At 37.2% G+C, this 144,179-nt stretch overlaps 8 protein-coding genes, 2 long non-coding RNA genes and 4 pseudogenes across 13 annotated transcripts; 9 read left to right on the forward strand and 5 right to left on the reverse strand.

The window, feature by feature from the left end:
• Positions 1–20,433: 20,433 nt before the first annotated feature.
• On the forward strand, positions 20,434–22,145 carry LOC126709464 (3-oxo-Delta(4,5)-steroid 5-beta-reductase-like). Its single transcript, XM_050409717.1, has 2 exons — positions 20,434–20,658; positions 20,744–22,145. Exons 1-2 carry the CDS (start codon positions 20,620–20,622, stop codon positions 21,878–21,880), a joined length of 1,176 nt encoding a protein of 391 aa, XP_050265674.1. The 5' UTR covers positions 20,434–20,619; the 3' UTR covers positions 21,881–22,145.
• A 1,185-nt stretch (positions 22,146–23,330) lies between these two features.
• LOC126709473 (3-oxo-Delta(4,5)-steroid 5-beta-reductase-like) lies at positions 23,331–50,094 on the reverse strand. Of its 2 annotated transcripts, XM_050409737.1 has the most exons (3): positions 49,948–50,094; positions 25,063–25,153; positions 23,331–24,844 (listed from the first exon to the last, which is right to left on the reverse strand). In XM_050409737.1, the coding sequence occupies exons 2-3, from the start codon at positions 25,099–25,101 to the stop codon at positions 23,708–23,710; spliced, it is 1,176 nt and encodes a 391-aa protein (XP_050265694.1). In that variant the 5' UTR covers positions 25,102–25,153; positions 49,948–50,094; the 3' UTR covers positions 23,331–23,707. The 2 variants fall into 2 exon arrangements, with proteins under 2 accessions (XP_050265694.1, XP_050265686.1); XM_050409729.1 differs by lacking the exon at positions 49,948–50,094 and having other exon boundaries at positions 25,063–25,271.
• LOC126709510 (3-oxo-Delta(4,5)-steroid 5-beta-reductase-like) lies at positions 28,210–29,710 on the forward strand (annotated as a pseudogene).
• LOC126716179 (uncharacterized) lies at positions 30,496–34,605 on the reverse strand. The gene has a single exon (XM_050417210.1). The coding sequence runs from the start codon at positions 34,603–34,605 to the stop codon at positions 30,496–30,498; it is 4,110 nt and encodes a 1,369-aa protein (XP_050273167.1).
• On the reverse strand, positions 48,144–49,941 carry LOC126709513 (3-oxo-Delta(4,5)-steroid 5-beta-reductase-like; annotated as a pseudogene).
• Positions 50,095–53,949: 3,855 nt separating the features above from the next.
• On the forward strand, positions 53,950–58,148 carry LOC126709448 (3-oxo-Delta(4,5)-steroid 5-beta-reductase-like; annotated as a pseudogene).
• A 3,304-nt stretch (positions 58,149–61,452) lies between these two features.
• LOC126709455 (3-oxo-Delta(4,5)-steroid 5-beta-reductase-like) lies at positions 61,453–63,107 on the forward strand. Its single transcript, XM_050409707.1, has 2 exons — positions 61,453–61,620; positions 61,719–63,107. The coding sequence occupies exons 1-2, from the start codon at positions 61,582–61,584 to the stop codon at positions 62,853–62,855; spliced, it is 1,176 nt and encodes a 391-aa protein (XP_050265664.1). The 5' UTR covers positions 61,453–61,581; the 3' UTR covers positions 62,856–63,107.
• A 7,038-nt stretch (positions 63,108–70,145) lies between these two features.
• Positions 70,146–73,431, forward strand: LOC126716180 (3-oxo-Delta(4,5)-steroid 5-beta-reductase-like; annotated as a pseudogene).
• An 8,129-nt stretch (positions 73,432–81,560) lies between these two features.
• On the forward strand, positions 81,561–84,444 carry LOC126709535 (uncharacterized). Its single transcript, XR_007649420.1, has 4 exons — positions 81,561–81,759; positions 82,578–82,715; positions 83,914–84,006; positions 84,138–84,444. It is a non-coding gene; the product is annotated as an uncharacterized LOC126709535 (long non-coding RNA).
• Positions 84,445–85,163: 719 nt separating this feature from the next.
• LOC126709497 (3-oxo-Delta(4,5)-steroid 5-beta-reductase-like) lies at positions 85,164–89,833 on the forward strand. 2 transcript variants are annotated; one of them, XM_050409755.1, is made up of 3 exons: positions 85,164–85,478; positions 88,302–88,350; positions 88,452–89,833. In XM_050409755.1, the coding sequence occupies exons 2-3, from the start codon at positions 88,312–88,314 to the stop codon at positions 89,583–89,585; spliced, it is 1,173 nt and encodes a 390-aa protein (XP_050265712.1). In that variant the 5' UTR covers positions 85,164–85,478; positions 88,302–88,311; the 3' UTR covers positions 89,586–89,833. The 2 variants fall into 2 exon arrangements, with proteins under 2 accessions (XP_050265712.1, XP_050265722.1); XM_050409765.1 differs by lacking the exon at positions 85,164–85,478 and adding an exon at positions 88,025–88,112.
• Positions 89,834–91,354: 1,521 nt separating this feature from the next.
• Positions 91,355–96,674, forward strand: LOC126709520 (uncharacterized). 2 transcript variants are annotated; one of them, XR_007649413.1, is made up of 3 exons: positions 91,355–91,614; positions 91,857–92,439; positions 96,045–96,674. XR_007649413.1 is itself a non-coding variant. In XM_050409799.1 (2 exons), exons 1-2 carry the CDS (start codon positions 92,253–92,255, stop codon positions 96,263–96,265), a joined length of 408 nt encoding a protein of 135 aa, XP_050265756.1. In that variant the 5' UTR covers positions 91,723–92,252; the 3' UTR covers positions 96,266–96,674. The 2 variants fall into 2 exon arrangements, 1 of the variants encoding a protein (XP_050265756.1); XM_050409799.1 differs by lacking the exon at positions 91,355–91,614 and having other exon boundaries at positions 91,723–92,439.
• Positions 96,675–126,125: 29,451 nt separating this feature from the next.
• LOC126709528 (uncharacterized) lies at positions 126,126–128,943 on the forward strand. The gene is made up of 3 exons (XM_050409815.1): positions 126,126–126,489; positions 127,861–127,975; positions 128,677–128,943. The coding sequence occupies exons 1-3, from the start codon at positions 126,370–126,372 to the stop codon at positions 128,799–128,801; spliced, it is 360 nt and encodes a 119-aa protein (XP_050265772.1). The 5' UTR covers positions 126,126–126,369; the 3' UTR covers positions 128,802–128,943.
• A 443-nt stretch (positions 128,944–129,386) lies between these two features.
• LOC126709541 (uncharacterized) lies at positions 129,387–132,210 on the reverse strand. The gene is made up of 2 exons (XR_007649421.1): positions 131,752–132,210; positions 129,387–130,543 (listed from the first exon to the last, which is right to left on the reverse strand). It is a non-coding gene; the product is annotated as an uncharacterized LOC126709541 (long non-coding RNA).
• Positions 132,211–137,330: 5,120 nt separating this feature from the next.
• Positions 137,331–142,005, reverse strand: LOC126716181 (disease resistance protein RPV1-like). Its single transcript, XM_050417211.1, has 5 exons — positions 141,755–142,005; positions 140,227–140,763; positions 138,842–139,935; positions 138,493–138,708; positions 137,331–138,386 (listed from the first exon to the last, which is right to left on the reverse strand). Exons 3-5 carry the CDS (start codon positions 139,082–139,084, stop codon positions 137,331–137,333), a joined length of 1,515 nt encoding a protein of 504 aa, XP_050273168.1. The 5' UTR covers positions 139,085–139,935; positions 140,227–140,763; positions 141,755–142,005.
• Between the last annotated feature and the right edge of the window lie 2,174 nt (positions 142,006–144,179).

Consider the following 144,179-nt stretch of genomic DNA (forward strand, 5'->3'; position numbering starts at 1 on the left):
GAGTCCCTCAAAGAAGTGGACGGAGAACTGTATCAGGAACGAAAAAGAAATAAAATCAGACTTGAGAAAGATCCATTCTGGTGTTTTCTATTCTCTTTTTGCAAACCATATTGTCCAGGCATTAGACCGAACAGGCTCACTGAGGCCAAGCTCTTTGACCCATCCTCTACAAATTATTATTGTGGGTTGCGCTTTGGGCCAGGGCCTAATCAACATAAGTTGGGCCAGGAAAATCGTGCAACCACAATTGGCGCCGTCTGTGGGAAGAGCTAAGGCATCAGCTAGTGCAACGGTCGAGCATGGAAGAACTAGATCCACACCAGGAGGATCCTCACCAAGCTAACTCCCACCGGACACAACCCGCCGAGTCCCAGAGGCAAAATAACCCAACCAACCCAGGCGGCAGGGGGAATCGTGAGGGGAGTGCGCATACCACCCGGACGAGTGAGAGTCACACTCAGACAGGAAGTCATGTGTCTCAGAGGCGAAATAGTCACCAGGCCATGCAGCGAGAAATAGATGACTTAAAAAGGAAGTTACGACGTGTACAGCGAAGACGATCTCCCTCTCACTCAGGCGAGTCTTCTAACGCGGAGGACATGAGTTACAGACGAAGGTCAAGGACCCCCCCCAAGTGAGACCTTTTCTTACGAAAAGGAACCACGCCCAGTGCGGAAGTATGAGAGCCCATCCAGCAAAGGTTCGGGGAGCGACGCCATGAAGAAGGCGTTGGATCAGGTCTCAAGGTCACCCTTCACGAGTAGAATCGAAGGGGCTAAGCTGCCAAGACGCTTCAACCAACCGGTATTCGCCATCTATACCGGCAGAACAGACCCGGTAGAGCACGTGAGTCAGTTCAATCAAAAAATGGCAATCTATTCGCAAAACGAGGCCCTAATGTGCAAGATCTTCCCATCCAGCTTTGGATCGATGGCAATGAGATGGTTCAACAGCCTGAAGTCAAACTCCGTAGGCTCCTACAAGCAGCTCACTCAAGCTTTTTGCTCCCGTTTTATTACAAACACCAGAGTCCCTCGACCTCTCAGTTCGCTACTGTCCTTGTCCATGCATGAAGGAGAAACTCTGAAAGCATACTCGGATAGGTATTGGGAGGTGTATAACGATTTGGACGACAACCATGATAATGTTGCGATCAGCACGTTCAAAAGCGGCCTCCCTACCTGGCATGGCTTGAGGAAATCCCTCACCGGAAAACCAGTTACTGACGTCCAACAGCTAATGGATAGGATCGACAAATACAAAAGAGTGGAGGAGGATCAGCTGCAAGGGAAGGGAAAGGAGAAGGTTGTCCCCCTTAAAGCAAATGATTTCAGGACGGAACGTCACAATCCTGGTCAGCCGAGGAGAGATTTTCCGCGACAGGCTGGGCAGAGCAACCCGCAAACAGTGAATGCCGTATTCAGAGAGCCGGTACAACAAGTACTGGAGAAAGTAAGGGATGAACCCTATTTCAGATGGCCGGGAAAGATGGCTGGAAACCCTGCCAATCGTAATCAGAACTTGTATTGCCAATATCATCAGGACCACGGGCATACAACTGAGGACTGCAGGAATTTGTGGAATCACCTGGATCAATTGGTCCGAGAAGGAAAGCTACGTCACCTGCTGCACCCATCGAGCGGCCATCCCGGCCAAGCGACACAAGAACCTCGAAAGGACGTGTCTTTAAGACCCCCCACCGGGACGATACATGTCATCCTCGCTGCACCAGGAAGAACTGGGCCACCCATCCCCAGGGTATTAGCCGTGAACCACCTTCCCTCCGAGGGCAGGCAAAGGGAGCCCAAAAGGATAAAAAAGGGAAACTCTTTGATACTGGGATTCTCGGATGAGGATAAGAGAGGAACAATTCAACCTCACGATGACGCCTTGGTGGTCACCTTGCGGATTGGGGGTTTCGATGTGAAAAGGGTATTAGTAGACTCTGGAAGTGCGGTGGAGATAATGTACCCCGACCTATACAAGGGGCTGAATTTGAAGCCGGAAGATTTGACAGCTTATGACTCCCCCCTCCTCAGCTTCGAGGGGAAGCTCGTAACACCAAAGGGGCAAATCCGATTGCCCGTACAGACTGGGGCGGAAGTGGTGGAGGTGAATTTCATCGTGGTCGATGCTTATTCACCCTACACCGCGATAGTTGCAAGGCCATGGATCCACAGCCTAGAGGCCGTGACCTCCACACTTCACCAGAAAGTGAAATACCCATCCAGAGGACGAGTGGAAGAGATCCGAGGAGATCAGGCCGTGGCCAGGAAGTGTGTGGTGGCCGCCATTTTACATCGGCCCTTGGTCGAGACCTCGGCCCCAAAGAGATTATAGCAACCAGCCTCCTCGGCAAAGCAAGACGAGGGGCTGGCCGAGGAGATAAGGTGTGAAGGTTTAGATAAGGTTGCTGTCAGCAACGACCCGGAGAAGTTCTTTCAGGTCGGCTCTGAATTGCCCTCTCAGGAAAAGGAGGAACTGGTCAGATTTCTTAGAGAAAATGTCGATGTATTCGCTTGGGACGCCTACGATGCCCCTGGAGTTGATCCCAGCCTCATCTGCCACCACCTGAACGTCAACCCCTCTTCCACTCCGAGGAAGCAACCACCCCGGCGCCCTTCGAAAGAACACGCTAATGCCGTAAGAGACGAGGTGGCCAAGTTGAAAAGAGCAGGGGCTATCAAAGAGGTCTTTTATCCTGAATGGTTGGCGAACACAGTGGTGGTAAGGAAGAAGACGGGGAAGTGGCGGGTCTGCGTGGACTTCGCGGACCTGAACAAGGCGTGCCCCAAGGACCCATTCCCTCTACCCAAAATCGATCGGTTGGTGGATGCAACCGTGGGACACCCTCGAATGAGCTTCCTGGACGCCTTCCAGGGCTATCATCAGATACCCCTTGCGCTAGAGGACCAAGAGAAAACGGCTTTCATGACGCCCATCGGAAATTACCATTATAAGGTGATGCCATTCGGGCTAAAGAACGCGGGCTCAACCTACCAAAGGATGATGACTCGGATGTTCGAGCCACAACTGGGCAAGATCATTGAGGTGTATATAGACGATATGGTTGTGAAGAGTAAAAGGGTGTCCGAGCACGTGCAGGACCTTGGGACAGTCTTCGCTATCTTAAAGGAGCACCGGTTGCGGCTGAATGCCTCCAAATGTTCATTCGGGGTCGGGTCTGGGAAATTCCTAGGGTACATGGTCACCCATAGAGGAATAGAAGTAAGTCCTGACCAAATCAAAGCCATTAACAGTCTACAGACTCCTCGGAACCCGAAGGAGGTGCAGAAGCTCAATGGCATGATTGCGGCATTAAGCCGGTTCATATCACGATCAGCAGATCGATGTCGGCCTTTTTACCTCCTGATAAACAAGTGGAAAGAGTTTAAGTGGTCGGAGGATTGCGTTCAGGCTTTCCAACAGCTTAAAGACTACATATCACGACCACCCATCATGACCACCCATCATGTCCAGTCCGGAGGCAGACGAGGTGCTGTTTGCCTACATCGCCGTAGCTCCCCACGCCGTAAGCTTGGTATTGATACGGGATGATAATGGGGTGCAGCGACCGGTGTACTATGTGAGCAAGTCACTACATGAGGCCGAGGTGCGATACCTACCCTTAGAGAAGGCAATTTTGGCGATAGTGCATGCAACCCGGAAGCTTCCTCATTACTTTCAGGCGCACACGGTCATCGTCCTGACTCAGCTTCCACTTCGAGCCGTGCTTCGAAGCGCTGACTACACAGGAAGGATCGCCATGTGGAGTGCTCTTCTGGGGGCTTTTGATATTAAATATATGCCCAGACCCTCCGTCAAAGGACAGGTCCTCGCGGACTTGGTAGCAGAGTTTGCTGAGCCCTCTATAGAAACGATGACCGAGAAGAAAGACCTGGGCGGAAAACTGGTTGGCACAGTTTCAGCCGGGGAGACCATGCATTGGAAGGTCTACGTGGATGGTGCGGCCAACCAGAGAGGATCAGGAGTTGGGATAGTATTAATATCGCCGGACGGCGCTGTCGTTGAAAAATCATTAAGACTCGGTTTCTCGGCTACGAACAATGAAGCCGAATACGAAGCCTTACTTCAAGGAATGGCAATGGTTCAAAGATTGGGTGGAAGAGTAATAGAAGCCTTCTCGAACTCCAGATTAGTGGTCGGACAAGTGATGGGAGAGCTAGAAGCTCGAGATACTAGGATGCAAGAGTATCTGGGACAAGTCAAACGGCTATAGGCGAGCTTTGAATCCTTCAGTCTGATGCACGTCTCCAGGAGCGTAAACACTCATGCAGACTCGCTGGCCACTCTTGCCATGTCCTCGGCACGTAATTTGCCGCGAACGATCCTAGTCGAAGATCTAGTCAAGGCCAGTCCCATCAGCGGAAACCCGACCCAGGTCCATCAGATTAGACAGAGCCCCAGTTGGATGGACCTCATAAGGAATTTTCTCCAAGACGATATCTTACCGGAAGAAAAACTAGAAGCCGAGAAGATACGTAGAAATGCTCCTCGTTTTTGGCTATCAGAGGATCGCAAACTTTATCGGCGCTCCTACTCTGGACCTTACTTGCTCTGCGTACATCCAGAAGAGTCCGAGTCTCTTCTTGAGGAGTTGCATGAGGGGGTATGTGGAAGTCACACCGGAGGAAGATCGTTGGCGCACAGGGCACTCACCCAAGGATACTGGTGGCCGAACATGCAGAGACAGGCCCAGGAATACGCTAAGAAGTGCGATCAGTGCCAAAGATTCGCCCCAAATATCCACCAACCCGGAGGGGTTCTCAACCCACTCTCCAGTCCATGGCCGTTCGCGCAATGGGGTCTTGATATTGTCGGCCCTTTCCCCAAGGCTGCGGGGAACAAGCGATACATAATAGTCGGAACCGATTACTTCACTAAATGGATGGAGGCTGAACCTTTGGCCAACATCAGGGACGTGGACGCCCAGAAATTCATCTGGAAGAACATTATCACCCGCTTCGGAACTCCGAGAACCCTCATTTCCGACAATGGTCTTCAGTTTGACAGCAAGAATTTTAGGGAGTATTGCCGTGAGTTTGGGATCATTAATCGATATTCCACCCCCGCATACCCCCAAGGAAATGGGCAAGTCGAGACCGTAAACAAGGTCATAGTGAACGGATTGAAGAAAAGACTGGATGAGTCAAAGGGGAGATGGGTAGAAGAACTACCGCACGTCTTATGGACCTATCGGACAACGCCGCGGCGTTCAACCGGTGAAACCCCCTTCTCAATGACTTACGGGGCTGAGGCTGTGCTTCCGATTGAGAACAATTTCCCCACGTTGAGGTCTAGCTCGTTTACCCCAAGCGATAACGATGAGTTGCTAGGAAGAAGTCTGGACCTAGCCGAGGAAAGGAGGGAAAAGGCCACGATTCACATGGCCTATTATCACCAGAAGCTAAGACAAGGGTATGATGCTAACGTCAAATTGCGGCCTCTGGGTCCAGGTGATCTCGTGATGAGGAAGATTCTTGGCAGCGCAAAGAACCCCTCTTGGGGCAAGTTGGGGCCCAATTGGGAGGGTCCATACCGTGTCACATCCGTGGCCGGAATAGGCGCTTACTACCTAGAAGATTTGGATGAAAAAGCTGTACCTCGACCATGGAATGTAAATAACCTCAGGAGGTATTACTATTAATAAGAATGGTTTAGCGTACGTTTTGTTTTATGACTATTTGCCGCTTGCCAGTCTACATTACAATTATTTATAAGTTTTAAACAGAACCTAAGTCCTGTATGGCTCCTCGGACCACAGGCTTGGGGGAAATTAATACTTAAGCCAATTATTTATAAGTTTTAAACAGAACCTAAGTCCTGCATGGATCCTCGGACCACAGACTTTTGGGGAAATTATTACTCATGACAGTTCATAGTTTTAAACAAAACCTAAGTCCTGCATGGCTCCTCGGACCACAGACTTTGGGGAAATTATTACTCATGACAATTCATGGTTTTAAGCAGAACCTAAGTCCTGCCTGGCTCCTCGGACCACAGACTTTTGGGGAAATTATTACTTGTGATAGATTGGGAGATTATTACTTAAAGAAAATCATTTTTATGCGTGCGCAGTTTAGTACCATCGCAATCATCAAACGTGCAGCGCCAAAAACCCATTTCCGTTTTGACTAATAACTTGTGTCTACATTGTTGCAAATGTTTGAATTAAAAAAAAAAAAAAAAAAAAAAGGAGCAATACTAGCGCACATCCGTAGTAAGCAAAGCGAACATTTCATATTAATATTCCGAGTACATTAGAAAGAGAGGTCCTTACAAAAAAGGGAAAAGTAGGATAACTCTCATTTAAAAAAAATATATATACATAAAATATAGTAAAATAAAACAAAAAATAAAAACTATTTACAGAGATTGAAAGCCTAGAAGGCTAAGCTTGAGCAGGAGGATCTTCTTTCTGCTCGGGCTGAGGAGGAGGAACCTCGATGGTAGAGTCTGCGGCAGGATCCTTCGCCATATCAGGCATAAGGACGGCATCAGGCACCGCCAGGTCCTGCCCTGAAGCCACTTGGGCGTCTTCAGGATTCGCACGGATCTCCCGAGGATAGAAAATGCTCTCGGGCAGTCTTAGTGCCGAATCCGCAGGAACTCCTGCAGCGTCGAGAGCATGAGCCCACGAAATGTCGCAGTACTCCCTGCATGCCTCAGGAATCTCCTCAGACAGCCTGGCCTCCGTCTCTTCGGCCCCGAGCTGGCGAGCAGCATTCTTCTCAGCCTCTGTGGCCTCTCTGATCAGCTGGGCCTCCTCCTTTACCAGCCTCAGCTCATCCTCTACCTTTTGCAGGGCAGTCCTGAGATCCCGCACTACCTGCCTCTCGGTGGTGAGGTCAAGCTGCGTCGTGTACAGCTCTTTGCGCTGGTCCTCCGCCTGGGTCTCAGCACTCTTTAAACCAGCCTCTGCACTTTTGCGCCGGTTCTCCGACACCTTGAACTCGTTCGTGAGTTGGAGGTGCTCGTGCTTGAGGGATCCCAAGGCTTTCTCCACCTTCGCCAGAGCCTGGGCCTCAGCCTCAACCCGACTACGGCTATCGCGGCAAAACTCATCAGCCACGAACACCTGCTGAGTAATCTGCGAACGAAACAAGGCTGCTTTGAAAAAGAAATATAACGGGGATAAATAAATTGATAAAACAGTAAAAGGATTACTTACCAACGCAAGATCCCTTTTTAGGGATAGGAAGAGCTCGGGCTGAGAGAATCGCCTATAGGCCTCCATGTCCCGAGGAAGGAGTAGGGGTTGCTCTAAGGCATCCGCCACGTGCCCTGCCCGGCCTCGGTTATATTCTCAGACCGAAGCATTGTAGGAGATGGCAACCCCATCCAGCTCCAGCTTGGGGTTCTATACACGAGGGGAGGCGCGAACGTCAGCAAGGTTCTCCTCATCCCGGCTCTCCGAGGAGTTACCCCTTCTGCTCCTTGGCGCCCGCGTGGTCTTTTGCTGCTTGGTCGGCTGGGCGATCACCTCACCTTCCTCAGTAGTGTCAACCGGTCTCTTCTTCTTCAGGTCCAGATTAACCTTAAGACCAGGGTCCGAGACGCCCTGGGGGACCACAGGGGGAAGGGATTTGACCTTTGATGGACTTGGTCCCTTCGATGGCTGAACCTTTGACGACTGACCTTTCCCTCGGGAGGACATCAGCTCCTTTAGAGTCTTTCCTTTTCCTGCCATGGGCTCTACCTCTTCGTCTGAAGTATCGTCCGAGCAGATAACGATTGAGGGAATACCAACTGCGGAATGTTGGTCCTGCTCTACTTCCGGATTAGAAGACTCCACCAAGGGGTTTTGCTGAATTTCCTCCTCGAAGTAAAACTTATCTATCTCCTCTTCAAGGGAAAGACGAGATGATTCAGCCTTTTCTTCAACCGAAACAGCAGCACCAGGCTCGTTTACCGGAGGTAACTGCTCCGCTAAGTAGGGATTTCTGACACCTGGCAACACAACTGGTGGCAAATCGTGGTCAGCTAGGAATCCATCCTGGGACACGTCAATTCTGGCCAGCCTCGGGCTGCCAGCCCTTATAGCGTGACCGACTGCTTGGAAAGCGCTGCTCAGAGGTTGATAGCCCAAAACCAGATGGGCCGCACGCAGCTGTCCGTCCTCGGTAGCGTAAATCTCCGACCTGAGAAGATAGTTCAGCGCTGGCACGTTCACAAGTCTTATCCGAGGAGCAACGTGATTTTTGTCTGCAAACAAACCAAGAAAAGTGAGGTCAGACCATGAAATTTTCCAATTACAAAGAAAGCAAGAAAAAATAACCCCTCAACACTAAATCCTTTCCCCAAAAAGGATCAATCCTAAAAGCGCCGCACCTGGGTTTCCTGCCCGAGTTGGACAGTGAATACCGTCGAACCACTCCCCAGAAGCAATGAGGAAGTCATTCTTCACGGTCTTATTGGAAACTGGAAGACAAGAGATCAACCTAGCGTCCTCGTTCCGGGATTTAAGATAATACCCATCATCCCCGAGGCGGTGACATTCGTACAGATAAGCCACATCGTGCCAAGTGAGGCCTAGATTCATCCGCTCGTTTAAGACATCTACACAGCCTAGTATCTTGAACATATTCGGGGCACACTGATACGGCGTCAACCTATGGTTGAACAGGTATTCCTTTGTGATCCTACGCATGGGAAGTGTCATCCCTCCCTCTATGAAAGCAATCATGGGGATAACGACTTCTCCCTCAACTCTATCTGTCAATATTCCTTCAAGAGGACAGTGCCGCAGCCCAACCCTCGGGGGAATGTGGTATTTCGCCCTAAAGGCTTCCATAGCGGCAGGAGTTTTTACTAATTTTTCGAATCTACCCATCTGAACTGAACTGGGGAAATGAAAGTAAAGACTGAAAAGAAAAGTAGAGTCCGAGGAGGGAATTGAAACGGAGAGAAAGGCGAAATGTACTGGTACCTTCACAAAACGCACAGGGGGACGCTTGGGAATCTCTCTTGGACAAAGCGCTTCACAAGAACGGCTACGGCGGCGTAACGGACGCAAGTGTTCGTATATCTCTGGGATTCGATGGAGTTCTCTGGAGTCTTTTGAGGTTTGCGAAATGCAGATGAAAGAAGGAACTGAACCCTTCTGACGTCTTATATAGCCGGGAGGAGAGAGAAAAGATCATCCCTGCCTAGAAATACGGGAAGAAACGATGGCCGTTCGATCCACGCCAAGCCGTTGGATGAAGGGAACATAACGCCTCCAGAAGTTAATGGCCACGCCTCGTAAATTGTAGCGCGTCAAAAGTAACGGTCCGCACGCGCGCCCCACGATCTCCTTATTTCCCTCCACTCACAAAACATCAAAACCCCGCTTTTTCCCTCGGAGGGAGGTAAAAACCGGAGTTTTGAGGGGCTATTGTGGGGCCCGGCCCAAAAATGATGGGCTATTCCAAACTCAGGCCCGTCCGAGGAGCGTCCTGCCCAAAGAAAAGCCTCATATGAAGCGCTATTCAACCCCAGTAGCGCCAAGGAAACCTGTCCGAGGAGTAAATCCTCCTCGGACATCACGAAGCCCAGACGAGGAACTTGCCCCAGCCATCTCAGCTCATCTTCCCAACATATAAAATGAATTAAATCCGAAATATCTCACGAAAGGCTACCACCACATTAATTGCGCCCCAACCACCCTCTTGGCCGCATTAATGAGGAAAAGACTCCTGAACAGTACCGTCTTGGCCTCTGCAACTCACAAAGGGCCTGATGAGGGCGTCTGATGGGACAGGTGCTCAAGTGGATGCTTAGATGATTAACAGGTGTAAGGTTGAGATGAAAAGAAGAGAAATATATAATGTAATGGAATCCCTCAAAGAAGTGGACGGAGAACTGTATCAGGAACGAAAAAGAAATAAAATCAGACTTGAGAAAGATCCATTCTGGTGTTTTCTATTCTCTTTTTGCAAACCATATTGTCCAGGCATTAGACCGAACAGGCTCACTGAGGCCAAGCTCTTTGACCCATCCTCTACAAATTATTATTGTGGGTTGCGCTTTGGGCCAGGGCCTAATCAACATAAGTTGGGCCAGGAAAATCGTGCAACTACAATATATATAATTAATGAGAAGCCATTACATATTTTAAAAATATATGGTTTAAAAAAAGTGTAAGCTAATGCTATATATAACTAGCTTATAACCCCATGCATATGCATGGATATACTTAATATATATATATATATATATATATATATATTAAGATGCATAGTATAATTTGTACATATATAATTTAAATATTATTGATACTCATTCTTATATATATTTTTAACTCTTCAAAAAGTCTTGTAAGAATATTATTAGACAGAAAATGTAAATTGTCCATTTTTTTAAATTTTTTTATGTTCATTAATTCTAAACTCTTTGGTGTTTGTACACAATAACTCACTTGGATGGATATTTATGATGTAATTGCACATTTGACTCCAAAATTAAGAAATAAAACTCTTTCTAAAAATAAATAATTTAGGATACATAGCGCAAATTTAGACTTCAATTGTAGAATCTAATTGGATTTTTTCTAAGATTTACCTATTAATATATATATATATATATATATATATATATATATATATTTGAACATTTTCTCAAAAAAATGTATGATTTGAATTGTATAATTGTAATTATTTTTAATTGTATTCATGCATATGCATGAGACTACACACTAATATTAAGATAATTAATAAATTTAGAGACATAAAAATTTTACAATTTTGTTCACAAGTATTATAAAATTAGCACATTATGATTTCTAAAAGAAGAAATTAAATAGTAGATTTCTAAAAAGACAAACTCACCATCATCTTATACCTATATTAAAGCCAAGAACCTAATTCTAAAATAAAATAAAGTAAAAAAAAAAAGCAAAAAACTTATAACTTAATTGGTTGACATATCTCTTGATGTTTTCAAAACATATAAGATTCAAATTCTCTCCCCTCGTTGTACCTATTGAATTATTAAAAAAAAAAAAAAAAACTATAGTGAGCCAAACTCACACTTTTAGTACTTCAAAGCCGTGACTTCAAGTTATAATTTCACCCCTTTTTTTTTTTTGGATAAACATAAACACTTCTAACTCCTCTATTAGATTATATGCAAATGTAAATTGTTATAGAGGCAGAGGAATAGGATAGCACAGACCCCGCAAAAGCCTCTGTTCAAGAGGAGGAAAGGTTTCAAATGAGCTCACCTTTTTCATGGAGAAAAAAATAGGAAATCCCTTCTCCTAACAAATTTTGCAGAATCGTTGAGAGAGGAATAGGATAGCACTAACCCCACAAAAGCCTCTGTTCATGGCCATCAAGGGTCAATCTACAACTTAGCAGTTTTTTTTTTTTTTTTTTAGTTGGATTTTTGGCGTTTTGGGTAGTTTGAATTTCTGGGTTTACAATTTTTGTTTTGGGTAGTTTGAAATTATCTATCTTACTCTAAAAAATTCTATCCATTACAATAGAAAGCTTACATGCCCTTGATAAGAAGCAAAGAAGGTGCCCCTTGAAATAGGTTTAGTTCTTTGATTTTATGAATGTTGGGGAGAAGATCTCCAAGCGAGTTTCTGTTGCCAAAGTCATTCTCAATCCCGTCATTTCCCTCTCTCTCTGTAGCAATTTATAAATAAGTAAATTCCCAGTTGTTGGGTTGAAAAGTTTTACTAATTTTTGGATGTTGTATATTGCAAATGAAGAGTCTGGAGTAATTGTTGATTAATGTACTGTGTAGAAGGAAGAGATGCGAAGCCATCTATAGTAATTGAAAAATGTGTTTTTTTATCACATAGAGGGGATTTTTTTTTTCCTAGAATTTCAATTTTTTTTTAGTTTTGAAGTAGAGTAGTTAATTTTTTGTCTATTGGCTTTATTTTAAACTTTCTAAGTTCATTGTTTACACGCGTATTTTTCATCAGTAAAAGTTGAACCGCATGTATATAAGAGACACGGGGTGCACGTTTGGATGTTGCTGAAATGAAATGAATTGCACATCTGCGTTTTGATATGTGGGTCTCATGCATTGTTCATGGGACTCGTAAGTACTTTTTTCAACAACTTTTTCTTTAAAACTGGGTTTCATGGCATTATTCACACATTTAAAAATTATTTTGCTACTGTGTTTTCAGTTTTCAGTCTTCAACGATAAGCGGTATCCAAATGAAAATTGTGTTTGAGATTGAGAGGTTTGGTATTGAGATTTCAAAAGATATGGTTTTTTTCCCCTGTTTAGAAGCTCCATTTTTCAGATTGAAAAGTTCTGATATTTCTGTTACATTGGTGTTAGTTTGGGTCCCCCATTTAGATTGTGATTTCTATATTCCTGATGGAGAATAATCTTCATTTGTTGAAGCCTGGAAGGAGATTGGGAATTTGGGAGGGCACAGATAAGTTGTAGAATAGGATTTAGAAATTGAGAAACTTGACAAAAGAAATCCCTCCACATGAAACTACTGGAAGATCGAGGCAATCCTATGGCAAAAAAAAAAACAAAAATCAGGGCTCTGACATTACTTATAATGGGTGGAAGGGAAAAACTCCACCAAAAATCACGAGGCATAAAACCTAGTACTACCTTATCAAGCCATCAGATCAGTGAACATCATACAACTGAAAGTATCAATATAATTTAATGACATTGAGGGTCTAATCAATGATCACACTTCGATATTACACCGAAACATATGTTAGTATGTATGGCCTAAGGTAGTTTTACTTTTACATGTGTATGACCGTCGAGTTTTTGGTGTCAGCTTGCCATCAACTCAACTATAAAAAGTGAACATTGTCCTCCTTGAGTTTCCTCTTGCTTCATCAACTCCTCTTCAATGAACAATTGTTTCCTTATTTCTGTGTCTCATAATAAATAACTGAGAACTTCTTGGGAGATCAACGCTTAAATTTTGGGAATTGTGGTTATTTTTTGCTCTTTTTCGGCTGAGGCGGGATTTTGGTTGTTCAAAAGAATCAAAACTGCAAATCCTGTTATTGCTGGTTCGCATGTCTGGTTTGTTTAATTTATCCTTCTCTGTTCTACTTTTATGCAGTAAATGATGAGAAATAAATTAAAATATTTTGGAGCAGTTTTCACTGCCAAAATGCCAAGTACCACTATTTGGCAAAATATGTATGGATCTATCACTATTTGCGAAATAATTAAGAATTTACCACTTTTTTAAAACTTGAGTTTGTGAAACTCGAGTTTGCCGTGTAACTCGAGTTTCGCAAACTCAAGTTCTATGGAAAATAGCTACCATTTTTTTATATAACTCGAGTTCCAAGAACTTGAGTTCCATAGAAAATAGCACGACAAACTTGAAAACTATTTTTTCAAAGTACTCGAGTTTCTAGAACTCGAGTTACATGGTAAACTCAAATTTTAAAAAGGTGGTAAATTGTTAAATATTTGGCAATTAGTGATATGTTGCTAAATATAATGCTAAATAGTGGCATATGGCCATTTTGGCCCAGTTTGCACATTATTTGGTTTTAATGTATTTGGACTCAAATGTAGAAAATTCTGCATATTTCTAGGTATTAGAAAAGGTAGATTGAAAGAATTTAAGGGTTAAAAAAGGATCAAATTCTAGACCCGTTGCCTTATTTTATCGTAATAAAGTTGATAAGCTATCGATTTCTACAAATCTACACGCTACAGCTTGATTCTTTTTTTCTCCTGTGGGGTCTCTTATTTTAATTTAATATGCTTTTTTGCTTTATCTTCTACAATACTTGCCTTTTGGATTCAATAACATTGGAATAAATCTTTTTATTTATTTTTTTATGGTTATGCCTAGGGCTGTCCACGGTTCGGTCCGGGTCGGGTTTGTGCCCAACCCGGAACCGACCCGATCACTTCGAGTCTCCTAAACATGGACCCGCCGCCGACTCGCCGACGGCAACGGTTCGGGTGGTCGGACGTCAAAATTTTCCGGTCGGTTTCCGGTCGGACTCGGATTGTGAGAATCGCGCCGGATTTTTGCCAAAATCTGCTTATTTTTGCTGGATCTGTCCGGATTTCGAAGAGATCTTGGCAGATCTCAACGAGATCAGGCCCGATCTCGAAGAGATCCGGCGAGATCTCGAAGAGATCCGGCAAGATCTCGAAGAGATCAGGCCAGATATCGACGAGATCTCGCCGGATCTCGACAGATCGGACAAAATCATACCGGCAAACGACCTTAATCGACGGAGAAAGCTTTTCCGGTGTGTTTTCCGGTCGGGTCGGTTGAAATCAGTTTTCCATGCTTTAATCCGTCAACCGACCCGTCGGACTCGGATTTTGGGATCGGGGATCCGCCGTCGACGGTCATCGGCGTCGGGTCGGCCGGTTCTCGGGCCGGATCGGGCGGGTTGGGCAGGTGGGTCGGGTACCGGGTCTGGTTGGACACCCCTAGTTATGCCCAAAAAAGAAATACCGCTTGTTAGTTATTTCTCTCTCTCTAGAGATTTTCTTCATTTCTTTTGTAATAATTTGGATGATTTCTTTTTAAAAGCTTTTTTTTTTTCCCCATTTAATTTGATGTGATTTTGGCTAAGAATCAATGAATTGCTTTTATTTTTCAATATTAATAACAAAATTGATTGATATTTATTTTGTTCAACATGTTTTTTCTAACTCTCATGCCCAAACACAAAACATATTGCTTTTGAAAGGTTGGAAGTTGGAAAAAATTAGTGTTGTTGGGTAACAATTTCATCATGTTTGAACTCTAGACGTCTTTGTTAAAAACACCATAAAATGACAAATGAATTACAAGGCTCTTGAGACTATTATCTCTCAAATTCTTATTTTTTTTTAAAAAATTGTCTCAAATAATTAATTTATTTAATTTTAACCAATAAATTTCCAAAACACTTGGATTTACCCACTTTTTTTTTTGGTTGAAACCCCATATATATATATATATATATATATATATGTTAAAAATTAGGAACATAATTAAAACAAATAGATTGAAAAAGAATTCGAAAGATGTATTGCCTAGTTTATTACTTTATTTATGGAAAATGGGGTGCGGGAAAGAAATATGGCAACCTTCGAGCTTATTGTCTTTAAATCTTTAATTTGTACATGGCTGCCCACTGATTTATGCCTAATTTTTGACTTTATAATTCCGGTTTTCTTTTAAGTCCAGGCTAGGGTCCAACTAGTTCTTGGAAGAGTTATGTTTGTGACACATAAAGTTACACAACTTGCCCACATAGCGAGTTGTGAATGGTAGAAAGGTAATGGTGGGTCCATGTGAGGACACCTCTTTGCCATTCACAACTTGTCACGTGGGCGAGTTGTGGCACAAGTTGTGCCACTTTATGTGACACCAGCATAACTCTTCTTGGAATATTTATAATGCATATCGATCATGACCAATTGATCAGGAACACAAAAAAAAAAAAAAAAAAAAAGACCAGAATGAAAAGCTATTCAAAACACTCCTGATTCTAAGGCCCATAAAATTGTAAGATGGCCTTAGGTTTGTAATTTGGAGGGAAACCTCCCCATTGCACACATCTCCTCAACGAATTTCTTCTTTGGTGACCAAAAATTAAAAAGGCCTAAGAAAGTGAATGGGAAACAACATTGCTCACGTCCAACCCAAACTCGTCGGCTCAGACAAGAAAATGGCTAGTTTTGATTGATTCTATTGTTAGGGAGGGGGTGGTCCAAAACTATTTAGGACAAAATTTATCTATGATATGATATGATAAATTCTAGGAAAATGCTTGTGACCAGTGCAGTAATGCACTTGATACATTGGAATTCGGACATATGTCAAGTTTTGGACATAAGATGTGATGTGTAGGTGTGATAGGCCCAGTAGTGTATATCTATATATATGTTGGGCCGGGGGCCCAATATGAGGACGACCAGTAATTCGAGGACGAGTAAACGCTGTCATAGGAGTCCGCGTGAGTGAATGAAGAGGTGGGGTTTGGTCATAAGAGTTCAAGAAGGTGGTCCGAGGAGGAATGCCTCCTCGGCTGAGCAAAGTAGAGGTCCCGAGGTGTGGTTTGCCATCCAGGGTAACGTTCCGGGAGATTCTATTGATAAGGATACATATCATGAAAGCACAGAATAGAGGGAAGCCATGAAATATCTAAGAGAAAGCTACTACCACCGCATTAAATACTCTATAGCTAACTCTTTGGCCACATTAATGAGGAAGTGATATCTAAACAGTAATTTTCAGCCTTACAACTACTCCCAAAAATTTCAGGAAAGTGTTGATAGGACAATGATCAATACTAATGATCTAATTTACACGTGGAGGGTGGAGATGAAAGAAAGAAGATAGTATAAAATAGAAAGAAGACCCTGAGGGAAAGGGATCAGAGAATGAAGAGAAAAACACTGTAGGAACAAAGAACTAGACTTATAACCAAATTCAAAAGAGATATATACAAGAACTAATCTCCTTGGATTGTGCTGAGGATGATTTTCTTTGGATAAAACTAGTTTGTCTTTACTTTCTTGTCATCTGGGCCAACTATAATCGTTGTCCAACTCATTAGAGCCTAGTTTTCTAACCCATTCTCTACAAATTCATTATATTGAGCTCTTTGGGCTTAAATCTTTTAACCCTTTGAGCTCAGGGATCAAAATTGTGCCCTTACATGATGTATCTTATTCCAAAGTCCAAACAAAAAAGGAGGTGAGTGTAATAACTAAAAATCTCAAGGGATGTAAATGCTTTTTTTATTATTATTTAATTTTATTTATTTATTTATACTCATTAACCAACATGATCTATTAAATAGTGCATCTCCTAAATGAATGTTTTGTACTTAATTTTAATAAAAATAGAATGCATTAACAATGGACAAACTGACCACCGCGCACCCTTGGTGCGGTAGTCACTCTATAAGTATAATGCTTGTGGGGTGTGGGGGGCAAGGGCCAGGGTTCAAGTCTTCAAGAAGGAGGTTCGCACACATATACACTTAGATTAGGCTAGAGTAGAAATTCTATCTTATATATATATATATATATATTAAAAAAAAAAAAAACCCTTGACTTGAGAAACTAATTTGGAAAAAAAAAAAAACTTTAAATTCACAATTAAAGTAAAAGTCAAGTGACTAAAAATTTTTAATCCAACATTTAACATACACTTCTTGTTCAATTTCTGCATCCAAGAATTAATGAAATTTAACATGGAACATGAAAAGGTGCGGCTTTTATGTTGAATGAAGATTTTCAGTTAGCTACACAATGGCAACTCTAAGGATTTTTTTCAAGGTGGTCATTAAAACACTTAAATTAATAAAAATAAAACTTGAATATATTGACATTACAAAAAAAAAAATACACACATGCAAATATATAAAGTTTTGAAATTTCCTTCTTAGTGTTTTCATAGCTTCATTATCAATGTTATTAGCTACATCTTTTTTAATATACACAATCAAGCAATCATTAAACTATTGATCTTCCATTCAATTACTAACAGCTTTCCTAAATAAGTAATAATATAAACAAAATGAATCATCCTTTTTTATGATATGTTTCAACTAATTTTTGTATTTTTAAAACTAATTAGGATTAAATCAACGCAATACAAGTGATTTTCTTATAAGAAAAATTTTCATGGTACTTGTTGATACTGTATTTTGTCTAGCTCTAAATTTTGATAGAAATTTTAGCCCTGAATAAAAGGATTGAATGGTTTTAAGGGTTAAACCCCATTTTTTTGTTGATTTTTATCAATTTGATTGAGCTTAAATTAAAATCTAACCATGTGATAAGATTAATTTTGATGTTATATTCAAAACAATGAAATTCCGTATAATTGATTGGTCGTGGGTGAAAAATCAAACTTAATTTGAATGAGATATCACTAATTGAATGAATTACCTATGTTACATTTTAATTGTGGAAAAAGTGTGTAATTTTCTATGAAACACGTGCTAAAATTTTAGTGTGATTTCCATGTAAAATTAGTACTAAATATAACATTTGGGTCTCCTTATTTGAGCATGCCATTAAGATTTGAGCATCAAACTGATTAAATAATTTAATTGATTTTCATAAATTACATGTCCTATTTTTATCCCGGTCCATTTACTTTGTTGTATTTAGTCCCTTTACTTTTATTGGGTAATGCATGTGTTTTATTTAACGAGCATGTCAAGATTTATTGAATTATTAAGAGTTAATTTAAAGTCCACGATCCAATTCCTTAAGTGCACTGTACGTCAGCTTTCATTACACTGCACAAGTATCAAACCAAGAAAAAAAAAATTGCACATAGAGAATTGGAAAAACATAGAGCAGTAGAAAAGAAAAAAAAAAAAAAAGAAGAAAAGTATACCAGTGGGTGAAAAGCCAACGAGACAATGGCGAAACTCCAACATAGGAGAGAGGATGCCATGGTGGTTATGGACTTTTGTTGGATCATCTCTCTCTCTCTCTCTCTAAACTGAGTCCAAACTTTTGAGTTATTATTGGGTCTCTGGGAATATTCTCCCTCTCTCTCACATAGGGGTGAATCCCACCCACCATAGGGCCCACCTCCATGTGAGAGGGAGGGGCTATACTCCCAAACTATCTAATAAATTTCCCAAACTTTCACCTTCTCTCTCAACAGTTCAGCTTTGGTTTTTATTCACAGGTGCCTCTCATGTTGGTTTTAGTGTTAGTTTGTTAATAGAAGAATAACAGAGGTATTGATTTGGTAGATGTTTAAAGTTCAAAGAGTAAATTGGCCAAAATTAAAGTACAAAAGGTGTTATGGCCACTACTTGAAAGTTTAAAGGGTGTCTGAGCATTTTTCCCATAGTTTTTTTAGTAGGGTAATTATTGAATTTTGATTTTGTATGCGTTTTATGCTTGTGGTTTATGTCTGTAAGTGTTATATATGATTTCTTGAGATGGACTTTGATTGTCATGTTAGATTAGTGACTGTCGTCTTGCTTTGGTTTCTGAAGGGTTGTGGGAATGGAAATGGACCAAATAGACTAAAGTCGACCGAAATGGATCAAATAGATTAAAGTAGACCAAAAAGGACTAAAGTGGACGTAAATGGACCAAAATTGACCTAATCGACCAAATTAGACTTGAATTAACCTAAATAGACTAAAGTAGACTGAAATGAACTGAATGGATTGATGTGGATCAAAATGGACCGAATTTCAACTACTAAATTTGCTGATAATTAGCATGTAATTCTTGAAGGTTTGGTTGGGTCATGCCCCAAAGGGCCCAAGCATATATATTCAAGAAAGGGAATGGACATTAAAATAAACATAATCATCATCTAACTTTCACTTGTGAGTTGAGACAATGTTCATAAAAGGGAAATAAAAAAATAAATAAAGAAAATTGGAGTATAGATTATATTTTATTCCATTCTATCCTAATCGTTACTAGAAATGGAAGGAGTCCTTTTTGCTTAATGCTTATAGAGATGAAAGTTTGGTGCTCTTCATGTCTTAAGGAAAGAAAAATAAAAGCTTATCAATATAATAATATGATCGTTTTTGTAAATCCCCCCCCCCCCCCCCCCCCCACAAAAAAAAAGAAAAAGGAAGAGAGAATAAGATCCTCAAGAGTAATTAGTAACTCAAATAATGGGTTCTTTAATTATAAATTGTGAAATAAATGGGTAACTCCATTATTGGTTAAATTAATGTGTTAAGTTTTGCCTACTCATAAATATCTTAAATGGAAACCAAAATAGGACTAGGATTAATTGATGTTTATTTAAATGTTGATTATGTGCAATATAGGACCCAATAATTTTAAATGATTTAGGACTTTAATAATTGTGCTCCATAACACTATTTAGATATCTATTTAAATTAGTGTTCAAGATGTAAAATTCAATTATATCTTTTTCACTTTAGACTTCTTTAAATTATTTTAGAGTGTGATATTAAGAAGACAAATATCCTTAAAGCTCAACTAACACATCCGGATGTTTTCACTATAGATATCTATGCTTTAAATTTCTCTTGTATCGTGGTAACTTTCTAATAATAAAATTAAAAATAATAAGACAATATTCTTACAACATTCTTCATAATTATGATTTATTATGATTAAAGTAAAATTATTTTTACTTCAATTTATTTATTAGTATAATTTTTATTATACATCAATTAAAAAACGCAGCAACAATTATAAAAGAGAAGCGATACGTCCACAACATTTTTACAACAAATTACAGATGATTAGTTATTATTGATTCAAATTTGAACCTAACACTAACATTACTTTTTTGCCTCAACAATAAAAATCAATAATAACATGCCACTTAAGATTTGTTATAAAAATATTGTAGATACGTCATTTTTCATTATAAAAAGAAAAAGAAAAAGAAAAAAGTAAAAACATTATGCCCTCTCGTATCAAGCAAAAGCCCCCCAAAAGGAAATTTACCAAGTTAAAATTCTCAACCCAAATCTGTCCTCCTTGACCACAAACTCAAAACTTGCTCCAACCAATATATCAAACCCCCTATAAATTCAACCATCCAGATTCGAGACTGACAGTTAGCCAGCTCCTATTCATTCACCTACTGATCTCGCTCCCAAATCCCAAATTCCAATCCCTTCAATTATCATCATCATCATCAACCTCTCTTCTTCAACCTAAAAAATGAGCTGGTGGTGGGCTGGAGCTATTGGCGCTGCCAGGGCAAGTACAACCCCAAATACAATTATACTAAATCTCTTTCTAATCTAAAGCTTAATCTAACTCTGTTTTTCATGAATTTTTACAGAAGAAATTTGATGAAGATGAAGGACCAAAAGGGTTTCAGAGCGTGGGATTAGTGATCGGTGTGACAGGCATAGTTGGCAACAGCTTAGCTGAAATATTACCACTTTCAGATACCCCAGGTGGGCCATGGAAAGTCTATGGTGTGGCGCGTCGTCCACGACCAAACTGGAATTCAGACCACCCCATCGAGTATATCCAGTGCGATGTCTCAGATCCTCAAGAAACCGAGTCCAAGCTTTCTCAACTCACCGATGTCACCCACATCTTCTACGCCACTTGGGTCAACAAATCCATCGAGTCTGAGAACTGTGAAATCAACGGTGCCATGTTCAGGAATGTCCTACGCGCGGTGATCCCTAACGCGCCGAACCTCAAACACATCTGCCTCCAGACAGGTACTAAACACTACATCGGAAACTTCGAGGTTTTCGGAAAACCTGGGTTCCCACGGCACGATCCGCCTTTCTCGGAAGATTTGCCGAGGTTAGAGGTGCCCAACTTTTACTACACGCTCGAGGATGTTCTGTTCGAGGAGTCCGAGAAAAAAGAGGGATTGACTTGGTCGGTTCATAGACCTGACACGATTTTTGGGTTTTCGCCTTATAGCTTGATGAATATAATTGGGACACTTTGTGTTTACGCTGCTATATGTAAACATGAAGGGGTTGCTTTGAAATTCCCTGGTGCTAAAGCTGCGTGGGAGTGTTATTCTGTGGCTTCTGATGCTGATCTTATTGCCGAGCAGCAAATTTGGGCTGCGGTGGATCCTTATGCGAGGAATGAAGCTTTTAATTGCAACAATGGGGATGTGTTTAAGTGGAAGCATTTTTGGAAGGTTTTGGCTGAGCAGTTTGGGATTGAGGAGTATGGGTTTGAGGAGGGTGAGAGAGTGAGCTTGGTGGAATTGATGAAAGATAAGGGTCCTGTGTGGGATGAGATTGTGAAGGAGAATCAGTTGCAGCCTACAAAGTTGGATGAAGTTGGGGTTTGGTGGTTTGTGGATTTGATTTTAGGTGGGGAGGCTTTGTTGGATAGCATGAATAAGAGTAAGGAGCATGGGTTTTTGGGGTTCAGGAACTCCAAGAACTCCTTCATTTCTTGGATTGATAAGGTGAAAGGGTACAAGATTGTGCCTTAGTAAAATGCTGCTATTAAGTGATTCAATGTCTCTTTGGGTTCTTTGAATGCTGTTGTTTGTAATGGATGTTGTCGTTAAATAAAGCTTGGATTGGATGGAAATTTAGAGGTATGGTTCATTGGTTTCATTTAGAACAAAATTAATGAAGTGTCTTTATGTTGTTGTGAATTTTCCTGTAATGGCATGGAAAACATGAAACAATGATGCGATTGTACTTTATGGTCAAATTTTAAACATAAAAAGCCTTATTTGGCATTTGGGATTATACATTCTGTAGACAAATTTTTCTAGCTCTTTGATTTCTCTCTGTTTGATCAAATGTTCCAAACAAATTCGGAAGATACTATATCAGAATGCACTTATCTGATATGGTTTTTGCAATGCACTATAAGCCCAAGTCCGATCCCTTTAGTTGCCTAAAAAAAAAATTCCAAGCCTATATACTGTAGCTAATGTCATTACGAGTTTTATTTTATTTTTTGCTGAATAATGTCATTACGAGTTTTAAATGCTGGTTTATGTAAACGGGATATACTTGTATTCTTTCTTTTATCTAGCTATATCGTAAGCTGGTCGAGCCCCAAAAAGAGCGCGCTAACTGAATCCTCAAGTGAAATTGGGCTCCTGACACTGGCAAGAAATAAAAGGACTCACATTCAATCAAAGCCCTTGGCCCCAAACCTTTTGCAGCCCAGCTAGATCTATATCTTTTAATGGGTCTTAACCCAAGTTTTATATTTATTCCCTTGGACTTAAAAAAGAAAAAAAAAAAGAAAAAAAAAAAACGCAATCCTATGTCGAACCAATGTTACCCATATGCCGTATTTCCCCCAAATATATGCACAAAAACTTTCTTGGGTACCACGCACTTCTTAGGCAAGTTGGTACCTTCATAGGTACTAAGTATTTGGGGGTCTTGAGGGCAAGAACTCAAGCTGTGGGCAGAACTCTACGCTTGATAGTAATTTTAATCACTAAAAAAACATCATTAACGTGCATTACAATCATAAATAAGGAGTCTATGGTGATAACAAGAATTCAAGAACGCTCACAAACAACAATAAAATAACACACGCAACTAATATTTGAACCAAAATTATAGGCGGAAAAATATTGAACATTACTTTTTGTTGCAAAACTTGAGGTGGGAATCTCAGACATTCCAACAGTGCCCACATTTTCTGTGTGTGACAGCTTCTCTGCAAAATCCAGAGACATGTTTGAGTGTGTTCTTTCTCAACAGTGCCCACTGCCCACATTCTTCAAATTATATATCCTACAGGCTGTGGTCTGTACCCAAAGAAAAATTGCGCTACAACACAAAGCAGGTCTATGTAAACAGGAGTATCATTTGTTATTTAAACTATGACAAATTTTCTTGCAGTTTTTTCTTTTTGGGGGTTGGGGGTGTTACGTATTCTTTCTTTAATGTATATATTTTTCCGAGAAATTACTAACAAATTTTTATTCAATTACCAAATAACACAGAAAAGCTAAAACCCAAAATCCAATAGATATGAGATAACAGAGTAACCCTTACATTGCACAGCACAAGACAAAAGCAACTTCAACTACTACATATAGCACACGGATCTGAAACCTCGCCTCAACATCCACCTGAGATTTGGATACGGCCCTATGCAATTACCATCTCTATATCGAAGGTAAAATTTAATAAGATAATTTTTTTTTTAACTTTTTCATTTTTAAAACTTTTTTAGTATGTTAATTTTTACTTTTTCACAAAGAATATGGTAATTGCTATTGCACCTCATCTCAATCCCAACGCTTATTCACAAGACATAGCAACTTTCACAGAAAAATCCTTTATTGAGGTACAATCTTGTAGCCTTTCACCTTATCTATCCAGGAAATGAATGAGTTCTTGGAGTTCCTGAACCCCAAAAACCCATGCTCCTTACACTTATTCATACTATCCATCGAACCTTCATTTCCCAAAGTAAAATCTGCAAACCACCAAATCCCAACCTCCTCCAACTTTGTGGGTTGCAACTGATTCTCCTTTACAATCTCATCCCACACTGGACCCTTGTCCTTCATCAACTCCACCAAGCTCACTCTCTCACCCTCCTCAAATCCATACTCCTCAATCCCAAATTGCTCGGCCAACACCTTCCAAAGATGCTTCCACTTAAACAAATCTCCATTGTTACAATTAAAGGCTTCATTCTTCGCATTAGGATCCACCACAGCCCAAATATGTTGCTCAGCAATAAGATCAGCATCAGCAGCCACAGAATAACACTCCCAAGCAGCTTTCACACCAGGGAATTTCAAAGCAACCCCCTCGTGCTTACATATAGCAGCGTAAACACAAAGTGTCCCAATTATATTCATCAAACTATAAGGTGAAAACCCAAAAATCACGTTGGGTCTATGAACTGACCAAGTGAGTCCCTCTTTTTTCTCGGATTCCTCGAACATAACATCCTCAAGAGTGTAATAGAAGTTAGGTACTTCCACTCTCGACAAGTCCTCTGTAAAAGGCTGATCGTTTGCGAACCTCATTTTTCCAGCAGTCCCGAAGTCTCCAAGGTAGTGTTTAGTACCTGTCTGGAGAGTGACGTGATTGAGATTTGGCGCATGGGGGATCACCGCACGTAGGACATTTCGGAACATGGCACCGTTGGTTTCACAATTCTCAGCCTCGGTGGATTTGTTGGCCCATGTGACATAGAAAATATGTGTGACATCGGTGAGTTGGGAAAGTTTGGTTTGAGTTTCTTGAGGATCGGAGATATCACACTGAATATACTCGACAGGATGGTCCGAATTCCAGTTTGGTCGTGGACGACGTGCCACACCATAGGCTTTCCATGGCCCACCTGGGGTGTCTAAGAGTGGTAATATTTCAGCCAAGCTGTTACCAACTATGCCTGTAACATCGATCACTAATCCCACGTTTTGAAAGCTTCGCGGGGCTTCATCTTCATCGAATTTCTTCTGTGAAATCAATAAAAATTAAAATGGTTAGATATGCCTTATTAGATAGAGAGTAATTATTAGGTATTTTTCAAGTACTGTAGCATGATATTCCCTCATTTCGTATTCACAGTCTGATCTATTATGAATATAAGAAGAAGGAATGTCAAGTCACTGTACTCTGAGAATTATCCGATAGATAGCATTAGAAAAAGATTAGTAAAATAGATTGTGCTTGCCCTGGCAGCACCGATTGCTCCAGCCCACCACCAGCTCATTTTTGAGGGAGAATTGAAGAGATTGGGATGTGGGAGTGAGAGGATCCAGTAGGTGAATAGGAGCTGGCTTGACTGTGAGTCTCTGTTCCGAATTCTTAATTTTATAGGGGTTTGATTATGATAATGGAGCCAGTTGTTAACTGTAAGTTCGTGTTCAAGGCAGATTTGATGAGGTGCTTTTTAAATCTTTTTAGTGATTTTCTCCAACATTTTGAATAGTTTAATGATGATAACGTGGTTCAGTAGTTTTTTAATTTTTATTTTTTCGTGATCAAGGGCAGATTTGAGTTGATCATTTGATGAGGTAATTTACCCAACATTTGAATAGCCAAATGATGTTGACATGGTTTAATATTTTAACCATTACATCATTGATTCAAATAATTAGATTTTTTTTTAAGTAGAAACGAAAATAAACTTTATTTAGATAGAATTAACTATATAATGAAGACAAGAAAAGAGAGGCATTCTTTTGAACAAATAATGATTTTTTTTTTCTTTTCTTTTTTACAACATTAACCAAACCTAATGCAGCACGATTACATCATAAAGGTACGTGAACATAAAAGAAAAGAAAAGAAAAGAATCAAAACTATCTCCAATCAAAGTATTCAAATTCTTCTCCACCCGAACGCATGATGGAGCTAACACTTCACCAATGTTGTTTTGTAGAAGAAATCTAGAACCGACTGATGTAGTCTTCTTTGACGGTGAAATAGACGGACTCAATTTCATGTTGGAGAAGTACCAAAAAAGGATTGTGAAAGACTCATACTATCCCTACCAATAATTTGTTTTTTGTGAGCAGGAATATCCAAAGGAATGGAGGCTTTGGATGGACGCTTGGCTGGACGATAAGTCGAGAAGAATGCTTCAAGACATCAAATAATTGGATTAATAGTTTATTTATTGTAATATATATAAAACAAATACAAACTTAAAGTCTTAAACAAAGATGATGTTATTCATTTTAAACATAAATATGCACTTACACCAAAGATTGAATAAGATGCCTCATTATCGAAGTGGACGCCTCATCCTTGTAATTATTCTTAAAAATACTCTTTAAATAACTCCTTGATACCTCTTCTCCTTAACTATAGGATCCTATTGGATGAGTTTCCTAACAAAAGAATTGGACACATCTACTGGGAAGAAAACCATAGTTTTGCTGGTCTTGCCAACCATGGAATCTTTTTATCTTGTAATTTTATTTATTTTGATATCCCACTGCTTATGGTGGAGATTGACGAATGCTTTAGCCATGGACCTGGATGGCTTTATTTGTAACTTACCTATTTCTTTAGTCTAGGCATGATCCATTATTACAAAAAAAAAAAAAAGAAAAAAAAAAAGAAAGAAAGAAAGAAAAAGAAGCTAATTAAAAATAGCTATTCAAAAAATTTTTAAATATAAAAATTTAATAATTTTTCTCAATAGAAATGACTAAATAGAGGACTCTTGAATTTATCCTTTTGATTACTTATTTTAAGTTCAAAGGCAATTAATATACTTAAAAGCAACCATCTGCTGCCATTAATTTGTTCATTAGTTCTCTGTTTTCATCCATATTTTCATTAGGGCTAGACTTGGGTCTAATGTCCAGTGGCATTGGATCTATTAAGATGGTGATACATGTCCACTTTTGAATACGTATCACTATCTGACTGGGCCTAGTGCACTGGATGCATTGAATTCAAACCAAGTCCTTTTCATTATCATACCTCATGTGCACATGAATGGTGGGTTTATCATCCATTTTTTCAATTCATTCATTCTCAATAATTGCCATTATCAGAGAGTTAAATATATCAATTGCAAGCTCACCCAATTACATAAAAAAATTGAAAGTGGGTGTGTTAATGACACAAGCCATGACATTTAAGATGGTGATACATGTCAATTTTTGAATACGTATTACTATCTAACTGAGCCCAGTGCACTGGATGTATTGAACCCAAACCAAGTTCTTTTCATTATCATACCTCATGTGCACATGAATGTTGGGTTTATCATCCATTTTTTCAATTCATTCATCCTCAATAATTGCCACTATCAGAGAGTTAAATATGTCAATTACAAGCTCACTCAATTACATAAAAAAGTTGAAAGTGCAATCTCACCCAATTACATAAAAAAGTTGAAAGTGGGTGTGTTAATGACACAAGCCATGACATGTATTTTTCTTGGACAGAAGCGTCAAGCGTGGACTCTTGGGAGGCTTCGTTCTTATTTGGAAGCTTGAGGGTTGCAGTGTCTTTTTAAGATGAAAAGAAAAAAGTCTTGTTCCTTTGTAACATTTCCGTAATCGTGTAACGTTAACTTTTGAATTTTTTAGTCTAAAATTTTTTTGCTAGTGAGCACCGAGCAGCCCAATAGCTTAAAAGCAGGTTTATATTTTAAACAAATTATTATCTGTGAATATCTATATGTCATGCGCTGGGCCGGTTGAATGGTGAAGCAAAAAATGCAGCCGTCTAAGGTCTTAAGTAAAAAAAACGCCTCCAAATCTTAACTAATGGGGTTATTTATGATCAATAAATAAAATAAATTTTTTTACCAGATAAAAAACAAATAAAAAATAAAGAAAAATGTAATGTCCACAATATTTTTAACAACACTTTTATAACTAATGTTAAGTAACAGGTTGTTATAGCCTGTTGTTGATGGCAAAAAAAAAAAAAAAAAAAAAATTATAGTGATATTTTCAAATAAGAAACAAAAAGCAACTTAAAACCTAGGATTCGTTGTAAAAAATATTGTGAATGTTGCACTTCTAAAAAAAATAAGAATAATAATAAGAGTTTAGTTGACAAACTTTTACTAGTTTTCATCTAAGTTTACCATTAACACCACTGTTTTACTTACCACTATCAATCTACCACATCAACAAGTATGAAAAATTTTGTCAAATTTTTTGTCTATAAAATTTCTAAAAAAAGAAAAAAATTCTACATCATCTAAAATAAGATGATCAATTTTCACCTTAGACCCCAAATACATCAAGCCGCCCCAGTCATGGCTTATGTCACCTAGTACTATGTCATGGCTCATGTCATTTATGTTGACTGTCTTCTTTCTGATTCTGGAATTTTCTTTTATGTTCTATATAAGTTGAAGCCGATAGCCAGTACACAAATCAGATTAGAATATTTATTTTTCTTTGGCTAAATAAATAGTTAAGCTTACATCTACAACCCTCTTACTTACAGTAATTTCAGAATGAGCTGGTGGTGGGCTAGATCTGTTGGCGCTGCAAAGGTATAAACTCCCTCACTCTTTCTATATACACCAAGACTTTGCTAGTATGAATCTTGTACACCAACACATATGCTAACTCTTTCTCTATGAATTTTACAGAAGAAATATGAGGAAGATTATGAAGCACCACGAGGCTACCAAAGTGTAGGCTTAGTGATTGGTGTGACTGGCATTGTGGGCAACAGCTTAGCTGAAATCTTGCCACTCTCTGATACCCCAGGTGGGCCTTGGAAAGTCTATGGTGTGGCACGTCGTCCACGCCCAAATTGGAACAAAGACCACCCAGTTGAGTACATCCAATGCGATGTCTCTGACCCAAAAGAAACCCAAACCAAACTTTCCCAACTCACTGATGTCACACACATCTTCTATGTCACATGGGCAAGTCGGCCCACTGAGGCCCAAAATTGTGAAACCAACGGTACCATGTTCCGTAACGTGCTACGTGCGGTGATCCCTCATACGCCAAATCTCAAACACATATGTCTACAAACAGGTGTCAAACACTATGTAGGACCCTTCGAAACCTTTGGCAAAATTGAATATCATAGCCCACCTTTTATGGAGGACATGCCACGTTTGAATGTGCCCAATTTTTATTACACTCAGGAAGATATTTTGTTTGAGGAAGTTAAGAATAAAGAAGGTTTGACTTGGTCAGTCCATAGGCCGACTACCATATTTGGGTTTTCACCATATAGTTTGATGAATATAATTGGCACACTTTGTGTATATGCGGCTATATGTAAGCACGAGGGGCTTACTTTGAAATTCCCTGGAAGCAAAGAGGCTTGGGAGTATTAGTATGTGGCTTCGGATGCTGATCTTATTGCTGAGCAACAAATTTGGGCTGTGGTAGATCCTAATGCTAGGAATGAAGCATTTAATTGTAACAATGGGGATGTGTTTAAGTGGAAGCATCTTTGGAAGGTGTTGGCTGAGCAATTTGGGATTGAGAATTATGGGTTTGTGGAGGGTGAGAAAGTTAGCTTGGTAGAGTCGATGAAAGATAAAGGTCCAATGTGGGACAAGATTGTGAGAGAGAATCAATTGCAACCTACAAAGTTGGAGGAAGTTGGAGTTTGGTGGTTTGTGGATGCAATGCTGAAGGCAGGGGATTATGTGGATAGTATGAATAAGAGTAAGAAGCACGGATTCTTGGGGTTTAGGAACTCCAAGGATTCGATGATTACTTGGATAGATAAGATGAAAGCTTATAAGATTGTGCCTTAAAAGAAGAAAATGTGAATATCCTTGTTGGATAAAATTACTTGTAGTAATGGAATTTTTTGTTGTTGTTTGATAAAATAACCATGCGATAGAAGCACTATTTAAATCCAATTTTTTATTTGTGTTTTTGTTGTGGACTTTTGTGGGGGTGTGCAAATTTGTCTATAACCCTTTCGTCACAAATTTGCTTGTAACGTGTATGATATGTACAATGAAATGTATTTGCCTGATAAAAAAAGAAAAGTGTACTGCATATATGTATTGCTTTTTTAAGTTCTGTTGAGATGATAATTTGTGATTAATCTTACATCAATTTTATAGGAGCTCGCCACTGACACAATCTTGTGCGTGGATAAGCATGTGCTCCTAGACAATATGAAAAGAACATTATTTCTGTGGTCACATAGAATGAAAAGGTTTTGTGGCTAAAAGGAGGATAGGTTTTCTAGCTCAGATAGATAGACTAGACAAACAAAAGAACGGAAATAATTGGAAATATAAATTAAAAATGATAGAAAGGTCCTATTTTATCATACTCCAAACCAACCTCCATGAATGAACTTTGCTACGATTAGGCTAAGGTTTTGATTTGTATATGTGATGGCACAAGATTAAAACCCAAGTCTTGAATGGGGCGTATATCATGCTTTTGTAGTTCATATGATATTAAATTCTAGTACCTATTTTGAGAAACTGAGACCGGTGTTGATTTGTTATGTTAACTTGTTTCCTGACTGACCCTATAAATATTGGAATAAGAAATGGAATACATTAATCCTCAAAATGGCTGATCTTTAAACTTTGTCCATTGAGTTGTTGGCTCATTGTTGGATTCAGATATGCTTTATAGTACTTTTTTTTTTTTTTTTTGAGAAAGAAGAATCCTTTCATTCAACCAAAAGATCAACAGGACAGACTGTCCAACATTACAAGATTGTGGGCATCACAATGGATGTCACCAAACCAGATTTGGGGGGATTGGGACTGTCTGGCTATCTTTGCCAATTTATCAGCTACCCCGTTCCCTTTTCGTTTAACATGAGCGAAAGAAACAGCATGAAAACCAGAGGCCAGGTGCCGAGCATCTTCAATCAGGTGGCCAAAGGGAGCAAAGCACGCGTCGCATGAGTTGAGAGAGTTGGTTATGATTTCGGAATCCCCTTCAAAAATCACTGACAGAATATTAAGCTCCAAAGCCAACAAAATCGCCCTCCTACAGGCAAGAGCCTCCACGTCTTCGACAGATGGGGGTAAGGCAACACGTTCGGAGAGAGCTCCAATAACTTTACCTTCATGGTCCCTGATCACCACACCCAACCCCGCAGCTGGTTGCTCCTGGAAGATGGCTCCATCGTAGTTTGCTTTACACCAAGAATTGGGAGGAGGGGACCAACAAACCGGATTTGGAGGATGGGGAGGAGCCAGGGGCGTATCTTGGGCATGTTGGAATTCCTGAAGCCGTTCAATGGCATCCGAGTGGATCTGGGAAAAAGGCAGAGAAGGCGAACCAGTCCGGGACGAATTTCTCTTAAACCAAATGCACCAGGCAATCATAGCTATTCTTTCAACCAGCTGGGAGTCCATCCTCTTAAGGATGCCCAAGAAAAGGTCCTGGAAATTGACAAATCTCTCCGAAATGTAAGGCCTACATGAATCTTCCATCCACCAAATTTCTTTGACCAAATAACACTCCCAAAGAGCATGGATGCCATCTTCAGGACAGTCCCGGCATAGATCACAGATGTCATTTGTAATTATTTTCCTTCGGCAAAGATTCTTTTTTGTTGGAAGAGACTCGGAGGAAGCTCTCCAAAGAAAGTGCTTAGCTTTATTTGGAATATTCAGTTTCCAAATGTTAGACCAGAGCTCTTTGTTGGCAGAAGAACATGAAGGACCAGGAAAGTTATTGCTTGCAGTCATGGCCAAGAGACGATAGGCCGACTTGGTGGAGTAAACGCCATTCTTTGTTTCATTCCAGAATCTGACATCAGGGGATTGCCGAGAGCTTAGAGGGATGCTCAGGATTTCCCTAGCCTCAAAAGGGAGGAAATCACCCCTGACCCGATCTTCATCCCAGCCAGCACCATTCTCGGACAACAGAGCACAAACTTTGGTGTTCATTGGGAGAGATTTTTGGGGAGAAAGGATTTTTCTGGGCTGTCTACCAGGCAGCCACTTATCTCCTCTGATCCGGACAGTGTGACCATCACCAATGCGCCAGGCCGAACCCAATTCAAGAACATGGCGCGCCTTGAGAATGCTCTGCCAAGCATAGGATCCAGAGGTTTTTACACCTTCATCCATGATTGAGCACGAGGGAAAGAATCTCGCTTTAAAGACCTTAAAGAATAAGGAATCCCTATTATGTAAAAGCCTCCACACCTGCTTCCCAAGAAGAGCAAGATTGAAATTTTCAATATCACGAAACCCCAAACCCCCAAGGCTTTTAGGGAGACAAAGCTTATTCCACGCCACCCAATGGGTTTTTCGTTGCTCACCGCTGTAACCCCACCAGAACTTGCGAATTAGCGATTCTATGTCTTTGCATAAGCTTTTTGGTAACTTGAAACAATTCATCGTGAAGGTAGGCAAGGCTTGAAGGATAGACTTGATCAGCACCTCTCTGCCTGCCTGGGAGAGGAGTTTCTCCTTCCACCCCTGAATTTTATTCCAAACCCTTTCACGGATGTAGCTGAAGCTATGTTTTTTACTTCTTCCCACAAAAGAAGGGAGCCCAAGATATTTTTCGATATGATGAGAGTCTGAGACCCCCAATCTGGTTTTAATGGAGTTTCGGACCTGCTGCCTTGTGTTTGTACTAAAGAAGAGTTGGGTTTTGGCGCGGTTGATCCTCTGCCCCGAAGCCCTTTCAAACTTATCCAACAAATCCAAAATAGCGGAGCATTCATGATTGTTTGCCCGACAGAATAGCAGGCTGTCATCCGCGAAGAAAAGATGAGTCACCTTGGGACCTTCACGGCACAAGGATGCACCAGTGATTGCACCAATGTCCGCCGCTTGCTGGATAAGCGAATGCAAACCTTCTGCACACAAGATGAACAGATCTGGAGACAACGGGTCCCCTTGTCGGAGACCACGTTGGGGATGGATAAGACCATGAGGGACACCATTAATAAGAATTGAAAAAGAAGCAGAACTTATACAAGATATAATCAGATTGATCCAATTCCTATCAAATCCTAACTTCTCCATCAATTTGTCCATGAATTTCCACTCAACCCGGTCATAAGCCTTACTCATGTCGAGTTTTAAGGCCATGGAACCAGATTTCCCTAATCTCTTTTGTTTGAGGTGGTGTAAGGTTTCAATGGCAATTAGCAAGTTGTCTGTGATGAGGCGGTTGGATAGGAAAGCGCTTTGGGAATCAGAGACAATTTTTGGGAGACATTTTTTAAGACGGTTGGCTATGGTTTTTGAAATGAGTTTGTAAATGACGTTGCAGAGGCTTATGGGCCTGAAGTCTTTTGCTGTTTCAGGGGATTTAATTTTTGGTATCAGGCAGATAAAGGTATGGTTTATATCAGATGGCACGGTTCCGGAGTTTAGGACAGAAAGAGTAGCAGATAAAACATCATGACCAACAATATTCCAGTAATGTTTAAAGAAGATAGGAGGCATACCGTCAGGGCCGGGGGCTGATACGGATTTCATTTGTTTCAAGGCTACCTCAACCTCCTCTGCTGTGTACTGCTTTGTCAACTCCATGTTCATCAGAGGCGTCACTTTTCTCTCGATTCCCTGGAGGATGGGATCGAAATTGGATGGAGCTTCCGAAGTAAACAGCTCCCTAAAATACGTAACCAACTCTTGACCAATTTCTTGTTCTTCCTCAATGACACGGCCATCCTCACGGGTCAGCTTGGAAATAAAATTTCTTCGGTTTCGCTGGCTTGCACGGCTGTGAAAATAGCTTGTATTGAGGTCCCCCGCCTTAAGCCAATCCACCCTAGAGCGTTGATGCCACATACAATCTTCCTTAACCATTAACTCATAAACTTCCCCCTTTAAGGACCTTACTAGCTCATGATTCTGACCAGCCATTGACAATGCTTCTGCCTGAGCTAACAATTTCTTTTTCTTCACCAAAAGATTCCGAATGTGCCCAAAAGTACATTTGTTCCAAGTTTTTAACTTAGAGCCGCAAGCCTCAACCTTGGAAACGACCTTATTCATGGGGTTGCCTGGGAAAGGATCATCCCACACGTTTTTTATCACCCCTTCACATCCAGAGTCCCTCATCCACATCACTTCGAAGCGAAACGGTCTGCCACTTTTATAGAAACGAACATTTTCGTCATCAGAGCAAATCCACAGAGGGCAGTGGTCAGATAGCGAACCCGAGATGTGATGAATTCGAACCGTAGGAAATCGCTGCAGCCAGGAAGCCGTTGCCACTCCCCTATCCAATCTGATCCAAGTAACAACTCCGTCGAATTGATTGTTGCACCATGTAAACGGTGCACCCACAAATCCGATATCCCTAAAGCCGCAAAAGTCAAGAGCCCCTCTAAAATCAATCATTTGGCGCTCAGGCCGAGGAGCACCGCCCCTTTTTTCCCCCGCCTTCACAATCTCGTTAAAATCACCTACACAGAGCCACGGCAGATTAAATTGAAGACCGAGATGCTTGAGTAGCGCCCAAGAGTGTTCCCGGTTGGCGGTTACCGGATTTCCGTAGAAACCGGTGAGTCGCCAAGCGTCATCCACTCCTGGGGCGACTACTGCATCGATGTGCGACGGAGAAGAGCTCTGAACCTTTAAGTTCAGGTCCTCTTTCCAGTACAGAGCTAAACCCCCACCAGTATTGAGTCTAGGAACAATAAACAAATTCTGTAACTTGAATTTACGGCAAAGGCTTTTGAGAAACTTATCTTTTGATCTGGTTTCCATCAGGAAAACGAAGCTTGGGGAATGCTGTTTCACCATCTCGGTGAGTTCCAGGACTGCGCGTGGCCTCCCCATGCCACGGCAGTTCCAGCTGATGCCGTTCATGGCTTTCGGCGTGGCTGGACAACAGCCACCGCCGCTGGGGTTGAGCAGAGGACATCATCTTCTGAGGTCTTTTGGATTTTGCTCAGTCGTGGATCAGCCTTCTGTATTGCTTCTCTTCTGGTTTCAGCGACCCCAACCTCTGTTTCTTTAATTGGGATTTTTGTTGCGCGAAGGATTCTCGTCCATGTTCCCTGACTTTTTGGTATTTGGTTATTGGGTTTTTCTTTCTTTTCTGCTAATGGGCTCCCCATTGAATCAGGTATTAAGATGGGTCCGTTGGGCTGGGCCTTGAGTGCTTGAATTTACATTGTGCAATTCAAAACTTTAATTGAATAATCTCATTGCTAAGCTGACAGTTTCTTAGGTTACGTTAGTACTATCATTTATTTGCCAATAGCTAGTATTACTCTTAAAAGGTTGTTGAAACATTTTTATATGAAATGCAATATTTTAAATATTAATTAATAGCCGACTTAAGTGATTTAAAATTTATACCTTTTAATTTTTTTTTTTAGACAAGATCAAATTTCTACTCTAACATAATCTAAGTGTATATGTGTATGAAGTTCTCTCTTGGAGACTTGAACCTCGGTCCTTGCCCCCCTACACCCCACAAGTACTTATACTTATGAAGTGACCACCGCACCAAGGGTGTAAGATGGTTTTTTAAATTCTTTTTATTAGCAAAATCTGTCATTTGACAGTTTTTATCTTTTGTGCTCAATTTAATGAGCATAAAATGCTCAAACGGTTTATCACTTTTATGGCTATCAATCCTTTAGTGATATTCAAACGTTTTGTATACAGAAACATCATAAAGTCTAATTTGATTTAAACATGATTTAATGACCAATTGGTACATATCTTTTCTATTTGAGAGCTTTCTATCCCACAAGCGGTGTAGCCTTGAAGTATAATTAGTGAAGATGGTTGAGTTGTTGTATCCCGGGGGCAGCACACACAATGTTTTGTCTACTACATTGAAAACCCTGTAGACAAGTGTATTGTTTCAAGACAGTGACATGGTCCATGCCTCAACCTCGCCATCTAAAAATGTATATGAATTGACGGTAATTAAATTACTTCTTGTTATAAGATTACTTTAAAGTATCATTAAGGTAACATCTCTCCACTATTCTCTAATTTCATGGCAAATCTAATTTATGTGAATTTTAGTTATTTATATGATATGTTGAATGTAATGAAAATCAATTTATTCATCAATTATTATTCTCAGGAACAACAAAGGTTTCCAAGGTACCAATGAAGTTTGAATTCACCCAACGCTTAAAAAAACTCTTCTTCTTCTTCAAACTCTGATTCCATGCCATTGGTGATTTTTTTAATAAAAAATTTGTTACCTTCCTTTGCAATTACCTAGAACACTTTTTTTTTTCCTTAATTTTATGAATTTCTCTTTTTAAAATTTTGACTGCTGAAAAGTTATTGTAATGTATTGATATTGTAAATTATAGCGTTTGAGATACTTGTATGCCTATTAGTATGTTAAATTGAAGATTTCTATATGAAATATATGTTCATTGTTATGGAATAGTAATTTATATCTATATAATGTATATAATACTAAAAGTTGAAGTGTAGCATTTAATGTTGTTACGTTTATGTTAAGTCACGTTAGCAGCCATATCATTTTCATCATATTTTTTTGTATTTGTCCAACAATTTAAAAATAATTTCTATCAATTTTAAAATACTAAAAAATATAAAATAAATCTCACCCCTATCTCCACCATAAAGCCTACTTCTTATCTCTATTTCTCTCTCAACTCATCATCTTCCTCTTCTCAAAAAAAAAAAAAAAAAAAAAAAACACTTCATCTTCCCACCAAACAAATTGCTAATGTTTCTCTTATTAATGACTTTACCATTAAGACTACGTTTGGATTTGGCTGAAATGTTTGCGTGTGCGTTTTTCCAAATTTTTTTTTTCACGCGTTTTTGAGACTTGTGGCTACTGTTCATGCACTGTTCAATGAACAGTAGCCGCAAAGTTGGACTTTTCAAACTTTTTTCAGCCAATCAGTGCACATCGTGTACTATTCACGGACCCACAAATTTCACTTTACAACAACTTTTTCATTAAAAATGGGTCCCATGGTACTATTTACACATTTAAAAATTATTTTGCTACAGTGTTTTTCAGTTTTCAGTTTTCAGCTGTATCCAAACGGACCATAAATCTCAATTGCCTTAAATTCAACTATCAATTCTCTCTCTTTCTCTCTCTCTTTTTGACTTATCATCTCCTTATCTTCACCATAAAGCCCACATCTTATCTATATCTCTCTTTCAACTCATCATATTCCTCTTCTCAAAAAAAAAAAAAAAAAAAAACATCATCTTCCCACCAAACAAATTGCTAATTTTTCTTCTATTAATGACTTCACCATTAAATCTCAATTGCCTTAAATTCAACAATCAATCCTCTCTCTCTCTCTCTCTCTCTCTTTGACTTATCATCTCCTTATTTTATGGTTTGTGCTAGATTTTTATTTATTTTTTATTTTTTATGATGTTGTAATACATTGTTTTTTTTTTTTTTTAGTCTTTTTCTTTATATTCAATGTTTACAATTTTTCTATACATAATTGCATTTTAACCATTTAAATTGTTTGTGCCTAAAAAATTGGAATGCATTTTATTGATTTAGTACATGTGAAACAATTAAACTCTTTTTTTCTTTTTTCCTTTTTTGGTTTGGTAATGTTTTGTTTTGTATTGTCTGGATTCCATAGATAGAAAATAAAGAGTATAGTTTTAATGGTTTAGTTTATTTTATTTTTAAATCTATGGCAAACTAACCTTTCTCCTAGCCTCCTCCTCCACAATAAAAATCGTTTAATGCATTGATGTTAATGTTATGGTATTTGTTCACCAATATTAGCCCAATTGAATGAACTTTCTCAACAAACCAGCTAATAAAGAGTTTTTTTTTTTTAATTTAATTTAATTTTATTTTATTTAAAGAAGAGTCAAATAAAGAAGTTAATAATTGATTAAGGTAAGGGAGTCATTAATTAACACATGGCAACCATTTTAAAACGGCTTCTCTCCCCATCAACACATTTATTTGCCTCCTTTTGTATTTAAAACCCACTGATTTAATTTTTTTTTATATAAATTTTGAATTGCTCTCTTTCCACCCCATAAGTCACCAAATTACAAATAGAATTGGAAACTTCCTTTGAGTTTAGTTTTTTTCTTTTCTTCCCCCTCAACTTCTTTGCTTTTCAGCTACAAATTTTATGGTTTGTGCTATATATATATATATATATATATATATATATATATATATAATTTTTTTATGATGTCCTAATACATTGTTTCTTTTTTTTCTTTTTTTCCAATTGTGAATTGTTAGTCTATTTCTTTATATTCATGTTTAAAATTTTCCTATACATAATTGCATTTTAACCATTAAAATAGTCTAAAAAATTGGAATGCGTTTTATTAATTTAGTACATGATCATTTCCCTCCCATTTATTTATTTTATTTTCTAAATGACTTTGTTATTTGTTCTATTTATGTTTACTATATAAATTCTTGCTAATTTTCTTTAGTCTCATCTAAATCTATGCTAACTTCTAACTTCTTAAGATACTTTGGAAGAAGAAACAAAATCTTCTACATATTATGATTGGTAGGTATGGAGCATATGGTGTTCCTCTTTTTCTTTGCATTTGAGATTATAACTTAGCTTTGTATGGTTTTCTCATTAATTTTACGATGTAAATAACTTTACGGTAAGTCATACATGCTAATGTATTTTTTTTTTTTTTAAAGATCTAATCTCTAATCCTTACCATTTATCATCTCAGAAAAACAAATTCTTAGCAATTATAATTGTGGGGCCCAATAGTCTATGGGCCCGGCTCGCTCGCTTATGGGGAGTCCACTGGTCACCAAACTAAAGGAGGCCAGGGCCCAAGCCCAAAATTAGTGAGCTCGATGTGGTTCGAAGATACGTCCGAGGACCGCTCAGTCCTCGGAAAGCCCAGAACCCCATTGACAAGAATGGGATACAGGCAAACTTGAAAGATCAGAAAATATCTCACGGAAATAGTCCTTAATACCCTTCATTGACATGACATCGCCCCAAATAGAGCCGGATTTTTAGGCTTTATGGACCATCTCCCACAATTCAGGGATTAGACTGATGGGACAGATATCTGCCCTGGAAAGATCGACCCTACACGTGGACGAAGGACGACGAACGTAGGCTAGTATAAAAGAGAATGTTATGTGACCAAAGAGTGGGGGCTCCCACGAAGCTTCGGGAGAAAGACTTGATGAAAGAGAAGGTCTGGATAATACACGCCGGACGCCACATAAAAACCCTCCGACGGGTAACCGGGGACGGCACCATCGCTCCTCGGACATGATCCGAGGAGCCAAATCCTCCTAGACACGAGATTGATGGGCCTGAATATCCATCCCAAAGCTTTATCTCATATCGGTTCACCTATAGTCCGGCCCGAAACGTCGCCCTGTGACCCAACGCTGGCCTTTCAAGCCCACTCTCTACAAATACTATTGTGAGGGACTTTCCGCGTGCGCGCCCAACATAGCCTTTGAGCCGTTGAAGATTTTGTGCCCCTACAATTGGCGCCGTCTGTGGGAAAGGCTTGCGCGTTGGCACGGGTGGCACATGAGTCAGCCCTCTCGCAAACAGAGATTCACGAGTTTTTCTCATCTCCGGCGACGTGCAGTTGTCGCTCCGCCGTAGGCTTCGTCTAGGGGCTACGCCTTGCACTGTCAGCGGAGCGGACAGTTCTAGGGGCTTGCGGCCTCGAGCCAACTCCTCCCTCCCTGGCCTAGGGGCTGACCTTCGAAAAATAAATCAGTATAGAGAAACAAGTACAAAAAAGAGATCTTAAAAGTAATGGACAGAACCAAGGCCTTGCATGGTCCTCGGACCCAAGCCTATGGGGAAACCAAGTACAGAGAAGACATCTCAAAAGTAATGGACAGAACCAAGGCCTTGCATGGTCCTCGGACCCAAGCCTATGGGGAAACCAAGTACAAAAAAAGAAGACATCTCAAAAGTAATGGACAGAACCAAGGCCTTGCATGGTCCTCGGACCCAAGCCTATGGGGAAACCAAGTACAAAGAAGACATCTCAAAAGTAATGGACAGAACCAAGGCCTTGCATGGTCCTCGGACCCAAGCCTATGGGGAAACCAAGTACAAAGAAGACATCTCAAAAGTAATGGACAGAACCAAGGCCTTGCATGGTCCTCGGACCCGAGCCTATGGGGAAACCAAGTACAGAGAAGACATCTCAAAAGTAATGGACAGAACCAAGGCCTTGCATGGTCCTCGGACCCAAGCCTATGGGGAAACCAAGTACAGAGAAGACATCTCAAAAGTAATGGACAGAACCAAGGCCTTGCATGGTCCTCGGACCCAAGTCTATGGGGAAACCAAGTACAGAGAAGACATCTCAAAAGTAATGGACAGAACCAAGGCCTTGCATGGTCCTCGGACTCGAGCCTATGGGGAAACCAAGTACAAAAAAAGAGATCTTAAAAGTAATGGACAGAACCAAGGCCTTGCATGGTCCTCGGACCCGAGCCTATGGGGAAACCAAGTACAGAGAAGACATCTCAAAAGTAATGGACAGAACCAAGGCCTTGCATGGTCCTCAGACCCAAGCCTATGGGGAAACCAAGTACAAAGAAGACATCTTAAAAGTAATGGACAGAACCAAGGCCTTGCATGGTCCTCGGACCCAAGCCTATGGGGAAACCCAATACAAAAAAAAAGCGTCACTGGAATCCCCTATATCCCGGTCGCTTGCTCAGACGGATCACTTAGAAATCATCAGCCTTGGACGATATTCACGCGCTTATCACAGAATATCCAACTGATATCTCGGTTAGTTTTCTTAAGTTTGACTTATTATGAATTATCGATATAATGCCTGGTAGTGTTGGTAAATTGGAGTTAGTTGAATTATGCTTCAAGCCATTCGGCTCTAAACATTCTTGAAGAAACGCACACATAGGGCACACCCATTCAAGAAACAGTGTTGTCAAAGAAACAGTGCTCAAAACAAATAAAGAAATTTCCATTCTTATTACAAAGAAAAGATAATACAGCGTACAATGAAAAGCAGGAATCAGTGTACGTCGAAGCTAACTACATAAGCAAGAAAAAGAAAAATACAAGAAAGCTGGAGAAAGCCGAGGAGGTACGTCGGAGGAAAGGTTGACTACAGCTCCGACACCTTATTCTTCCCCCGCACCCTTACCTGCCCATACCTCAGGCAGCCAAAGAGACCCAACTTGAACCTGACACCGTTGAAGAAAAGGTGTAGGGAGTTGGAGGTGGGGGGGCTTTCTCTAAATATACGCCTACCGCAAAGCAGAGGCGCTGATGGGGGAAAATCCTTCTTCTGCCGCACCAAAACTCTGGCATGGACAGAACCTGCTTCGGATTTTGACTAAAAGAGGGGAAGATTCCTTTCCCTCTCGGTGGAGATGGAGCACTCTCCTGAACTTGTGCTTCCTGTGCCCGTACCTTACTGTTATAAGCCTCATGAAGACGCGGCGCTTCTGCGGCGGAGGAAGTTCTTTCTTCCCAACCCTCGCTCTCAACATGTTATGCCAAGAAAGGGGAACTCCGGATATGGGAAGCTTGATGTGAGAGAAAACTAAAAGGAGGGGTGTATATATAAAGCGACCCTCTCTCCCTCCTATTTATTTGAAAAGACAAGATGATGGTAGTCAACTCATGCGGCGTCCCAAGGAGCACTACAGACAAAGTGGTCTTGGCTCAACTTCCAACGTCAACTGCAGCCGAGAGACTCAAAGAGCCTCGTAAAGGCGCGCCTCGATCCTTGGGACGTCAGTGAAGTACCGCATGGCCAGAGGCTGCAGAAATATCTCTTAATCTGCGGGTCCCTTGGATTCGCGGCCCAGGCCCGCTTTGCGTGGAGGCCCAGGGACACCCTGTTCGGCACCTCATGAAATGCCTAATGAAAGGGAAAACCAAGTGCTAATGCAGACGTTGGTCTTGGACAGAACCTAAGGCTTGCATGATCCTCGGACTCAGGCTAAAAGGGAAAACCAAGTGCTAATGCAGACGTTGGTCTTGGACAGAACCTAAGGCTTGCATGGTCCTCGGACTCAGGCTAAAAGGGAAAACCAAGTGCTAATGCAGACTTTGGTCTTGGACAGAACCTAAGGCTTGCATGGTCTTCGGACTCAGGCTAAAAGGGAAAACCAAGTACTGATGCAGACATTGGTCTCGGACAGAACCTAAGGCTTGCATGGTCCTCGGACTCAGGCTAAAAGGGAAAACCAAGTACTGATGCAGACATTGGTCTCGGACAGAACCTAAGGCTTGCATGGTCCTCGGATTCAAGCTAAAAGGGAAAACCAAGTACTGACAAAGACACAAGTCTCGAACTCAAGCCTAAGGGAAGAATCAAGTACATAAGATAAAACGTATAAGTCCTGAACAAAGCCCAGGTTTTGCAAAGTCCTCGGACTCAGGCTTCTTGGGAAATCAACTGCCCTATTGAAGAAATTTTTCGGCTTAAATAATGGAAAAGGTTAAGGCTCGTGCATCATGGAGATGGTAGAGCAACCTAATGACCGTCAACCTAAGGAGGCCATTCATCCGATGGGTAACATGTCCTCGGATAAATACTTCTCACACCTTATCGAGCATTTGACACCCATCACTGCTAATTTGAAGATAAGTCTCATTCCTCACTGGTCGGATTGTTATGTTGAATAATAATTTTGTTAAAGTCATCGTGACATCTTTTTATCAACGATTTACTTTGGCCTTATTTATTATTGATTGAAATGCTATACTATTATGCCGAGCAGCGCTTTCACATTTGTTAAAATATATAAACAAGACATACGAAATAGAGTAACAGTAACTTTTATTAATATGAAAAATTGTTACAACGTACAAGGAAGGGCTAAAACAAGCCTATACAAAAAATGAACTGTTAAAACAGTAACAACATCCGTAACACAAGTATGTAAACCATCAGGTGTCTTCTGAATTCGTCTTCAAAGTTTTTCTGAACTCTATGCCTCAGTACCGCTCGTATCAGGTGAAGATCCTTATACAAAAATAATGAAGGAGAAGGGAGAAGAATTGGAAGACATGGAAGCACTTCAGCAAGCTCTTGTCACTGAAGAATGCAAGGGAAAAAGAAGATGGAGGACATGAGCGGGAAGGAGGAGAAGAAGAGGGAAGCAATGAAAAGAAAATAAAAGGAGCAAAAGAGGGAGAAGGGGAGCCTTATTAGGTATGCTCATGAGAGAGCAGACGGAGATGACAAGGGAGGTTTTCGACTCAGTCACACCAGGAATGGGGTGTGATGAGTCCCTGCTTCGGATTTTGGCTAAAAGAATGGGGAGGCAAACCTTAAGCCTCCGCCATCCTTGCCCCGACCGAGCCATCTCGAGTTTTGTTGGGACATGGCGTTTCTGGGAAAAGAAGGGTTTGTTCATGGTGGATTACTATGAGATAAGTATTATTAAATAGGGAGTAACCGGATGGAGGAAGTGGATTCTGGGAAGAACGTGGGGGATTCGGATATGAAAGGGTCACCCTCTGTCTTCTCTCTTTATATAGGGGACGAAGAAGAAGGTATGTGACACATTCAAATCCCCAGGGAAATCCAGAGTATGACGCGCCGTTTCGTTCTCCCACACCATCAGTAACCGTTGCATCTGGAAGATCTCGTAAATGGTAAGAGATTAAAGGCACGTTGCAGATAACCACGCGGCATAACGGCAACGAACGTAAATCCAGGAAGAACGGCTCGTAGACCGGCGCATTCCTCGTGGAGGTGAAGAGTCACTAACGTTGATCAAGGGCCGAATTAAATGAGCCGCAGTTAAGGCTCGGTATTACCAAAACCCACATTTCCAACCAAGACGTTGGACAGCAGGGTTTTGAGGGGCTATTGTGGGGCCCAATAGTCTATGGGCCCGGCTCGCTCGCTTATGGGGAGTCCACTGGTCACCAAACTAAAGGAGGCCAGGGCCCAAGCCCAAAATTAGTGAGCCCGATGTGGTTCGAAGATACGTCCGAGGACCGCTCAGTCCTCGGAAAGCCCAGAACCCCATTGACAAGAATGGGATACAGGCAAACTTGAAAGATCAGAAAATATCTCACGGAAATAGTCCTTAATACCCTTCATTGACATGACATCGCCCCAAACAGAGCTGGATTTTTAGGCTTTATGGACCATCTCCCACAATTCAGGGATTAGACTGATGGGACAGATATCTGCCCTGGAAAGATCGACCCTACACGTGGACGAAGGACGACGAACGTAGGCTAGTATAAAAGAGAATGTTATGTGACCAAAGAGTGGGGGCTCCCACGAAGCTTCGGGAGAAAGACTTGATGAAAGAGAAGGTCTGGATAATACACGCCGGACGCCACATAAAAACCCTCCGACGGGTAACCGGGGACGGCACCATCGCTCCTCGGACATGATCCGAGGAGCCAAATCCTCCTAGACACGAGATTGATGGGCCTGAATATCCATCCCAAAGCTCTATCTCATATCGGTTCACCTATAGTCCGGCCCGAAACGTCGCCCTGTGACCCAACGCTGGCCTTTCAAGCCCACTCTCTACAAATACTATTGTGAGGGACTTTCCGCGTGCGCGCCCAACATAGCCTTTGGGCCGTTGAAGATTTTGTGCCCCTACAATAATTTTTAAGAAAACAACTCTGGGACGCTTACAATGTTTAACTATTGCTTTATATTTTCCATGATAATACTAATATCAATTACTCTTACTTGAAAAATATACCTCGATGTGATCTCATTCTCACATAAAAAATTTTGGGAAAAAAATAATGAATATGGAAAGTCTCTAATTTTCCATAAACCAATATGGTAGGCCAAAAGTTCTCTATTTAGACTTGCTATTATGTTACCACATTTAATTCGATGAGTTTATATATATATATATATATATATATATATATATATAGATGTATAGACACACACACACACACAAACACCCATATGTGCAACTTAGCAGTTACAAATACAATTTTTAATTACCAAAATATACAAGGTCTCTTCCTCTTCTCTAACCTTTAACCTCCCATGACACTTATGTATCATTTATACCTTTTCTCCTTCCCCTACAAATTTTGAATATATATATACATATATATATATATATATATATATATATTCTCTTTTTATCTCTTTTGAAATCAATAAGCTTAGTATTTGTGATGGAAAAATTTCAATTATCAATACATGTTTGTTTTTTATATCTACTACATATCAAAGGTACCTCTCTCTCTCTCTCATTTAGATTTCTCTATAATCTTGACATTCTATTTGTTTTAATGCTTTATGATAGGCATTTTACAAGTTCTAGAACTTCTTGGATTAATTAGAATGGAGAAAGTTAATGTATGAAAATTGATAAGTATTGTCAGGATAATAACAATAGTTTTTTATGTCAGTAAAGCAATTTGAATAACATAGCTTAAATGATAAATGGTTGTTAGGTTGTCTATATGCTGGTATTACTAATCAAATTCTCTTACATTATTTCACTTTTTGTATTACTATAATTTTTTTTACTTTCACATAGGTCACACTTTTTAGCAAGTTTTCCTGACCATATATATATATATATATATATATAGTCATCTACTTGGATGATTTCCTTAGCAATTCTACAATCATCAATGCATTACTCTTGCAGTATAATTATAGATTATTGCATTGTTCGTTGACACATGATAATTTATAATTCAAGATCTTTTCCTACTATTTTCTTGGCTAATTTGTTAAAATTTAGAAATTGTGTTTGGCTTCATTTTGCTAGGTTCTTTTTTCATAATTATTGATTTATATGCTGTGAATTGGGCTAAAGTTAAAGACCTGGGAGAGATCAAACAAGATACAGTTGTACAACTACTACATGAATCTTTTAGAGAACATGGGTATTAAATGTATAAATTTCTTAGTAGCTTAACATAATGAGGTGATTCCATGGTATAAAAAAACAAATATGGACATGTATAAACAATTATATCATGAATACGTTTGCTTTTATCTATCCCTTTTATATTTTTTATTGATTGACTAAAATCAACTACACATTTAGTTTCTTCTCAAAAGAAAAAAAAAAATACTACACATTTAGCTTCCTTAGTTTTTCAAAATTTTTAAATTGTGTGTAAAGGAAAAATATAAATCAATATATGTTTTGGGGAGAAATTTTTTTGTAATAGTTGATTCTCATATATGAGTTTAGTGATTATCGAAATATAAATTGTTATAACTTTGTTAGGGGTGCCCAACTTTTATTACACGCTCGAGGATGTTCTGTTCGAGGAGTCCGAGAAAAAAGAGGAATTGACTTGGTCGGTTCATAGACCTGATATGTTTTTTGCAATGCACTAGAAGCCTAAGTCCGATCCCTTTAGTTGCCTAAAAAAAAAATTCCAAGCCTATATACTGTAGCTAATGTCATTACGAGTTTTATTTTATTTTTTGCTGAATAATGTCATTACGAGTTTTAAATGCTGGTTTATGTAAACGGGATATACTTGTATTCTTTCTTTTATCTAGCTATATCGTAAACTGGTCGAGCCCCAAAAAGAGTGCGCTAACTGAATCCTCAAGTGAAATTGGGCTCCTGACACTGGCAAGAAATAAAAGGACTCCACATTCAATCAAAGCCCTTGGCCCCAAACCTTTTGCAGCCCAGCTAGATCTATATCTTTTAATGGGTCTTAACCCAAGTTTTATATTTATTCCCTTGGACTTAAAAAAAAAAAAGAAAAAAAAGAAAAAAAAAAAAAACGCAATCCTATGTCGAACCAATGTTACCCATATGCCGTATTACCCCAAAATATATGCACAAAAACTTTCTTGGGTACCACGCATTTCTTAGGCAAGTTGGTACCTTCATAGGTACTAAGTATTTGGGGGTCTTGAGGGCAAGAACTCAAACTGTGGGCAGAACTCTACGCTTGTTAGTAATTCTAATCACTAAAAAAACATCATTAACGTGCATTTTACAATCATAAATAAGGAGTCTATGGTGATAACAAGAATACATGAACGCTCACAAACAACAACAAAATAACACACGCAACTAATATTTGAACCAAAATTATAGGCGGAAAAATATTGAACATTACTTTTTGTTGCAAAACTTGAGGTGGGAATCTCAGACATTCCAACAGTGCCCACATTTTCTGTGTGTGAGAGCTTCTCTGCAGAATCCAGAGACATGTTTTGAGTGTGCTCTTTCTCAACAGTGCCCACTGCCCACATTCTTCAAATTATATCCTACAGGCTGTGGTCTGTACCCAAAGAAAAAATTGCGCTATAACACAAAGCAGGTCTATGATTTAAACAGGAGTATCATTTGTTATTTAAACTATGACATATTTTCTTGCAGTTTTTTAATTTTGGGGGTTCGGGGTGTTATGTATTCTTTCTTTAGAGCATCCACAATAGTGAAACTAAAAATTTAGCAATTTAACTCCACCAAAAGTTACTTTATCTATTTTATCTACACACATACTGCAACAGTGGATCTATTTTAGTTTTTAACATAATAAAATAATATAAACATCACAATAAAATAATATAACCACTACAATAAAATAATATATTCCACTACCCAAAAAACATCCACAGCACTAACCACAACCACCTCTATCATCAGTCACAACCACAATCACAATCACAACCACAACCACCACCAACACCACCAGCACCAGCAGTCCACAGCAGAAAAAAAAATTAAAAAAAAAAACAAATAAAATAAAAAACCCAAATCTCCAATTTTCCCCCTCAACCCAGACTAAACAAAATCACCAATCATAAACAAAATAAAAAATCACCAATCACAAACAAGCACAACGTCGACGAGCTGGGTTGGCAGAAGGGGTGGGTCGACAACATGGGTCTGAGGTGATCAGCGGCATGGGTTTGAGGCGATTGGTGGATTGGGACGGTTGGGTTGGGCCGGCGACGGTGAATGAGGGAGCTTGAGAGAGTGACGGTGAGAGAGGAGAGTGACGGTGAGGCGATTGGTGGCTTGGGACGGATGAGTCGGGCCGGTGGCGGTGAATGAGGGAGATTGAGAGAGTGACGGTGAGAGAGGAGAGTGACTGAGAGAGGATGAGAGCTTGAGAGTTTCTTGGGAGAGAATGAGAGCTGAGTTACTAAGAAAGAGAGAGAGATACAGAGTGAGAGAGAGAATGAAATAATATATTTAATCTCCGGGGCAGAATAAAATAATATATAATTTTTTAACTCTCATGAAAAGTGCACATTTATCTATAGATGTGCACTGTAGCAGTGGAGCTTAAAAAAAAAAGATTTAGCTCCACTGCTGGAGCAAGATTTTGATGTTTGAGGAGCTATAATTTAGCAATATAGCAATAGAGATATACTGCTGTGAGTGCTCTAAGATGTATATATTTTTCCGAGAAATTAGTAACAAATTTTTATTCAATTACCAAATAACACAGAAAAGCTAAAACCCAAAATCCAACAGATATGAGATAACAAAGTAACCCTTACATTGCACAGCACAAGACAAAAGCAACTTCAACTACTACATAGCACACAGATCTAAAACCTCGCCTCAACATCCACCTAAGATTTGGATACGGCCCTATGCAATTACCATCTCTATATCAAAGGTAAAATTTAATTAGATAATTTTTTTTTTTTACTTTGTCATTTTTAAAACTTTTTTAGTATGTTAATTTTTACTTTTTCACAAAGAATATGGTAATTGCTGTTGCACCTCATCTCAATCCCAACACTTATTCACAAGACATAGCAACTTTCACTAAATAAAACTTTATTGAAGCACAATCTTGTAGCCTTTCATCTTATCTATCCAGGAAATGAATGAGTTCTTGGAGTTCCTGAACCCCAAAAACCCATGCTCCTTACACTTATTCATACTATCCATCAAACCTTCATTTCCCAAAGTAAAATCTGCAAACCACCAAATCCCAACCTCCTCCAACTTTGTGGGTTGCAACTGATTCTCCTTTACAATCTCATCCCACACTAGACCCTTGTCCTTCATCAACTCCACCAAGCTCACTCTCTCACCCTCCTCAAATCCATACTCCTCAATTCCAAATTGCTCGGCCAACACCTTCCAAAGATGCCACTTAAACAAATCTCCATTGTTACAATTAAAGGCTTCATTCTTCGCATTAGGATCCACCGCAGCCCAAATATGTTGCTCAACAATAAGATTAGCATCAGCAGCCACAGAATAACACTCCCAAGCAGCTTTCACACCAAGGAATTTCAAAGCAACCCCCTTGTGCTTACATATAGCAGTGTAAACACAAAGTGACCCAATTATATTCATCAAACTATAAGGCGAAAACCCAAAAATCACGTTGGGTCTATGAACTGACCAAGTGAGTCCCTCTTTTTTCTCGGATTCCTCGAACATAACATCCTCAAGAGTGTAATAGAAGTTAGGTACTTCCACTCTCGACAAGTCCTCTGTAAAAGGCTGATCGTTTGTGAACCTCATTTTTCCAGCAGTCTCGAAGTCTCTGATGTAGTGTTTAGTACCTTTCTGGAGAGTGATGTGTTTGAGATTTGGCGCATGGGGGATCACCGCACGTAGGACATTTCAGAACATGGCACTGTTGGTTTCACAATTCTCAGCCTCAGTGGATTTGTTGGCCTATGTGACATAGAAAATGTGTGTGACATCGGTGAGTTGGGAAAGCTTGGTTTGAGTTTCTTGAGGATCGGAGATATCACACTGAATATACTTGACAGGATGGTCCGAATTCCAGTTTGGTCGTGGATGACGTGCCACACCATAGACTTTCCATGGCCCACCTGGGGTGTCTAAGAGTGGTAATATTTCAGCCAAGCTGTTACCAACTATGCCTATAACACCGATCACTAATCCCATATTTTGAAAGCTTCGCGGGGCTTCATCTTCATCGAATTTCTTCTGTGAAATCAATAAAAATAAAAATTGTTAGATATGCCTTATTAGATAGTGAGTAATTATTAGGTATTCTTCAAGTACAGTAACATGATATTCCCTCATTTCATATTCATATATAGTGAATGACATTAATTAAATTAACAATAGAATCTATTATGAATATAAGAAGAAAGAATGCCACGTCATTGTATTCTGAGAATTATTCGATAGATAGCATTAGAAAGAGATTAGTAAAATAGGTTGTGCTTGCCCTGGCGGCACCGATTGCTCCAGCCCACCACCAGGTCATTTTTAAGGGAGAATTGAAGAGATTGGGATGTGGGAGTGAGAGGATCCAGTAGGTGAATAGGAGCTGGCTTGACCGTGAGTCTCTGTTCCGAATTCTTAATTTTATAGGGGTTTGATTATGATAATGGAGCCAGTTGTGAACTGTAAGTTCGTGTTCAAGGCAGATTTGATGAGGTGCTTTTTAAATCTTTTTAGTGATTTTCTCTCCGGGGAGAAAATTTATCCAACATTTTGAATAGTTTAATGATGATAACGTGGTTCAGTAGTTTTTTATTTTTTATTTTTTCGTGATCAAGGGCAGATTTGAGTTGATCATTTGATGAGTAATTTACCCAACATTTGAATAGTCAAATGATGTTGACATGGTTTAATAGTTTAACCACTACATCATTGATTCAAATAATTAGATTTTTTTTAGGAGAAAATTTATCCAACATTTTGAATAGTTTAATGATGATAACGTGGTTCAGTAGTTTCTTATTTATTTATTTATTTATTTCGTGATCTAGGGCAGATTTGAGTTGATCATTTGATGAGGTAATTTATCCAACATTTGAATAGTCAAATGATGTTGACATGGTTTAATAGTTTAACCATTACCTCATTGATTCAAATAATTAGATTTTTTTTTTAGTAGAAACCATAGTAGACTTTATTTAGATAGAATTAATTATACAATGAAGACAAGAAAAAAGAGGCATTCTTTTAAATAAAGGGATATGCTAACGAGTGCCCATAGGGCACTGGTTAATAATCTATTTAAAGAAAGTTCTTATAGGAAATGAAAAAAAGTAATTAATATTTCGATAGCTTTTATCATTTCCCATAGAAGTGGTATTAAAACTTTCCTAATGACTTTTTTTTTTCTTTTCTTTTTTACAAGATTAACCAAACCTAATGCAGCACGATTACATCGTAAAGGTATGTGAACATAAAAGAAAAGAGAAGAAAAAAATCAAAACTATCTCTAATCAAAGTATTCAAATTCTTCTCCACCCGAACGCATGATGGAGCTAACACTTCACCAATGTTGTTTTGTAGAAGAAATCTAGAACCGACTGATGTAGTCTTCTTTGACGGTGAAATAGACGGACTCAATTTCATGTTGGAGAAGTACCAAAACAGGATTGTGAAAGACTCATACTATCCCTACCAATAATTTGTTTTTTGTGAGCAGGAATATCCAAAAGAATGAAAGCTGTGGATGGAAGCTTGGCTAGACGATAAGTCGAGAAGAATGCTTCAAGACATCAAATAATTGGATTAATAGTTTATTTATTGTATTATATATATAAAACAAATACAAACTTAAAGTTTTAAACAAATAAGATGTTATTCATTTTAAACATAAATATGCACTTACACCAAAGATTGAATAAGATGCCTCATTATCGAAGTGGACCCCTCATCCTTGTAATTATTCTTAAAAATACTCTTTAAATAACTCCTTGAAACCTCTTCTCCTTAACTATAGGATCCTAGTGGATGAGTTTCCTAACAAAAGAATTGGACACATCTACTGGGAAGAAAACCGTAGTTTTGATGGTCTTGCCAACCATGGAATCTTTTTATCTTGTAATTTTATTTATTTTGATATCCCACTGCTTGTGGTGGAGATTGACGAATGCTTTAGCCATGGACCTGGATGGCTTTATTTGTAACTTGCCTATTTCTTTAGTCTAGGCATTATTCATTGTTACCAAAAAAAAAAAAAAAGAAAAAAAAAAGGAAATAGAGAAAGAAAAAGAAGCTAATTAAAAATAGCTATTCAAAAAAAAAATTTAAATATAAAAATTTAATAATTTTTATCTATAAAAATGACTAAATAGAGGACTCTTGAATTTATCCTTTTGACTGCTTATTTTAAGTTCAAAGGCAATTAATATACTTAAAAGCAACCATCTGCTGCCATTAATTTGTTTATTAGTTCTCTGTTTTCATCCATATTTTCATTAGGGCTAGGCTTGGGTCTAATGTCTAGTGATACTAAACCTGTTAGGATGGTCATACATGTTCATTTTTGAATACGTATCACTATCTGACTGGGCCCAGTGCACTGGATGCATTGAATCCAAACCAAGTCATTTTCATTATCATATCTCATGTGCACATGAATGGTGGGTCTATCATCCATTTTTTCAATTCATTCATCCTCAATAATTGCCAGTATTAGAGAGTTAAATGTATCAATTGCAAGCTCACCAAATTACATAAAAAAGTTGAAATTGGGTGCATTAATGACATAAGCCATGATATCTAAGATGGTGATACATGTCCACTTTTGAATACGTATCACCATCTGACTGAATCCAGTACATTGGATGTATTGAACCTAAACCAAGTCATTTTCATTATCATACCTCATGTGCACATGAATGGTGGGTTTATCATCCATTTTTTAAATTTATTCATCCTTAATAATTGCCACTATCATAGAGTTAAATATATCAATTGCAAGCTCACCCAATTACATAAAAAAGTTGAAAGTGGCTGTGTAAATGACACAAGCCATGACATGTATTTTTCTTGGACAGAAGCGCCAAGCGTGGACTCTTGGGAGGCTTCGTACTTATTTGGATGCTTGAGGGTTGCAGTGTCTTTTTAAGATGAAAAGAAAAAAGTCTTGTTTCTTTGTAACATTTCCGTAATCGTGTAACGTTAACTTTAGAATTTTTTCGTCTAAAATTATTTTGCTAGTGAGCACTGGGCAGCCCAATAGCTTAAAAGCAGGTTTATATTTTAAACAAATCATTATCTGTGAAGATCTTTATTTTTTGATAAATTTGTGTGAAGATCATCGGATCCATTTTTAAAAATATGAAGTTTTTCATTCTTTTTCGTTCTATTCCAATTTTTCATCTCAAATAAGAGCTTAAAGATTGATAATTATTCTTTTAAACATATTAAAAAAACTAGACATCCATGTGATTTATGGTTAATTTATTGTACTAATCTTTTTCTTTGTTAATAGGAAAAATAAAAAGTGTGTTGTAGTTCATCTTACATCTTTTAGTATTTTCAATAAACATTTAGGTTTAAATCCTTATTTTTCCCACTTATTGAGTTATTAAAAGGACTAAAAAAAAGATGATAAAAAGTGAAAATTTTCTTTTTACCTCAAAATCCAGTATGGAGTGCATTTGGCTTTTGCATTTTTTTTTCTTTTGCTTTTTCTCACACATTTTAAGTTATTAACATAAAAGTTGTCAAAAAACAAAAACAATAAATTTTGATAAGTATTATGCAAATAAGTTACCACAAATAAACTGTTCCTAAACACATTAATATCACTTGGCAACAAATTTGGGTTGAATGAAGCGCTTAATTGTAATAACGGGGATGTGTTTAATTTTTGGAAGGTGATGGCTAAGGGTGTGCAGCCAACCCACCAACCCACCAAAACCGACTTGACCCAACCCAACCCGTCAGGTTGGGTAGGTTTTTATGGCTTGGTGGGTTAGGTTGGGTTACAAATTTTTTTTGATAGTAGGTCGGGTTGGGTTCGGGTTATAAAATTCCAAACCTGCCAAACTTGACCCGTCCCACCCATATATTTAATACTATATATTTAAAATATATTATATAATTAATAATTTTTTTTAAATAACCAACTCTTTCTATCCTATATAAAAGACAATTAGTTTACACAAACTCTAGAACATTTTCTCTTAATATGCCACCTCCTACTCCCCTCTCCCACTCCCCTTTCCCTCTTTACTCCCTTTTGAACCCTCTCTCCCTCTGCTGAGCCACTTCCGTCCATCAGCTATTATCATTGCCTCAGCGGTGGTTTTATCTTTCCGTTGGTAGCTCTCTTTTTCGGTGTTAGGTAAAGTTTCTCAATGTTTTCTCTCTCTTGCTTCTCTCTCTCTCTCTGTCTATCTGTTTATCTCTCTTACCGTGGTGGATCAACATTTATTTTTTGCTTTGTTGATTTCTTAGTTTTCTTTTTATTGATTTTTAAATGATTTTGTGTTGTCTCAACCATCGGCTTCTTTCTTACTCTGGTGGTTCTCTCTTCCAGTGTTAGGTGCAGGTACTTGGGTTTCTTTCTCTTGCTCTATTTCTCTTTTTTTGGCCTCTCTCTCCTCTCTTTCGCTCTATCTGCTTATCTCTATTGCCGTGGTGGATCAATGTTTAGCTTTTGCTTTGTTAATTTCTTAGTTTTCTTTTGGCTGATTTTTTAATGTTTTTGCTTTGTCTCAACTTACAAGTCTATTTCTTACTCTACAATATTTTTTCTTGTTGACTTGCTGTGTCCTTTTCTCTCTATCTTGTTTTGTAAGTTTGTCTCTATCTGGCCCTCTCCTTATTGTTTTTATTATTGTTGTTTAGTCATTAGTGTTGTTTGCCTTTAAAGAGTTACATTGATACTAATCTTTGGATTTTTTTTAAAAATATATTTATATTTATATTTTTTCTACTCAATTTAATAATAATAGTAATAAAAAAATTGTCCAACCCATGGGTTCGACCTGACCCAGCCCAATCCATGTGGGTTTGATTGGGTTGGGTTGGACTTATGTGATGGGTTGGATTGGGTTGAATTTTTTTAACCCACCATGGTGGATTGGGTAAAAAAAAATCGTTTTCTCCTGACCCATGCACACCTAGTGATGGCTGAATAATTTGGGATTGAGGAGTATGAGTTTATAGAGGAGGGTAAGATTGTGAGCTTGGTGGAGTTGATGAATAGGGTCCGATGTGGGATGAGATTGTGTGGGAGAATCATTTGCAAGTTGCAGCCCACAAAGTTGGAGGAAGTTAATGTGTGCCGGTTTGTGGAATTAAAATTGGGTGGGGAGGCTATATTGGATAGTATGAAAAAGAATAAAGGAGCATGGGTTTTTGGGCTTTAGGAACTCGAAGAGCTGCTTGTATATTCAATTTTCTGGATTGATAAGATAAAATTCTACAAGATTGTGTCTTTTAGTAAAGTGCTTATGATATGTGAATGTGTCTTTGGCTTTTGGGATCTTTGGGAGGTGTTAGCAATGCAATGTTTTGACTTTTGAGTCTTTTGACGTTGCTCTTAAATAAAGCTTGGATGAAAGAGGTTTCGTTGATTGGTTTCACTTTCATCGAACAAAATTAGTGAACTTTTATGTTTTGTGAATTTTCCTGTAATGGCAAACAATGATGCTGCTGTACTTACAGATAACATTAGGCTTTTATTTCTCTTTTGAAATTGTGTTATCTAGAGAAAATATTTATGAAAATTTATGATTTCTTTCTGAATTTCCAAATATTCTGAATTCAGAAAAAAAGTTCACGTCTTTGACAATCTTTTTGCATTCACCATAATTTTGCTCCAATCCCTATAGATAAGATTTGGAGAATATCTATGATTCTAATATCTATAAGAGCATCTTCAGTAGATTAGGCAAATTTTTGTATTGTTTGGAGAATAAACAGTGACTTTTACCTTTTAGTTACCTACTTTTTCAAATAGACTTTCCAACAGATTCTTTATCTCATTTAAATATTATTTTTTCATTCATTATTTATTCTTTTTTTAATAACTACACATTTTCCAACATTTTTTATACAATACCTTATTATTATAATAAAAAAAAATATATTTGAAGAATGCAAAGTTGCTCATCAGACTTGATGAGCTACTGTTCATGAGCCAAAAAAAAATTCAGATATAGAGAGTCTGTTGGAGTGTCATTTTGTGGGTTTACTCTCTATAATAGAGAGTATTTTGTGTGTAGAGAGCCTATTGGAGATGCTCTAATTATGATTTTTTTTTTTCAATATATAAAAAAAAAATCTATAATCAACAAGGAGATGAATATCTATAATTCAAATTGATAACTTGATGTAACCTAGCTAGGAAAGGTTTTCAACCAGACTGTGCACGTGTTATGGCTCGTACCATCAATGTCTATACTGTCTTTTTTTGGATTTTGGAATTTTCTTTCATGTTCTATATAAAGTTGAACCAGAAAGCCAGTACACACAACAAATTAAAATATCTACAGTGTTTTTCTTTGGCTAAAAATTAAGCTTCTATCTACAAGCCTCTTATTATGGTTCCCAATACCATTTCTTCATCCATTTATTTCTTTACTCACAGTAGTTTCAGAATGAGCTGGTGGTTGGCTAGGTCTATTGGAGCTGCAAAGGTATAAATTCGCTTACTCTTTCTATACATGCGAACACATATGCTATTATGAATTTCATACAAGGATTAAGAAATCGGAAAAGGACCAACACTAGTTCCATTGTTATATATATATTTTTTGAAAAATTATACTTTACATCTGATAATTTAGAAATTTCAAGAAGTAGCAAATTAAGTCTCAACCCACGTGTTTAATTAAGCTTTTTTTTTTTTTTTTTTTTTTTTTTTTTTTTTGAGAATGTGCTTTTAGCAGTTTATTATACGATTGAGTTTTTTTTCCCCCCCTCAAAACTATAGGGTTTAACTTTAATTTTTATTACGTTACTTTTATAATTACAGGGTTTAATTTGATCCACCTCTAAAGTTTAAACTTATTTAGAGTTTTAAATAAAAATTTACCTAACTATTTTTGTTTTACTCATCAACTGATTTGAAGAAGAAAATTAGACGATATATATTTTGTCTCATATTTAGCAAATAAACTACAAAAAAAAACATACGAATACCAAGCCCATACCCAATTCCTTATATATAGCCACTCACTTCTCCTTCGTTAATCCAACTAAAAAAATACGTGCTAATTATCAGATTATGGCAACAACAACAACAATATCATTCTAATCCTTATTTAACTCTTTCTTTATGAATTTAACAGAAGAGATCTAATGAAGATTATGAAGCACCAGGAAGCTACCGAAGTGTAGGCTTAGTGATTGGTGTGACTGGCATCGTGGGCAATAGCCTAGCTGAAATCCTAACACTCTCAGATACCCCAGGCGGGCCTTGGAAAGTCTATGGTGTGGCACGACGCCCACGCCCAATTTGGAACAAAGATTACCCTATTGAGTACATCCAATGCGATGTCTCTAACCCTAATGAAACCCAAACCAAGCTTTCCAAACTCACCGATGTGACCCACATCTTCTATGTCACATGGGCTAGTCGGCTCACTGAAGCCCAAAACTGTGAAACTAACGGTACCATGTTCTGCAATGTTCTACGTACAGTGATTCCTCACGCACCGAACCTCAAACACATCTGTCTCCAAACAGGTGGCAAACACTACGTAGGACCATTTGAATCTTTTGGCCAAATCAAAACCCATACCCCACCTTTTACTGAGGACATGCCACGTTTGAACGTGTTCAATTTTACACTCAAGAAGATATTTTGTTAGAGGAAATTAAGAATAAAGAAGGGTTGACTTGGTCAGTCCATAGACCTAATGTGATATTTGGTTTTTCACCATATAGTTTGATGAATATTGTTGGTACACTTTGTGTGTACGCAGTTATATGTAAGCACGAGGGAATTCCTTTGAAGTTCCCTGGAAGCAAAGTGGCTTGGGAGAATTACTACGTGGCTTCAGATGCTGATCTTATTGCTGAGCAACAAATTTGGGCTGGGGTGGAACCTAGTGCTAGAAATGAAGCTTTTAATTGTAACAATGGGGATGTGTTCAAGTGGAGGCATCTTTGGAAGGTGTTGGCTGAAAAATTTGGGATTGAGAATTATGGATTTGAGGAGGGTGAGAAAGTTAGCTTGGTGGAGTTGATGAAGGATAAAGGTCCGGTGTGGGATGAGATTGTGAGAGAGAATCAACTACAACCCACTAAGTTGGAGGAGGTTGGTGTGTGGTGGTTTGGGGATTTGTTGCATATGGTAGGGGATTTTGTGGATAGTATGAATAAGAGTAAGGAGTATGGATTCTTGGGGTTTAGGAATTCTGAGAAATCGTTGATTGCTTGGATAGATAAGATGAAAGCTTATAAGATTGTGCCTTGAAACAGGGCTGGCTTAGCTCAATACAACTTGAGGCATAAGGTAGTATACCAAAAACTTTAAATAAGTCTTTTTATTTAAATATTCCTTAAATAATATTTAGTTTGTAAATAATATATGTCAAAATATTTTCAATTAAAAAAAAAAACACTTATTGACCCACTCTCCCCACAACATTTGGTAGTCTTTCTCTTGAAGGGGCCCTAGGCCTGGCTTAAGCCTAGGCTGGCCTTGCCCTAAGGAAGAAAATGTAAATAAATGTTAGATGAAGCATCTTGTTGGTAAAGGAATGTTCGATACAATAACCATGCGAGATCTACATGCTTTTAATCCTTTTTGTCATTGTGTTTTTGTTGTGGACTTTTGTGGGTGTGTACAATAGCTGACCCTTCCAATATGAATTTTCAACGAAATGTATGATATGTTCGGTAAAATGTATTTGCCTAGATAATAAGAAAAGAAAAGAAAAGAGCTGTTCATACATACATTACCTTTTTTCACCCCAAAAAAAAAAAAAAAAAAATACATACATTACCTTTTTTTTGGACAAAATGGGCTTCTGCCCTTTTTGGGCAAATTAATTAGTCTTTTGCCCTTCTTCCCAAACTAAATAGGAAAATGCCCCTCTTTTGAAAATCGAGTTTTTCAAAATCAAGTTAAAAAAAAAAAAATTCTGGAGCCCTATAGTGACGTTTTTAAGGACCTATAGTGACATTTTAAGAACCTATAGTGACGTTTTATAACTTGATATCCATAAAATCGAGTTATAGGCAATAAAATTTCCTATAATTCAATTTCATGGATATCAAGTTACAAAACGCCACTATAGGTCTTTATAAACGTCACTATAGGTCCTTGAAAACGTCACTATAGGGCTTAAATTGATTTTGAAAAACTTGATTTTCAAAAGAGGGGTATTTCCCTATTTAGTTTGGGAAGAAGGGTAAAAGGCTAATTAATTTGCCTGAAAAGGGCAGAAGCCCATTTTGTCCCCTTTTTCTTTACATACTATCAAACTAATAAGTTGTGATTAATGTAAACATCAATTTTAAAGAAGCCCACCACCAATGCAAATTTTCACACCAATCAAACACTTCCCACGATAAGCTGAGAAATTGTGTGCTCCGGACTAGCTAAATAAAAAATGGTTTCTATGGTCATATTGAAGGCAAAGGTTTTGTGGCCCAAGGAGGATAAGTTTTCTAGGTTAGGCAGCTAGACTTGACAAACAAAAGACCATGTTAAATGCATATAACACTTCGATGCCATTGTTGCCACTAACTTCACCTATCTTTGCTTCTCACAACAAGTAGAGCCCGTTTATCTAAATCCATTCTCCACTCCATAGGCATCCAAACCAAACTAGCAAAGATCTTATCGAGATCTCATTGTACAAACTGACTAAGTGCCCGTTTGTTTCAACTTTTTCAGCCCAAAAGTCACGTTTTGAAAAAAGCCAGCCCTTTAAATGCATTTGGTTAGTATAAAACGCGCATGGACTTTTGGCAAAAATGGACCTCTGAGGCTCCAAAATGGAATCGCGCGTTCTCTTCACAAGTATAAAACGCAACTTTTTGGAAAAAGTTGCGTTTTATACTTGTGAAGAGAACGCACAATTCAAAAAGTTGCGTTTTATACTTGTGAAGAGAACGCGCGATTCCATTTTGGAGCCTCAGAGGTCCATTTCTGCCAAAAGTCCATGCGCGTTTTGATATATCCGTTAGGTGAGTTGGGCAATTACCAAATTAACCCAAAGAATAAAGGATGCTCATGTCTTCGTCTCACGCACAGTTCCTCATTCCTCTTAATAACAAATTTCCAAATCCAAACACAAAAAAATCTATAACAAATTCCCAAATCAGCTAAGGGAAAAAAAAAAAAAAATCAATCCCTTGCAAATTAGGATTCCTCAAAATGCAAAACAAAAAAACATCAGAATATAGCAAAATCTTTCAAATGAAGTTTGTACCCATCTGCGTTTGCTTTGCTCTGATCCAAAAACAACACATCTGAATCATTTCGTTTGTAAGTGGTTGAATTTAGAGAAAAAGAAAAGAATCAAGAAGATTAGGGTGAAGAATTGCATGGGTGTTGCAAACAAAGTGCTTAAAAAAATTTAAAAAATAAAAAATAAAAATAAAAAAAATAAAAAGAGGAAGAAGGAGAGCTGGAACGTTTTGGAGTTTGGTGGAAGTGGTAGGGATAAAAAGAGGAAAGAAGTAAAAAAAAAAAAGTGTAAGGGTACTAGTGTGGAGGAGAAAAAAAGAGGAAAAAAAAAAGGAAAAAGAAGAAGAAAGAGTATCATAATATTTTCACAATAAATTTTAAGTGGTAAGTTAATATTAGCTAATATTGGTGAGAAAAAAATAATTTTTTTAGAAAGAGAAAAAAATAATTTTAATAGTACGTTCAAATTAAAATCAGTATCAATTTTATTACAATATTTTCACAATAAATCTTAAGTGACAGGTTATTATTAGCTAATATTGGTGAGAAAAAAATAATTTTTTTAGAAAGAGAAAAAAATAATTTTTATAGTACGTTTAAATTAAAATCAGTATAAACTATCACAATAGTTTTACAATAAATCTTAAGTGGTAGGTAATTATTAGCTAATATTGGTGAGAAAAAAATAATTTCACAATATTAATTTAAGTATGAAATAAACTTCCTTATATATACATTGTTATTTTTGGTAATATACCCCTCAAACGGCCACTTTTATAAATATTAGCCAAATACTCAGTTTTTTCAAAAAGCACTTTTTAACAGTTTTTATTAAACACTCAGCTTTTTGAAAAAACACTTTTTCATTATGCATTTTTTGAAAACTCAACTTTTTCAAAAAGCTGAACCAAACTCACCCTAATATGAAGAATATCAATTGTTGCAAATTAGTCAATATGAAAGAGTACCGATGGAATATCGCTCTTGTTGATCCATTCCAACGTGGTATATTCCAAACTTGATAGTTGATAAATTGACGCAAAATCGGAAAGGTTTTCATTTTTCAACAAGGTTGTGCAAACAAAAAGCAATACCGACACTCGCATATATGACCAAAATATGTCGACATTTTAATCCCAATCCCCATTGTATTTAACGAAATCTTGTCCAAATTGGACTTTAAACATGTTTCAACTTTCAAGTTCATCCATTCACTTCTTATAATCTTCTATGCAGTGAGGTCAGGCCTAGTACAGTATGTCATGGCTTATGTCATTTATGTACAGTATGTCATGGCTTGTGTCATTTAGTCAATATGAAAGAGTACCGATGGAATATCGCTCTTGTTGATCCATTCCAACGTGGTATATTCCAAACTTGATAGTTGATAAATTGACGCAAAATCGGAAAGGTTTTCATTTTTCAACAAGGTTGTGCAAACAAAAAGCAATACCGACACTCGCATATATGACCAAAATATGTCGACATTTTAATCCCAATCCCCATTGTATTTAACGAAATCTTGTCCAAATTGGACTTTAAACATGTTTCAACTTTCAAGTTCATCCATTCACTTCTTATAATCTTCTATGCAGTGAGGTCAGGCCTAGTACAGTATGTCATGGCTTATGTCATTTATGTACAGTATGTCATGGCTTGTGTCATTTATGTGGACTGTCTTCTTTCTGATTCTGGAATTTTCTTTTATGTTCTGTATAAGTTGAAGCAGATAGCCAGTACACAAATCAGATTAAAATATTTATTTTTCTTTGGCTAAATAAATAGTTAAGCTTACATCTACAAGCCTCTTACTTACAGTAATTTCAGAATGAGCTGGTGGTGGGCTAGATCTGTTGGCGCTCCAAAGGTATAAACTCCCCCACTCTTTCTATATACACCAAGACTTGCTATTATGAATTTTGTACACCAACACATATGCTAACTCTTTCTCTATGAATTTTACAGAAGAAATATGAGGAAGATCATGAAGCACCACGAAGCTACCAAAGCGTAGGCTTAGTGATTGGTGTGACTGGCATTGTGGGCAACAGTTTAGCCGAAATCTTGCCACTCTTAGATACCCCAGGTGGGCCTTGGAAAGTCTATGGTGTGGCACGTCGTCCACGCCCAAATTGGAACAAAGACTATCCTGTTGAGTACATCCAATGTGATGTCTCTGACACAAAAGAAACCCAAGCCAAACTTTCCCAACTCACCGATGTGACACACATTTTCTATGTAACATGGGCTAGTCGGCCCACCGAAGCCCAAAATTGTGAAACCAATGGTACTATGTTCCGCAATGTTCTACGAGCAGTAATTCCCCACACACCAAACCTCAAACACATTTGTCTTCAAACAGGTACCAAACACTACTTAGGACCCTTCGAAACCTTTGGCAAAGTCAAACCCCATATCCCACCTTTTACTGAGGACATGCCACGTTTAAATGTGCCCAGTTTTTATTACACTCAAGAAGATATTTTGTTCGATGAAGTTAAGAATAAAGAGGGGTTGACTTGGTCAATCCATAGGCCTACTACCATATTTGGGTTTTCACCTTATAGTTTGATGAATATAATTGGCACGTTTTGTGTGTATGCGGCTATATGTAAGCACGAGGGGCTTACTTTGAAATTTCCTGGAAACAAAGATGCTTGGGAATGTTACTATGTGACTTCTTCAGATGCTGATCTTATTGCTGAGCAACAAATTTGGGCTGTGGTGGATCCTAATGCAAGGAATGAAGCATTTAATTGCAACAATGGGGATGTGTTTAAGTGGAAGGATCTTTGGAAGGTGTTGGCCGAACAATTTGGGATTGAGAATTATGGGTTTATGGAGGGTGAGAGAGTTACCTTGGTAGACTTGATGAAGGATAAAAGTCTAGTGTGGGATGAGATTGTGAGAGAGAATCAGTTGCAGCCTACAAAGTTAGAGGAAGTTGGGGTTTGGTGGTTTGCGGATATGATGTTGAAGGGAGGGGATTGGGTGGATAGTATGAATAAGAGCAAGGAGCATGGATTCTTGGGGTTTAGGAACTCTAAGGATTCGATGATTACTTGGATAGATAAGATGAAAACTTACAAGATTGTGCCTTAAAAAGAAGGAAATGTGAATCCTTGTTAGATACAATTACTTGTAATAATGGATTTTTTTGCTGTTGTTTGATAAAATAACCATGCGATAGAAGCATGATTTAAATCCAATTTTTTATTTGTGTTTTTATTGTGGAATTTTGTGGGGGTGTGAAAATTTGCCTATAACCCTTTTGTCGTAAATTTTCCTGTACTAACGTGTATGATATGTACAGTAAAATGTATTTGCCTAATAAAAAAAGAAAAGATTAGTTTATATATGTATTACTTTTTAAAGTTCCATTGCGATGGTAATTTGGGGTTAATCTAACATCAATTTTATAGGAGCTCAGCCCTGACACAATATTCTATTCGCAAGGGATAGAGACAAGTCTAATGATATTTATTTTTATGTGTATTTATGTGGTATTCTATGTTTTCTTGTGTGTCCTAACTCCTATATGAATGAATCTCTCTCTCTCTCTCTCTCTCTCTCTCTATATATATATATATATATAACCAAAATAGAGAGAAAATTCAATTAAATTCTAAATTGGAGTCTAAATTTGTGCCACTTGTCTCATCTATTTTTAAATTTTTGTGTCAAGTAAATTATTAGGTGTAGAAATCAAAGAGTCTAAATTCAATTAGATTTTAAATTGAATTTTAATTGGAGCTCTTTTGCGTCATGTGTCCTATCTAATTTTTAATTTTTGTGATAAGTGAATTATTTGGTGTAAAAATCAAGGAGTTTAGATTCAATTAAATTCTAAATCATATATATATATATATATATATATATATATATATATATATATATATATATACCCCTTTGTTTTTAGGTCTCTATTGCTCTTATTATGTTGCCTGATATAAGATTATGTACTACTATTATTTTACTAACAAAGTTGTCCGTATTCATATGCGTATGGCCTAGCTAAAATATTTTTCTTCACCTAATGCTTTAGAGATTGGAGACAATATGTCTTTGAGTAATTCACTTTCAATGTTTATGCAAACTCAAACCTCAGTCATTAAGTTTATCAGCATCGTGCTCCAGAAGCATTTGATTTCCTTCGCTTCCCTCATAAATTTAAGTTTGGTCTTAGCTGTTAAGTTGGCAACATTTCTTTATTATTTTATTTTTATAAAAATGCGGGGGACATCCAAATGATTAATTTAGTCTTAAACATGGTTGTAAACAAGTCAAACCAGTATTAAAACTTCAAGTTCGATCATTCAATTTTATTTCGAACACTAGCTGAACTCGAACTTATTATCAAACAATATTATATGTTTAAGCTTAGTTCATTTTCTTTTAGAGCAACTTGAGCTCGTTCATGAGCTGCTTGATTCACTTATTCTTTTCTTATGTATAACAAAACCATAATTAAAATTTGTATCCCTTCATAATTCTATAAATTTTTTATTACAAATAAACTATTTAAATTATCAATAAACCCCAAATAATAATTTGATATCATGTGATTCTATTTACAAATTTTTACAATTAAATTTTAAGCCTATATCCTATAAAAAAAAAAATTCAAGTCTATAAAAAAATATTTTTAGACAAATATACACAATATTACCTAAGCATTTCATTTGTCACATAAGACCGAAATCAACGAAAATGGAAAAAAAAAAGTATAATGTTTTATAATTTAAGTATGTAGAAAACGTTCTCATTAAAAAAAAAACTATTGAAAACATTATATGATTTTATTATTTTTTGTTTAATTTTCATTAATTATTTCTTAATATTTAAACTATTAATGAGAATGTTTTCAAATGTTTTAATATGATGTACAACATTATATCATTTTATTTTATTTTTTAGAAGGACTATATCTCATGGTTTTACCTAAAAAATAAAAAATAAAATTGAAGTCATGTTTGCTTTAATTACAAGTTTGCCACAGGTAAAACTACAAAGTACTTTATTATATATCATGGAAGCATATCCTGTAAAATTTTTAAAAAGCTTTAATTACAAGTTTGCCACTGCTTTAATTACCGTGTAAACACTGTTTTTTTTTTTTTCTCTCTCTCTCTCTCTAAGAATCAGAATGAGTTGTTACTTGAAATCTGGGAGGGATCACTACAAATCTCGAAGCTAAAGCAATCTTGATCAAGAGCTCTGTTTAATTTTTACTATGTTTTGGGCTTCTAGTTTCATGAACTATAGAATGGTTTTGTTTGTTTGCTATCAATGTCTTTGGATTGAAGAAGCATTTTGTATGAAACTGAAATTTAATTACTAGTCGTCCAGTATTGCTTTTGGTTGATTTAGACAATACCCTGAAGCCCAACTTGGAGTTGTTTGAGTCATTGAGGTTTTCTAGTACTAGCCTTGGCAGAATGCCTAAGGAAGACCCATGTTTGCTTGAAAGTGATGCATACAATGTGGATGAGTTCTTTAGAACTCATGGTTTCAGAGATCAGCAAATATCAGATTTGACCATGAAGCATCCAACATTTTATTTATTCAATGCACATAAGATTATTAAGCCAAAGCTTGAGTTTTTCAAATATTTGGGCTTATCAGATCAGAACTTGAAATTGCAAAGGTTTTTTAAAATAGATTATTGTCTGTGAAGATCTTTATTTTTGGATGAATCTGTGTGAAGATCATCTGATCCATCGTAAACATTTTTCTTGAAGTGAAAATTTTCTTTTTTTGTCCTGTAATCCGGAATAATATGCTTAGAGTGCATCTGGCTTTTTCTTATTTGATTTTTGCTTTTTGCCTTTTACTTTTTGTCATACATACTAAAAACTATATATTTTTTAAAATGAACACTATACAAATAGGTTATCACAAATAAACTGTTTTCAAACACAATCTTATTATTGAGCAACAATTTTGGGCAAAATGAAGAGTTTAATTGTAAGAATAGGGATGCGTTTAAGTGGAAGCATTTTTAAATTGGGATTGAGGAGTATTGTATGGGTTTGAAGAGGAGGGTGAGAGAGTGAGCTTGCAATGGTACAGCCCTAGAAGGTCTTTTTCTTATAATAAGTCTAGCCTCCATGTTGTTATTTCTGATTAAAAGTTCAAATAGTGTATAAAATACCCTTAAACGTTTAGCCCCCAATTACAAAATAACTAATTCAAGCTTTATGACAAACAACAAGTGTGCGGAAAATGAACACAAACTATAAATAGAATTGGTAAACAATCTAAAGCCAATTAAAATCACATCCACAGCAGAAAATAAAAGGCAAAGATTAAGGGAAGAGAGATGAAAACACAAGGACAGCACAACGATGTGTTATCGAAGAGGAAACCGAAACCCTCGGCGTAAAACCTCTCTGCCGCCCTCCAAGCGGTAAGTAATCCACTAAAAAATGTAGTTGGGATACATGAACAGTAATAGACCCTCCAAGCCTAATCTACCCAGTGTACCTAAGCCCTCTAAGGTTCTTGCTCCAACGAGGTTGCGTCGAACCTATTTCTTTTCTAACTTCCCGGATTCTGTTACTTGACCATAGCATCAACCAATGTAAAATTGGTTCCTTCTTAACTGCTTCCCAGAACACCACAAGCCCTCTCACAGTAATGGATATGATGAGAAAAGGTTTTGGTAAAAGGCCTCTCAAGGATTTAACAATGGAGAGGAAGAGAGTAGAGGAATTTGAAAAGTCTCTTATGTGAAGATTGTGGATGAATCAATCTTGTTTTACTCTAGGGTTTCTCTCTCAAAATTCTCTCTGGAAGCTCTCTTTCTTTTATGGGTATGAGGGGTATTTATACTTGGTTGAGAATGGAATGTGAAGAGTTAGGTTTTTCAAAACAGGGCTGGCTCGCGGCTTGACTGAGTCGCGAGATAACTGAACAACCAGTTGTCCTATTTTGTCCTGTAGTGCTCCAGCTAGCATGACGCTTCAACTTCTGGCATGCCTGGCACGTGTGCAGCTTCTAGCGGCTTGCAACCGCGAGTCAAACGCGAGTTTCTGTTTTTCTTGCACACTCTTGAGCATTTCTTCACACTATCTCACTCACTACCCTTACAAGAATCCTACCTAAATACAAGGTTACTAAATGCTAAAATACAAGCAAATTTGGCACGAAATAAAGCCAACAAGATGGTTGATTAAATTCAACCTTACACTGATATTCTTATGTTGTTCCTTAGTTTTTTCCGTTAATGAAAGTCCAAATTATTAACAACAAAAAAAACTATAATTCATCAGGTCCAATCCATAAAAAGACTAAGATTTGGATCGGTTCATGTACATAATTTTTTTTGTGTTTAGAATGAGATATTTTGACCGATTTGTGATTTTTTTTTTCAATATATAAAAAAATATCTATAATCAACATGAAGAACATCAGTTAAATATCGCTCTTGATGATCCACACCAATATCGCAGATATTTCTGCACTTCAAATAACTTGATGTAACCTAGCTAGGAAAGGTTTTCTACCAGACTGTGCACCTGTGTAATGGCTCGTGCCATCAATGTCTAGACTGTCTTCTTTTGGATATGGAATTTTCGTTTATGCTCTATATAAAGTTGAACCAGGCTGTGAATACGTGTTATGGCTCGTGCCATCTATAACTAGACCGTCTTCTTTTGGATTTTGGAATTTTCTTTCATGTTCTATATAAATAAAGTTGAACCAGATTATCAAAAAAGAAAAGTTGAACCAGAAAGCCAGTAAACAAAACAAACTCAAATATCTTTAGTGTTTTTCTTTTGCTAAAAATTAAGCTTTATGATTCTATCTACAAGCCTCTTATTATAGTTCCTAGTACCCCATTTCTTCATCTATTTTTTTCTTTATCTACAGTAGTTTCAGAATGAACTGTTAATTGGTTAAGTTTATTAGTGCTGCAAAAGTATAAATTCCCTTACTCTTTCTATACATGTGAACACGTATGCTATTATAAATTTTGTACAAGGATTAAGAAAACAAAAAAGGACCAACAATAGTTCCATTAATCCATTAGCAATTTTTTTTTTTTTTAAGAAACTATAGGTGTGGAGGGTAAAAGACCATTAGGCCCATGTCGATGTCTATATTGGGCCAAAGGCCTAGCCCAAGGGAAAAATCCCTCTTCGGTCGCGGGGAGGAAAAGCCCTTCCTCGGCTACGGGGAGAGCCCTCCTCGCCACAGTGTAGCCGAGGATGGAGGAGGTAACCTGCCACCGGTAGTGACGCTCCCTATCATCCCACGGAACGGGAAAAGTACTAAAGCAGAAAAGGACAACGAGAGTGTTTAAAGGAAAGGCTGCCATTATTGCATTCAGTGCCTTGTGCCTGACACGGCCATATTTCTCTATCCTTACAAGTACTCCCAACAACTGGAGGGAAGGGCTGGTGGGACAAGTACCTACCCTAGGGACCTCATTCAGGAGAAAGAAAACTACTATAAAAGGGGAGTAAAGAGAAGCAGAGGAGGCGGGGCGAAGACCCCCCAACACACGAGAGGGACCAGGAAGGGCTCCCGAAACTGTACCAAGGACCAATTCTCCCAGATGAACTCAGTTCATCTCATCCTATCGAGTAAAACACCATGACAACTGTTGTCCATACACCAAAGCCTAGCTCCTTGGCCCACTTTCTACAAATTCATTGTATCGGGCCCACTGGTCTAAAGTCCCATGCATCCTAGGCCAGATCAGAAAAATCGGACCCTACAATTGGCGCCGTCTGTGGGAAGAGCTTGTGCGTTGGCAAATATGACAGTTAGTCACGGTCAAGCTCCTATCAACAAGAATCCCTCAAGAGGATCATTTTAGCAGTGGTGCGAGCTACGCAAAAGCCCCCCGTCATTTCTAGGAACACATCGCCATTATCATGGCTCAGCCTCCGTTTTAGGTCACGCTTTGAAGTGTTCACTACGAGGGGAGGACCGCTAGACAGCGCAGTTCAAAGGGCTTCAGACGTCAGATATGCGTCCCCATGCACTTGCCAAGGGGCTTACTCTTGAGACCCCTAATATTCTGGTTCACTAAATTCCCTACAACAGAGAAGCAGAGGGCTAAACCGGAATCTTTCCAAGTGCTAGACAGAACCAAGGTCTTGCATGGTCCTCGAACTCAAACCTATGGGGAAACTAGACACTCTAACGGCCAAGTGCTAGACAGAACCAAGGTCTTGCATGGTCCTCGGACTCAAACCTATGGGGAAACTAGACACTTTAACGGCCAAGTTCTAGACAGAACCAAGATCTTGCATGGTCCTCGGACTCAAACCTATGGGGAAACTAGACACTCCAAGAGCCCAAGTGCTAGACAGAACCAAGGTCTTGCATGGTCCTCGGACTCAAACCTATGAGGAAACTAAACACTCCAAGAGCCCAAATGCTAGACAAAACCAAGGTCTTGCATAGTCTTCGGACTCAAACCTATGGGGAAACTAGACACTCTAACAGCCAAGTGCTAGACAAAACCAAGATCTTGCATTGTCCTCGGACTCAAATCTATGGGAAAACTAGACACTCCAAGAGCTCAAGTGCTAGACAGAACCGAGGTCTTGCATGGTCCTATGACTCAAACTTGTGGGGAAACTAGACACTCTAACAGCCAATTGCTAGACAGAACTAAGGTCTTGCATGGTTCTCGGACTCAAACCTATGGGGAAACTAGACACTCTAATGGCCAAGTGCTAAACAGAACCAATGTCTTGCATGGTCCTCGGACTCAAACCTACGGGAAACTAGCAACTTCAAGAAAGACCTAAGTCCTAGGCGGAATGGAGGTCTCGTATGGTCCTCGGCCCCCCGGCCTTATGGGAACTAACACACAATGGTGCCTTTTTGAGTGTTTAGACCAGGTATAGTCAGGCCTCGGTCCTCGGACCAGACACCTAAAACAAGTTAAAACTACAAATATCATCTAAAATGCGGAAAAGAACCCTAGTACCCAGCAGCCCCCTCGGACAGCCTATTTTAGATTACACGTCCTCAGGCAGTCACCCCGTTCGCAATACAGAACGTGCGGCTGTTATCCCGGTTAGTCCTATATAGTTAACCTATTTAAAGTCGGCATTGTTGTGCCCATGGGTTTCGATAAGCTTAAAGTAATAACTCTTTACCGACAAGAGCATCGGTTCTAAGTACGGTTCGAAAGAAAAGACACTAGCACATTCATTCACAAAATAATTATTGCAGAAAAGAAAGGATACATAAAATGCGATAAAATCATCTTTTATTAGATAAAGAGATAGTACAATATACATAAAAGGGCTTAGACAAGCCTATGTCATAAGCTAACTATAAAAAAAAAAAAGGGGAATACACGGGAACGATAGATCCTTCAATTTTGCTCTAGCAGCAACTAAGCAAGCCTAGGTGGCACCAGTGATGGAAGAGAAAAAGAAGCAGAGGCACCTGGTCCACAACCTTGCTTTAGCAGCAACTAGGCAAGTCTGGATGGCACTAGTGATGGAAGAGAGGAAGAAGTGGGGATGCCAAATCCCTATACCTGCTCTAGCAGTAATCGAGCAAGCATCGTTCTAACAGCAATCGAGCAAGCATGGATGGTACCGGCGATGGGAAGTCCAAACCCTCACGTGCATAACACACGGCACCGAATGGAAGTCCCAGTGCTGTCGCACCAAAAATCTGATCTGACCTCCACCTGCTTCAGATTTTGGCTAAAGGAAGAAGAGGCTCATTTCTTGCCTTATTGAGGAGAAGAAATGTCTTGAGCCTTTGTCTCCCTTCCCCTGACCAGGCCATTCTGAATCTCGAAGATACCCAAGGCTTCTGAAGAGGGTGTGGTTCCTTCACCCTCACCTTAGCCTTGACCATTCCACCTCCTAAAGCTCAGTCACACTGGTAATGAGGACTTTGGGAACAATTAGAGAGTTAGGAATCTGAAAAACTCAAAGGGTCTACAAATAAAGGGAATGACCTCCCACCGTGCTTCTTATATAAAAGGCAAACTTGGTGGCAATCAATTCACCCAAATCTCCAAAAAGGAATTACAAGCGAAATAAATCTCGCTCAATTTCCAAAGTGATCTTCAACCGTTGAATTTATGTCACCTTGTGAAGGGACCCTCATTAAAGCACGCCTCGTATGCCGAAGCGACAGGGACGCGGCTTGGATAGATTAAAAAAATGTCTCACAGCTGGAAACGCGCCTTAGGCAAATGAAGAGGCTCTGGCCTTTAGTGGAGGGCATGACATGGCAAGCCAAGACGGAGGCCTGATGTCACCAAAACCCTCCTTTCCGCCCGAGGAGCCGGACAGCAGGATTTTGAGGGGCTATTGTGGGGGGTAAAAGACCATTAGGCCCATGTCAATGTCTATATTGGGTCAAAGGCCCAGCCCAAAGGAAAAATCCCTTATCGGTCGTGGGGAGGAAAAGCCCTTCCTCGACCACGGGGAGAGCCCTCCTTGGCACAGTGTAGCCAAGGATGGAGGAGGTAACCTGCCACCGGTAGTGACACTCCCTATCATCCCACAGAGCGGGAAAAGTACTAAAGCAGAAAAGGACAATGAGAGTGTTTAGAGGAAAGGCTGCCATTATTGCATTCATTGCCTTGTGCCTGACACGGCCATACTTCTCTATCCTTACAACCACTCCCAACAACTGGAGGGAAGGGCTGATGGGACAAGTACCTACCCTAGGGACCCCATTTAGGAGGAAGAAAACTACTATAAAAGGGGAGTAAAGAGAAGCAGAGGAGGGCGGGCGAAGACCCCCCAACACACGAGAGGGACCAGGAAGAGCTCCTGGAATTGTACCGAGGACCAATTCTTCCAGATGAACTCAGTCAATCTCATCCTATCGAGTAAAACACCATGACAACTGTTGTCCATACACCAAAACCTAACTCTTTGGCCCACTCTCTACAAATTCATTGTACCGGGCTCGTTGGTCTAAAGTCCCACGCATCCTGGGCCAGATCAGAAAAATCGGACCCTACAATAGGGTTTAACTTTAGTTTTTATAATTACAGGGTTTAATTTGATCACCTCGAAAGTTTAAACTTATTTAGAGTTTTGAATAAATATCTACCTAATTATTTTTGTTTTACTCATCAATTGATTTGAAGAAGAAAATTAAATGATATATCTCGTACTCAGCAAATAAACTACCAAAAAAAAAAAAAATGAAAAACAAGCCGACACCCAATTCCTTATATATAGCCATGTACTTCTCCTACGTTAATCCAACTAAAAATAATGAACCGATTATCAGATTATGGTAACAACTTTACAACAGCAAAATATCATTCTAATTCTTATCTAATTCTTTCATTATGAATTTTACAGGAGAAATATGATGAAGATTATAAACCACCATGAAGCTACCAAAGTGTAGGCTTGGTGATTGGTGTGACTGGCATTGCGGGCAACAGCCTAGCTGAAATCTTACAACTCTCAGATAACCCAAGTAGGCCTTGGAAAGTCTATGGTGTGGCACATCGACCATGCCCAAATTGGAACAAAGACTACCCAATTTAGTACATCCAATGCGATGTCTCTGACCCTAATGAAACTCAAACCAAGCTTTCCAAACTCACCGATGTGACCCACATCTTCTATGTCACATGGGCTAATCAGCCCACTGACGCCCAAAACTGTGAAACCAACGGTACCATGTTCCGCAATATTCTACAGGTAGTGATTCTCCACGCACCGAACCTCAAACACATCTGTCTCCTAATAGGTGCCAAATGCTACTTAGGACCATTTGAATCCTTTGGCAAAATCAAACCCTATATCCCACCTTTTACTGAGGATATATCACATTTGAACGTGCCCAATTTTTATTACTCTCAAGAAAATATTTTATTAGAGGAAGTTAAGAATAAAAAGGGGTTACCTTGGTCGATCCATTGGGCTAATACTACATTTGGGTTTTCACCTTATAGTTTGATGAATTTAGTTGGTACACTTTGTGTGTATGCAACTATATGTAAGCACGAGGGGATTCCTTTGAAGTTCCTGGGAAGCAAAGAGGCTTGGAGAATTACTCTATGGCTTTAGATGCTAATCTTATTGCTAAGCAACAAATTTGGGTTGTGGTCGATCCTAAAGCAAGAAATGAAGCTTTTAATTGTAATAACAGGGGTGTATTCAAGTGGAGGCATCTTTAGAAAGTGTTGACTAACAAATTTGGGATTGAGAATTATGGATTTGAGGAGGGTGAGAAAGTTAGCTTCGTGGAGTTGATGAAGGATAAAGGTCCAGTGTGAGATGAGATTGTGAGAGAGAACCAGCTACAACCCACTAAATTGGAGGACGTTGGTGTGTGGAGGTTTGTGGATTTGATGCATGTGATAGGAGATTTTGTTGATAGTATGAATAAGAGTAAGGAGTTTGGGGCCCGTTTGGTACATATGTTTAACACATGTTTTCAGTTTTTAAACAATATTACATGTCTTTCCACACACTTTTTTACCTACACATATTTCCAAAAAATATAAACAACTTTATTAGAACTACATTACCAAACGGACCCTGGATTCTTGGAGTTTAGGAACTCTAAGATATCATTGATTGCTTGGATAGATAAGACGAAGATTTACAAGATTGTGCCTTGAAACAGGGCCGGCTTAGCTCAATACAATTTGAAGCTTAAGGCAATATGCCAAGAACTTTAAATATGTCTTTTTATTTAAATATTCCTTAAATAATATTTAGTTTGAAAATGATTTATCCCCAAAACACTTGGGATCTTTCTCTGGTAGGGGGCCCTAGGCTAGGCCTAAGCAAAATGTGAACAAATGTTAGATACGCTCATCTTGTTGGCAATGGAATGTTCTTTTAATCCTTTTTGTCATTGTGTTTTTGTTGTGTACTTTTGTGGATGTGTACAATAGTTGACCCTTACAATATGAATTTTCTATGAAATGTATGATATGTTCAGTAAAATGTATTTGCCTAATTAATAAGAAAAGAAAAGAAAAGAGCTGTTCAAACATATATAGTGTTTATTACATTACAGTATTTATTACAGTCTACCAAACATGTTCTAATAAGTTTTGATATTTCTACATTTCAAACTTGATATTGAGGATGAGTTTGGGATAAGCTTATTTCCTTCAACTTATTTAGTTTTTAGTTTCTTTTTGGTACTATTCATGAGTTTAATTTCACTTTTTAGTACTATTTATGAGTCTTATTATACTATTCAACTAACTTTTTAACTTTTTTTTTTCTATACTTTTAGCAATTCTAATTCCAGCTAAATAAATTGTTCCTAACGTACTCTAAATAACTTGACGCAATATCGGAAAGGTTTTCATTTTTCAATAAGGTTGTGCAAACCAAAAGCAATACGGACACTTGCTTGGCTGCCTTTGTGTCGTATCGCATGTCCAGAATATATCCACATTTTGATCCCAATCCCCATTGTATTTAAGGTCCAGTTAATGTGTGCCCTTAGGGCACACATTAACCGTACAAATAAATGAATAGTTTATTAATTTTGTTTTGCTTTTTCACAAGACAACAATGACTTCTACAGAAAGAAGAGAAAAGCATCTGACAAATTATATTTTTCTGAGAAGACTAAACTACCCTTCACTCATTTCTCCTCCTCCTCCTCCTCGAAAGTTGAAACACAAGTTACATAACTCAAAAAAGTTAACTGAAAACAACACTCTACCACCAAACAAACTCTAACAAAAATTCTCATTAAAAAAAAAATCCTCTTACAAAAATTACAACTCATACAAATTTCAGATGTTACTAGAACAAACCCAGAACATATAATCAATAAAAAAAAAATTATGACTTAAATATTTTTAAAAAAGAAATCGATATGGGTTTAAATAGTTGTGAATCTCGGCGTTAGAACCGTTCAAAGCTAAACAACTATTTGTTGCCGACGACAAGAGGGGCCTTGAAATGGGTGCGTCGGCCAGGCGTGGTTCATGATCGGGTGTTCCTTGAAGCCATCCCCATTTCGTGCTTGAGTTCTCTTTGATTTTAGTGGTCTCTATCTGTTGAGGGAATGAAAGAAAGAAAGAAAAAATATAGAGGAAGAGATGGGATCTGAGAGAAAATGAAGGAAAGAAAGAAAAAAAAATGTAGTGAATTGAAAGAGAAGAAACAGTACAATTGAAGACCATAAGAAAAAAAAATGTAGTGAATTGAAAGAGAAGAAACAGTACAATTGAAGACCAAGACTTTATCGCAGTGTAGCAGTTGAAAGGAAGACAAGAGCCACATGTTGTCCTCATATGGATATGTGGTAAACAAAGAGCCGCACAACATTTTTTTTTTTTTTTCTTCTCCTTAAAGGCCTACACTACACAATGAATAACTTTTTGACCATGGAGCCTTGGCTCCTTGCTACAAACAATTATCTAAGTTTAATGATTAAATAATGCTAACTATAATGAAATTTATTGTGAAATTTATTATAAGTATTTGTGAAAAACTAAATTTATTGTGAAATTTATTATAAGTATCTTCTTTTTTTTTGAAGCAAAATTTATTATAAGTATCAATTGTGACTATTATTCACATCATTTTTATTCTGTCACGTGACATTATTTTATTGGACAAGCTAAACACGTGTAACATTATTTTGTGACACTCAGTGGAAAAGTATAAATGAAGAGGCTACTGATGTAAACAATATACATCTTCAAGAGGTAAAATCAAAATTTTAAAACTCTAGGAAAAATAAAGATCACATCAATAAAATCTTTAAATTTCAAGTTTTCATTGAGTGTGAATTTTGACAAATACACATTCGCACTACATTTTCTTCTTATAACCTCTATACTTGTAACATTTCAAGATGATATGAGGTCAATAAGTATCATGACAATAAAATCTTGTTTCTTGCAACAATGACCAATTCCTTTTGAGTCAGCAATTTCTATTTGTATATGTGATGGCAAGAGCTTGAGTCATTGAATTTTTTTTTTCCTGGTCCTGTAGCACTAGTCTTATCAAAGTAAGTATGTAAGAGGCCCCACTCTCAGTCCACCAACTTTTTGTTGGGACAAACCCGCATGAATTGGTGGGGTTGTGTTGGTGCCCCGCTATATTTCCCCATAGATTTAGGGTTTTACATGGAGTTGACATTTATTTTATTTAAATAGTAAAAATAATAAAATCCAAAATGAAAGAAATAAAAATATTTATTGATTAGTAGTGGTTTAGAGGTGTTAGAGATTTAGTGTCCTAAGACAATAAAACATAAATAGTAATTTTTAAAATTATTTTAAGTTTAAAAATAGTACCTCGCTATTTTGTGTTTCAAATGTCGTTGCTCCTTAGATGAATCCACTATTTTTAATTGTTGTCTACCTTCTCGATGACAAAAGAAATCACGTCTTACATTTTCTCCATTTTTTGTGACAAAACAACCTTTTCGAATTGTAAAACCATATCGATTTGCATAATTTTTATAGAAAATGAAAGCCTCTTCTTCACTAAGAAAACATTGACCAACAAAAGGTTCAAACTCATTTTCTATTGAATTAATATCTTCATTTTCTTCAATAACTCCTATTTCTTCTATTGGATATTCATTCTAAACCACTATTTCCTCCCCACAAATGTCATTACTTTCTCCATCATTTGGAAGCTCATTTAAGTCAACACAATTCCTTGAAACACTTTGATAAATCTCACTTGCAATTACAATATCATTCATTTGTTCTATGTTGTAACAAGGATAAAAAATAAATAAAAAAATAAAAAAAATCAACATCATATTCAATTATAAATGAAATATAAACTATAAATAAAATAAAATAAAAATAAAATAGTATACCTTCTTGAGGTAATTCATTTAAGTCAAAACAACTCATTGGAACTAATTGATGAATCTCACTTGCAACAAAATTCTCATCCATTGATTCTACAATAATTTTTAAAAAATGATAAATAAATATTAACATCATATTTCAATATATTTGAAAAATAAATTAAGAACAAAAGAAATATATGTACCTTATTTATAATTTCTTGAACACTATATTCTTGTAAACATTCTTTAATCATTCATTGAACTCATATTTCTTTTTTGTCTTTTTGCTGAATATTGAACTCATCTTTTAGTTTTTTCTATGATATTGGTAAAGTGGGGGAGAAGAAAAAGTAAATATTGGTAAAGTAAGTATTGGTAAAATAAATATAACATCATATTTCAATATATTTGAAAAATAAATTAAGAACAAAAGAAATAAATATACTTTATTTATAATTTCTTGAATACTGTATTCTTATAAATATTTTTTAATCATTGATTGAACTCATCTTTTTTTCTTGTCTTTTTGTTGAATATTGAACTCATCTTTTAGGTTTTTTTATGATATTGGTAAAGTGGAGGAGAAGAAAAAGTAAATATTGGTAAAGTAAGTATTGGTTGGAGTAGATGAAATAAGAAAGGGTGGGAAATTGCAAAAAGTAAATTTTTGTCTTGTTAAAAAATTGTGAGGACATCATAGTAATTTTAGCTTGCTAGATCCGGCCACAACAAAGGATTGTTGGCAAGATCAAAAAAAATCCCTACTCAGCTAATTTCAAGTTTCCACGCAAGGGGGGCCACCACCATCATTGGCATAACCGTGTGTCCTTGCCTTGTATTTAAGGGAAATCTTGGCCAGATTTGACTTTGACATGTTCCAAGTTCATCCATTCACTTCTACGTACTAGTCTTCAATGCAGTCAGGTTAGGCCTAGTTAGGTACGAAGGTAAGACTTGGAGTTAGGGTTTGAAAGTATAAACAAAAAATTAAAAAATTTAGGTGTAAATACTCTTTTCGTTCTTATATTTTAGGGTTATTTCTATTTTGGTCTCTATATTTTTATTTTACCATTTTTAGTCATTAATCCAATTAACGCTTGTTATTTTAGTACTTTTCGTCACTCAACTAACAGAAAAAGCTGACGTAGCAAACGAAGTGCACTGTTCAGTAAATGCTGACGTGACAAATAAAATAATAATAAACAAATTATTTATTATTTAATAAATGCCACGTCAGCATAAAATAATAATAAATGCCATCCATGTCAGTTTAGAATTTTAAATTTTAATTGATCAATTTAAAAAAAAACAAAATTAAAAAAAAAAAACACATGAATTTGGATCTAACATCCTCTTCATCAAGAACACAGATGAGCACAACCCAGAAAAAATCATACAAACCCAGAATATCAAACACAAAGAACACAAGAAAATCAAACTAGAAAAATCATAAATGAATATTGTACAAAACAAAATCAATCCACATTTTTTTAGGATTGGATTAGGCAAGAAAAACCAACACACCCTTCTTTTCTTCCCAACTTCAATGGATTATTATCACACACCCACCAACTCAACTCGCTTGATTCACCTCCCTTGACTCACTCCCAACTCACCTACTATCACCACCATGCTCAAAGGCAAGCTCAAGCTTCCGCTTCCTGTTCTCGACAAAGCCCGTCGAGCCTTCCCGGACCGCCTTGGCAGCTTGGTCGCTGGATTCGACGAAAAAGAAGAAGAGTACTGTGGAGGCTCCGATTTGGTAGTATTTGAACCTGGTGAAGAGCTCGAGACCTTTCAGCCTAATGGGTTCGTGTCCGACAAAGAGAGCGATGGAGTTGAAAATTTTGTTGAGGACCGACCCAGACTAGAAAAAGACGAGGTGAGTCTGGTATCGACAATGCAAGTCATTACGGTGGACGAGAAAAGATCCGATCTTGAATACGAGGTTTGGAATTTGAGCCTTACTGGGTTTTTTTTTGGCGTAAATGCACTTTTAGTCCTTATATTTTGACGTTTTTTCATTTTAGTCCCTACATTTTATTTTTTCCACTTTTAGTCCCTAAAACCAATTTACGCTTTCCGTTTTAGTCCTTGAAGCACTATTCCGTCACCAAACTAACGGGAAAACTGGACGTGGCTGACGTGAGTATTAAAATATTATTAAAAAAATTATTTGACATTTTTTAAATGCCAAAATTTTAAAAAAAAATTTAATTACTCAATTTTCTTTTCATTATTTGTGTTCTTCCCGTGTTCTTCCCTATAATCAATCTCCAGCAAAATACAAACCCCAAACCCATATCCCAGTAAAGCAAACCTTAGCCTTCAAACCCATAAATTTTCTTTGCAAACAAACACAAAAAAAACCCGCTGGAAAAAAAAAACCCCAAATCACCACCATCGAATCAAAGAACATGAAGATCATACCCAAGCAAAAGAATAGAAACCCAGCAACCAGCAAAGCACCACCACCGAATCAAAATCATCCACTACCTCATCAACAAAACCACTCCCAGACCAAACCATCCAAAGAATAGAAACCCAGCAAAGCACCCAACTCATCCACTCCCAAACCAAACCATAATCAAAGAGGCTGAGATCGGGTGCGATGGGTTTGAGATAGAAAGAGGCTGAGATCGGCTTGATCTGGGTTAGAGAGATGCTGTGATCGGTTGGTACCTGGTGAGAGCGAGCGCCGAAAACGGGAAGTGGAGAGGCCATGACCTGAGCGAGGCGTTGAGCGGCGGCTTTGGCGGTGAAGTTCTGAGTGCGCTTGACGGTGGAGAAGGCGGTGAGCAAAATCTGGGTTTGGATTTTTTTTTTTTGTGAGCCTCATCGTGATCCGTTGATTGTCTTTGTGTCGTGTATCAGAGCCATCAATTATCTTCTTTTTCTTGTTCTGTTTTGTTGATGAAACTTGTACAGAGAAATGAAACACTTGTGGAGTAGCAATAATTTATAATTTGTTCAAACAAGTTAGTACAGACTACAGAGGAGCTTGACTAATATGTGGTCTCACACTCTCCACAAAATAAAATAGCAATATCTCACTGGTGTGTCTCTCCATCTCTCACTCACACTCGCTCACAGAGTTTCTCAGTCTCTCTCTGTGCGTTTGAGATATTTTTAAAAATTTTGAAATTTTCAGATCGATAAAAAAATATCTTGGATGGTGTAAAAATGTCGTCCACCAAACTTATTATTATTTTTTGCCATTTGGTTGCTGGGTTTCTATTCTTTTGCTTGGGTTTGATCTTCATGTTCTTTGATTTGATGGTGGTGATTTGGGTTTTTTTTTTTTTTTTTTTTTTTTTTTTTTTTTTTTTTTTTTTTTTTTTTTTTCCAGTGGGTTTTTTTTTTTGTGTTTGTTTGCCAAGAAAATTTATGGGTTTGAAGGCTAAGGTTTGCTTTACTGGGATATGGGTTTGGGGTTTGGTTAGGATCTGGGTTTAGGGTTTGTTTTTGTTGGAGATTGATTATAGGGAAGAACGGGAAGAACACAAATAATGAAAAGAAAATTGAGTAATTAAATTTTTTTTTTTAATTTTGGCATTTAAAAAATGTCAAATAATTTTTTTAATAATATCTTAATACTCACGTCAGCCACGTCCAGTTTCCCCGTTAGTTTGGTGACGGAATAGTGCTTCAAGGACTAAAACGAAAAGCGTAAATTGGTTTTAGGGACTAAAAGTGGAAAAAAATAAAATGTAGGGACTAAAATGGAAAAACGTCAAAATATAGGGACTAAAAGTGCATTTATGCCTTTTTTTTTTTTTCAAAATTTTGAAATTTTTTTACAATAATCCTAAACTTTGTATATTCTGTTTGTAGTTTGAGTTTTTGTGTGTGTGTGTTTTAATGTAATTTCAAATGGTTAAGGATTGCTGGGTTTTTTCATTTTTTGTGAAGTTTCTTAATTTGGGTAGTCAGTTAATTTTGTACATTTGGTCTTACAGTCAGTTTGGTTTTTTTTTTTTTTTTGTACAATATTCATTTATGATTTTTCTGAGTTTGATTTTCTTGTGTTCTTTGTGTTTGATATTCTGGGTTTGTATGATTTTTTCTAGGTTGTGCTCTTCTGTGTTCTTGATGAAGAAGATGTTAGATCCAAATTCATGTGATTTTTATTTTTAATTTTGTTTTTTTTTTTAAATTGATCACTTAAAATTTAAAATTCTAAACTGACATGGATGACATTTATTATTATTTTATGCTGACGTGACATTTATTAAATAATAAATAATTTTTTTATTATTATTTTATTTGCCACGTCAGCATTTACTGTGTCAACAGTGCACTCCGTTTGCCACGTCAGCTTTTTCTGTTAGTTGAGTGACGGAAAGGACTAAAATAACAAGTGTTAATTGGATTAAGGACTAAAAGTGGTAAAATAGAAATGTAGGGACCAAAATAGAAATGACCCCAAAATGTAGGGACGAAAAGAGCATTTACGCCAAAAATTTATAAAACTCCAAATAAGTGTTTTTTTTTTTTATACAAGTGAAAACACAGTAATAAAATAATTTTTAAATGTGTGAATAATATCGTAAGACCCATTAAAAGTAAAGTTGCTAAAAAGATGCTGAAAAGTTATTGAAAAAGTTGTTGAATAGTACACTAATGTGCATTGTACACGGACAGAAAGTCAAAAAAACATGGCCAAAAAAAAAAAAAAAAAAGAGCAAAACACAAAATGCTATTTCATCCGGATCCAAACGTAGGATTAAGCCAGAGTAAAAATAAATACACAAAATTATTATTTTTTAAGATATTATAATGCAATTATTGATGAAAATGAAACTCTTTTTTTTAAAAAATCTCTGAAATCATTATATAGTTAATAATCTATAAATCATCTATATATATATAAAACCGAAGCTTTTGAAACTCCCACAATTTTCCACGTCAACACAATATTTAAAAAAAAACATAAATAAAAAAAAAAATCTTTTATGGAACCAAAAAAAAAAAAAAAAAACACAAAAAAATCTTTTCCAAAACCCGATAAATACAAAACCAGCCTTCTTCTTCCTCAAAACACAGACCCCTGCCGTTCCTATCTCTTCTCTATTTCTCTACCCTCTTCTTCCCCAAAACCCAACACTGAAAATCAATCTTGCCAAGAAGCCATACCCACACTGTCAAGTCCGAAATAGAAAGAAGGCATCACTGATCTCCACCTTTGAGCACTGACGACATCTTGAGACTTTACCATCAGACCAGATTCTCTCTGCAAACATTACCGGTAAGTTTTTTATTTTGTTCTATAATTTAGGGTTTCATTTTTGGTTCTTTGTCTCTTCCATTCTCTCTACCTCTCTCAATTCTCAAACCCCTAAACTATAGTCCACGGGCGCTAGCCTCACACTCCTTTAATGGCAGAAAGTTTTTGATTTTGAGACTTATTTATTTATTTATTTATTATTTTGTTCTATAATTTGGGTTGTTAAATATGATTTAGGGTTTCGTTTGGGAGTGTTTCTTTTGAATGATTAGCTTAGATTGATGGGTTTGGAGCCCATAGTGGGTTTTATTAATTTCAGTTATATGTTCAGGGGTTACTTAGTGGAAAAGTGATTATTTTTAAAGTATGAAAGTAACCACTGTGTTGGATTTGATTGTCTGAATGGCTTATATGGGTTTGATTCATTGGATTGATAACATACTAGGGTCAATTTTAGTTTTATGTTTTATGATAAGATTTATTTGATTCTAATACAAAACATTCACTACCAATACTAAAAGCCTTATTAAGATCCCTTTTTAAAACACAAATTTGATCATGAAATAGCTTAGGCCCTATCTGCTTCCTAATATTAACTCTTGTGCTTTATCATAAATTTCCCTTCTGGCCTCAATGCAATAATATGGTTGGGTTTTAGATATTCAGGCTCCAACACACTGTGTCTGGATTCAGTTCTCTCCTATCATATAGTTTTAAAGAATCATATTTGGTCAGTGTAAAACATCCATGATTATTAGTTTTATGGAGGGACAGTGCTCTGTCATTATTCAGTGAGGCCCTTCATTAATTGGTTTTATTTGATTTTTTTCCCCTAACAGGACACAGTCTTTGATCCATATTCCCTCACTTGTGGCCATATATTTTGCTACATGTGTGCTTGCTCATCTGCATCAGTGTCAATTGTTGATAAGTTAAAGTCAGCAGAGCCTAAAGGAAAATGCCCTCTGTGCCGAGAGGTAAGTTAATATCTTTATAGCCTTTGCTTCTTGGTTCATTCAAGTGACAAAACGGTGGGGTTGGATTGGGGTAGGTCCTAAATTCAAGCTTTGCAAACCAAAGTATCTTTCTATTGTTGGACTCAGATAGGTCTTTCTTTTATTGGACTCAAATAATACCATATTCTCTCTGATTCATCAATTTAGAACCAAAAAAGAAAAAAAAAATAGAGAAAAAAATAATGGATTTGTCGTAATTTGAGCTATTTTATGTTTTAGAGACTATATATGTCTTTACTTCGAACATAGTGAAATAATGGATTTGATAAACAATTCAAGGCTTGCTTCCAACAATTTTATTTTTTTGATTGTAAATCATTAGAAAGCAAAATAAATGTGTTTCATTTATTTTCTCTGTGTATTTTATTCACATATTTCAATTAGGTAGTCAAAAGTAATTTGGCTGGTAAAAAGTATTGTTCTTTATTGCCAAATGTTTGTTTGAATTGGAAGCCTTACAGAACAATTTTCATGAACAAGGAAGCCTCATTTGTTTCGTATATTTTATGTTTAGTTGGCCTTTGGTGTTACTATCAGTTACATATGGCTTGGTCTTAATGAAAGATTATTTTAAGGCAAAGTAAGTGGGGTTTCTGTATTGCTATTTATCTCTGAGTTGAGGACTTCTTTCATTGTAATTTTGGATGGTTCTTGCTTTATGTTGAACGAAATTTCTTCAATTTGCTGCAAACCTTGATGGGTATTGCTTAATAAAAATTTATTTGTCTCATATATGTGGTCAACTGCAACTATCATGGCCATTGCTCTTGCACATGGAGGGGTAAGTCCATATGACTTCAATTTTAATTTTTCTTTAAGCTTGAACATTTTTTTATTGACATTGCTTCTTTTTTTGCTATTGTAACATTGTCATTTTGTAGAACTTTTAGAAGTCAACATGAATGATAATCGTTAGGTTTTGAATCAATAGTTCTGAATTTGTTGATGAAATTTCACACCATGAAATTTCTATCAAAAAAACTGTATGTTTTAGTTTTACCTAAGAATGTTATGATATTCTTTTTCATTTCCATCAAATTTGATAATAGTTTTCCCTCTCATCGTATCTTGAATCTCTAGGAGAACATATCTCTTTCCAATTTACAATAGATTATAATATACAGGATTTAGAGAATGTATAACAACTCCTTTATTGCAGCTTATGAATTTTAAGGAGAAAGATGGCTTTTCATTTTGATTGGTGATGAACTGGACTAATTATACTACTCATCAACGGCATGGAATCTTTCAGGTTAATTTTTACTTTGGAATATTTATTCTGTTTATTCTCCTTTTAACAAAAAGGAATATCACATCGATGTTTCCCCTTTTTTGATTGAGAGAGTTTAGCTTAAGGTTGTCTAACTTTTATTCTTTTGATAGTTAAGGTGAAAAGGGTTGCATTGGTGAGTTTCTTTTGTATTTCTCTTACCTTTCAAAGGGCACAAGACTGAGGATGTATACTTTTATAATGCCTGATCTACATGAGATGGAGTTTCTACTAATGAACAATTAGATGCTTGTAGTGCACACAAGACTGAGACAGGGCTAATGAATAACATTATGTAATAACATTATAACCTTAGTTCACCAAGTTCAAGGTCCTTAATGATTTTCTTTTAATATGTTATTTATTTATTTATTTAAATGGATGTAGTTTATATAAAGATATGTTAAGCATTCTTGTGTTTGCATGTTGTGCTTCCTTTCTACTGTTTACTAATTGCACCATATATGACTTTACAAATGATACTCCTAAATGTGATTTTTTAAGCAACATTGATGATAACAAGAACAAGGAATAAACAACTAGGATTACCAGGATTTTGCAAACAGACTGAATAATAGAAGGGATTATGTTAAAAAAAATGATAGAGACCTTAAAGTTCATGAAAGAAAGGCTGCAATTGATAATAGATGTAGGATGCCTACCAGTAGTTTGAGGTTGTTAACTAAAGGTACAAATAAGTTATACAAAGTTAGATGTTGTTTTTAACTTTGTACTTGGTTAGAACAAAGCAATTGAATTTCCCATATTGGTATAGTGTTTTAAGAGATTTGAACTTTTATAAATACTCATGTATTATTTAACATTATTAAAAATAAATAAATAACACTATTTTAGAACTTAGTTATTAATTTTCCCGTGCATCGCACGGATTAGCGACTAGTTATATACAATAGACAAGCACTATACACACATGCACTTAACAATTAACCAATAATTTTTAAAGTTATGAATAATCTCTTTCATTATTAAAAAAAAAAAAAAAAAATCTCTTTAACTCGTTAAAAGACACAATCAGATGCACAGCACGTGGCCATGGTCCATGGGTGAGGTGTTACACTGTTAGTCAGACAGGACTCTTAACTCACCACTATTATTTAAGAGAGAGAGAGATATTAGTCACCAGACTCTCTCTTTCTCTTTTCTATTTTCGGATGTGGAGTGCGAAGCTCTTTCATCTCTGCCTCTCTTTAAATTGTCGTCGCAACACGTATGATCAAATCTAAGTTAATCAACAATCACTAGAAATTCATCAAATATTCTCATCCAAAAAAATAAAGAGAGATTAGATATAATTACAAAGTTTGGGCGGTGCTGCTGTGGACTGGTGGTGGCATCAGGTGTGGTGGTGGTGGTCTGCTTTTGCTACACTGCTGTCTGCTGTTCTGCCGCAGCCCAACTATTCCTAAGTTTGAGGTCTTCTGTTGCCGTAGCCCGTAAGTTAGGTTTTTATTTTATTTTATTTTATTTTAGTGTCTTGCTTGCTTAGAAATCTCCTCTTTCTTTTCTTTTTTTTTTTTTTTTTTTTTTTTTTTTTTTTAATGTATGTCTTGCTGTAACTTGGGTGTTCTCATATGCTAGTTAGATCTATTTGCTAGTTAGAATTGGCTTTGATTTTTTTTTTTTGTTTTTTTTGGGGTCTTGCGTGTGTTTGTCTTGGGGTTAGCGTTTGGGCTTAAGTTTTGATGTTGTCTGAGAGCATCTCGTATATGCAAAAAGCAAAATATTCTCTATTAGATAAAAAAAAAAAAAAGCGACTCCAATTAATTTTTTATACCAAAAATATTTTTTCTCATGAACAGGAGCTCGTCAAGTGATGGGTTACTGTTTATTTTTCATTTTTTTTTAATTATAATAATTAAGTGTTGAATAAAAAAATTATTAAAGATGTGAAGTTATTAAAAAAAATAAATAATAAATAAAAAAATAATATTTAAATAAGATAAAGAATATGTTAGAAAGTATATTTAAAAAATGGATAAATATAGATAAAAATTACCATTCATTTCTCCAGACAGTATAAAAATTGATAAATTTGCCAGAGATGCCCTAATTTCTTTTATAACATTTAAAAATATTTTATTGAAACAAATTACTAAAAGTAATATGTTATATATATACTAAGTATTTTTTATAAAAAATCTACTCCCTGAGAGTTGCATTGTCCTTTTAAGAAAAGTAAACAGTTGTTCTTGACTTCTTGTTCCTTTGTGAGATTTCCGTAATTGTGCAACGTTAACTTCTTAATTTTTTTACACCATTTGATAAAAAATTATCACATTAACGTTTTATTTAAAACTTAATATATCTTACTACGTCTAATATCTTCTCAATAAATTCTCAATTGGTTAGTTTTTTTAGATGAATATTAGAATAATAATTTTTTTTATGGAAATATTAGAATTAATTGGTTGTAGTTGTGTCTGTTTTTTAATATGTTATATGATGATATGGTATATTGAGGTTGAAATGTGTAAGGCGTAGGGCAGAAAAACCGGAGACACTGACCGAAACAGGCCTGAACCATATCCAAAATTTCAGTTTGGGTTTCGGTGTCCCACACAGACACTAACCCGACTGAAACCGAACCGCAAAAAATTAAATATTATTATGTACAAGTTGTTTTGAGAAAGTTCCTGGTATTGTAGTGGCAAGCCACGCGTGTTCCCACCAGTAAACTCAAGAAAAAACGTAAACAAAGGGAAATAGATTTTTTTTTCTTCTTATTTTGTATGTTCTCTGAATATATACATGATTTTGATTTTTTTTTTTTTTTTTTTTTTTTTTTTTTTTTTTTTTTTTTTGTGTGTGTGTGTGTTTGCTTAGTGTTTGAGTGCTGAGAAAATGTGGGAAAGCAAAGGGAAATAGTTTTTTTTTTCTTTGATCTGTTTGGTTTCTAAGAAATTGGAAGCAACCAAAAGCTGACTGAACCAAACCGATTGAAATCCAGTCACCCCCCCCCCCCCAAAAAAAAAAAAACATTTGGGAGCTTTCTCTGGTAGGGGCCCTAGGCCAGGCCTAAGTTACCTAAGCTAAGCTGGCCTTGCCCTAAAAGGAAGGAAATGTGAACAAATGTTAGATACGCTCATCTTGTTGGTAATGGAATGTTCTTTTAATCCTTTTTGTCATTGTGTTTTTGTTGTGTACTTTTGTGGGTGTGTACAATAGCTGACCCTTACAATATGAATTTTTAATGAAATGTATGATATGTTCGGTAAAATGTATTTGCCTAATTAATTAGAAAAGAAAAGAGCTGTTTATACATATATTACCTTTTTTACATACTACTAAACTAATAAGTTCTTATATTTCTACATTTCAAACTTGATACTAAGGTGTGGTTTGGATACAGATGAAATGGTGTATGCGTTTTCTACGTTTTTTTTTTTTCTCTTGGACGCACATCTGTCACTGTTCATTATTCATGAACAGTGATTTTAAGCTTATGAACGGTGCCAAACGCATGAATAGTAATTTTTCACACATTAAAAAATTTATTTTGCTACTATATTTTTAGTTTCAGCAAAAATAAGTTGTATTCAAACGGACTCTAAATCACTTGAAGCAACATCGCAAAGGTTTTCATTTTTCAACAAGGTTGTGCAAACCAAAAGCAATATGGACACTTGCCTGGCTGCTTCCGTGTCGCATATTGTCCAGAATATGTCCACATTTTGATCCCAATCCCCATTTTGCATGGGTTTGGATTCAGCGTTTGCTGTATCCTGTGTCCACGTTTTTCCTTTTTTTTTTTTTTTTTTTTTTTTTCGCTTTCACGCGTTAAGGAGAGACAGATTTTACTGTTCAGAGACAATATTTATTGTTTATGCACTGTTTTGTCACTGTTTATTACTGTAGCAGTACTGTTCATATATTAAAAAATATTAAAAATAGGTCCACGATACTATTTATACATTTAAAAATTATTTGCTACAGTGTTTTCAGTTTTTAGTTTCAGTAATAATAAGTTCAATCCAAATGGACATGAAAGGAAATCTTGTCCAAATTTGACTTTAACATGTTCCAAGTTCATCCATTCACTTCTACGTACTAGTCTTCTATGCAGTCAGGTTAGGCCCAGTACAGTATGTCATGGCTCATGTCATTTATGTTGACTGTCTTTTTTCTGATTCTGGAATTTTCTTTTATGTTCTATATAAGTTGAAGCAGATAGCCAGTACACAAATCAGATTAGAATATTTATTTTTCTTTGGCTAAATAAATAGTTAAGCTTACATCTACAACCCTCTTACTTACAGTAATTTCAGAATGAGCTGGTGGTGGGCTAGATCTGTTGGCGCTGCAAAGGTATAAACTCCCTCACTCTTTCTATATACACCAAGACTTTGCGCTATTATGAATCTTTTACACCAACACATATGCTAACTCTTTCTCTATGAATTTTACAGAAGAAATATGAGGAAGATTATGAAGCACCACGAAGCTACCGAAGTGTAGGGTTAGTGATTGGTGTGACTGGCATTGTGGGCAACAGCTTAGCTGAAATCTTGCCACTCTCTGATACCCCAGGTGGGCCTTGGAAAGTCTATGGTGTGGCACGTCGTCCACGCCCAAATTGGAACAAAGACCGCCCAGTTGAGTACATCCAATGCGATGTCTCTGACCCAAAAGAAACCCAAACCAAACTTTCCCAACTCACTGATGTCACACACATCTTCTATGTCACATGGGCTAATCAGCCCACTGAGTCCCAAAACTGTGAAACCAACGGTACCATGTTCCGTAACGTGCTAAGTGCGGTGATACCTCATGCGCCAAATCTCAAACACATATGTCTACAAACAGGTACCAAACACTATGTAGGACCCTTTGAAACCTTTGGCAAAATTGAAAATCAGAGCCCACCTTTTATGGAGGACATGCCACGTTTGAATGTGTCCAATTTTTATTACACTCAGGAAGATATTTTGTTTGAGGAAGTTAAGAATAAAGAAGGTTTGACTTGGTCAGTTCATAGGCCTAATACTATATTTGGGTTTTCACCCTATAGTTTGATGAATATAATTGGCACACTTTGTGTGTATGCGGCTATATGTAAGCACGAGGGGCTTACTTTGAAATTCCCTGGAAGCAAAGAGGCTTGGGAGTATTATTATGTGGTTTCGGATGCTAATCTTATTGCTGAGCAACAAATTTGGGCTGTGGTAGATCCTAATGCGAGGAATGAAGCATTTAATTGTAACAATGGGGATGTGTTTAAGTGGAAGCATCTTTGGAAGGTGTTGGCTGAGCAATTTGGGATTGAGAATGATGGGTTTGTGGAGGGTGAGAAAGTTAGCTTGGTAGAGTTGATGAAGGATAAAGGTCCAGTGTGGGACAAGATTGTGAGAGAGAATCAGTTGCAACCTACAAAGTTAGAGGAAGTTGGAGTTTGGTGGTTTGCGGATGTAATACTGAAGGGAGGGGATTATGTGGATAGTATGAATAAGAGCAAGAAGCATGGATTCTTGGGGTTTAGAAACTCCAAGGAGTCGATGATTACTTGGATAGATAAGATGAAAGCTTACAAGATTGTGCCTTAAAAATTATTATGCTACAATGTTTTCAGTTTTCAGTAATAAGCGGTATTCAAATAGATCCTAGAAATATTTGTGGGAGTACAAAATATTTATCAGATGTTGTAGCTCTAATATTGGCAAGGGATAGAGGCAAGTCTAGTGGTATTTATTTTTGTGCTTATTTATGTGGTACTCTTTGTTTTCTTGTGTGTCCTACATGAATGAATTAATGTAATAACGTTTGCTAACATGCACGCCTTTGCTTTTAGGTCTCTGTTGCTCTTATTATAGTGCTTGATATAATATTATGGACTTCTAATATTTTACAAACAAAGTTGTCCCTTTTTATATGTGTATTGCCTACGAATTTGTTCTTCACCTAATGCTATAGAGATTGGAGACAATATGTCATTTAGTAATTCAATTTCAACGTTTATGCAAACTCAAACCTCAGTCATTAAGTTTATCAACCTCATGCTCCAGAAGCATTTGATTTCCTTCGCTTGCCTCATAGCTAGCTTTAAGTTTGGTCTTCAGCTGTTAAGTCGGCAACATTTCTTTATTTTAAAAACAAAAATGCTGGGGACATCCAAATGATTAATTTGGTCTTAAACATGGTTGTAAACAAGCCAATATTAAAACTTCAAGTTCGTTCATTTAATTTTATTTTGAACACTAGCTGAACTCGAATTTATTACTAAACAATATTATATGTTCAAGCTTAGTTTATTTTCTTCTAAAGCAACTCAAGCTTGTTCACAAGCTACTTAATTCACTTATTCTCTTCTTATGTATAACAAAACCATGACTAAAATTTTTATCCCTTCATAATTCTATAAATTTTTATTACAAATAAACTATTTATATTATAAATAAACCCCAAATAATAATTTGATATCATATGATTCTACTTACAAATTTTTATGATCACATTTCAAGTCTATAAAAAAAAATATTTTTAGACAAAAATACACAATATTACCTAAGCATTTCATTTGTCACTTAAGACCAAAATCAATGAAAATGAAAAAAAAAAAAAAAAAGTATAAATGTTTTATAGTTTTAAGTATGTAGAAAACATGACTCTCTAAAGAAACTTGAGCGTAGACAATAGCCTTTTCTCTCCCAAGTGATGTTAAGTGGACCTAGATTGAAGGGTCTGGTCCTTTTATCACAAATGGTCAAAGCTGTCATTCACAGTTTGAAGCCTCTGATACTGAAAGTGATACCATTGTTGTAATGTTTAATTTAGATAAATTGAATGAAGACAGACCAGAAGTTAGACAGGATCAAGGATGGGCCAAAGGTTGCATTCCAGAGTCTCTTGACTCCTTCATAGAATCCTTGGTTCAAAGGGTCAACCGCAGGAGATTTAGATTTGGACTAGGGAGCTCAAGTCATGGGCCAAGTTTGATTGATCCACTTGCTAGGGAGGCCCATATCAGTGTTGAATAGAGTCAAGATATAACACCCCCTCAGCATCACTTGCATGCAAGCCCAACCCATAAAAGTCAACCCAATTCTTTTGAGGCCACAGTGGGTGAATTAGGCCCATTTGAACTTCTTAACTTAGGACCAGGACCCCTATCCATCACTAATTCTCTACCTTCTTCTTCTCAGAACACTGGATTTTTTAAAAAACTAACTACAAAACCCAAACAATATCATTAGTTAGCAAACATTTCAAACTAATTTCGTTTATAACAATTCGAGTTCAGTAGACTCGATTTAGGAAAAACTGATGTGGAGGAAACATGGAAATCGAGTTCAACGAACTCGGTTTCCATGTACAGAAATCGAGTTCATTGAACTCATTTTCATTGGACTCGGGAGATCGGAAGATGGAAAACTAGTGCCATGGTTTGGCTGCGTCTGTAGAAGATGGACTGGGTTTGCTGCGTCTGCAGAAGATGGACTGGGTTTGCTTGATCAGATAACGAAGTCTAGTGCCATCTAATGTTTGGCTGCGTCTGCAGAAGATGGACCTTATCAGATTGTCTTCTTATCAGATCGTGCTCAGAGAGCTTGTTGTTGGCAAATCAATTTCTTGTGGGTACATGATCGTTTTCCATGATCGTTTTTCATGGAAATCGAGTTCATTGAACTCGGTTTCTATACATGGAAACCGAGTTCGTTGAACTCGATTTCTGTACATGGAAACCGAGTTCGTTGAACTCGATTTCCATGTTTTCTCCATCTCAGTTTTTCCTAAATCGAGTCCACTGAGCTCGAATTGTTATAAACGAAATTAGTTTGAAACGTTTGCTAACTAATGATATTGTTTGGGTTTTGTAGTTAGTTTTTTAAAAAATCCCAGAACACTTTCCTAAGTTGCAGTGAAGCATGGGATTCAACAACTGAAATTGATACCATCAGAATCAGCTCTAGGAAGAGAATCAGAAAAGAGATTGGGAAGTTTGGTAGAAATATAAAACAGAGACTTTGTTGTGCTTTGTTTGATGAAGAGGTTCTTCGGGTGCAAGCTGTAGCAACTCCAGAAATATCCTTAGAAAATTGCACCCCGGGCTTTCATGCTGAATCAGTTTCAGGGCTCTAGGAAGCTGGCCTTCAATAGCTTCCCAAGCAGCCATGAGGATCCTCAACTGGAATTATAGGGGGCTGGGCAACCCCCCTATAGTTCTACAATGCCAAAAAAAGACCTAGGAGCACAAGTCAGACATAATATTTCTAATGGAGACAAAGTTGGTTCAGAAAAAAGGCAGAGATATTTTGGAAAAATGTGGGTTTAGTAATGGTTGGGAATTTCCAAGGGAAGGTCTGAGTGGTGGTATACTTCTTGGCTGGTACCAAAATGTGAAGCTCAACATCCAATATGGCTCCAAGCACTTAATCCATGTTGATCTCTTTGACCACAAAGGTACCCCTCTTTCTATATCTTTTATTTATGTTCAACCTAATCAAACAAAAAGAGAAAACTTTTGGCTTGAACTAAAACAATTGAAGTCCCTAGCAAAACCAATTTGGCTTTGTATAGGGGACTTTAACCAAGTCCTGTGCCATGAAGATAAGTTTTCCTTTAATACTAGAAGTATTGTAGGTGCAGATTCCTTTTTAAATACTATAAATGATTTGGAGTTATGTGAACTGAAGGCTAAAGGCCAAAGGTTCACATGGATGAATGAAAGGGAGGATGAGGCTTTTGTAATGGAAAAATTGGACAGAGCCTTTGCTTCTGTGGAGTGGGTTAACAAATACCCTTATTATGCTTTGTATAACCATCCTATCTTAAGGTCGGATCATGGGTCTATTTTGTTAGATTTTGAAATACATCAGCCCTATAGAAGAAGGCCATTTAGATTTGAGAGGATGTGGTTAACACACAATGCTTGTAAGGACATGATTCAAAAGGCTTGGGAAGCTCAGACACAAGGATCTAGGGCCTTTAAGCTTCAACGTAAGCTAGACAGTGTTAGAAAAAGGGCCATTGAATGGAATAGAACTGTTTTTGGAAAAATTGAGAAAGAGCTGAAAGAAAAACAACAAACCCTTCAGGACATGCAAAATAACATTCAAACCATATCTGATGTTAGAAAGGAGAGAATTCTTAGAGAAGAAATTGAGGTGCTAATGAATAGGGAAGAGATTATGTGGGCCCAAATAGCTAGAAATGAGTGGATTCTTAAAGATGATAGAAATACAAATTTTTTTCAAACAATAGTAAAGCAAAGGAGGGCAAGAAGCAAAATTATACACCTTAAGATTGAGGATGGGACCTTTACTGAGGATTTTGAGGTAATTGAGAACACCTTGGTTAATCACTTTCAAACTCAATTCACAGAAATAGAGTCAAGGTCCCTTCATGACATTACTAAGGAACTTCAATCCCTTCCCATTCCACAAATTGATCAGCACCAATAACATATGCTTGACATGCCTATTATAGATGATGAGATTGAAAAGGTTGTTTTTCATATGGGATCCCTTAAAGCCCCTGGACCAGATGGAATTCCTGCTTTTTTCTTCCAGGAATACTGAGACATTGTAAAGCAGGACATCTTTCTGTCTGTCAAGGCTTTTTTCCACTCTAGCTCCCTTCTTAAATCTCTAAACCATACTTTTCTCATCCTTATACCCAAAGTGAGCAATCTTGAGGAAGTCTCTCATTTTCGGCCAATTAGCCTTTACAATGTCTCCTATAAGATCATATCTAAAATCTTAGTGGAAAGGCTGAAACCTCTCATGGATAAGCTGATCTCTCCTTTCCAGAATGCCTTTATTCAGGGTAGAAGTATCACTGATAACATTCTTCTTGCTCATGAGATATTTGATACCTTGAAAAAGAAAAAAGGAAGGAAAAAAGGTTTTGGGGCTTTGAAAATCGATATGTGCAAAGCATATGATAGAGTAAATTGGACTTTCCTCCAAGCTGTCTTGTTAGCCATGAAGTTCAACCCCACTTGGGTCAATTGGATCATGGAATGTGCACCACAGTAAAATACACCTTACTTGTTAGTGGCAGCCCAACTCATTCATTTCACCCAACTAGGGGCATAAGACAAGGTGATCCCATTTCTCTCTACCTCTTTCTTCTTTGTGCCAATATACTCTCCATTGCTTTAATCCAAGCTAAAAATAGGAAACAAATTAAGGGCATTGCAATTGGAAGGCAGGGGGTTTCTTTCACTCACCTTCTTTTTGTAGATGACTCTTTTTTCTTCTTCCAAAATGATAGGTCATCCCTTACTAATCTAAAAAGGATTATTATGTGGTATTGTTCTATCTCGGGTTAATGCATCAATTTTGCTAAGTCTGACTTTTACTGTTCTCCTAACATTCCTCAAAATGAGCAAATTACCATTGCTAATTCTCTTTAGGTTAATCTTGTCTAGCAACCTAGTAGGTATCTTGGCATTGATTTTAAACTTAAAGGTAGGAGAGTTTGTGACTTTCAGGACTTAGTTGACAAAGTCCAAAATAAGCTTAAGGGGTGGAAGGCTAGACTCTTGTCTTAAGCCGGGAGAGCAACCTTAATTTCTTCTGTTCTACAGTCTCTATCCCTTTATACTTTTTCATACTTCAAAGTTCCTGATTCTGTGTGCAAGAAATTGGATACCATTGTTAGATATTTTTGGTGGGGACATGAACCTGGTACTAGGAAGCTTCATTTAGTTAATTGGGGTAAGCTGTGCAAACCTAAGAGATTGGGTGGTCTAGGGTTCAAAAACTTTAGTTTTTTCAACCAAGCAATGATAGCTAAGCAATATTGGAGACTACATGATAACCCCAATTCACTTCTGGCTAGGACCTTTAAGAAAAAAATACTTCCCTACTTGCTCCTTAAGAGAATACCAACCTAAAGCCCACCACTCTTGGGTATGGAGGAATATCACTGAGACTAAGTGTTCTTCCCTTCATCATGGACGCTGGCTGATTGGAAATGGAAGCCAAATTCCACTCTCCCACCCAGATTGGATTCAATGCTTAAACCATGTCCTTAGGGAGTATGGTCTGCATAATTGCACGGTAGCAGACTTAGGTTATGTTTGGATTGGGCATTTATTGAAAACTTTTGTGTTTGCGTTTTTGAAGGGCGTGGGACCCAGCTACAGTGGCAGCAAGAAAACGCTGAAAACCTCCACGCTGAAATGAACAGTACCACAAATTTAATGTTACGGCTACTATTCAATGAACAGTAGCCGCAAAGTTTGACTGGTCAAACCATTTTTAGCCAATCAGTGCACACCGTGCACTATTCACGGACCCACAAATTTCACTTTTCAGTAACTTTTTCATTAAAAATGGGTCCCACGATACTATTCACACATTTAAAAATTATTTTGCTACAATATTTTTCAGTTTTCAGTTTCAGTTTTCAGTTTTTAGCTGTATCCAAACGGACCCTTAATTGATGCTCATTCCAGGTCATGGAGATGTGATCTAATTAGGAAAATTTACCCACCCCCCAAAGCTAAGGAGATACTCCAGATTCCTATTCCTAAATCCCAAGGCAATAGTGACAAATTGATTTGGAAATACTCTACATCTGGAGCATACAAAGTTAGTCAAGCATACAAAGTTATTCACCATGATCAAAACACTTTAATCGAAAATGCTTCAATCCTAAGACCATCTATGTGGAGTTTTTTCTGGAAAGTGAAATTACCATTGAAGATTCTAATGTTCATTTGGAAATTGCTGCATAATTGCTTGCCTACTTTGGATAAGCTGAGGGAAAGAGGTATCTCAGTGGCAGGAACATGTGTACTGTGTAATGATTTAGAAGAGTCTGCTTCTCATCTTTTTTTTGGAATGTAACTGTGCAAGAGCAATAGCCTCAGTGGATCAGTGGCTCAGTCAGTGTATTGTGTCAAGTACAAATCTGAAACAGGGCAGAATGTGTTTCTTGCAGACTATCTTCACCATTCTTTGGTCAATTTGGAACCATAGGAATATGGTTCTGCATTAGGGTCTATCTCCTAATCCCATTGAAGTTATTCTAATCTCTCAATCTCTCATGTGCAGGTATCAAACAGCTTTCAGTCAAAGGCAAAACACCAGACCAAGTGAGAAGCAGACCTTGCAAAGAATTCCTCACCAAAACTGGCAGATTCTCATCAAAGTGGCAGCTAGCAGAAATAGGAAAACTAAGAGATTTGGCTTTGCTTTTGAAGCTACTTCTATGGCAGGGGTCACTATCTTCAGAGGTGCAGCAAACAATGGTAAACAATCAATATATATGGTGACTCAGGAGGCAATGGTGGAAGCAATTTTCAAAGCCAAAAGATCATGGTTTTAGCAAAATACTTTTTGTGCAACCATAAAAAGCTAGTCCAAATCTGCAACCTGTACAGCAAACCCTCATGGCAAGATCAAGCTCTCCTTGCTGACCTTTGGCAATTGAAGCAACAAAGCTTGTGTATATTGGTCCTTTTTGTTCCTAAACTAGTCATGACGAATGTACTTCACATAGCCTCTGTAGCTGCTAATTGTCTTGGTCTTTTTGTATCCTAAACTAGTCTGCTAAAGCTTAAAACTTTGTTTTCTCCTTAGTTTATTTAATGTTATGCAGCTGGTATAAAAAAAAAAAGTATGTAGAAAACATTCTCATAAAAAAAAAAAAATTGAAAACATTATATGATTTTATTATTTTTTGTTTAATTCTCATTAATAATTTCTTCTTATTTAAACTATTAATGAGAATGTTTTCAAATGTTTTAATATGATGTACAACACTATATCATTTTATTTTATTTTTTAGAAGGACTATATATTATGGTTTTATCTAAAAAAATAAAAAATAAAATTGAAGTCATGTTTGCTTTAATTACAAGTTTGCCATAGCTTGAATTACACAGTACTTTATATCATGAAAACTAGATATCGTGTAAATTTTTTAAAAAGCTTTAATTACAAGTTTGCCACCGCCCTAATTACCATGTAAACAGTCTTTTCTCTCTCTCTCTCTCTCTCTCTCTCTCTCTCAGCATCAGAATGAGTTGTTACTTGAAATCTGTGAGGGATCACTACAAATCTCGAAGCTAAAGAAATCTTGATCAAGAGCCCTGTTTAATTTTTACTATGTTTTGGGCATCTAGTTTCATGAACAATAAGAATGGTTTTGTTTGTTTGCTATCAATGTCTTTGAATTGACGAAGCATTTTGTATGAAACTGAAATTTAATTACTAGTCGTCCAGTCTTGCTTTTGGTTGATTTAGACAATACCCTGAAGCCCAACTTGGAGTTGTTTGAGTCATTGGCGTTTTCCAGTACTAGCCTTGGCAAAATGCCTAACAAAGACCCACGTTTGCCTGAAAGTGATGCATACAATGCGGTTGAGTTCTTTAGAACTCATGGTTTCAGAGGTCAGCAAGTATCAGATTTGACCATGAAGCGTCCAACATTGTATTTATTCAATGCACATGAGGATTTTAAGCCAAAGTTTGAGTTTTTCAAATCTTTGCGCTTGTCAGAACTTGAAATTGCAAAGATTTTATCGACCGAGCCTTATATTCTCTAGAAAGGAGTCTCGAAAACCAAGTCGCTCCTTGTGTTCATGAAGCAGATTATTGGCAATGATGAGAATGTCTTCAAGGCTATAAAGGCATGCTACTGGGTGCTTGAATGTAATGTGGAAATAGTGCTACAGCCCAATATATCAATGTTGGCAAGCCATGGTGTACCCATGTCCTTAATTTTGAAAATGTTCTTGGTCCAACCCAAATCGATGCTTATGAAGAATTATCGGTTTAAGTGAGATTGTTGAAGAAGTTATGAAATTGGGTTTTAATCCCAATAATCTACTTTTTGTTCTAGCCAAAAATTCTATGGCGGTTATGAGTAAATCTTTGTGGGAGCAAAAAGTGCAGGCTCTTAGAAGTTTTGGATTGTCAAAGGATGAGATTTATTCAGCATTCAAAAAACAACCCATGTGTATGATTGCTTCAGAGAATAAAATCAGGAAATTGATGAGTTTCTTTGTGAACAAACTGAATATGACACTGTAGGGTTATAAATTATCCATATTGGGCCGTTTGTCCAGAGGCCCAATGGGTAATAAAGAACAACCAATAGAGGGAAAAGGCCTACTTGAGCCCAAGTTGTCAAACCATTAGTCATATTAGAGAACTTCATTTGGCCCAATTGCACTCGCTGAGGAGAATCACACCTAAATCGGCCTGTCGAGGTATATGGCCAGGAATTGCAACATACCTAGAAATGTGCCCCCAACCAAGCACATTCCTTAAGGTATAATACTAATCAGAAGTAAATACAGTGGCGACATTAGAAGGGGACTACAAGAGCTCACACATTGATTACTGAAATGAGTAGGTATGAACGATGAACCGCATACTATTCCCACTATGATACTAAAAAGACGGGAGGATACCTAACAGAGCAGAGTACCATCATTACTAGCCCACTATTTACACTAATATAGATAGAGGAAGACCCTATGGTGAAGGGGGTTTAGAAAAATCAGAGAGGGAGAGAGAAACTTTGTTCTAGAAAGAATCCTAGAATGAACTTTAATTTCCCCCATTATTCCTACTCTACGATCTTGTTTCGAGGTCATATCTCTTTGGATCTCCCATTGTGAGTTATCTTTTTCTGTTCCCACATATACAAATAAATTGTGACTTGCTCTAAGCCCTTTTCCCATTTGGCCTGACCCCACAGACACCTTCAATGATCCCCAAGAATCCCAAGTCTTCTACGGCTTAGCTTAATGAAAAGGATTATTCCAACATGATCAGTTTAGCATCTTTTGATACCAAGGGGGTGTAGGGAATTTAACCTAAAATCCCAACCTGTGAGAAACAAAACAAATAGAGAAAAACACACGTCAAAGAAAAATAATCACACGCACAAGACAATATTTACGTGATTCGGCAATTTGCCTACGTCCACGGAGTTGCAGGGATTTCACTATTATCAGGGAAAATACAATAGTGCACAAGAAACACTCTCAAGAAACCCAAATCCCAATTGCACCCTAGCACTCTCTCACAGAAAAATTAAGAATAGAAGCTGACTGTCTCTCTTTTCTCTATTTTCTCTCATGCGGCTGCTCACTAGGTTAATTGGAATTTTTCTTTCTTTAATCTCACCGCACATGGCTGCACTTAATACAATATATATATGTATATGTTAAAGTCGGCAGAGACAAAAAAAAAAGGTTTCCTATTACAAATAGGATTTGGTCAACTAAGGAGAATTTAGACTTGACTTGGGCTTGTGGCAATTCAAGCCACACACGGGCCCAATTCAACAAATCTCCACCTTGGCTTGAATTGATCAAGCTACACTAGCAAACTCCTCCATCAGCTCCACCTTAGCCCTTAAGGGCTCATAAGCTGCAAACATCAACCACAATCCTCCATAACACAATCCCTCATCCCTGCAACTCGTCCTCCTGTCCTCAAGCTAGAAGACCAATTGAAGCTGCGCACAGCTTCAACTTCTCAATAGTGACACCCTTAGTCAACATGTCTGCCGGGTTCTTAGATCCACAAATCTTCTCAAGCATTACCAGCTTATCTTCAACAAGGTAACGGATAAAGTGGTATTTTGTCTGTATGTGCTTCGACTTTGAATGAAAAGCCGAATTCTTGGCAAGAAAGATTGCACTCTGACTGTCATAGTGTAGAATGCCCATCTCCTGCTTCTTACCCAATTCATTTAAGAAACCATGTAGCCAAATCATCTCCTTTCCAACTTCAGTTGCTGCAACATACTCAGCTTCTGTACTAGACAAAGTAACAATCTTCTGTAGATTTGAAGCCCATGATATAGCTGTACCACCCAGAGTAAAAACAAACCCAGTAGTACTTTTTCTACTATCAATATCACCAGCAAAATCAGCATCTACATAACCCTGCAGTTTCAAACTTGCACCTGTGAAGCAAGGACATGTATCTGATGAACCCTTCAGATATCTCAGAATCCACTTGACTGCCTCCCAATGCTGCTTTCTAGGCCTACTCATGAATCTGCTCACAACTCCCACTGCATGTGCAATGTCTGGCCTTGTACACACCATAGCATACATCAAGCTGCCAATAGCTGAGGCATAGGGCACCTTGCTCATGTGGTCCCTTTCTTCTTCTGTCTTTGGTGATTGTTCTTTGCTTAGTTTGAAATGACTACCCAAGGGTGTGCTCACTGGTTTAGCTTCATTCATGTTGAACCTGCTGAGAACTTTCTTCACATACTCTGATTGTGAAAGTTTCAATGTACCATTAGTCTTGTCTCTAATGATTCTCATACCAAGGATTTGCTTTGCAGCTCCCAAATCCTTCATTGCAAACTGTTTGGACAATTGTTTCTTCAGATTATTAATCTCCTCAATGCTAGACCCTGCAATAAGCATATCATCCACATACAACAGTAATATGATGCAAGAATTGTCAAAAAACTTAACATAGCAACAGTGATCAGCTTCACATCTCTTGAACCCAATTTTGTGCATAAAACTGTCAAATTTCTTGTACCATTGTCTAGGAGCTTGTTTTAGGCCATACAAGCTCTTTCTCAGTTTGCATACTAAATTCTCTTGTCCTTGAGCAATGAACCCTTCTGGCTGAATCATGTAAAGATCTTCCTCCAAGTCACCATGAAGGAATGTTGTCTTCACATCTAACTGCTCAAGATGTAAGTTTTCTGCAGCCACCATTCCCAGTACTAGTCTGATTGTTGACATCTTCACAACTGGAGAAAATATCTCTGTGTAGTCAATGCCTTCCTTCTGCTAGAACCCTTTAACAACTAATCTGGCCTTGTAACGTTTACTACCATCATGCTCATTCTTTATTCTGTATACCCACTTGTTGTGCAAAGCCTTCTTTCCTGCTGGCAATTCAGTCAGTTCCCATGTTTGATTCCCCAACAAGGAATCCATCTCATCCTTCATGGCTATCTCCCACTTGCTTGAATTCTCATCTTGCAAGGCTTCATCATAACACTCTGGCTCACCACCATCAGTCAACATGAGATAATTTAAAGTGGGTGAATAACGCTGTGGAGGTCTAATGTTTCTGGAAGATCTGCGGACTTCAGCTACAGGTGTACTCAGATCTACCTGTGAATTTACATTCTCCTTATCTTCTTCACCCCTTTTCTGGACAGTACCTTCAGTCAATTCATCTAAGTTGACAAACTCAGATTTCTTTTGATCTATCTCTGTAACATCTGACACTACAGTTGACCTGTCCTTGTACATAACCTGTTCATTAAATATCACATTTCTACTTCTGATGATTTTCCTGTTTTGTTCATCCCAAAACCTATAGCCAAATTTCTCATCACCATAGCCAATGAAAAAACATATTTTAGACTTTGCATCAAGTTTACTACGAGCATCAGAATCAATATGAACATAGGAAACACAACCAAAAACTTTTAAGTGTGAAAACTTTACCTCTTTACCGCTCCAAACCTCCTCAGGAAGTCTGAACTCCATGGGAACTGAAGGTCCTCGGTTTATCAGGTAAGTTGCAGTGCTAACAGCATCAGCCCAAAAAGTTTTTGGTAGTCCAGCATGCAACCTCATACTCCTAGCACGCTCATTGAGAGTTCTATTCATGCGCTCAGCCACACCATTCTGCTGTGGTGTCCCAGGAATGGTCTTCTCCATCCTAATTCCCTGTGTAGCACAATACTCACTGAACCCTCCATCTATGTACTCTCCTCCATTATCTGACCTCAAACATTTTACTTTCAAACCTGTTTTTGTCTCAACCATGGCCTTCCACTTCTTAAAGATTTCAAATACATCTGATTTATTTTTCAGAAAATAAACTCATACCTTTCTACTTGAGTCATCAATGAAAGTGATGTAGTACCTTGAACCTCCAAGGGATGCAACCGGAGAAGGCCCCCACAAATCAGTGTGTACTAACTTCAATTTTTCAGCCTTCGGTGTTCTGCCAGTTTTCAAGAAGCTCACCTTTTTCTGCTTTCCTAAGATGCAACTTTCACACATGTCAAAATCAATGGACTTCAATTCTAGTAATTTTCCTTTTGACAGCAGCATCTTCATCCCTTTCTCACTCATGTGACCAAGTCTTCGGTGCCATAGGCTTGTATCAGTACTTGCATCAGCAACTGCAATTGTGTCTCTTGGACTTGAGGTCATGTACAGAGTACCAGTTTTCTTTCCACGAGCCAATACCCTAGCTTCCTTTGTAACCTTCCAAGTACCACCAACAAATAGTATTGCATGTCCTTCATCATCAAGTTGTCCAACAGAAATCAGATTCCTCCTCAGGTCAGGAATATGTCGAATCTTCTCCAGTAACCAAACAGACCCATTGAGCAACAATATTCGAACATCTCCCATACCCACAACATCCAAGGCTGAACCATCAGCCAAATACACCTTACCAAAATCACCTGCAACATAATTCTGTATGATTTCTCGGTGTGGAGTGGTATGAAACGAAGCTCCTGAATCCAAAACCCAATCATCAAGTGGACTGTCTACTGCAAGAAGTAATGCATCCTGTACCTCTTCTGCTACAACATTAGCAGAATCATCTTCATTCTTCTTCTTAGGACTTTTGCATTGATTCCTAAAGTGACATGTTTTCCCACAATTCCAGCATTGTACTTGTTGGCCTGATCTAGATTTACTTCTGTTCCGATTAGAATTTCTGGATTTTGATTTGCCCCGATTTGAATTTCTGTTATTACCTCTGCCTCTTGTCTCAAGGTTTAGGGCAGAACCAGATCCTGAGGATTCACCTGCATCTCTTCTGCGAATCTCCTCAGCCAGAATTAAATCTCGTATATCATTGTACTTGAGTTTTTCCTTTCCTGTAGAATTGCTTACTGCCATCCTCATTGCCTCTCAACTGTTTGGCAAAGAAGCCAAGACGATCAGAGCACGAATCTCATCATCAAAATCAATTTCTACAGACGACAATTGATTTGTGATAGTATTAAATTCATTCAGATGTTGTGCTACTGATGCATTCTCTGCCATCTTCAGATTGAACAGTTTCTTCATCAAGTGCACCTTATTGTTTGCTAACGGCTTTTCATACATACCAGACAAAGCCTTCATCAGATCTGCTGTGGTCTTCTCTTTTACAACATTGTGTGCAACAGACCTAGACAGAGTTAACCTGATAACTCCTAGTACCTGTCTGTCAAGAAGAGCCCATTCCTCAGCCTTCATAGCCTTAGGTTTTGTTCCCAAAAGAGGCAGATGCAATTTTCTCCCATAGAGATAATCTTCAATCTGCATCCTCCAATACGCGAAGTCTGTGCCATCAAACTTTTCTATTCCAGACGCCTTTCCTGCTTCCTCTGCCATTGCTCCCACTCAAACCTAACCCTAGGCTCTGATACCAGTTGTAGGGAATTTAACCTAAAATCCCAACTTGTGAGAAACAAAACAAATAGAGAAAAACACACGTCAAAGAAAAATAATCACACGCACAAGACAATATTAACGTGGTTCGGCAATTTGCCTACGTCCACGGAGTTGCAGGGATTTCACTATTATCAGGGAAAATACAATAGTGCACAAGAAACACTCTCAAGAAACCCAAATCCCAATTGCACCCTAGCACTCTCTCACAGAAAAATTAAGAATAGAAGCTGACTGCCTCTCTTTTCTCTATTTTCTCTCATGCGGCTGCTCACTAGGTTAATTGGAATTTTTCTTTCTTTAATCTCACCGCACATGGCTGCACTTAATACAATATATATATGTATATGTTAAAGTCGGCAGAGACAAAAAAAAAAAAGGTTTCCTATTACAAATAGGATTTGGTCAACTAAGGAGAATTTAGACTTGACTTAGGCTTGTGGCAATTCAAGCCACACACGGGCCCAATTCAACAGGGGGTTTATACCAAAGTGGTCAGTTCTGCATCTTTTGATTCCAGAGGGGTTGGTTAAGGAAGATAGTACTACTGGTGGCATTGTTCACCTGTTCAGAATGACTGAGAAGACCGAAGAGGTTTGTGAACAAGTGAGCAAAAAGTACTATTAGGAACTCAACTTTTGCCATAACTTTTGTCGTAATTTGGTCATATGGCAAATTGTAATTAGTAGAGTTATGGACTCACTATTTTGTTATATTATTCACAATTTGTCATGTAAGTAAGTTGTAGCAAAAGTTGTTAGTGTACTCTAAGGGTCTGTTTGAGAACAATTTATCTAGATTTTTGCTGAAAGTGTGCTAAATTATACTTATACTTTGAAATTTTTTTTGAAAAAAAAAAAGAAAAAAAAAAGAGAAAAATTGAGATTTTAAATAACTTTACATAAAAGCTAAAGTTGTAAGCTAATGCGAAACTCACCCTCCAAAAGTTGAAAATGGGTGTGTTAATGACATACGCTATGACATCTATTTTTATTGGACAGAACTGTCAAGCGTGGACTTCTGGGAGGCTTCGATCTTATTTGGAAGCTTGAGGGTTGCATTGTCCTTTTAGGATGAAAAGTAAATAGTTGTTCTTGTTCCTCTGTGACATTTCCGTAATTATTTAACGTTAACTTTTTAATTTTTTTACTCTCAAATTATTTGAGTCGTAATTAAATAAGGATAAGTGTAATGCTCATGTTTTACACCATTCAATAATAAACTACCGTATTAGCTTTTTATTTAAAACCTAATACATCTATTACGTCTCAATTAATTCTTAATTGGATTGGATTTTCAGATGAGTATTAGAATTGATTAGTTGTAGTTGCGCTTATTCTTTAATATGTCATATGATTATGTGATATGTAGGGATTTGAAAGACTAAAACTTGGGTTTTACATCACTTCCTTATAAATTTAAGGAGAAAACACTATTTTAGTCTTTACATTTTAGGGTCATAGTCAATTTGGTCTTTATATTTTGGTAATGGTTAATTTGGTCCTTGTTATTTTCAGCTTGCAATCAATTTGGTATTTACCGTTAACTTACTAATGGAAAATGCCTACATGGTAAATGGTGGGCACGTATGGCAAATCTAAAATTGATGTGGCTATTAAAATAATAATAATTAATTGACAATACCCCGTCGAAAATATAAATTAGAAAAATTAACAAAAAAAGCTTTTTTAGCATTTTAGCGACCAAAGATTCCAAAACATAAACACATACAAAATAACCGGATCAAACCCAGACTCTATGAATTACATATGCAAAACACAAATAAGCGAAATTCCCACAAGTCATGCCCAAGTAAATAGCACTAAGCCACATCAAATTTAAGAAATTACATCTATGAATGACACCATCTTCGTTCTTATGTAAACATGATAATCAAGCCCGATTAACAAAATGAAGCAAACAAATTTAAGGACTTTTCTTTTTCTTTTCCTTTCTGTTCTTTGATTTTGTTTATTTTTACTTGGTTTTCTCTGGAAACAAACACAAATGAAACATTGCCCCATATCAAAACCAAACTTCAATTGTGAGATGAGATCAGTTTAGAGGATTTTCAAGCTCAAGAACACCCATCTATATCCCCAAACGCATATTTCAGTTCATCTATATCTCTCTCTCCTAGGTTCACTTCGATTGGCATTCATGGAGATTCAACAACGATGGTGGACAATCGGTGGGTGACGGCCACTTTGCACGCTTGGAGGATTGTCATGCCCTTTGGGATTTCCAATGAACATTTCGATCGTATCGTCTGGGTGCGGGAAATGGATTCGCACCTCTCTCACTGGGGGTCGTAGTGGAGGGGGAGGGGATCTAGAATCGGGTTGGGCCCATTTATTCTTCTTCTTCTTCTTCTCCAGCTGATGGTTTCAAGTTTTAGAAGAAAATGGGATGCATGCAGGGACGGACCCAGGAAGGGGCCTAAGGGGGCCCAGGCCCCCCCTGGGTCCAAAAAATTTTTTTTTTAGTAGGTAAAGTTTTTCAAAAAAAAAAAAAAAAAAGGACTTGGCCCCCCTATCCCAGCCGACCGGCCCAATCAAGAGCCCATCAGCCTATGTAAGTCTAAAAAAAAAAATGTAAAGAAGAAAAATTGAAAACCTAGCAAAAGGAACAAATGGAACAAGCAAAAACTGAAAACGAAGGAAAAAAAAAAAGAAAAGAAAAGAGAGGCGAAACAGACACAGTGAAAAAAAAGCTCATGCCGCTGTTCATCGGTTCACGCCGCCGCTCACGCCTCACGCCGCCGCTCACGCCTCACGCCTCACGCTACCGCCACGCCTCACGCCGCCACCACGCCTCACGCCTCACGCTGCCACCGGTTCCCATCGCATACCCAAACGGGAAATGGCCACACCAACGCCGCCACCGTCGCCATGCCCACGCGAGACCCATCTTGATTCTAGTCGCCGGTTGCTCGATCTGCCCAGCTCAGCTTCATTGTTCCAGCTCAACTCACAAGTATTTAATCTATCCTTTCCTAGTTTCTTTCAAAACCTAATATAATATTTATGAGTCTTAGAATCTAACAATCTGTGGTTGTGGACTTGTGGTGTTTATTGATGAGTGATGAACTGAGTTGTTGATTGTGAATTGAATCTGTGCTTTTTTTTCTTCTTTTTTTGGCTTTTTGGCTTTGTGACTCTTTGTGATTCTGTGTTTATGACTCTGTAGAGATTAGAGAATATATTAGTGTAGTGTTTGACTATTTGTTGATCGGTTGTTGGGCAATAATAGGGACAACTGAAAAAAAAAAAAGGAAAATGATTCTACTAATGTGTGGGGTACCCAATAGTAAAACCAATTTTAGAAAAAGTTTATTGAAAATTGACCCAATAAAACTTTTTCAAAAATAAATTTGTTAAGGGCACACATTAACCGGACAAAAAAAAAAAATGGTAAAGTTAGGAAAAGTTTACACAGTGTCGGTAGTGGGATTGGGTAGGGAAAAGTTTTTGTTGCTACTGTAGAATAAAATCGTAGTGTTAGTAGGGGGATTGGGTGAGTCCGTGAGTGTTAGAAATATGGAGACAAGACAAAGACAAAGAGATAAATAAAGGCAAAGACCAAAGATAAAAGACAAAAACAAATCATATAATATAGAAAATTGTCACACAAATTTAAGAAAAAAACAGTGATTCACTTGCGCCTATTGTTAACTCATAATGCTAAATTAGATAAATTTAAAAATTGAAAATAAGTGAGAAATACTAAATTTATAATTTTTTTTGATAGGTAATAAAAATATTATTAAAACAAACTGCAAACAAAAGCAAGCCAATACAAGGTGTTCATGATGGTGAACACAAGGAAAAGCAACAAACACACAAACAGCACCAAAGAACAAGAAAAAACTTAAAGAGAAATACTTAGAGAAGAAATAAACTCGAATATAGTGGAGCAATCCGAAAAGCCCTAACACCTAGACCAATCAAATAAGGTCTTCTGGCTGTAAATTTATAATTAAATGCATCATGTATATTACTGTTTGTGAGATAATATACATGATTCTTATTTTATTTGTAGATCCTGAAAAAACCAACTACAATGTTTGATTTTGTCAAAGGAAAAGATTCAAATTTTTCAGAAGTCAACGTAGGATTGCCAACAACTAATCTTGCTATTCCAATTCCAGAAAATGTGGATGTTCCAATTCTAGAAAATATTCATTCCCCAATTCTGGAAAATGTCGATGTTCCAATCCCAAAAAAATTCATTCCCCAATTCCAGATGATTGTATCTTAATAGTGTTTCGTGTGTTTTGTTTTTGTTGGTAGATGATTGTATCTTAATATTTGTCTTGGTTAATAGTTTATTAATACTATATGGATGCGTATTTGAAATTTTTTTTTTTTGCTTATATCTGGCCCCCCCCAGCTTGAAATCCTGGGTTCGTCCCTGGATGCATGGATTTGGAACAACTCTTCTAAAATATAAATGATTTTTGATGGGTTGTTAGATATTTTTTTGTTTTGTAGATTATGAGAGAAAGATTTCTAAACCATCCAAGTTGAGTTTGGGTTTGATTTGGGTTATTTTGTAAGGTGTTTTTGTTTTTGCATGTTTGGTTGCTAAGAAAAAGAAAATGTAATGAAAATAAAAAAAGTAAATATTGATTTTTAATTTTTTTTAATCTTTTAATTGCTGACATGAAATTTTTAATTAATTATTAATATTTTAATTATTATTTTGTTAGACATGTCAGTTTCAAGTGTGCCACGTGTACTTACTGTTTGCCATGTAGGCATTTTTCAATAATAAGTTAACGGTAATGATTAAATTAATTGTAAGTTGAAAATAATTGAGACCAAATTTATTATTACCAAAATGTAGGAACTAAATTAATTGTAACCCCAAAATGTAAGAATCAAAATAGTGTTTTCACCTAAATTTAATCTCAAATTATTTTGCTAGTGAGCAACCCAATAACTTAAAATCAGATTTATATTTTAAACAGATTATTATTTGTAAAGATCTTTATTTTTGGATGAATCTATGTGAAGATCATCTGATCTATCGTAAAAATTAATAACCTTCTAATTTTATATTTTTGTCAATGTCACTAAATATCTCAAGATTGATAATTGTCCTTATAAAACATTTAAAAAAAAAAAAACTAGATATCCATGTGATTTTTTTTTCTTTGTTTAAGAGGGAAATAAAAGTTTGTGTTGTACTTCAACTTATATTTTCTCGAATGGACATTCAGGTCCCACCTATCATGTTATTAAAAGAAAATAAAAAAGATCCCCCCAAAAAGTGAAAATTTCTTTTTTGCCTCATAATATGCTTAGAGCTTGTTTGGCTTTTGGCTTTTATTTACGCTCTGTTTGTTTAAGCAAAAATATTTTCTAGAAAATGAGTCATTTTCTAAAAAAATATTTTCTGTAAAACTATCTCATTTTCTTATATTTGGTAATTACTTTAAATGAGTTGAAAAATAATCTTCTATCTTCCCTTATTTAGCTTACTGTGAGATAGAGTTGTTTTCCAAAAAAATTTAATGAAAAACAATCTCTAAAAATAAGCCATGCTTTTTCTATTGACCAAGGATAGTTTTCCTTTAACTAATTTTTTTTATACTACTAAACACTAAAAATCGCAGAAAACTATCTTTACAGAAGGTTTTCCATCAAAACATACAGAGCGTTAGTTGATTTTGCCTTTTACTTTTTGTCATACATATTAACATAAAAATTACCAAAAACTATATTTTTTAAATAAATACTATACAAATAAGTTACCAAAAATAAGTTGTTTTCAAAAACAATCTTATTATTGAGCAACAAATTTGGGCTAAATGAAGCGTCTAATTGTAAGGATAGGGATGTGTTTAAGTGGAAGCATTTTTTAAAGTTGTTGGCTGAGTAAATTGGGATTGAGGAGTATGGGTTTGAAGAGGAGGATGAGAGAGTGAGCTTGGTGGAATTGATGAAGGGTCTGAAGTGGGATGAGATTGTGAGGTAGAATCAGTTGCAACCCACAAAGCTGAAGGAGGTTAGGGTGTGTTGGTTTGTGGATTTAAAATTCAGTTTGGTTCATGTACATAAATTTTTTGTGCTAAAAATGTATTAGAATTATATGGTTAAATAATTATATTTACCAATTTCTAATAGCTTAAATTTTGGAATAATCGGTAATTTAATATGATATCAAAATAGGATGTCTTGAGTTCAATTTTTATCCTTTCCACTCTATCTTTTAATAAAAGGGAGTTTGAGGCTTTGAGCCCACAATTGAGATTTTAAAAAACTGTACATAAAAGCTAAAATCGTAAGCTAATGCCAAACTCAACCCAAGGCATGATAGAATTTCAAGGGTCCTCAGTTGCAAGAAAAAGTTGAAAGTGGGTGTGTTAATGACACGAGCCATGACATCTACTTTTCTAGGACAGAAGCATCATGCTGGACTCCTGGGAGGCTCCGATCTTATTTGGAAGCTTGAGAGTTGCATTCTCCTTTTAAGATGAAAAGTAAATAGTTGTTCTTGACTTCTTGTTCCTTTATGAGATTTCCGTAATTGTGCAACGTTAACTTTTTAATTTTTTTTACTCATAAATTATTTGAGTCCGAAATTGGTAAAGATGTGATGTAAAACTCATGTTTTACACAATCTAATAAAAAATTATCATGTCAATGTTTTACTTAAAACTCAATACATCTTACTACATCTAATAACTTCACAATAAATTCCCAATTGAGTTAGATTTTTAGATGAATATTAGAATTAACTGATTGTAGTTGTGTCTATTCTTTAATATGTGATGTGATGATATGACATGTTGAGATTGGAATGAGTAAAACTCAATAACTAGAGTTTTACACTACTTCCTTACAAATTTAATCTCGAATTATTTTGCTAGTGAGCAGCCCAATAGCTTAAAATCCGGTTTATATTTTAAACCGATTATTTTTGGATGAATCTGTGTGAAGATCATCTAATCCATCATAAAAAAATAAGGGTGTGTTTGGTAATTTTTTTCCCCTTATTTTCTATTTTTAAAAACAATTTTCTATTTTTAAAACTAAAAAACTTGTTTGGCAACCCAAAATAGACAGAAAACAAAAACTATTCTCAAAACTCAATTTATGAAGGAAACTGAAAACATGCAAAAAACCATTTTCAATTTCTAATTTTCAAAAGTCAATGAAAACACCCATTTAATTTAATGAATTTATCTCATTTAATGAGTTAGTATTGGAGTTCAAATCCTGGTAACAACATATTTTAGTATTTTCTATTTTTTTCTTCAAAAAACTATCTTTTTAATTTCAACTAACTAAACATGTTTTTTGTAAGGACCAGACTTGAGTTCCTAGCCCAGCACGTGGACGGACTTAGGCCCAAGAAGCCCAAAACAATGAATTTGTAGAAGAATGGGTTGGAAATTTGGGCTTTAGTTGATCAAACAATGATATAGATAGGCTTGATGACAAAAAGATAAAAAATGAACTATTATGAAATGAAGAAAGAACGTCCTCGACGAAATCTGAGGACAATAGTTCTAATATAATGTTCTTAGATAGCGTTATAAATTTGATTGTGGATTGCTATAGTATTTCTTTTCTCAAATTTTTGATCCCATTCTCTTGTTCTCCCCTTCTTCTTTTATACTCTCCTCACTTTTCACCTCCATCGTCCATCTGTATGTTAGATGGTTAGGGCTGATCCTTGTCTCATCAACCCTTCTCATAAGTCCTCAAGTAGTAGTTGTAAGGCTGAAATACATTGTTCAGGTATCACTTCTACATTAATGCGGTCAGGGGATTAGCTGCAGTGTATTTAATGTGGAGGTAGCAGCTTTCTCCCCTAATATTTTGGGGCTCATCCTTATCTTATATCTCTGCAGTGCTCATCCGCCCCAAATGAATTTCAGGGGTTGCCATCCTTTCTGTCGATCCATTTTCTAAGACCTCGACCAGGTTCGGCTAAGGAAGTTTTCATCCTCAGCACACTCTCCGAAGCCTTTAGGACCAAACCCCACCTTCTATTCATCAGTACAATCTCCTTTGATAAAGACATCTCCTCCTCAGGCAGATCTTCTTTCTCGGCTTGGGCCACAGGCCCAATATATGAACAAATGGTGAACTTCCAGGCCCAAGGACCCTACAATAGCCCCTTGAGATTCCTTTTCTGGCTCCTCAGGAAGAAAGGAGGATTTTGATGTCTCTAAATTAGCTCCATGCCTATTTCGCTCTTCCTCTGCTTATGAAGACACCCTTCTGTCTGCCCAAGACGCGCTTCTGGCGCTGCAACATTTGAGGCACGTCCTTATTAAATTCTGGCAGCTCTTTATCTCCCACATTCTATGACATGATGTGAATCGTAAGGTTGAGGGTTTCATTGGGAGTTGAGCGGGAACTTTCCCACTCTTTGCTCTCTCCTTGGTATAAATACCTATTAAATCAACTTTTTTCCTCACTTTAGCATTCATTTCGTTCTAGCGCTCATACCTTGAACCTACACACTTTTTCAACCTTCCTGAGCCCTTACAAATATTATGGACCCGTTCGAGGATACCTTTACTCTTACCGTAAGTCTTCTTAAACTTTTGCTCTTTAATTTTCTACATCCTCCTCTTTTCTTCACGCTTTTTCTTTTTCTTATCAGTTCTAATTTTCTTTCTCAATCTCTTTAGTTTTCCCAGCCTTTTCTAGGAATTGGTAGATTTAAGAATTTAGTAGATTCCGAGGAGGGGATAGAAAGCTTTAGGGCTCGTTATAATATCCCTCCAAGAGTAGGAATTAGATACTGTGATGAGAGTTAATGGCATGAGGATAGGCAAGTCAGGGAGCAAGTGATCCCGATGATTGCATTCATAGAAGGAGGGATGAAAATCCCCATGGGTGGAGTCACTAGAGACTACTAGTTTGGCTCCCACTCAATGTACCCCTAATATGTTTAGGATCCTAGACTCCGTGGATGCTCTCAACTAAAAGATGGGTTTAGGTCTAACCCACCATGATGTCAATCGGGTCTATAACCTTCATCGCCTAAAAGGACAGGGATACTACTTGAAATCAAGGTATCCCAAGGTTAGGCTCATTCAATGCCTCCCCAAATCCAACAAGGGGTTGAATAAAGACTTCTTGATCTTGTTAGGGGAGTGGAGTGATGGTCTCCCTTGCTCGACGAGAGAAGGAGAACCAGGTGGGGTACTTAGCCTAGGGTATTCATTTACAAGTCCTTTCTTTGATTTATTGTATTTTTATATCTGACAAAATTTTATTTCACTGATGGAAGTGCAGACAGACGCGTTGCTGAACCGAATTTCAACCTGGTCAACAAGGATAGCCTAGACAAAATCCTTAAGGCTGAGGTATTTGTGAATTCAGATGGCCAGTTATGAGCAGCTCATTTGATCCTCGGATACACGCTGATCTTGTCCAGCTTCCAAGATCCGAAGTGCATCATAAGGGCTAGAGACCCCCACCTACATTGGATAAGCGTAGCTGCTCCAGGTTTCCTTCTTCCTGGTCCAAAAGTAAAGATCGAAGAAATTACAACCCCCATTCCTAAAGGTATACCAACAGTAAAGGCCTCGTCACTACAACAGAGAACCAGTGCGGCCACTTCATCTTACCCCCCCCCCCCAGTATACAAGAAGAAGAAGTGGTAGAAGTAGCTGATTCTAAGGACGAGTTTGAAATTTTCTACCGAGTATTGTCCCCGAAAGTTTTAAATCCTAATCTCGGCCTTCCATTCTCACCAATAATCGACAAGATGGGGATACAACGCAAACCAAAGTCCAGTTTGCTTGACTTAATAGAGTCTCAACCTGGGAGGGATGCACTTGGGAAGGCTGCCCAGGCTAAGCTTACCACTCCATCCCAAACTAGGATTCCCACTCCTCCACCTGTCTTGCCCTCTCAAGCAGCAAAACTGAAGAGGAAGAGAGAGTCAAAAGGGAAAGAGGTGATGGGAGCTGGACATATCCTTCCCCCCCGCGAGGACGAGGTTCAAAGGGCGTCCAAACAAGCCAAAATGGGGCAGAGGGGCAACGAAAGGGTTGCCAAGAAAAGGAGCGACCCCTAGATTGGGCCTCCAACCTGGCTCCCTACCCCAATGCTGAATGGGGAACCTCTCCTTACTAACGCCTCAATTTGCGATTTTTAAGGAGTAGTCGGTTACGTGGCCAACGCAGTGGAGCAAGCTTTGTTGCTCCTTGAGGACATGGCCAAGCTATGAGACATGAGGAGACATGAGGTTTTTCTCAGTCTCAAAAGATATCTGGCTATGGTACGTTCCCCTCCTTTCTTTCTAACTTATACTCTTCACTTTCCTCTTCTGATTCTTTTTTCTTTCCTTGGCAGGATGTTCAAGCATCTTTCCGGGCTGAAGAGATAGCCAACTCCTACCATCGACAGATGAAAGAGGATGAAGGGAGGTGTAACGCTGCTATGGACGCCTTTCATCTGGCCGAGAGGAGTATCCAAGAGCTTAAGAAGCTACAGGAGGAGGAGAAGGAGAGGAAGTATGCGGCAGCATCCCTGGAGAGTGCTAAAAAACAAGCTAAAAGTCAGAGGTTGCTTCTGCATACTGCTGAGGACAACCTGGCCTCTTCCAAAACTCAGATTGCTACATTAAAAAAGAAACTGGAAGAGGTTGATAAGGCCAGAGGTCTCGCTGAGAAAGCCTGAGAGGAGGTAGAGAAAGCAGCTGAAGCCCAAGGAAGTCCACCCAAATCCCCTCCTATAGCTAATACTTCTTCTGTGGGTGGGGAGCAAGCCGAGGACACTACAAAAGCTGGGGATGCCAACCAAGGTATAGTCCAAGGCGCTAACTTAGCTCCAATTGTTCAAGGAGATTTCCTCAAAGAAAAAGAAACTTCCCAGAGCATGGAGCTGGTATTGGCAACCTTTGTCGTACCCCCAAAAGTGGACCTTAAGGATAAGGCTCAAGTACCCCCTACAGCAGCTGATACCCAGCCTCCCAAAGATGTGAAGGAAAAACTTGTAATAAAGATGAAAAAATAATTGTATCTTTTCCTTGTTATTTAACTGCCTTTGTTAGAGGCCTAAACTTTAATGGAAGTTGTAGATTTTCTTTTTATGATTTTGCTTCTTGTGATGGAATATATCCTGAGTGACCAATCCGTCTAAGTAACAACACGTACCTTACGCAAAAATATGATCAATATTAAAACAACTTGAATCTGCTAAGTTAAACACCTTGGCCCTGCCTAATTTTTTTGAAAAACTTACCCAACATTGTGATGTGAGCATAGGTTTTAAAGTTGCAACTTGCCTTACTTAAAAATAACTTTATAGGAGCTGAGTGGCAAACCACTTTCATACAGACATGGGTATGCCTGCAAATGCTTTAAGTGATGCTCATGAACATCTAATTGAGACCATTGTAACTGTACCCAAAGTATGTCATGCTTAGTCACTTAGGTAATGGTCAGGACGTGTTTACTTTCTCAAGGCAGAGGTCCAAGTAACCAGGCTTAGCTAAGGTTCTGTTTAATACTTAGAATAATGAATAAAGTTATCAATTTTCTCAAGGCATGTGGTCCAATGAGCCAGGCATGGCCAAGGTTCAGTTTGATACTTAGATAGATACCAATGAGTATTAATTTTCCCAAAGCAGATGGTCCGAGGAACCAGGCATAGCTAAGGTTCTATTTAATACTTAGAATAATGAATAAAGTTATCAATTTCCCCAAGGCATGTGGTCCGAGGGGCCAGGCATGGCCAATGTTCAGTTTGATACATAGATAGATGTCATTGAGTATTAATTTTCCCAAAGCAGATGGTTTGAGGAACCAGGCATAGCTAAGGTTCTGTTTAATACTTAGAATAATGAATAAAGTTATCAATTTTACCAAGGCATGTGGTCTGAGGAGACAAGCATGGCCAATGTTTAGTTTGATACTTAGATAGATACCAATAAGTATTAATTTTCCCAAAGCAGATGGTCCGAAGAACCAGGCATAGCTAAGGTTCTGTTTAATACTTAGAATAATGAATGAAGTTATCAATTTCCCCAAGGCATATGGTCCAAGGGACCAGGTATGGTCAAAGTTCAGTTTGATACTTAGATAGATGCCAATGAGTATTAATTTTCCCAAAGCAGATGGTTCGAGGAACCAAACATAGCTAAGATTCTGTTTAATACTTAGAATAATGAATGAAGTTATCAATTTCCCCAAGGCATGTGGTCCGAGGGGCCAGGCATGGCCAAGGTTCAATTTGATACTTAGATAAATGCCAATAAGTATTAATTTTTCCAAAGCAGATGGTTTGAGGAACCAGGCATAGCTAAGGTTCTGTTTATTACTTAGAATAAGGAATAAAGTTATCAATTTTCCTAAGGCATGTGGTCCGAGGAGCCAGGCATGGCCAAGGTTCAGTTTGATACTTAGATAGATACCAATGAGTATTAATTTTCCTAAAGTAGATGGTCTGAGGAACCAGGCATAGCAAAGGTTCTGTTTAATACTTAGAATAATGAATGAAGTTATCAATTTCCCCAAAGCATGTGGTCCGAGGGGTCAGGCATGGCCAAGGTTCAATTTGATACTTAGATAGATGCCAATAAGTATTAATTTTCCCAAAACAGATGGTTCGAGGAACCAGGCATAGCTAAGGTTCTATTTAATACTTAGAATAATGAATAAGTTATCAATTTTCCCAAGGCATGTGGTCTGAGGAGCCAGGCATGGCCAAAGTTTAGTTTGATACTTAGATAGATGCCAATGAGTATTAATTTTCCCAAAGCAGATGGTCCAATGAACCAGACATAGTTAAGGTTCTGTTTAATACTTAGAATAATGAATAAAGTTATCAATTTTCCCAAGGCATGTGGTCCGAGGAGCTAGGCATGGCCAGTTCAGTTTGATACTTAAATAGATGTCAATGAGTATTAATTTTCCCAAAGCAGATGGTCTGAGGAACTAGGCATGGCCAAGGTTCAATTTGATACTTAAATAGATGTCCAGAACACATGACAAGCAATATAACAAACCCAAAATGAAGTGAAGAGAATCCCCATTAATAATAATATCTCCTTAGGTTATATACATTCTAGGGGCGTGGTACGGCCCTTTCTTCTAAATCTTCTAGATAATAAGCACCAATCCCGACCACTGATGTAATACGATAGGGCCCCGGCCTTAGCTTCATGTTAGCATCGTATTTTTGTTTGAGCTTGTGTTGATAAGAAGCTGATTGGACCATGGCATTTTCTCTCCGTTCTTCAATTAAATCTAGGCTTTTTTCCAATAGCCCATCATTGCCGCCTGGAGCGAAAGAACTTGTTCTAAGTGTGGGGAAACCAGTCTCCATAGGGATGACCCTTTCAGCACCATAGGTCATTGAGAAAGTGTCTCTCCAGTAGATCTACGAGGTGTAGTCTAGTAAGTCCAAAGGATGTGTGGCAACTCTTCTACCCATTTCCCTTTTGCGTCGTCTAGTCTTTTTTTGAGTCCACTCACTATAACTTTGTTGACAGCCTCGGCCTACCCATTTCCTTATGGATAGGCCGGAGTGGAATACCTATTCTTTATTCCAAGATCACAGCAGTACCTCCTAAAGGTTTTACTATCAAACTGAAGCCCATTATCTGAGATGAGAGTGTGAGGAATCCTGAATCGTGTGACAATATTCTTCCAAACAAATTTTTTTGGCTTCCACGATGTTTGACAGGGGTTCAGCTTCAACCCATTTATGAAATAATCCATGCCGACCAACAAATATCTCTTATTCCCTACTGCCTTAAGGAAAGGCCCCACAATATCTAAGCCCCACTGAGCGAAAGGCTAAGGGCTAGTCAAGGGATTAAGGACTCCTCTAGGTTGGTGGATGTTTGGTGCAAATCTTTGGCATTGATCACACTTCTTTACATAGTCTTGAGCTTCCCTTTGCATATTTGGCCACCAATAGCCTTGTGTGAGGGCCTTGTGAGATAGAGATCTACCTCCCGTGTGGCTTTCACAAATTCCTTCGTTCAATTCTTCTAGAAGCAACTCCACTGCTTTAGGGTGCACGCACAACAGATACGGGCTAGAAAAAGATCTTTTATACAGTTTTTGGTCCTCAAACAACCAAAATTGAGGTGCTTTTCTTCGCACCATGTCAGCCTCGGATTTATTCTCGGGCAAAACATCTTCTTTAAGGAATAGCGCAATAGGGTCCATCCAGCTAGGACCCACCCTGACCTGATGAACTTGAATCACATTCCTTACCTCTTTGGAAGGTTTGTGTAAGTTTTCCACAAGGATTACCCAGGGTAAGTCCTGTGCCGAGGAGGTTACCAGTGTGGCAAGAGAATCCGCATGTGCATTCCTACTTCTAGGAACTTATGATAAAGCAAAAGACTTAAATCCGGATTGCAAGTGTCTAACCTATCTCAAATACTCCTGCATTCTAGGATCCCTTGCCTCCAACTCCCCTTGGACTTGGCCTACCACCAGTCTTGAATTAGAGAACATCTCCACTGCCTTTCCACCCATTTTCTGAACCATGGTCATCCTTACTAAGAGAGCTTCGTACTCGGCCTCATTGTTTGTAGCTGAGAATCCTAATCTCAAGGACTTCTCAATTGTGATCCTTTCTGGGGATACTGGGACTTGCCCCACTCCAGATCCTCTATAGTTAGCTGCACCATCAACGTAAACCTTCCATGATAAAGGTCCTTGTAAGGAGATTATGCCAACCGATTTTTCATCCATGTTTTGCTCCTCTAATTTATCTTTTGATAGGGTCTCGATGAACTCAGCTACCAAATTAGCGAGGACCTGACCTTTGACCGAAGTGCGAGGCATATACTTGATATCAAAAGCCCCTAGGATCGTGCCCCACTTTGCAATTCTTCATGTGTAATCGGCACTCCGAAGTAGGGATCTTAGCGGGAGTTGAGTCAAAACAACAACTGTGTGTGATTGGAAATAGTGGAGGAGCTTACGTGTGCCATACACTACCGCCAAAATAGCCTTCTTAAGTGGTAAGTACCGAACTTCAACTTCATGTAATGACTCGCTTATGTAATAGACTGGTTTTTGCACACTACAGTCGACACGAACCAAAACTAGACTTACTGCATAAGTGGCCATGCCAAGGTAAGCAAACAAAAACTCATCCATCTCAGGCCTTGACATAATTGGTGGCTAAGAAAGGTATTCTTTCAACTGTTGGAAAGCCCGGGCACATTCATTGGTCCATTCAAACCCTTTCCACTTATTTAACAATTTAAAGAAAGGTCTACACCTGTCAACTGATCAAGAAATGAACCAGTTCAGGGCAGCGGTCATTCCCGTAAGCTTCTGGACCTCTTTCGGATTCCGAGGTGGTTGCAGGTTGTTGATCGCCTTAATCTGGTCAGGATTGACTTCAATTCTGTGATGTGTGACCATATAGCCCAAAAACTTGCTAGACCCGATACCAAAAGAACACTTGGAAGCGTTAAGTCGTAGTTTGTGCTTCCTCAAGATATCAAAAATATTCCCGAGATCACTAACATGCTCGGACTCTGCCTTACTTTTTACTACCATATCATCGATATAAATCTCAATGGTTTTTCCCAATTGTGATTCAAACATCCTGGTCATCATCCTTTAGTAGGTAGCCCCTGCATTCTTCAAACCAAAGGGCATCACTTTGTAATGATAGTTTCCTACAAGAGTAACAAAAGCTGTCCTCTCTTGGTCATCCAGGGCTAGAGGTATCTGATGATACCCTTGAAAGGCATCCAAAAAGCTCATTCGAGGGTGGCCTACAATGGCATCCACTAATTGATCAATCCAAGGCATAGGGAAAGGGTCATTTGGGTAGGCTTTGTTCAAGTCTGTAAAATCTATGCATACATGCCACTTTCCTGTCTTCTTCTTAACCACTACGGTGTTAGCCAACCATTCAGGGTAAAAAACCTCTTTAATAGCCCCAACTCACTTAAGTTTCATCACCTCGTCCTTTACAGCATTCGAATGCTCCTTGGATGAACGCTAAGGTGGTTGTTTCCTGGGGATGATAGATGGATTGACGTTCAGATGATGGCAGATGAAGCTCGGATCCACTCCTGGAGCCTTGTGAGCATCCCAAGCAAATACATCAATGTTGTTCTTAAGAAAAACTACCAACTCTTCCTTCTCCAGAGATGGAAGCTGAGCCCCAACCTGAAAAAACTTGTTTGGATTGTCACCAATGGGGAATTTCTCCAAATCCTCACATTTGGCATCCTCGGTAAGCCCCCTCATTGGTAATTCCGGAGACATTGACTGCTATAAACCTTCTTTTACTATGGTTGAGGACTCAGCTGCTGATTGATGCAAAATTGTAGACACAAGGCACTGCCTAGTCATAGTTTGGTTCCCTACTAGTTCCTCAACCCAGTCTCCAGACAGATACTTAACCTTCTGATGTAGAGTTGAAGAAACGGCACCCAAGGTGTGAAGCCAGGGTCTGGCAACAATGGCCGTGTAGGGGGAGTATGCATCCACCACTATGAAATACACTTCCACCACTTCTGAACCGGCTTGCACTGGTAACCTAATTTGACCCTTCGGGGCAACAAGTTTTCCATCAAAACCCGCTAGAGGCAAATCATAAGCTGTCACGTCTTCAGGTTTCAAGTTCAATCCTTTGTATAGGTCAGGATACATGACTTCTACACAGCTACCTTGATCGACCATTACCTCTTCACATCATACCCCCCTATCCGAAGGGTGAACACTAAAGCATCACCATGTGGTTGGATAGTTCCGATCTTGTCTTCATTCAAGAAATTCAATGAAGGTTGGATCTCTAATCTAGCTCTCTTCGGCTCAGAGTTTGGGTCCTTGGCTAGTGACTTGGCCACAGACATCACCTTGGCAGGTTGAGAGCCAATCCTTCCAAGTGCAGCAAATATAACATCGATTGTGCCTAATGGGGGCCTTGAAGAAGCATTCCCCTGGCCTTGTGACCTTGACTGGTCTCCCTGTCCATTGGGTCGGTACATAAATTGTTGCAGCTTCCCCTCCTTAACCAATTGTTCTAGATGGTTCCACAATGTTTGACAATCTTCAGTGGTATGTCCTCAGTCTTGATGATACTGGCAATGAAGGTTTTGATTACGCCTTGAAGGATCTCCACTCATCTTGTTTGGCCATTTAAAATATGGCTTGTTCTTGATCTTCTCCAAAACTTGATGCATCGGTTCTCGAAACACGGTATTTACTACTTGTGGGGCTACAAGTCCAGATTGTCCGGCAAAATCTCGTCGGGGTTTGTTATTGTTGTAACGTTCTGACCTGAAATCCCTCCTCTCTGAGGGATAACCTTGCCCTTCCCCTTATCTTGCAGTTGGTCTTCCTCAACCTTCTTATACTTGTCAATCTGATCCATTAGTTGACGAATACTGGTGACAGGTTTCCCCGTCAAAGACTTCCTTAGACCGTGCCTTATAGGCAAGCTGAGCTTGAAAGTACTGATGGCCACGTCCTTAAAATCACCTTCTATCTCGTTGAACATCTCCCAATATCGGTCCGAGTATGTTTTCAAAGTTTCACACCCTCTCTCATGGATAGAGATAGCAAAGAAGCCAAAGGACGAGGCACTCTACTGCACGTAATAAAACGGGACCCAAACGTCTGGGTGAGTTCCTTAAAGGAACTGATGGATCCTGCCCTTAGACCATCAAACCACCTCATCGCCATAAGCCTTAAACTAGACAAAAAAAACCTTGCACATCAAGGTTTCGTTCTTAGAATGTACCGCCATCTTTTGATTAAAATGGCTAACATGTTCAACAGGGTCCATTCTGCCATTATACAAGGTGAAAATGGGTTGAGTGAAACATTGAGGAAATCTTCCTTCCTTAATCCAGCGAGTGAAGGGTGATTTAGAAACTTGGTTGAGTGCTTTATTCATAGCATCATTTACCAGGACTCTCGAAGATGAATTGTTGTTTCTACGACTACAGCAGTAATCTTCTTCATAAAAGAAAGATTCACTGGGGGGGGGGGGGTTCTTGACCTTTGCCTATAGTCTTGATCCTCCTCATCATCGGAAGAGTAGTCAGAATTAGAGGGAGCTCACCTTCTGCACTCATGGCGTAAGCTTCTCTTTAGGTGATCAATCTCCTTCTGCATGTTTCTAGCATTTTTCTCATAAGAGATATGGTTTTTACCTCGAGACTGACTCTTGCTGGTGTGTGTAGTGCGCACACTTCCCTCCCAGTCTTTCTTTCACTCAAGTTCACGGAAATGATCTTGATGCTGAGAGCCCATAGATTCTATTGGATTTGGACCTGATCCTACCATCGTTAAGCGTCTAACTCACTATCACACCAGTAATTTCCCACAAACGACGCCAATTGTAAGGACCAGACTTGAGTTCCTAGCCCAGCACATGGACGGACTTAGGCCCAAGAAGCCCAAAACAATGAATTTGTAAAGGAATGGGTTGTAAAACTGGGCTTTAGTTGATCAAACAGCGATATAGATAGGCTTGATGACAAAAAGATAAAAATGGACTATTATGAAATGAAGAAAGAACGTCCTCGGCGAAATCCGAGGACAATAGTTCTAATATAATGTTCTTAGATAGCGTTACAAATTTGATTGTGGATTGCTACAGTATTTCTTCTCTCAAATTTCTGATCCCATTCTCTTGTTCTCCCCTTCTTCTTTTATACTCTCCTCACTTTCCACCTCCACCGTCCATCTGTATGTTAGATGGTTAAGGCTGATCCTTGTCCCATCCGCCCTTCTCATAAGTCCTCAAGTAGTAGTTGTAAGGCTGAAATACACTGTTCAGGTATCACTTCTACATTAATGCGGCCAGGAGATTAGCTGCAGTGCATTTAATGCGGAGGTAGCAGCTTTCTCCCCAGATATTTTGGGGCTCATCCTTATCTTATATCTCTGCAGTGCTCGTTCGCCCCAAATGAATTTCAGGGGTTGTCATCCTTTCTGTCGATCCATTTTCTAAGACCTCGGTCAAGTCTGGCTGAGGAAGTTTTCATCCTCAACACACTTTCTGGAGCCTTTAGGACCAAACCCCACCTTCTACTCATCAGTGCAATCTCCTCTGACAAAGACATCTCCTCCTTAGGCAGATCTTTGTTCGTGGCTTGGGCCACAAGCCCAATATATGAACAAATAGTGAACTTCCGAGCCCAAGGACCCTACATTTTTTATTTCAAAAATACAAGAAAATTTTTTTTTTCTTTATATTCCCAAAAGCAAGTTTTTGAAAATAGAAAACAAAAACTATTACCAAACATAACCTAATTTTTTTTATGTATAATATGTGTTTGGTTTACATGCATGCACATACAATTAACGGAATTTAATCTTGAAAATCTGTAACAATATCTACTAGTGGTAGTGTCATATTTATTTTGTGAATGTCCACAAAAATATTAAAAATGAAGAAAAAGCTCAGCTGAAACAACTAACCATGGACATGCACCTTCTCTCTCTTTTTTTTTTTTTCTCTTTTTTTTCAAAAGAAGCTTGGATCCTCCGTTTTCCTTCTCCTACCCTTGTAGCTCGACTCCAATAGGATTGGTTGCTAGTTGGGACACTCTCTAAGAGTCTGTTTGGTTGGAGGGGTGGAAAAGTGGGAGGATAGAAAAGATTTTAGTTTTCCTCCTTTTTGTTTGGTTGGGAGTGGAAAAATGGAGAGATGGAAAAAATGAGTTCATTTAAATTTATGCATATACCCTTATTAAAAAAATAATGCCCAATTAAAACACAAAAAGTGATAAAAAACCAAAAAAAATCAATCACCTAAATTTATTAAAAAATAAAAATCATGTCCATAAAAAAAAAAATCACATCTAAACGAAAAAAAAAAAAAAAAAAAAAAAAATACTAGACAAGCTTGCCCAGTAAATCAAAAGAAAAAGAAAATAAAAGAAAAGAGAGGCAAGCAATGCCTGCCTATTAAAAAAAAAAAAAAAAAAAAAAAAACACCTAGGCCCCATCATTTATTTTCCTTCCTCCTCACCCAACCAAACACACTCCAAAAAAGTTTTCCATCCCATTTTCTCTCCAAAGTTTTCCATCCACCCTATTTCACCTTCAAACAAACACACCCTAAAGGTCTATACTTGCTGATCCAACTGCTATCAAGGCTTTTCTTTGTTTTTGAACTGTTAGTTACCTTGCACATTGAAATCAAACTTTTACAATACAAGACCATATTAGTGGCAGAGAAAGGCTCTTTCTTCACAGTTGTCTTGTTCTTATAAATCCAAATAGACCATAAAATAGAGAAAAAAACACAATGAGAAGTACTTTAAGATCCCCAAATCTCCCTCTCTTTGTCCATGTCTTCAACCATGCCTGAATCAAATAAGGTTGAATGAAATTGTTAGGGTCATATTTATTGTAATTGGCTAGTCCTTTGACAAAATGCACTTTACTTATAATTAGGTAGATCTAAGATGGGTTTAGTACTTCAAGAAACATATTGTTCAAGTCAAGCATTAAAGACATAAAGATTGGTCCAAGAAACAAGTAAAGAAAAGCTGTTAAAGTCTCGATAGATAACTTGACAGATGTTTGCTATCGAGACTTAATGTGAAGCTCGATAGATAGCTCGACAACAAATGTAAATTAGTATTGACTTTTCAAATGATAAAGGACTAGTTTGAAAAATTATAAAATGGTGTTATTAAGCTTTTAAAGTGGGACATTCCAGATTAGAAAATCAGTTAGTAAACAAAATAGAAAAGAATGGAATAATCATTTTTAACAATTATTTTTAAGATCCTATACATATATATATATATATATATATATATATAAACAATTATTCTTCTGATGATCACAAATCATGGGTTCCTTTTTAAATCATCAACTTAGCTTGGCAAATAACATCACCAATAGCATAGAAAAATGGGGAAAAAAAAAGTGACATGCACAATTGAACAATTATCAAATCAATTAATGCTTTCCCCCGATAATGACTAACAACCACCATAGTTTGTCGTCCAACATTGTATAGTGGGAATTGTTTACCATTCTATCATCATTATGGTAAAAAAAAAAAAAAAAAAAATCACAAAGGAGACAAGGATTGAGAAAAATCAAATTTTCATGGTCCTTTTCTTGGAATAAGAACACAGCCTTTCCATTTGTAATGCAACCCATGTTCATGCTGAAACTTTCAAGAAATTTGCCTGATTCAACTTGCACAACTCCTTCGTTGTCTATCCTGGATTTAGTTATAGATCATATTAAATTTTACAAATTTTACAATTCTATCATCACAAAATAAGCTAAGTATCAATGGGCCAAAACCAATGTTCACAAATGGCTATAAAAAGCACAATAGCAAAAAGGCTAGAAAAGGAGGAAAGATAAATGGGTTAAAGCAAAACTAAACGGTTTGAACCAAATTCACATCTGTGAGACAAGATAGGATGCACATCAACACATGTATGGCATAGATAAGGCCATATACCCAAGCTAGGTCTCTTGTCTAAAAGATACCAAGAAAAGTGCGTAATAGTGCATATAAACTTAAATATGGGTACACTTCTAATCAACATGGAACTCCAAGAATTGGACACACACCACAGGGGCTAACATGTGAAAATAACCAGATCTCCATCCTCCATTTTTGCACCATCAATTTTGAGTTACACAAGCAATTTCCACTGAACATTTATTAATTGACAAATCGTTTGGTTTAAATAAACATTTACAATTACAATAATTTTGAAAAGATACATTCCCATGTTTTATTTCAAATAGCTCAAGGGAATCTAAATAGTAATGTGCATCTAGATTCTTCCAAAACCTTATTGTGGGGACAATTTTTGCCTAGACCAAGTGTTGCACTTGTAGTCATTTTTGGCTTTGGAGAGTCCCACATTGGAAGGAAAGCCTTCCTCTTCATGCCATATAAGACATGAACCAAATTGCCTAGACTTATTATACTAAAACCAATTTGGTTACTTAACCTAAGCAATCGTTTATATAAGTTCAAATTTTAAAATATATCAATAAAAAAGAAAGAAAGAAAAACAAACCTTATTGACCCATATTTTTGGGGAACTTATAGATTTATAAATCCAAAAGAAGGTATACTTATAGTTATATATACATGCATTAAAGTTCTGAATTATTATATTCATTAAAAACAATAAATTTGTATAATATTAATATGTACAAAATTTTTTTGTAATTCTTAAAGCAACAAGTTAATTATAGGTAAATAAAAAAAGTAATGTTATTGATAGACTTATTTTGAAAATTGTAGCGTTTATAAAATTAATCTAATAATTTTCATCAGTTTCTTAAAAAAAAAAAAAAAATCTTCATCAATTATAGGCCCCTAATTGTGAGTTTTAGTTAACCCAATTGGTAAAGTCTCAGATAATTGAATAAGGGATTTGAAGTTCAATTCCCACTTACACAAAAAAACTAATTGGTGTTTTGGTCTAATGATAAAGAGCTATCATCTAGAGCAGACGTCATAAGTTGAAATTTGAAACTCTAAAAAAAAATTTAATAATAAATAAAAAAATTAAAAAAAAAAACCCTATCCAAACATGAAGTTTAAGTTTATAAGTTAGAACTATTCCCTCTTATTTATAGTTAGCACTAAACAGTAATGGGCTTTAACAGTTTAACCTAACATAGAATGCAAGCAACAATAACCCACAAAGCCAAATACAAACCTTATCACCTATACTGACAACACAACACCTGTGTGTGTGTGTGTGTGTGTGTGTGTGTGTGTGTGTGTGTGGGGGGGGGGGGGGTGTGTGTAAAATGGAAATTGGACATGTGCACTTTTGGTGTGGTGATCAGTATAAATGTTTGTGGGGGTATTAGAGCAGCCAAGGTTCAAGTCTCTAGAGAGAGCTTCTCACACGTATAAACTTAAAAAAAAAAAATGGCAATTGGGAAGAAGAAGTTGATGTCATCTGCACCATGTAAGGGCGAAGAGGAAGCCATGAAAGAGTTCTAAGACGCGAAGCTCAAAGTCACAAAGCAGTAGCCTTGAGTTAAGTCAGTGATGCACGTGTTTTGCAAGAAGAAAGATAAGTCCAAACGCCACGGCCATGACGATTACGATGATGATTCCCTTGTCGAGATTAACCCTGAGCTCCGCTATAGCTTTCAACGCAACTACCAGGTCTTTATTTTCTGGATTTTCATTTTTTTTTCTTACCTAGTTGAGATAATTCTCAATTTCTTGCTTTAAATTTTGTTTCTTTGGTTACCCCATTCTAAGTTTCTTGATTACTTGCTTTAAATTGTGTTTCTTTGGTTACCAAATTCTTAGTTTCTTGTTTACTTGTTATTGGTGGTTTAAAGATCATGTCTTTGTCAGTAGTACTAGCTGTATTTGCAGTGTTGGAGGAATCCTGGTTGTTATTAATTGTTAATTTTTTGTTTGAGTATAATTTGGGAATGTGAGCTCCCACCAGTTGGTAGATGTGTTTGAGGAACTTAGTATAACAACAACAAGAAGCCTTAGTCCCAAATTTTGGGATCGGCTATGGATCCTTACCCCAATAAACCAAATTGGATATACAATTGGGGATTCCCCATTGTAGAAGCGGATGAGAACTTTTACTCAATAAAGAGTTTCAAGTTGATAGACCATGGCATGTCATTCTATTTCAAACCATTGTAGGTAAATGGTTAAGTTCACAATTTTCTAATAATTTAAGCTTTTAGACAACCGATAGTTCATCATATTATTAGAGTAGGTGGTCTTGAGTTCTAATCTTATCTCTGCTTTATCTCCCATTTAAGAAAGTTAAAAATGATATGTGTTAGGTCCTACATATCAAAGGGGAGTATAATCCCACACATTAGAGGGAGTGTTATAATTATGGTTAAATGATTAAATCTATCATTTCCTAACAGTTTAAACTAAGTGGTAAGGTAGTTAATGTATGGTTGAAGCCTCAGTTTTATGTAGTGAGGTTACATATTTGTGCCTTCCATGATTGAAGATCGCTGAAATTACTTGAAATTTTTCATTTTTGAAAGCCATCAATATCCATATTGTGTTATTTATGGGCAAAGGCATGTTTGTAGGATATATATCGATTTGATATACTCTAAATATATTATGTTCACCACTGTTGAGAGTGTACTAGTGGCCTGGACTTGGGCCAACAGGCCTTAGGTCCTGGGTTCAAGTCCTTTCCTCACTAGCGAAGCAATGGTGCCACTTATACTTCATAAAAATGAGCTACTGCCTGGGGCAGTTATTGGGTGCCACTATCCCCTTCTAACCTTTTTTTTATTTTCCACCAAAAAAAATTATGAAAAAAAAATTATGTTCTGTTTTTCTGTCAATTGACACTTTTGCCACTTTTACATTTGTCCGTAACTCACTGCTCGGAATTATACAGCTTATATCTATGTTTATTTGGCTCTCAACAATATTTTTACTTTGATTTTCTTCTTCCATCTACTTCCTTTGTATAATTTTGCATCTAAATCCGTTCATAATTGAGTTTGAGATATGATACTTCTTTTGTGTATGCAGTTTCTTCAACGAGTATTCAGCATTGACACCATCATGAAACCTCTTCCGCCTGCAATGGCCTTCAATGTTTCCCGTAACTTGAACTTCTTTACACGCATTTTCACTCAGTTCTTTGGTGAGTTTTGATTTCTTTGTGCCTTTTATGGTTAGCAAATGGAATATAGTACAAATTCTATAGAACATGTCAGCAATGTCACTCTTAATTAGTTTTGACGATTCCTTTTTCTAGTCTTTCTCTGCAGCTTCTGTTTTTGCTCCCCCCTCTCTCTCTCTCTCTCTCTTTTATTTCTCTTTTTCTAATAATCTTTTTTCTTTCACTAAAGCTAGAGTTGTGAATTTTTTGCATTATAATGAGTATGCTTGTGGAGCATCTGAACCTTTTCTAATGCATTTGAGGTTATCAAGTCTATAACTTCACTGGAAGTTACAATGGGCTTGACTTCTAACATCTTTTTGAAAAATTGAGAAATATGAATTCAGGGACCTGATTCTGTCTCATTCTCTCTCTCAATATATATATATATATATATGATTAACAAATTACTAAATAGATATTAAAAATACAATTGATTTAGAGAGATCCTCAATGTCCAATCAAGCATTTTACATTGCGAAATTTTTAAACTTAGAATTGGTTTTAGATCATTTCAAACAATAGCTAATCTTGGTCTCACTATTGCACCCAAGTTCTTTGAAAGTCTAAGGATTATGTCATGCGATGAATCTGTGTTTCCCTTCCATTAATGAATTGTTGATTGTTATAAACTAGATGATTTTCGATGTATAATGTAGTTTATGTGATTTGTTGCATTGCAGACCCAGAAGGTATAGCAAATGCCCAGAAATCACTTTGGGGTAGGACAGAAAGAGAATGTTTGTCGTGTTCGTTGAAGAAGAGAAAAAGGGAGAGTAAGAAAGGGGGGTGTTTGAAAGGCAGTTGAAGACCTTTTTTTTTAGATGAACAAAAGGCATTTGAAGACATTATTACCGATTTTAGATGTAACTGTTTTTAAAAAATGAAAAATAATATCCGAAGATTGAAAATGTAATCTAAAATTCAGTGGAAACCCCATCTTCAAAATTCATGTCTTTGCAAATGGATTTGCGTCATGAGCTATATGAGGGTTTCAATAAGTTCACTAATGACTTCCCCCCTCTCTCTAAGCACTAATGAGATTCTCAGTACATTCTTGAGTGTTGTGAATTCTCTACAACTGTATATGTTCCTTGGCTGAAACCAAAAGCTCATAGCAGAAACTCACTACTAAATGCCTGAAAAAGTAGATGGTTTTGCCTTAGATCTTTTTAAATTGGAACTCATTCTGCAATTTTCATCATTCCGTTAACAAACAAGAGAAGCTATCCTAAGTTTCGTTACCCTTCTAAGTTCTAACCCATTTGAGCAAAGTTTTTCTATTGGAAATTTATATAACGTGACTTAAAAGACGCTTAAGACACATATCCTGTAGATGAATGTTTGTGGGGCACAACAAAAAATGTATACAAGAGTTACTCGGCTAGACCCATTAGATGGTTAAGTCAATTACTCTTATTTGCATTAACAGGAGAAATGAAAAGGAATTTTCACGCAAAGAAACAAATCTTTGATGTAATGTCCTAAAATGTTAATGATTGCACGTAGGCATATGCCCAAGGCATAAATAAGTCCAGAAAAGGAATAAAGAGTACAATAATGAGAAGAAAGACCCCGAGGCAACCAGACGCTCGAGTTCTTAGAACAAACAGCCTCAAGAAAGTCTATAATGATTCGGAAATCTAAATAAGCTCTTTCCCTTCCGATAGAGTGGCCCTCTGTCTATTCTTCGGAATTTCGGATCCTAAGCGCCTTTCCTCCGAAGGGAGAGATTGATTGGAGGAATCCTTCGATTAAAAACCTATCCCCGACTCTAATCGATAGGAACGTTGAGGAGCCGTCCCTATGCCATACTTGGGTACCTTAGGCATCATGGATGAAGGAACACCATGCATGATCCCAACTGTTAATGTGAAGACTAGTGTGCCCACTTTATCCGCCTTCCAGCGCTGGAACCTGCAAAGGGAGATTCCAGATGGTTTGGTGATATCGCCAAGAAAAGCATTCTTCAACTTGATACCATCAATCAGGATAAGGGTAGTCCTAAAGCAGCAAAGGAAATCAGGAGGCCCAGGGATAGGCCCAAGAATCCGTATAAAACCCGCCTGTCAAAATGGTTGACTAGTAGTAGAGTTCAAAAATGTCTATAAGACTTGAAAGCAACATTTGCAGTGACCCTATTATGCACAACGTACATAACCACTAGCTTTCTCCAACTTCCATGCGCTTGTGGACTTGTGGTCTTCAATCAGCACAAGTCGCCAAGGAACTTTCTTTCTTAAAAAGAGGTCCTCAACTCTAGAACTTGTCATAATAAAGTTCAAAAATCAAGCTGTATAGCCTCAGTTAATGCTTTTAACACAGCCAGGCATCTAGCTGCATGCCATTTGGTTGCATATGGAAGAACTACAACAGCCTACCATCGCATGATTTGGCTTCATAGCCAAAACCACCCCATTCATACCATCTTTACTAGTGTCCCTCAATTGTCAGCAACATCCATAGCCCTCCGCAACTGGAAACACTAGCCTTGGTACTTTCCTACAGTTAATCTAACCTGCCTATTGTACAATAGAGACTTGTGCATACCTGCAAAACAAAGCATTATCACTTGTTAAGCACACTCTTTTGCACCCTTAAACATCAATCTATAAAAATTTTGGAACCTCCATCCATTGAGCCAACCACTGCTTCAAAGAGCAAGGAGAAATGAACTCAGTTCCAAGACCCAAATCTAATCCAAACAATACAGCCTGAGCAATAGTGCACTTCAGGAATAAATGATCCAAGTTTTCCACTACTACATCATGACACACTTACTATCACTCAATATGTTATTTCACTATTTTGTTTAATGAGTAAGTCCTCATGTGTTCTACACACAAATTATTAACTTCAAAGGAAGTTTTAATCCCCACAAATGTCTCCATCTAAGAGATATGACCCTCTGATGAGAATCCATTACCTGAGTTCCCCCTACTTTCAATGGTAGCTTATATCATGAGGCCATATCAGCTAATCAGTAAAACTCCTCACCTTGAGATAAGGGTGACTAAAATTTGAGCAGGCACCTCAAGAGAGTATCACTCCCTAACTTGGTTCTATTTCCAAGTCAAAAGTATCAATATAACTTTAAATACAACAGATGCAGATTGTTTTGACTTTTCTAAGGGTACCCCAAGATATAATACAAAAAAAATAAGATTTTCAAAAAATGAATGGCAATGATTATGAGAGTGTAACATCTTTCCACCATGAATATGATACATCCTGCTAAATAATAAATCCAATGGGAAGAATATGAGAAAACTTTTATTCTAGATGTAAGACAACAATGATAGCAAGTAAAATAAGAGGGCTTACCAATCTAACCAGGCTACCTTCTACAATTTTCAATTGTCAACACGGTTGCTTACCTTCTTTGAGTTTGATTACTATAAAGACAAATATGCCTCAGATGATATGGTTAGTAATATATAATCAAGTTCTTTGTATCATCTGGTTTTTCTACCATCTATTGTTGTCCTTTAATTTAAATTCTAGTCAAGTCTCGTTGACTGGGAATAACCTAATTAAGTTACTATTTGGAGATAGGTCTTTTGGTTTGTTTCAGCTTTGCCTGGTCACGATCTGAAATGGGTATGGACAACCTTAAGAGAATAATTTGATGCAAAGTGAAAGTTTTAGAAAGGTGGAAAAACTTTCAAGCACATCAAAAGGCAAAAACACAAAGTCTTATGGTAAAAAATTACATAATTAACAGTTTTTATGATAGCAAGTAAAATAGAAGGGCTTACCAATCTAACCAGGCTACCTTCTACAATTTTCAATTGTCAACACGGTTGCTTGCCTTCTTTGAGTTTGATTACTATAAAGACAAATATGCCTCAGATGATATGGTTAGTAATATATAATCAAGTTCTTTGTATCATCTGGTTTTTCTACTGTCTATTGCTGTCCTTTAATTTAAATTCTAGTCAAGTCTCGTTGACTGGGAATAACCTAATTAAGTTACTATTTGGAGATAGGTCTTTTGGTTTGTTTCAGCTTTGCCTAGTCACGATTTGAAATGGGTATGGACAACCTTAAGAGAATAATTTGATGCAAAGTGAAAGTTTTAGAAAGGTGGAAAAACTTTCAAGCACATCAAAAGGCAAAAACACAAAGTCTTATGGTAAAAAATTACATAATTAACAGTTTTTAATTTTTAATTTTGCATAATTCATGTCGTAGCACCTATATTCTTTTAAACTCAATCAAGGTCTCATCTAGGGGTGTCCACGGGTCCTAAAGACCCGATCAACCCACCAGACCCACCCAAAACCGACCAGTACAGACCCGAACTGACCAATCCGACAGTCGGCGGTAGGTCTTCATCCTCAGAACCCGATTCCTTCGGGTTGGTTGGCGAGTTTCCTCCCTAAAAACCCGAGCAACCCGACCCAACCATAAAATCAATGAAATCCGGGGATATTCAAAGGTTTTCTAACAGAAATTTACAAATACCAGCGATATTGTTGTTTTTCCGACGAAGAGCTGCTTGAAATCCACTAGATCTGGCGAGATCTAGTCGAGATCTAGTTCAGATTCGATGGATCCAACCAAATATCGACCAGATCTAGACCGATCCGGCCAAATATCGGCACTGGCAGTGAAACCCGAAACAGACCGGCACAAACCCGAAACCCAACGAACCCAAACTGGACAATCCAACCATTAATACGAGTTGGTTTCGGTTTCAGTTTTGGTTTTCTCCCACCTGAAAAATTCGGGTAAGATCCGGGTCAGGCACAAACCCGACCCTTGGACACCCCTAGTCTCATCAATGCTTCTACACAAGCATTACAAAGGTGATAGGAAAATAACGTGAATGATGATTTCCTTACATTGCAAAACAAAAGTTGCACATAACTAAGACTATTTAGTACTACTTACTATTCAATATTCTATATTGGTAAATCACTGATTTTTCATGGCATTTCTAACAATCGAGCAATATATAGTCATTCAAAACATGTTTTGGTGAAAGATAAATCACAATTAAATGCTTTTAGCATAAAAGATTGTCTCCGGTGAGAGCTTTTTATTTAGTTGTTTATCACATATTTGTTTACATATAGGTACAAGCTTAGCTTCCTAATAATGATAGCTTAAGCAAATTACCAAAACCACTATTGATGCAGATACAGATCCTCTTCAGTTGACCCAATTATGAAGAATGTAGATGATATTTAGATATATCAAGAACTCAGTTGAATTATTTGGTTAATGAGGAAATTTTACATATCTACAATAATTACTCATCAAAGTAAGTTTTGCTCAAGCTCCAAATGTTTGAAATTTGAACATTCACTAATTGCAATTTTATTTTTAAGTTTGTTGCTTTATGAGAATCACATTAACAAGGCCCTCAACCATGCTAATACAAATCATTTTAACAAGTTTTATAATTGTTGTCCTAATTTAAAATAATAAAAATTTCAGAGCAAAACCAAAAAAAAAAAAAAAATCGAAAATAAAACTCAACTGAACTCTTGAAATTGGTTGAAGGTTAGTAAACAACCATAAAACCTTTAAGGAAGCTAGATGCTACATCTAGCTAGACTAATCATTGTGATTATGATCTATACATGAGTTCACATATATAAAATGTAACAACATAATAGTTAATTTGGATTATAATGTTTGCAATGGCATGCATATATTGTTTTTGCACTTTGAAAATTTTAGAAAAAATGAAATATAGGCAACAAGAGTGCAGATTTTACCCTGCAATTTATTAAAGTAAGCGAAAATCAGAAGCATACAATGTACTACACTTGAATTCTTGTCTCTTGGCCAGGTGACAGTTTTTCCTCATGAACAAGTCCAGAAATCCTACATCAAGGGGGCAATCAACACAAATAACTAAACCAAAATTACCCTAACCATTGTTTGTTTTATAAAACTGTGGTTTTTTTTTTTTTTTTTTTTTTTTTTGTGCATCAAACAAGTAGCTTCAAGAATAGGGATTATTCTTTTAGCAATTGTGCCTATCCTTAAGATTTAATAATATGAATATTGAATTAGCTAGGTGCACTACTATGTGTGATTTGATCAAGGAAATACACTAGATGAGAGTTCGAAAAAGTGCCAATGATGAAGCTAAAGTACAGCTAGCAAAATTATATTTTAAAGTCAAAATTAACCAAGAATATCCAAGGAAAGGAAAAAAGGATAATGCAGCACTCAAAAAAACTTTAATTAAGAAGAAAAACAGTGACTTTTAAGGGCAATCAAGAGAAAATTTTGATTAGACAAGAAGTTCAACTATCTTCAATATGATGCACTTGTTGGAATAAGTGCCAATAACGAAGCTAAGCCGCATCCAGTAATATACTATTTAGGATTTAAAATTAAATCAAACAAAACTGCAAGCAGAGGCGTAGCCAGGATTTTTTACATGGGGGAGCCGATTTTTGACAACGATGATTATCATCGTTGTATGGATAGTCTATATATTTAGGTTCATATGAGCCTTCTTTGAGATAAGCTCGTCGGATTTTATCTTGTTTGTTGATAGGAAATTCACATATTTGTTTAAGTGATCCTGGATCACGATTTATCTCTTCAGATTGAATTCTTGAACATTTGGAGGAGTGTTCATCAGGCATTGAAGTATCAACATTTATTTCTACAGCCACATTTGCTTCTACAGCCAGTGTCCTAAATTTTGAATTGCTAACATCTTTTTTCTTTAAGAATGCATCAATTGTTTTTCGTTTGCTTATAATTCTTTTAACTTTAAGAATATAACTCAAAAATTAACCTGAAAAGAACTTAAAAAATAAAATCTTAATTAGAAATTTTTACTTAATTATATGGATCTTATTCATACTCAAGAAAAAAAAATAAAATTTTCACTATAATTTAAACAGTCAACCCATCATCATTCCTATTATTAAAATTTTCTTGTATTTTAATTTTTTTTAATTAAGAATAACCCCTCAAACAAAAGCAAAAATTAAACACACAAGTACACAACATAAACCAAACAATTTAACAACACCCACTGCCACATGATATCTAACTAATCAAAAATAGTTAATAAATCAAAAAAAAAAAAATTACCTTAGAAACTTTATCTTCACAAAGTGCAAACTTTATCTTCCCTTCAAGACTCATCACAAACAACCTCCCCATGCCCATGCCTTCAACCATATATTTCTCTAAAAATCTATGAAAAATTAAAGAGCATGTGAATATTTAAGTGTAGATAGTTGAGAAAAAAAAACACTAAAAAGAGATGAAATGAAAACTGAAAACTCACCCTCTGGCTATGCCCCTGCTCTAAATGATTTATTTTAAGAAAGCAAGAAGAAAGAAAACAATGGTCAGTTTTTTTTTTTTTTTTTTTTTTTTTTTTTTTTTTTTTTTTTTTTTTTGGGATTGTGAGGACTGAGTTTGAGAGGAGGGCTGAGCTGAGCAATCTAAAGAGATGAAGGTCTAGTGCTTAAATAAGAGAAGAAAACTCACCAGGCAGTCACCAAGTTCCAAATCCTGAAATTTGACAATAAAATATGCTGAGTGATTTGTTTTAGAAAGCAAGAAGAATGAAAAAATTGGTCAGGATTTTTTTTTTTTTTTTTTTTTTTCAAACTGGTGGACTGATGCTGAGTTTTAAGGACTGGTAGGCGGTACCAATGGGAGATGAAAGTGTATCACAGAATACAAAAAAAAAAAAAAAAAAAAAAAAAAAAAAAAAAAAAAAAAAAAAAAGAAGAAGGTAAAGAAAATAGGGATTCCGTGGGTGGGTTTTTGAGATGGAGAAAGTGAAATTTTGTTGTTTTTGTGTACGGATTTTGAGTATTTAAATGTAAGTGGGCCAACTTTTTGTTTTATTGGGAGTATAAGAGGCCTAAAACTAAAGCTAGGATAATAGAGGCCTAAAACTAAAGGCTTTTAGCTGGGAGAATAGAGGTCTAAAACTAAAGCTGTGAAAATAGTGGAGATATAGGGGGGTCGGATGTCCAACATTGGAGGGGCCCAATCAATTTTCTTACATACACTAATAGATTTTTTTTTTCTTTTTTGCAGGGGCCATGCCCCCCCCCCCCCCCCCCAGGGACAACGTGGCTCCACCCCTAACTGCCAGTATGTGCCAAAATATAATGCAGCAATTAGCAAAACTAAGATTAATAAAGAAGACAATGACTTACAGCCTACAGGTAATCAAGAGAAAAAATAGGGACTAATTTGGATTCATTGACTCACAAAGTATTTGAAACCATTTTCCAATTCCATCAACCTTTGAGATCACTCTCCCTAGATTCCTGCTAATCATTATGCTCCTCTCTACATTCAAAGAACTCCTCACAATCAGAGTCAACCTGGACCATAAATTCTGTAGGCCTTTCAATCCTTTTTGGGTGTGGTACATTATTAGAGCTTCCTTCTCCACTAGGTTCTACCCCATCATAATTGTAATGGGTTCGCTTTGCTTTGTTACCTTCTGCTACCAACGTTGAATTGTCGAAATTATGATTGTGAACACCCAAGTCCTCATAAGGAATGATGTTGGTGTTGCTACTCTAAGCCATAGTATGGTTGAGAACTTTTATGTTTTTCTTATATATCATATGGAGCCCGCATTTCTTCACCTCTATGTTTGAACCATGGATTTCAATTTTAATGCCAATTTGAGTGAATTCATTTCCTTCACATTCCTTCAGTAATTTTATGTCTTCCTCATAGTATTGAGGATGCAAATAAAGTAGCCAACTATGATCTGATAAACCAACAGTTATCCCAATGCTTGGTTTAGTAGACAGTACTTTTCCATTCACTATCAAATGACATAATAATGAACAGCGGTCATTGATTTGGTGATGTGGAAGAGAACAAAATACAACGCATATTACAATCCCCATCCCCTTATCAAAAAATTGAGAAGAAGGTTCTTTTATATTCACTTCATCCCCCATACTTTGATAGTTCCACTTTTGAATCACACTTCCAGGAATAATAATGTCATATCTCCAATCAAAATCTTTACGGTAAAATCTATCTTCAAGAGAGAGTCCCTATGACATACAAAGCAAGTTGTTTATTACACACACAGAGAGAGAGAGAGAGAGAGAGAGAGAGAGAGAGAGAGCTGAAGGTGCTTTCTCATCACTTCAAAAAACCTGTCAATGACACCTTCATTGTCAGCCAGTTTACTATAATTTGAAAAATAAAGCAATGCCGCACATAAAGAATCAGGTTTTGGTAGACTTGGTACCGTTTCTAATGAGGAACAACCATGTACCCAAATCCCTATGATACTTAATGGAAGCTTTGGCAATGATCGAAGATTCTTGCAATTCTCCAAATTCATCATTCTCAACTTACATAGTTAACTGATGCTATCAGGAAGGCAAACAAAACTATTTTCTCTTAGATCTATTTCTTTTAAAGAGAACAAGCAACCGATATCATTGGGAATTGCCTTGAGATCGCAATTGCTTAGATTCAATTCAGTCAAAGAACACAAACTTGATAGAGAGGACAATCCCACTGGATTTGGACTTTTTGGCCTTGTAGAAAAAGGGAGGAAGTCATACCAAGATGTAGATTGAAATGATGATAACCCCTTACATCCACTAAAAGATAGCACATTCAGATTTTTTAAGTGACCAATGGAAGAAGGCACCTCTCTCATAGCGGTCCCACTCACATCCAACACCTCTACACTCTCAACGTTCCCCACAATCTCAGGTAGTCTCTCAAGTTTTGAGCATCCGGAGATATTCACATATTTAAGAAACTTCAAATTAAAAATGGTGCTTGGTAGACACATAAGACTTTTGCAATCTCTTATACCTAATAAAGCAAGGCTGGTTAAATGGCCAATTGAAGAGGGCACCTCTCTTATAGCAATTCTACTCACATCCAGCTTCTCTATACTTTCAGAGTTCCCCACATTCTTAGGTAGTCTCTCAAGTTTTGAGCATCCAGAAATATTCACGTCTTTAAGAAACTTCAAATTAAAGAGTGTACTTGGTAGACACGTAAGACTTTTGCAATCTCTTATATTCAATAAAGCGAGGCTAGTCAAATGCCCAATTGATGTGGGCAGTTTTGTAATAGGAGTTCCATTTAAGAAAAGTTCCAATACAGGTTGCATGTTTCCCCCAAATTCTGGAATCTTTTTTATTTTTGAGCATCCAGAAAGAATAAGAGTTTCAAGAGACTTCATTTCGAATTTGTTTGGAAGAGTTTTTAAGTTTTTGCAGCCTTTTAGGCTAAGAAGAGTTAGCTTGTTATGAACTCCAATTGATGGGTGCAACCTGGATAAATTTAAACAATCTTCAAGAACCAATTTCTCAAGGACTAGGACTTCGATGAAGATAGGAGTTTCACTAAGTTTTAGAGGCTTGCATAATTGAATGGATTTTAACCTCTGAAATGACTGTTAAAAGACAAAAATAAATAAATAAATTCCACAAAACCTTAGAGTTTAATGAAACTTAAAATTTAAAAAAAAAAAAAAAAATTGTGTTAAGTGCCTAAATTACCTTTGATTGGAAACTTGATGGAAAATATTTTGAAGGGTACATGTCCCAATCAAGAATTCTTAAGCCATTAGGAAGATGTTTGGGATCATGCAAAAGGTAAACATTATCAGTTATGAGCAATTTAAGATGTAGCATCTTTGAAAATGATTCAGGATTCCAATGTGCCTCTTCCGATGTTGACAACTTCAAACCAACACATTGAATTGCTTCTGTTTCCTAATAATCATGTACAAAAAAAGATTAGTGACTTGCAAATGTACTACTACAACATTTTTTAAACTATTGCAAGTCAAACTATTTTCAATAATATAATAGGATACATGCCTAAGTTTTCTAAATAACTACTTACCATATTTTTTGTTAGTACATCGTCAATGTCCTTAAATAACCACAATTTTCTACGCTTTCTAGGATCTTTAGGACACTCTTGATGAACTATGTTCCTACCCATTTCTTGTAGTAAATCATGCATCCATATAGTTTCATCCATTTTTACGAGAGATTTATCTATAAGAACCCCTAATCCAGCATTAGGGTAAAGGCCAAGATAATCTAGTTTTTCTATTATATCATTTTTCATTTTTGAATCCATGATTAAAAAAACATGCAATATGTAGGAATATTTCCTTCTCTACTTCATCTAGTCCATCAAAACTTATTTTAAGTACTTGGAGAATTTCACTCCTAGGAAATTCTTTAAGACTATTTAATATACTTTTCCATTGATCGATATCTCTACTAAACAAAAAGGAACCCAAAATCTCAATAGCTAAAGGAAGTCTGTTTGCATAATGCACAACCTCTTTGGACATCTCTAGAAAATCATTGGGAGGATAATCTTTTTTAAAAGCTTTCAAACTAAGAAGATGAAGAGATTCATCAACATTCAATCCTTCAACTTCGTATATTTTATCTACTTCAAGTATACGTAGCAAATGCTTATCCCTTGTAGTTATGATAACTCTACTACCAGAACCAAACCAATTATGCTTCCCACCTAACCTTTTCAACTAATCTAATTGATTTACATCATCAAGAACGAGAAGAATTCTTTTATGACGTAATCTATTCTTGATCACAAAAACTCCCACATTAACATCTTGTATTCTCATAATTTCATTTAATATGTTTCTAATAAGTTGTTGTTGCAATGGAATTAAACCATCTTTTTCACAAACCTCCCTAACATTAGGGAGAAAGCAACAACCTTCAAACTTCTCAGAAACCATATGAAAAACAACTCTAGCAAGAGTTGTTTTGCCTATTCCCCCCATCCCCCAAAGCCCTATAATGCGAACATCATTGGACCCTATAGCCAAACATGACTCCAATTCCTTCACTCGAGATTCTATTCCTACAAGGTCTTCAATATCTTCTGAGAATGCATAACTCAATTTATGCCATAACCCTCCCACAATATTTTGGATAAATTGTGCCTCAGACCTACAATGAAGAGAGAATGATAATTAGTGAGTGCCACCCATAAATAGGACCAAATTAAAAAGAAAGTAGACGCCCAATGTTCTATTTTGTTGGCTAAAACAAGAAAATGTAAATAACTTGGTGCAAGTAAAAATTGAAAGAAATACAAAAATGTAAGTTAATTAGATCAAGTCAAAATAGAAAGAAGTGTGAACATCTAAGTCACTTTACTTAAATTTCAAAACAAGGCTTAAAATAAGAAGAGTATTTATTTGAACGTTTAAAAGCAAGTAATATGTCAAATTGGATTACCTATCTAGTAGGTGCCAGCCGTTGAGATTTGCCACTTCTCTTAAAGCAGCTCTCCAAGTTTGTACCTTCTCTATGAAGTCCTTGAAATTTTCTTCATGTTTGGAAAAGGCTTCAGCAAAAGTGCCTGTTTGTTTTCGTACATTAGTTGGATCTACATCATAAAAAATTGGAAAAACTGTCGTTTTCATCTCTTTCATGCATTCCATGATCTTTACAAGTTCATCCAAGCACCATGTTGAAGATGCATAGTTTCTTGAGAGAATGACAATCACAAATCTTGATTCTTCTATTGCTTTCAAGAGCTCTAGTGAAATTGATTTTCCCCTCTCAAGTTTTTCCTTATCTCTAACGATGACTATGCCCTTTTGTTTCAAAGCAACATAGAGATGGTCCGTAAAACTATTGCGGGTGTCTTCACCTCTAAAACTAAGAAAGACATCATATTTCCATTGTGATGCTGAAGATGAAAATGATGACAAAGAGGAGGCCTTTTGAGTGCTAATGGAAGACATTGGAAATATGTTGGCAAATCTCGAACTACAAAAAAGATTTTTAAAAAAAAGGTACATTCAATTAAAATTGAAAAAAAAATTACAAGGAAAAAAAATTAGAGAAGAAGATAACAATTTGATGTCGAATTTTCATTTCTTTGAGTGAAAGTATTGAATAAAAGAGATGGACGCGTGTGAAAAGTGAAAACTTACAAATATGAGAAATGAATTTGTAGCAATGTTTGTAAAACTCAATATTCTAAGAGATAGTGAGCCTATCACTATCTCTTAGAAAGTAGTTAACAACACAATTCAATTCCTATTATATGATTTCTTGTTTAATAAAGGAATGATCACCATTCTTTCTTTTGTTTGCGAGTTTGTGAGAGAGAGGAGGGAGGCATTACTAAAACTAAGGTCATCACGAAATTCACAACAATCTTACGACTACACTCAATTTGCTGACTAACTCGCACATGAGCCATTAAAAAAAAGTTATAGTGATATGCCCAAGTGAGGGGTAGTAGTGAAATTGGGTATTGTAAATTCTTGTTAATTTTGTGGTGATCCTAGCATTGTTGGCCATTCACATCCCCTGTTTGCAGTGAAGTCAACACTTTTTTTGTTTGTTTTTTTTTTTTGAACAAAGTGGATGTGCAAATCTCCCTCTTCTTCCAGGAATCTCAAACTGAAAATTATTTAACTCATGCTATTACGATTATTGCTTTTGCAGAAATTTAATTAACTAACGTTAAATCAACACAAAAGCATCCTCTGTGTTTTTAATGATTTCTTTAAGCAACAATCCTCTTGATCCTATATACTGTTAGCTTTTCACATGATAATAGTATTAATAGAAAACGTTTGTAATTTAACAATCACAGTTGGTATAAGAGGATAATTTCAGATACTAAAACACAAAACCCAGGATAAAAATCTTTTACATCATCCAAATATAAATTGAATCGCAAACTAAATATCAATTAAAAAAAATCAAAAAATTCACATAAAGCATTGCATAAGATAAAAGAGAGGACCTTGAGGGTGCGGATCACGTTGTCAAGGTCGAGGAGATGAATATGCTTGAACAATTGGTGGTACAAAAACTTTCCGAGAGCTCAGTTTGAGAAGAGAAAAAACAGAGAGACAATTATTGAAGACGAAAAATATTAGTATTAAGTTGGGGAGCTGAGGAAATTTCGTGAGGAATTGGGATACCAATCAGTTTTTGGTGTAGGCGGAGATTGAACCCTAGATCTCCTATTCAACTATCAGAGACTTTATCAGTTGAGCTAGTTGTAACCCACAAGTTTTGTTTACACTTTATTTTGCTTTTCTAAACAACTTTTTTACCTGCTTTAGTGGAAAATTTTTATATTATTTTTGGAATAAGTACTCTACGCGTAATGGGTGCATGGTACATGCACTTAAAAACTGAAAATTATTATTTAAAAATATGTGTGAATGGATGCTTGGTACATGCATTTAAAAACTGAAAATTATTACTTAAAAATATGTGTGAAAATATATATAAGTGAAAAATTATATGAAAATAGATGTAATATTATTTAAAAATAGAAAATTATTATTTAAAAACATGTACCAAACATTGCATTATGCCTTGCAAGAAAAGTGAAAAAAGATTAGGGGGTGTTTGGATTTCTAGTTTCCATAACTCATAACTCAAAAATGGTGGGACCCATAAATCAAAAGCTTGTTTGGATTTCAATAACTCTGTTTCCAGTTTTTGTTTCCATTACTCAATTTTCTGATTTTTGAGTGAAGAGTTATAGAAACTGAAAACACATTTTAGCTGTTTTCAGTTTCCATAACTCTGTTTTCAATGATATTTTTGTAATTAAACACACATGAAGGGACCCACTAGTCAGGTCAGCCGCATCTTTTGACCCTTTTTTTTTTTCCTTTCTTCTCCTGGGTTCGGTCGGTTTGTTCTCTCTTCTTTTCTTTTTTTTCTTCCTTTTCACCAGATTCTTGTTAGTTCGTTCTTCCTTTTTTTTTTTTTTTTGGTTCTTCATCACAGAATATTTTCGGTCTTTAGTTCTTTCTTTCTTTCTTTTTTCCTTCTTCTTTCACGGGGTTCAGTTTTTTTTTTTTTTTTTTTTTTTTCACTGGTTTCGGTGAGTTTGGGTACTGGGAAAAAAAAAAGTTACACCGAGTGACAGGTATGAGACCCACAAACAGTGTGACAAATTTTGAGTGATGACAAGTAAGTGATGGTGCCAAACGGGTAGGGTATTTTAAGTGATGAGTGATGAGTAATAAGTGATAAGTGATGAGCGATAAAAAAAAATCCGAACAAGGCCTTAACTTCTTAGTGCCTTTTCATATTGCTTTTATTGGGCAATGGAATCAAAGAGAAAGAGTCACATGCACATCTAGACAGTCTCGTTTGCTGTGGTCAACAAAATATTGTTTAAAGTTTAAACAAAGTAGAGGTGCACGTGGCAAAGAAAAAAAAATTATTTAGCGTCATATATCACCGTTTGAAAAAATATATATAAATTTATTATTATTTGCAAAATATTTAGTAATTTATTACTTTTTTGAAATTCAAATTTATAAAATTTGAGTTTTTTTTTTCTATCAAAAAAAAAAAAAAAACTCGAGTATTCTGTGTAACTCATGTTCTATAAAAAAAATAGCTTTTAAATTTGCTGTGCTATTTTTTATGGAACTTGGGTTCTTAAAACTCGAATTACACAAAAAAAAAAAAAAAAATCAAATTTTTTCTATGGAACTTAAGTACCATGGAAAAATTGAGTTATCCAAACTCAAATTCCCAATTAGTGGTAAATCCCTGCAGATTTCAAAAACAGTGTTAAATTGTAAAATATTTTCAAAAATAGTGGTATTTGGCCATTTTGGCCAATTATTTAACTATGTAAAACCCAAAGGAAGATAATCTAAGGAAGAGACTGGGGCGGGCGCTGTTAATTATACACCAATGTGAAATTGTGTACAAAACATGATTTCAATTAGATTGTGAAATTGTGTTTTAAGATTCGATTTCACCAACTGAAATTGTGTTTATTGAGTAAAACATGATTTCGCCTTGTGTCTACAATTGTGTGCATTTCCATGTGTGCAATAACAATTTCCCAGCTGAGATATCTCTCAAAACAGCTTGATTGTTCTTTAAAAGATTGAACATGCAGCATGCCAACTAATTTTCTGTGTAATAAAGTCGTAAGAAGTTTCCTAATTGGACCTCCTAATCCACTTGTTGGATAATTGTCATGTTCAGCTTTGCTTAAATAATTTCTTTTTTCCGACTCCACTCGTAAAATTATATCAAAATTATGACTTTGGCCTTTTAGGTCTGGTTGATTACGAACTTATTTTAATTAAAAATTTTCCTCCCAAGCATGGCTTGGGTCTGGTTCGGATTAGCATTTCAACTCAAATAACACAACTCCTTTTTAATAATTTTAAAAAATTTAT

Source organism: Quercus robur, chromosome 2, assembly GCF_932294415.1.
Source record: "Quercus robur chromosome 2, dhQueRobu3.1, whole genome shotgun sequence".
In the NCBI taxonomy this organism is placed as follows: domain Eukaryota; kingdom Viridiplantae; phylum Streptophyta; class Magnoliopsida; order Fagales; family Fagaceae; genus Quercus; species Quercus robur.

Coding starts and splice junctions, on each gene's coding strand:
- LOC126709464 (XM_050409717.1), top strand. CDS start 20,620: ATGAGCTGGTGGTGGGCTGGAGCTATTGGCGCTGCCAGG. Junction 20,659..20,743: donor GAGCTATTGGCGCTGCCAGG/GCAAGTACAACC, acceptor GAATTTTTACAG/AAGAAATTTGATGAAGATGA.
- LOC126709473 (XM_050409737.1), bottom strand. CDS start 25,101: ATGAGCTGGTGGTGGGCTGGAGCAATCGGTGCTGCCAGG. Junction 24,845..25,062: donor GAGCAATCGGTGCTGCCAGG/GCAAGCACAATC, acceptor TTGATTTCACAG/AAGAAATTCGATGAAGATGA.
- LOC126716179 (XM_050417210.1), bottom strand. CDS start 34,605: ATGAACGGCATCAGCTGGAACTGCCGTGGCATGGGGAGGCCACGCGCA.
- LOC126709455 (XM_050409707.1), top strand. CDS start 61,582: ATGAGCTGGTGGTGGGCTAGATCTGTTGGCGCTCCAAAG. Junction 61,621..61,718: donor GATCTGTTGGCGCTCCAAAG/GTATAAACTCCC, acceptor TGAATTTTACAG/AAGAAATATGAGGAAGATCA.
- LOC126709497 (XM_050409755.1), top strand. CDS start 88,312: ATGAGCTGGTGGTGGGCTAGATCTGTTGGCGCTGCAAAG. Junction 88,351..88,451: donor GATCTGTTGGCGCTGCAAAG/GTATAAACTCCC, acceptor TGAATTTTACAG/AAGAAATATGAGGAAGATTA.
- LOC126709520 (XM_050409799.1), top strand. CDS start 92,253: ATGGAGACAAAGTTGGTTCAGAAAAAAGGCAGAGATATTTTGGAAAAA. Junction 92,440..96,044: donor TGATCTCTTTGACCACAAAG/GTACCCCTCTTT, acceptor TCTCATGTGCAG/GTATCAAACAGCTTTCAGTC.
- LOC126709528 (XM_050409815.1), top strand. CDS start 126,370: ATGCACGTGTTTTGCAAGAAGAAAGATAAGTCCAAACGCCACGGCCAT. Junction 126,490..127,860: donor GCTTTCAACGCAACTACCAG/GTCTTTATTTTC, acceptor TTGTGTATGCAG/TTTCTTCAACGAGTATTCAG. Junction 127,976..128,676: donor CATTTTCACTCAGTTCTTTG/GTGAGTTTTGAT, acceptor GTTGCATTGCAG/ACCCAGAAGGTATAGCAAAT.
- LOC126716181 (XM_050417211.1), bottom strand. CDS start 139,084: ATGGATTCAAAAATGAAAAATGATATAATAGAAAAACTAGATTATCTT. Junction 138,709..138,841: donor ATGTACTAACAAAAAATATG/GTAAGTAGTTAT, acceptor CATGATTATTAG/GAAACAGAAGCAATTCAATG. Junction 138,387..138,492: donor CATCAAGTTTCCAATCAAAG/GTAATTTAGGCA, acceptor GTCTTTTAACAG/TCATTTCAGAGGTTAAAATC.